At 47.7% G+C, this 143259-nt stretch overlaps 2 protein-coding genes and 1 long non-coding RNA gene across 5 annotated transcripts in view; 2 read left to right on the top strand and 1 right to left on the bottom strand.

Moving 5' to 3' along the window:
• LPP (LIM domain containing preferred translocation partner in lipoma) overlaps positions 1-12886 on the top strand; it is a 318860-nt gene extending 305974 nt beyond the window's left edge. For all 3 annotated transcript variants that reach the window (XM_072996382.2, XM_072996380.2, XM_072996383.2), the window contains 3 exons: positions 5725-5903; positions 6624-6744; positions 10113-12886. In XM_072996382.2, coding sequence (XP_072852483.2) covers positions 5725-5903; positions 6624-6744; positions 10113-10241 — 429 coding nt within the window. In that variant the 3' untranslated portion in view covers positions 10242-12886. The remainder of the gene's footprint in view (positions 1-5724; positions 5904-6623; positions 6745-10112) is intronic.
• A 12048-nt stretch (positions 12887-24934) lies between these two features.
• LOC144588131 (uncharacterized) lies at positions 24935-25965 on the bottom strand. The gene is made up of 2 exons (XR_013543474.1): positions 25877-25965; positions 24935-25771 (listed from the first exon to the last, which is right to left on the bottom strand). It is a non-coding gene; the product is annotated as an uncharacterized LOC144588131 (long non-coding RNA).
• Positions 25966-99621: 73656 nt separating this feature from the next.
• On the top strand, positions 99622-140893 carry TPRG1 (tumor protein p63 regulated 1). The gene is made up of 6 exons (XM_072996368.2): positions 99622-99811; positions 104106-104315; positions 105344-105435; positions 109675-109851; positions 126783-126936; positions 138073-140893. The coding sequence occupies exons 2-6, from the start codon at positions 104115-104117 to the stop codon at positions 138265-138267; spliced, it is 819 nt and encodes a 272-aa protein (XP_072852469.2). The 5' UTR covers positions 99622-99811; positions 104106-104114; the 3' UTR covers positions 138268-140893.
• Positions 140894-143259: the final 2366 nt, after the last annotated feature.

The following is a 143259-nucleotide window of genomic DNA, read 5'->3' as shown; positions in this document are numbered from 1 at the left end:
AGGAACACGGGCAAAAGAGAATCAAGATTGGTTGTTGTGGGTTTTCCGGGCTCTTTGGCCGTGTTCTGAATCAAAGTTATATATAAGGTGGAAGATTCATCAAACAGATCTAGTAATTCCCCAAAGAGCTCAACAAGTATGTTCTCCCTTCTTCTTCTTTGGTATCTCTATTCCTAAAACAGTCCCGTCATATTTTTTTCAATCTAATTCATCTGCGTTACAGCAGAGCCTTTTTTATATGCAAGACTCAATATGGTCCCTTTGGGGAAGATGCGAGGAAGATTGTCAAGACGACCTTACTGCAAGATCCATGGGATTCTTTTCTGCATGTTATCTGTGCTTGCCATTTTTTATGCAACGAGAGAGGGTGTTTTATCAAGCCTTTATTTCATTCGTCGGAAATGCCAGTCTCTGAAGACCTTGTCCCTACACTATTAGAAGATAAAAATCTTTTATTTCTCTGTAGCAGTTGCTAAATGCGTTGTTGCTCTTCAGTACTCCAAGATAAGTCAACCTCATGTTATTTAAATAGTTTGGGTTTTGCTGCTCTAGAGCTATTCATGAGCTTCTCGGGGAAGAAAGGAAGATATTCCCAATTATCATCTCCAGGCAGGAAAACATCCATAAACTGGAAGATGGATCTTTTTCTTCTTCTTCATTTTTCTCCTTAAGAGGCTGCAGTTGACTAATGATGCGCTGAGGTCTATGTCAGAAAGCAAAACCTGGTTAAATGTTTTCTGCTCTGCTAACATCTGTGGGTTTGCTTGCAAGGGTGGTGTAAAAAAGTAGAATGAGAGGAGGCAGGAATAAGCATTGGGCAGCATTTCCAAGAGACACACAGTAATTACTGTATTTTGGAAAAATCCACAGGCCACTGGCGATAATCACATTGGCCCTGTTTACACAGGTTGGCACCTTACAACGTTTGGTCTATTTTAGTTCTTTACACCAGGACACACCGGACAAAATGGATGGTCCTGATCCACAATTGCTTGAAGATTGTAAGATTATTTTTTTAAAGTGGTGTATGGAGTTTGCTTTGCTACGACCAGGATGACATGATGGAGACAAATGATTTCTGCATTAATTCCGCAAAAATGTAAATTAATTCCCCACCGTTGTAGCTTATCAAGCTGGAAGCTGTGATCTGACGTTTTAACAGCTGTAAGCAGGAAACAGAACAAAGTGGCCTTTACTCCACATGGGAGGAAAGATCACTGCCTGCAGCTTAGCGTCCGGATGAAACACCCCAATCGCAAGCCTGCGAAGTTGAGCATCTCAGCTCAGGATGCGAATCTTCCCTTGTCTCCTGGAAATGAGGAATCATACCCCGAGTGTCCTTTTCTGTGAGCACTGCGTAGACTCTTCGGCTCCTCTTGGTTTTCTCCTTGCACTTGAATGGATCGTATTTTTCCTGAACCAAATGTGCCAAGGGGAACCTTGAGGCGCTTTGAAATTTCTCACCGGGTTGACCACAGCCTGAATCTCAAGAAGGAGGAGGGGTTTGGGGGTGCAACCCCCTAATGCCTGTACGGTGGTGGAGTGTGCTTACTTGGAGAAAAGCACTTTGCACGTGCTCCAAAGCACAATCCCCTCTACCTCTAGAGAACAGGCTGCAGGGGCGATCGCTCTTTGATATTGTGCTCCATGGGCCCTCCCTTGTGGATCCCATAAGAAAGCACGGGCAACAGTCGGGTCTCGCTTTTCCGCCAGCCGTACCCAGACACGCGTTCCAGATCTCCGTTCCAAAAGGTTCCTGTTGTTACGGTTTGTTTTGTAAAGAACACCAAGGCCCTGAAGGCAGAAACAGTCTATAAAACTTTGTGTGAGCTAATTACCCAGCTCACATGTAGTAAGAGTTCAGCTCCAGTTACTGGTCACCGCGAGCGAGCCTGCGCCCAAAGCACCCTCGGGCAGAGCAGAGAAAGTTTGGCTATATTTGTGCCTTTTCATGATGGTGGTGGTGGTGGTGGGGGGAAACAGGGCTGCCGAATCAGGTTTTGGTTCCTGAGAGAGGTTGTGTGGGGTTTTTTTGGGTGGGGGGAAGCTGGTCTCGGGAGCGAAGCCATTCCAAAGTGTCAGCCCGTCCACCTCTGTGGCTTGATGGCAATGCCCCGTTTTGATCTTGAGAGGAGAGGCCAGCGGGTTGAGATCAAAGCAACTCTTCGGAAAGGGCACCGCCCATCCCAGGCATCGGGCGGAAAGAATAGGAATGCCCGAAAAAAAGAACAGTGTATTTCTGCAAGAAGCAGACACAGCAACTCTGGAACCAAATGTGACAGTACAGGCCATTGCATTCTCTCTCTCTCTCTCTCTCAATATTTTTACACAGTTTTTCTCCTTCAAAAGGAGCCAAGGTGGCTTATCTCTTTAAAAGACGATATAAATGCTAACAACAAATATACAAATTATTTAAAAGGGTCCAGCAAATAACATACCCCCAAAAAAGAAAACCACACACACATTCATAAGCCACAACAAAGCACATTCAAAGCAGTAAGGTGCAACAACCCAGTTAAACCCCCCGCCTCGGGCAGCCCGTGACGGAGGGGAAGCTTGCCTCAAGAGAAAGGTCTTTGCCTGCTTGCAGAAGGACAATGAAGAAGAGGCCAGCCTGACTTCAAGTAGCAGGGAGTTCCGGAGTCTCGGAGCAGCCACAGAGAAGGCCTGTGTCCCCATTTAGGGTTCAAAGATATATGGCAGCTTATCGCTTGCTATATATCTGGTTTCAGTAGCCATCCAGCTTCACTATGGATCATCCTCTTCTTTGGATTTGTCTCATTCCTCGTTGGGTCCTTTTGAAGGAGAAAGTCAGGGTAAAAACTCTTTTTAATAAAGAAATACACATCTTTTCTCTTTGTGGTCAAAGAGAGACCCAGGTGCACAAGATATAGCCAGAATAGTGAGCTAGCAGCTGACAGAACTTGGAAAAGTTACTTTGATCAAGGACATCTTCCAGGGTCTCCTGACCAGCCACGGCCACTAGCCATGGCCCACAATTTTTTTTTCCTAAGGTGGTTTTGCCTTGTTTTGTGTGCATTCAAGGACAGATGGCAAATCCACAGACTCCTTCCCCATCCTGTGCCAAGTTTGGGAAAGGTTTCAGATCGGTCCAAAGAACTGGATGTTCTTTCCTGGATCGGTTGAGGCGAAACGGGTGCTCTCTTAAACATGTCGCTCGTTTGTTTGACATAAGCGACCTTTTGAGACACGGCGCTTCAGATAGCATCCAAAAGAGGCTAAACCGTTCATGCCGTGGCTTTGTTGCTTTTATCATCTGTGTTCAGGGAGGAGAATGAAAATCGGAAGCTCAGGTCCCCAATCCCCATGCTGCTTGCCGCTGCTAGTTTAGAAGGAACCACTAGTGCACAAGCAGAATCTAAAAGAGGGCCCTCGTAGAAAAATGAACCAGCAGGTGAAGAGGACACGAGGGTCTCAAGGGGGAGGATGGATATTCCTGTTTCCCGTTGGACCACCCTAATCCCCTTGCAGTCTTGATTAGGGTCATCGCGTTTCAGTGGTTGGCTCTTGGCCACAAGCCTTCTCTTCCTTTGCATTGCTTCGATAAGTCCTTGTTGTGATCGCTCGTATGTCACTTCCGATTTACGGTGACCCCCTAACGGTGTTTCTGAGATATGTGAGAGGTTCAAGGAACAGTTTAGGACTGCTACCCTTCAGTACGTTCCCATGGTTGAGCAGACATTTGAACTACACGACACAACACTAATATCATAACCGTGGGCTGTCAAGTCAGTTCTGACTCATGGCAACCCTTTCCGGGGTTTCCTAGCCAAATGCTCAGAAGAGGTTTTCGGTTCTCTTCTTCCAGACGCATTTTGGGATGGTGCAGCTGGCCCAAGGCCACCCAGGCTGGCTCTTCTCCCAGAAGGCCCAGTCAAGAATTGGACTCCCAGCCTCTGACTCCCCAGCCAGAGAGCTAAACCCCTGAGCAACCCAGACAGCTCATAATCTTAGAACGGCAGAGCTGGAAGGGACCCTGTGGGATTATCCAGTCCAGCCCCTCTCAAGGAAGCCCAGTGGTGGACTCGAACAACCAACCTCGAGAATTGAAGCCGTGAGCTATCCAGCCAGTGGTTTAGATGCACTACAATACACAGATAGCAAGTCGTTATCTAAATCATGGGTCCCCAACCTTTTTTCACCCCACGGATCAGCTGGGGAAGGCGGGGCACCCCCCACGCTCATGCACATGCGCAAACAGCAGGGCAGTGCTTGTGCACATGAGCAAACGACGGCACTCGCATGGGCATGCTGGAGAGTGTGCCCATGTGCAAATCAGCTGTGCAGGGGGTGAGTGCGTGCGGGTGCAAGGTCTGTCTCCACGGCCCAGTCCAGCTCAGGCCATGGACCAAAACCAGGCCACGGACCGGGGGTTGGGGACCTCTGATCTAAATGGTTGTTGTAGGTATTTCGGGCTGTCTGGTCGTGTTCTTGAGGATTTTCTTCCTAACGTTTTGCCAGTCTCTGTGTGCACACAAAAGACCAGCTAACGACACCCATCAATCACAGTGACAGATCGTCTCCCCCCCTTATCACAACATTACGCCCACAACAAAAAACACGCTGATCACCATAATCACCCAGTCTCCTGAAAAGGACAAAAAGCTGACCCCTACAGCTATAAATACTCAACTATCCCACAAACTGCAACAGAGCACAGAGAGAGTTCTGACTCCTGTCCTCTGAAGATGCTGGCCACAGAGATTGGCGAAATGTCAGGAAGAACAACCTCCAGAACACGGCCAGACAGCCTGAAAAACCTACTACAACAACCATCGGATCCCGGCCATGAAAGCCTTCGTGAAAACATTGTCTAAAGTTTAATACTGAAAAATTTATTGGTACGGATAACATTGAAAACTTCAACAACCAAACCGAAACTATAGGAGAAAGGGGCTATAGCCTTGATACCTCGCAAAATATATTGTGGGAGGAAGACGGTGGAGACTTTGCCGTGCTTGGTTTTCAATCTGGTTCCCGTATTTCGGGATCGCCCCGCATGGCTCTGTTGACTCATGATTCGCCAGTCCAGAGGGTAGTGGCATCCCAACTGGATACCACAGCTCTTTGGCTCTCTCATCAGGAGTGCAATGTTGGAGGGGAGCCGCGGCGTCCAGACCCGCCCTATTGGGCCACCCCTGTTGACTGGCCACGGGGATCCTGAAGTGAGCGCATCATTATTTTGCTGAAAACAAGTGTTGTGTGTTCCCATTTTTTCAGTCTTGGCACAGGACTCATTGAGACCCCTGACTCCCAATCTTGGGTCCCCCAGATGTTCTTGGACTGCAACTCCCAGAAAACCTGGCCAGCGCACCTAGTGATGAAGGCTTCTGGGAGTTATAGTCCAAGAACATCTGGGGACCCCTGTTTAGGAACCACTGCTTTAGGCCATGAAGTCAAAGGTTGACAAGGCAGAAGTGAAAATCAGCTGTGAAGGATGTGCTTAGCAGAGCTCGGGGTGTTCCTGGTTTTTTCGGGGGGGGCATTTCCCAACATCCCTCATCCAGTCTGTGTAGCAGCCGTGCCAGCTGGAGGATTCTGAGGATCAGTCACAGAAGAGCTCTGGGTATAGAATTTGCAACCCTCCAGGAGAGAGACGGTCCTTGCATTCTCCAGGTTTCCAGCCCAGCCACGAGGCCTGAGATCCTGCGCAGACGGCTCGCGGATGACCCCTTTTTTGCCCTGTGTGTCCTCTCACTGCAGAATACTCTGGAGCAGTGCAGCGTTTGCGCCAAGCCCATCATGGAGCGGATCCTGCGAGCCACCGGCAAGGCCTACCACCCCCACTGCTTCACCTGCGTGATCTGCCAGCGGAGCCTGGATGGCATCCCCTTCACCGTGGACGCCGGCGGCAACATCCACTGCATCGAGGATTTCCACAGGTGGGGCGAGGAGGGGGGTGTCTCTTGACCCTTGAGAGATCTTGGATGGGAGAAATGGGGGGGGGGAGGGAGACGCAAATAGCAAGGCCACCCACATGTGTATATGTTTGTGTGCGTATCAAGGGAAGGGAAGAGTAACCAGCAAATGGAAAGAAGCACAACAGTGCGGTACAGGCATGGATACAGTCATGCTGGAGATGGCATGAACAAGTGTTATAATTTATTTCTGCTGTACATAGATGTGGGGGGCTCTTTCTTCTCTCGCTTTCTCTTCCCTGCAGCCTTCTTGGCCTTTCAAAATGGGTTTAAATATTGGCTGTTTCACGACAACGTTTAAAGAGTGTTTTAAACCTGCTTTTAAAAAAGAAACCAAGATTTTAAATCTATTTTTTTTTCTTGTCCTATCAACCTGTCGGTTGTAAAAAGCCTTTGGGGTCCCAAGGTGGGCAAAAAAGAGACTTGCAGACACTTTCCTCTCCTGGTGCCCCACGGATCCCCCTTCCACTGCCTCCCCACCCCATAAGTGCAGAGGGAGGATCGGAAGGAGGATTACCACTGAGGGGCTTCCAGCATCCATGGGGCAGCAGCAGAGGAAAGTGGATCCCATCACTTGCTTCAGTGGCTCAAGGTGCAGGCGAGACCTACAGAGGCCCCTCTCCGTTTGAGGTCCTGCTCGGCCGATGGGAATTTTTAACCACAAGCCTTCTCTTGGTTTTCTAGGAAATTTGCGCCCCGTTGCTCGGTTTGCAAGGAGCCCATCATGCCTGCCCAGGGCCAGGAGGAGACTGTCCGGATCGTGGCCTTAGACCGTGACTTCCACGTCCAGTGCTACCGGTGTGAGGTCAGTATCTTAGCTTGAACCCATTCTCCAACGGCCAGAGGAACCCTCGGCCACCAGGGCTGTTGTGTCTTCTCGAACCCTCACCAGGGTGGAAGTTGCCCTTTTTTGCTCAGGTGGCTTCCAGATAAGTATAAACAGCCAAAATCAAGGCACTGTGTTTTTTTTTTTCCTCCGTAACATCCGCATCTCGTATTTGTGTATTTTTCTGCCTCTTGCATGCCTTCGGTCAGAAGGTATCAGAGTTAGTTAGACAGTCCCAAAAAAGAACTTAAATCTACCACAGGACCTCAAACCAATGAAATTAATCTTAATTTTAATGGTGAAACTTCCCTGAAGGTTACAAGGCCCTAGAATTATTTATTTCATTTTATTTTATTTATCTTCTGTCCTGCCCATCCGGCTGCCAAGGCCCCTCTGGGCAGTTTACATATTAAACAACAAGAACAATTCAACTCAATAAACGTAATAGTCATAAAATCAAAATTAAACACAACCAACCAACCAACCAATATAAGTAATAATAATTAAAATAATATAAAATACTATAAAAGCAAGACAGCGGGACTGATAATATAAGTCTTAAGACCAATCACTGTGTTAAGGTGTTATAAGTTCCAGGAAGGCCTGTTGAAAAACGATGTTTTTAACAATTGCTTAAAAATCATTGGAAGCTCATGGACTGAGAGGGTGTTCACCGCCAAATGTGGGGGGCACGGGGCTGGGGTCTGCCCATGCTTGGAATAGAATAGGAGAAGGAGTGTTAATTTAATCTCATTTTAGATTCAACATTGTGATTCTTTGTTTCCAACGTTATGTGCCGGTGGCTGCAACCCTGCAGTACATCACAACTAGAGGAAGCCCATTTGTGTCAATGGAATTTACCGAGAAGTTGACTGGCTAAGTTCAGAGTGATTCACGAGGCCTCCTCTGGTTGCATCGTACTGCCAGATTTCAGCCGATGACTAAACTGATTCTCAGAAAAATCCCTCTTCCTTCCGGTTGATGTTACCGAAAGAGGGGATCTGAAAGCAGGGTGGATGCTGTCTAAAGATGGAACTCGTGCTCACGATGCGGTCCAAGAACAGGGAGTGTTAACCGTACCAACACTAATGTGGGTCACATTAACATTATACCTACAGACCCAGTCTAGTGCCAGCATGGGGCAAGTAGACTCCAGATTTCCAAAAACCCAGTCTGTCTGGATACACCGGGCTGCATATCTCCCAGAGGGCTGGTCTGCTTTCTGTAGCAAAACTAGGCCCCTGTTGAGCACTCCAAAAGGGACCTCCCAGGATGTACGCTGTAGCAAACCAGTGCTAAGTGCAGGGCATTAATGAATGTTTGTTTGTATTAATGTCTCTCTTGTACAGCTATGAGCAGGGTGTCCTAAAGGGCAGTGGTTCCCAACCTTGGGTCTCCAGAGGTCCTTGGACTAGAACTTCCAGAAAGCCTGGCCAGCACAGCTTGTGGCAAAGGCTTCTGGGAGTTTTAGTCCAGTGATGTAGGGCACTAGAGGTCATTGGGTCCAATCCACTGGCTCCATGATGCCTGGGAGTCAGGAAGCAGCCGCCACACGCTAGACCGATGGCCACCCGTACTGCTTAAACACCTGCAACAAAGGAGAATCCCTCTTCTCCCCAGGCTGTGTGTCCCAACGGTTGCAAAGCCCTCTCTTGTTAGGAAGCACTTCCTAATATTTAATCAGAATCCACTCCCTTGTCATTTGCACCCATTGGTTTTAAACCTGTTTGCTGGGTCCACCTGGAACGCATCTTCTTCAGGACATGAGAAAAAAATATTTATAGACAGCTCTATCCAAACTGCCCTTAAACATAGCCTATGGGTACAGGGAAAAATGGTCCTAAAAACACCAGCCTTCTGGCCACATGCTTTCCTGCAAATCTCTGGGCCCACAGAACGGCAGGATCAGACCGTCTCCTGCTGGGTTGGTTTAGATTTCGGTCCGCTCTTACATAAACAAAACTTGGTTCTGCTCCCTCGAGGCCCACCAAGGATGTTTTTTACAAGCAAGCTTTAAAGATTTGTGGAGCAAATAAAGTCAGATGTTGGAAATGTTTCTTGACCGCCTCCGCCCCTCCTGCGCCCTTCGACACAGGAGTGGATTAATGGAAGAATCCGGTGAATCATTAACTCGCTAGTCCAACATGGCGCTTGTTGTTGCTGAGGTTCAAGCCTCAGCAACGACACTTGTTCTCGTTCCAATACACGTTCAGGTTCGAATCCTGCTCGCCTACAAGCCTAGCACATTTCACCTTGTTCTCAGGGGGTTGCTTTGGTTATGCAACTTCAACTGAAAGGACAATGAGACCCATAAGAGCAACGTATGTTGTGTCATAGGAAATGGAGGCAGTGTGGAGGCCTGGGACACTGGAGGTGACACTGCAGGGCAGTTTATGCTTCTTTATTTCCCCGTCGTAAGAGAAATCCCTCACCCTCACTTCTCTTCTCTTGGTTTGTTGCCCTTTGTGTTCACGGGTCCCCAGGGACTTTTTGACCTTCTCCAGAGCCATGGTTTATTTTTTGTATGGCTTTGTTCCATGGACCGAGTTTAGCGCTATGTCCCTTCCCGTTTCCCATGAATGTCCACAATGGGAGCTTTTTCATCAGAAGCTTTCAATCCCCGTTTCAGGGAGAAAGCTAACTCTTGCTGTCGGCTGGAAGTAGACCCCAAGTGGAGTTTACTGACCTGCAAGGTTAGCGCTATACGGCCTCCAGCCCAGGAGACATCAGTCCGGACTCCGAACACAATCAATCCTGCATTATTTTGCCGCTGTACGATACCAATGAGTATGAAACAACGTGGCACCAAATGTATCAAATCCTGTATGGGGGGAAATGCATAAAAGAAATGCTTGAAGGTGGGTTAGAGTGAATATCTACTTTTTCCAGGCAAATAAGTTATTTTCAACAATTTCCTGGAATGCTAAACCTGAACGTCCTGGGTGCCAAAGCAGATAGCTCAGCGCCTGTCTGCGCCTTCCTAGCCTATAAGAGCGGAAGAAGTTTGCGGCTGGGTAGGAAACCTCAGGGGGATTTGTTGGTCCCGTAGACCCCAAGTTTCCCCATCGATGATCTGTAGATATTCTTCACATTTCCCTAATGCAATCAGAGTCTTCAAACAAGTAACCCTAACATCATCCCTAGGAGGTCCACCAGTGGTCTTAGCTTCACCTTACACCTAGGAGAGCCCAGGGTGCGAGAGATGCTCACCTGTCACGCTGCAGTCCATCCACACATTTTTCATATCCTGTCACAGGCTGTTGGGTGTGATGTTCACAAGATGCTCAGCCTTTCTCCGGCTCACCAGGCTTAACTCCCGTTCTAATTTTTTTTTTTTTTTTTTGCAGGATTGCGGAGGGCTCCTGTCCGAGGGAGACAACCAGGGCTGCTACCCACTCGACGGCCATATCCTCTGCAAGACGTGCAACTCGGCCAGGATCCAAGCCCTGACGGCAAAAGCTAGCACTGACCTCTGAAGGCGGTCAGGGTTGCTGGAAAGGCCCCGGGCCACGAGGAAGCGCTCCTCGGGGGCTTAAGCCCACATCACTGTGATCTGCAATCTATACTTTTGCTGCCTTAATCTGACCGAACCCCTGTTTCTTTTCCCCAAAGAACTCTTGAGAAGTGTAGTTCTGGGAGCGGTGCCGGCGCACATGTGGAACTACAATTCCCAGGAATTTTTTTTTTCAGCTGTTAAAAAAGGTTATAAAACTGAAGGGTGTTTGTGGCGTAGAGAAAGTTTAAGGGGCCGAAATGGATTGGCCATCTCCTGGCTTTAAAGAGTCCAGAGCCACATTTTCCAGCCTGGTGTTCTCCCAGTGAGATTACAGTTCCCATCATCTTCAGGCACCTGCAGGCTTGGAGAGTGTGAGATCGGTGGCCCTTCTCAGCCAGATTGGAGAAGGCTGCTGAGAGGATTTTCTCTGCCACATCCCTCCCTGGTCCCAAACCCCTTCGAGTTTAAACCGCCTCTCAAACCGACACCTAATATTCTCCAGTACGAATTCTAGCCAGCCACAAGGTCTCCGGGGTTTGTTATTTTTATTTTTCACAAGCCATCAAGTTCTGAGCTTGTTTGCACATTAATATACAGAAATACACTTTATAGCTCTATATCTATACTCACGTATGATAATGTATTGCAATATTTCACTAATGCCTTAAAGACAATCATGCAAAAAGGAAAAAGTAACTGAGGAATGGAAAAACTGATACAGGGCTCTCCAGGTGCTTGCTAGGCCCCTGGCAACAGTCAAACCATCCCAATCCGTGGTGAAAAGAGGGACTCCTCCACGAGCAAAAGTCGTTGGCTCTCGTAACCTAAATACACTCATTAGCCAGAATCCTATTACATATTTATGCCACCCTAGTTCCATTTCGGCTGTGAATTAGCCGAAGTTAAGAAGTGAGCGTAGGCATTTATGATCACACACCAAGTCACACAGAATAGGCAAACAATACTAAAAGCCCACCTGAGCTTCTTCACTGGCAGCAATTCACGGCTGAAATTTACACCCGTGGAGGTAGGCCAGCAGGTGGGTCCGACAGGATTCCGGCCGATGTTTTCAGAGAGAGAGAGAATAATATAGGAGACACCCACAGTGCACTACAAAGCAAACCAAATTTTGCACAAATCCATAATTTGGCCGTTGAGGTCTGCAGTTTTGCAACATTTAAAGTTCTGTTTCAGTATTTAGATTAGGTTCTGAGTGACGGACGGAAGGAAAGAAGAGAAAGAAATAGAAAGAAACACTAGTTATAAGTCTTGTACATCGACTTTTAAGTCATTACCTACCAAACTTACTCTGTGCAGCTGCTAATGCCCCTTTTCACCAAACGATTCTGTTCCTGACTCAATGGAGGTCAAACTGCACTTTATGGCCAGGAGGAAAACAAACTGCAGCCGGACCGAACAGGGAACAGCTCTTCCTGCCTGTCTCGAGAACTTTCGTGGATTCCCGAAGGGTTTCCAGGAAAGAAGACACGGTCACGTCTCTCCTGCCCAGAAAGTTGGGACCAGATCCAGCCGGGAGAGGTTGAGAAGGGGGTGCCTCAACCAGAGGACCAAAATCAGTGGGGAGCCTCCTTTAAGAGAGAGGTCCTGCCCAGCTCTGGATCAACCCCTGCCCTGCCCAGCTGTGCAAGGAAGGGTCTTGAGTGTGCCTAGCCGGGCCAGCTTATACGGGTCTGGCCAGCCCAATTTAGGCACTGAAAAGGAACTCGGGAACATGTTGCCTACGGCTGGCATCCTTTGCAGGAAAGCTGGCACGGGAGATTTTGCAAGACTTTGAAAGCTGCCATCGTGCAGCCCATCACTAGGAGCCATTTAACTCTCCCGTCTGGGGTCCTGAGACTAGTTTGGTCAAGGAAGTAAACTTTTCCATTTTGGGAGCGCTCCGTCTTTTCCCCTGAACTACAGCAGAGAACTCTCAAGTATCTCACCAAATGAGAAAGGCCAGGATGCCTTAAGGCAAAGCCATGGCACTTATTAAACCCATTGAAAGCTGTGGTGTTGGTACAACCTCAAGGCAGCGGGGAGAGTTGAATGCAGCAGGAAAAGAGGAAGATCTCATAAGAGATGGATGGACTCCATCAAGGAAGCCACAGCCTTGAGTTAAGGACAGGATCTTTTCGAAGTCACTAATTCCTAGGGTCACCCTAAGGCAGAAATGGCTTCCTGGCACATATCGCCAGCCCAGGAAAAAAAAAACACAGCTGATTTGTCTTTATTCCTTAATAAGAATTGCCACATCTGAAGTGGAGTGCAATCTGAGGTTACCCTCATAGGGCTTAGTCACGATAGTGGAGTATATTTATTACAAAGCTTTATTTAACCTATTGCAAAGGAAACACCTTTTTTTGCCAAAGAAACGTTGGGTGTGATCCTCTTAGGACTGCATAGGAACGGTTGCACAGTTTAAGGGGTGTGATTTCAGTCGGGCATGCTCCAGAGGTGTTCCCGGTGCGTTACGTCCCGGGTTTTCAAAGAAATATGCATTATTTTTTAATTCTTGAAAAGTTTCTATAAGCAGATTTCCCTATGCATTTATAGGATTTTTAATCTATATAGATATATATGCACATACATGCTTATTATGAAAAATATATCAGGTTGATTAAACTTCTGTGGTTTCTGAGGTTTTTTTTTCCCCTCCCTGTACGCTCAAGACAATGGGAAGAAGCCCCGTGAAAATGGAACGGAAACGCTCTGAGTTATGGGTGGGCTCCTGGACCAGTGGATGCTTTCCGTTTTCTGACAAATACATAGCAGGCCACTGAGCTAGCCCTCTTTCTTCCCTTTTGCAAGTCCTGGGAAAGGCTTGTGAAACGGGCCACTCCGGTGTGATAGGATGCAGGGCATCCATCCTCGGGGTGAACCAGGCAGGAGGGGAGCTGCAGCCCCAAAATTCAGGAGGAAATGTACCGTACCTCTCCACTTTTGGCTGTGTATAAGAAATTAAGGGGACCGGGGGGGGGGGGGAGAGAGAGAGAATCCCTCTTTTGTTGCAGCAAGATTCGCCGGCATGAATCCCTCTCTCTCTTGAGAAATGTTATGGGAGAAGCTACAGGCTTCTTAGAGGTTTCTCTCTCTCTCTCTCTCTCTCTCACACACACACACACACACACACACAGAGAGAGAGAGAGAGAGAGAGAGAGAGAAGGCACAAAATGGCATCTGGAACTGGACTCGGATCATCCACAGGGACCCATCCAGCTCCGCAGTTTATTATTATTATTAAGATTATTAGCCTGCTGGATAGTTGAGTGTTTGAGGTTGGGAGTTTGAATCCCCCCACGGGGCCTCCTTGACAGGGGCTGGACTAGATGATCCTGAGGATCCCTTCCAGCTCGGCCGTTCTAAGATTCCCTGGAAGGGACATTGAGCTGGACAGAGGCAAAGAAAGAAAGAAAACGAGGGAAAATGCAAGCAGGAACCCATTAAATCTTCTCTCTCTCTCTCTCTCTCTCTCTCTCTCTCTCTCTGTGTGTGTGTGTGTGTGTGAGAGAGAGAGAGAGAGAGAGAGAGAGAGAGAATTCTCAGCCTGGTAAGACTGGAAGTTCACCAAGAATGAGCGTCTTGTTCTGAGTCCTCTCCCCGTCCCTGGTGTCGGGTGGCCACGTGAAGACTGGACTCCTCTTCCACCTTCCCTAGCCGTGTGGAAGAGGGCATTTCGACAGGGGTGGCTCACCTCATAAGATCCCTTCACCTGCTGAAATTCCCTCTTCTGCACAATCGGAAAATGTATGGGAACTCGGTCCTCTCCTTCAAGCGGCCACTGCTAGAGAGCTCAAGCGTTTAGGTCTTTGGCTGCAGAGCCAGAGGTTGGGAGTTCGAATCTCCGCTGGACCTCCTTGACCGGGGCTGGACTGGATGACCCCACGAGGTCCCTTCCAGCTCCGCCGTTCTAAGAGGAGGAGGATTCAAAAAACACCCAGCACGATCAATCCAAGTTACAAAAACACTGACTGGTATTATAAAACAGATACCATTTTTAACCACAGAGCCCCTTCTCTAAACAAGGCTCAACGGCCCCTTAGAAGCCCCCCCCCAGCGCCATCATTCGTACAATGCTGCGTCTTCCGAGCTGGAGGAATCAAAGACCCCCACGGGGAAAAAGAAACCCACACTTGTGGCTGGAAGGAAAAAAAGAAAGCATCCGAGACAAGCCGTAAATGAGGAAAGGGAGGCTGGAACGGCTAGGCAAGAAAAGACCCTTTCGCCCGTTGGGAAGGAAATAACATCACAAAACCAGGAAACCCACTAAATGCTCAGTGCTGTCCTTTGAAGGGGGGGGGAGCTGCAAATCAGTTCTCCAAAGGCCTGGCTCGGCTGTCTCAGCTGGGGATAATGGGAGTTTTAGTCCAAGGCAACTGAAGGGAGGCTGCTGCCCTCCGGTGGAAGCGAAGCATTTTGAAAAGAGAGGGTGATGCTGCTGCGTGGGACCCTCGCTGTCCACTCCGGAAAGGGGAGAGCTGGCTCTTTGGCTACCGAGCCCTCTTCCAAAACAGGAGAGGAAATGCACAGTTTTTCACGCATCCTTTCCGCCCGCCCCACTTTGGTGTTTTTTTTTTTTAAATCTCCAGCATCTTCTCATTAAACCCAAGCATGAGAAAAATGCTTTAATGTGGAACATTCTGTGAAGGGAACATCTCATAACTCTTCGGCAAATATTGGCCCAGGTTCGCGGCAGCAGCTGGACACGACCCGGTGTTGTTCCTACGAGGGGGAAAATGACAGAAGAGGAAGTTTTCCTCGGTGGTTGAAAGTAGCAGGGTGGGAATACCTGGTGGACCGCTTGGTCCCCCTCCCGTGCTTACTTCTTGGGAGAACCGCTGGTGTCCGGACATCCCAGGCCGTTTCTCCGGATGTGAAGCCCGGTCGGTTAGCCGGAAAAGAGGGGAGGCCGCCCTTGTTTGCTTTTCTCTTCCAGCTGTTCTGGACCGGCCTTCGTGCAAGGCGTAGGTTGGGTCGGGTTGGGCAGGCCTTCCCCAGGGAAACCCTGCCCCAAATCCTGATGACTGGATAAGGGGGAGCTCTCCACAGAGAGACCACACGGCGGTCTCTTCTACATGGGTAACAAAATCACAACAGTTCGCCCCCCCCCCAAAAAAAAAAAGCTTAGGCTACTTTCAAGATAAAAATATTTATTTCTGTTTGAGATTCTGGGGATGACAGTGCCCTTCCCAAGACACCATTGGTGTTGTGTTGCAGTATTTCAGATTTTGCACTGCTGACTTAAAGGAATCGGATCTATTGATTTATGTTGTCTTTTTAAAATCCTTTCTGCTTAGGCTTTATCAATGGAAGAAACAAAGCAGACAGTAACGTTACATGGTGAGTTGTCCAGTGCATGAGGGAAGAGCCTTTTTAAAAATCCCCAGAATGTGCCCTCCCTCAGATTATAGCTATTAGAGGTGATGACAGAGGGTTCTATCCTCCATTATCCACAACCCATCATTAGGAGTAGAATTTCCATAAGTGCTGATGGTGAGTGTTTGTCACAGGAATGGAAGCTCAGTGGGGCAGACACATGAGCACAGAAATGGGAAAAGTTACGTTCTTGTAACTTTTCCCAGAAAAGATGGGCCTGGGGAACCTCTTGCAGGGGCTTTCCAAAACCTATTCCGGCATGTCGGGGGGGCTTGCCTGAAGGACGAGGAGATGCTCTTCATCCTGGCTTTTGTGAATCGCTTTCAAACATTTCAAGACCGAGTCCGGTCGCTCTTGGCACCGAGGCAAGCTTTCCGGCCCATGGCAAGTGGGAAGAAAGGCTGAGCTCCCTTCTAGATCTGCTTTTCCCCTGGGTCCAAAGTGCAGACCTGGGATTTCTAGGAATAGAAGGAAGGCCACTTTTTCCCTCCCATCCTCCTCTTGCTGGTGAGGGACAGAAATGCCTTCCGCCTGCTCCAAGGATTATTGTCCCCGTTGCGTATTTGCATCCCAGTCCAAAGCAAGCAAAGAGCCAAGATCCTCCCACTCTCTCTCAAGTTCTGCAGTGTCATCTTGAGCATACATAGAAGGTGGCCTTGCATGGAGGGAAGGGCGATCCTTCCTTCACTGCAGACCCAAGATCTCCTGATGTTGTCGTGCTGGACCCCCCCCCCCCGCCCATCCCCTCCTGTTCCAATGGAGTTTCCTGGAGAAATCCGTTCGAAAACCCTTGGCAAGGAAGGAGAGGCAGGCAGGCAGGCCGTTTTGGGAGCGCGCATGCACACCCGCCTCTTGCCGGCATGGCTGAGAGCCTTATATTTAAATGTTGACGAGTTCCTTGCTGCCAATTAGCACCGGGAAAACACAGGCTGTGTGTTCCACGAGGGCTGGAGATGCCAGGGCTGTTGGTTCAACTTTCTGCCTACCCACCTCCTTTTCTCTCTGGCAGCCATCCTGCCGAAGAAGAAGCTGGCGGTGGAGAAGGGAGGGGAGGTTTTCTTCTCGCAAGCTGCTCGCCTTCTTGAATTTCTCTCCCTCTCTCTTTTTCAAATTAACCTTGACTCATTATAGATCAACACCCCTCCTCTCCCCCCTCAACACATTTCCCAGATCAACCTGCACAGTTCTGCACCATAAGACGTTTTGAGCAGCCTGTGATGGGTGTGGAGGCAGATCACCTCTGGAGTCAGAGGCAGCTGCAATGCTACCTACACCTGCCAATTTTACTTCTCAGGCTGTCCTTCTTTGGGCACATCATGTGAATCCAGGATTTTCCAGAAAAAGATAATAATGCTGGGAAAGGTGGAAGGCAGCAGGAAAAGAGGATGACCAAATACAAGATGGGCGGACTCCTTAAAGGAAGCCACAGGCTTGAGTTTTGCAAGAGCTGAGCAGGTATGTTGAGGATATTTTGGAGAATGCTTCTTCGTGGGTTGGAGGCGACTCCACAGCCAATAACAACACCAGCCTGTCTCCACTCTTGCGCCACCCACCATTTTTGGAATCAGGACTCTAACCAAACCAGTCACATCTCTGATCAGAGGAACGGGATTTCACCAACGGGTGAAGGCTCCGGACAGATCCGCACACCAGCAAAATCAGCAACTCCGAGGAGGCAGCCTTGACCAACATGGGGGCTGAATGAGGGAACTCGGCTGCAATGTAAGACAAGGTGGCCCTCTAGTGGCCAGCGCTGTGACTGCCAGTGGCTCCCCTTCAGCCAGAGCTGGCAAGCATGCACCGGGTCAGGAGAGAAAAAGGCAGGAGGAAGCTCCCCCCCCCCCAGGTGTGGCGCCCATTCCCCGTCCTCTCTCCAAACTCACAGAACATTTGCGAGGCATGGTCCTAACTCTCAGCGACAGACTCAACTTTAGATTTTGAGGCTAAATTGTGGCAGCCCCAGGGGGACCGTCCGAGTTGCTTGGCCATGGACATGGCCCTGTTTCAATTTCTCTCCCTGCCCCCCCCTTTGGAGCTGGACTCAATGATCCACGGGGTCCCTTTCAGCCCCGTAATCCAAAAGGGACTTCTTTCTTTTTGAAAAATTTCGTTTATAAACGAGGATTTCTTTGTTCCAGCTGGGAGGCGAGCGGGCTGTGTCATGCGCCATGGGGCTGGGCGCTCCAGGTGCGCACTCCACGTTCGCAGAGGACCTTTGGAAGGGGTCGAGTTTGACCTCTGATATAAAATGGCAGAAGTTGTGCTAACTTTTTTGGGGTGGGTGGGTGTTAATGGGAGTCGTAGCCTAGAAAGGAACCCCCCATCCTCCATCTCTCCAGCAAATTTTTGCTCCCCTGCTTCTTCCCTTGCCTTTCAAGGCAGCCCCCTTCAGACTCCCCAAAGTGGCCCTTTTTGGCCTGGCTGCCAATCCTTCTCTCCTCTCCCACCTTTGAAGGGAAACTTAAAATGATGCCCTGGCGCAGGAGACAGATGTTCGTCCTTCTGCGCTGCATGCGGTGAACACTAGTTTAACCGGCGTTCAGGCATGGCTCCCTGGGGCTCCTTCCCTCCCCGTATCTCTGCTCTCCTTTGCTCCTGGCTTCCCAGTCCTGCCAGCCAGACAGCCAGCTGGGGAAAGCAAACTTTTGCCCCCCCCCCCCAAGTCTTTGCTTCTGGAAGGCCGGAGGGAAATGCATTTCAGGGCAGGCAGCCTGGGAGGATCATGGCCGTCATGGAGAGGAGCCCCTGGCCTCTCCATCTCGGCACATGCCTTCCGAGCTCTTGCCGGCTCCATCATCTCCCCCGCGGTTGCACAGCTGCTCCAGCGGCTGCCATTCCTTCCGGCAGGAAGTCGGTCAGCCCTCCTCGTGGTCGCCGGACCAGGTCCGGAGCTGAGCGGCACCATCACGAGGCCTGGCCTGCCAAGTCCTGGTGGAGGAACCCTTCAATTAGCTCTTGTCTTCTCCAGCAGCATCCGCCCTGGCTTTCTCTCTCTCTCTCTCCTGCTCTGGTGAATAAGCACTCTGGGAGATGCATCTCCAGCTTGGAGGTTTAAATTTAGCTGTGGTGCTTCCCCTCCTGCCCCACCCTCCTTGGAAGCTGGAGGCTCTCTCTTCCCTCTCCCTCTCCCCCCCCCCCATCCTGCCAACCTCTTCTCCCCCCCCCCCCGAAAGTCCCTTCCCAGCTCTCTCTCTCTCTCTCTCTCTCTCTCTCTCTCTCTCTGCTCCTGCCTGCCTTCACCTCTGGGTTAGCTCTCTCTCTCTTTGTCACATCGCACAGTAATCGGAGAGGTCTTGGCTGACCTCCAAAGAACAGAATGTGCTTGGCAGCCGCGCAGCTCTTAATGTCTGCAAAATGTCGGGAAACGCAGCCAAGAACTGCTAACTGGGTCATTAACCTCTCAAAGAAGAGGAAAGGACCCGGGATCCTCCTGGGCTCCGTCTCCCTTCCTCTCGCCCAGAAAACGGAGGGCGGGGGGGACAACAAATGCTTCCGTGCTTCGGTGGAAGGCCTCAGCACACCCCAGGATTCGAACTCCCGCTGGGGGGGGCATGGATCCTGGTGGTGCTTTGGATGGTGGCGGTGGTGCAGAGGTCGGGGGCTGAACCTCCGACTCCGGGCACGGAAGCCGTCCGTGGTAACCGTCCGGTGTTGCGGCCTAGCAGCTACAGCCTGGGAGTGGGGGGCTTCCCTCACTTGGCCCTTGAACAAGAGAGGCGGAAGCAAAAAAAGAAGAAGAAGCAAAAGCGTGATGCTTCTGTAGTGCTTAAAGCACACTCTGGGGGTTATAATTCAATTATGCAAGCCGCACTTCACACAGACAGAGAGAGAGAGAGATCCTTGCAGCAAGCTGGGTACTCAGTATACTGACCTTGGAAGGATGGGAGGCTGAGTCGACCTTGAGCGGGTCACCTGAGCCTGCCAGGATCATACTCAGGCCTTGAGCAGAGTCTTGGCTGCAGGGCTGCAGCTTAACCGCTGTGCCACAAGGGAGAAATAAGCACAGGGTCTGCAGTGGCAGGGGTGTGTGTGTGGGGGGTGTGCTGCTGCTGCGGTCAAGATCACCGTGCCACCTTAAGCACGCTGATTTCACTTGACTTTGGAAACTAAGTCGGGTCAGGGGCCCGGTTAATAATACTCAAAAGGGAGACCCCAAAGGAAGGCAAGGGGTCTCCTCGGAGAGGGGCCGCAGCCCACCTTCCATCCCTGGAAAGAACTCCAGGAAAGGACCAGCCCTGAAACCTTGGAGAGCTACGGTCGCGACCACGCCGTGTCACGAGTCCTGGTTTAGATGGAGCCCGGGTGTGGCTCAGGAAGAGGTGGCGGCCTCCAAGGGCCCTCACGTGGCTCGAGGACGGACGGAAAGGGTGCCCACACCATGTTTTTAGTCCACTGGGCAGCGAGGGGAGAGTTGTCCTCCACACATGTCTCTGCTGCTTATTTGGCTCTTTCTCGGACTTCACCAACACCCCCCGCAGAAGGACAAGGGCCCGTCGGGTGATCTTCTCCCTGGGGCGACGGAGCCCATGGTGTGTCGGGTTTATTCAAAGAAGGGCCCTCTCAGGATTGAAGGCGAACGACCCAGATCAGAGGCAGGCTTTAGAACGGCTCCGTTTGACCCGTTCTTCCGTGGGATCCCCTGGAGTTGTGGTTGTTGGTTTTTTCCCCCTCCTCGGAAGGATTTCCTCCCCACAGTTTGTGGGATTTTGTGCTTCATATTGACAGCCTTGATGGCAAACGGACTTCAGGAACGGCTGGAAAGAAGGAACAAGGCAGGATTTAGGGCTGGAATACGACTAGACTCACTGTGGAGAGGTTTTGCTTATTTGCTGCCTGGCTTTTATTTCGATCTGACGCGGACACCGTGTGGATAGGGGCCTTCACCCGTGCTCTTTCTTTCACGCTGCCCTCACACAGCAGGTGACAACCAGAGTGTAGCAAAGTCACATCGGAGGGGACTATAGTTCCCCCATTAAACACACACACACACACACACACACACACACACACAGAGGCAGCAGTTTCCCATCTCAAAAACAAGGGTGGACGATCCCTTTACAGCACCACTAAAATCTTAAAATCTCAACAGTAGGCCTGAGATTTTAAGTCTGGCAGGATTCGCATTCAAGCCCTGTCCTCAGGCACGGGGATGTGAAAAAGTGCAGAGTCCGGTGGGACTCAAAAATTCACCTCTGCTTGGGTTTCAGAAAAAGCCCCCTCACCTTCGCTTTGGGGCCGTGCGCAGGAACCACACGTGGCTGTTTCCGTTTGTCTCCCTAATCCGTGTTGGAAGAATCATGAAACAATTAAAATCCAATTAAAAACACCATATAATAAAACCCACAGACAAGGTATCCATAAATAATAAAGCCATCAGAAGTGAGAGCCAATCGCTACAGGTAACCCCCTTAGAAATGTCCAGGTGAGCAGATGAGTCTCAAACATGGACCTGAATAGAACCTGCAAGAGAGAAATTGTGCCAAGTGTCCTCCTAAGGGCACCCCAGAGTTATGGGGGTCACCCACGATGTCTCACATCAGGGTCTCACGTCAGAATTTAATGTATTTCTCCAGCTCGCGGGACAATGAGAGAGACAGCTCTCCCGTTTCACTGACTGAAGAACTGCCTTGGATCCAAAATGAATTTGACCAGGAACCATTGCAGATCTACCTGTCCGTGCTTCTGAGAATTAGAGTTTAGCTTGGGTCTCTTATGTGTGCAGGCATTTCAAGAGATTGTGTTGATACGCCACTTTTTGATATAAATATTTCCAGGGCATTTTTTTCCTTCAGAGGAATGCAGGGTTCTGTTCATTCCACCGTAAAAACAACTAAAACATTCCCACATTCTTGCCCTTCTGTCGATCACAAATTGGCACATTTGGTAAAGTTCTCCTTTTAAAACCTGAACTGAACCATGTTCTCTCCATTATCTTTGCCACCCAAAATCGGATGGAAGAGCTCCGAGGTGTTCCTTTGGTTTTTCAACGTTCGCTCCCGGAGCCCCGGAGCCAGCGACGTCCGGTAACACCTGCTCCCAGAACTGACTGAACCTCATTATGTGGAAGACAGGAGGGCCTGGCGCGCTCTGGTCCATGGGGTCACGAAGACTTGGACGCGACTTAACAACTAAACAACAACAAAGTCGGGCTTTCAAAGGAGTGATTTTTACCAGTTCCACACCCTCAGTGTGTTTCCAAGGTCCACTGAGGATTCGAACCCAGGCCTTTTCCATTCTAGCCTGTGGGTCTAACCACTACAGCACACTAGATACAGCTTGTCTGTGAAGATGACCCCAGCAGTTAACTCCTCAAAGCCCCAGGCAAGTCTGGACAGTGTTGTTTCTCCCAACTTCTAGGGTTTTAAATCTCAATTTGTTTTTCATGCTTTCAATGACGGCATTTGCTGGAAAGCTTCTATCTCATAGAAGGAGAAAAACCCTTGGAAGAAAACGACATTCTCACCAACCAAAAATAAACTGAATTTTTTACAAAATGGAAAAGACCTCAAAGGCAACATCAAAAGCGAGCGGCAGCAACAGAATAAAAGAAAAGAACAAGGCCGATGGAAGTTGTGAAACGGCCTGGAAGGATAGGATTCAAAAAGGAAACTAAATGATGTTAAGTCTGTTGCAGTCAAAGAGCAGAGGACCGTTGAGGGACTTTGCAATCACTCGCATGGGCACACCGTATGCTTCTTTACCCGTACTGGATCAGGGAAGCAGAACTCCTCTGATCCTTTTTCGGGCCACCACCGGCATGGCTCTGCCGCTGGTTTGTTGACACCTGCTTTTCCTCCTTCTGCCTAAGGAGGTTTATCCCTTTCAAAAGTGAGTTATGGGGGCAATCCCACGCCAGTCGGGAGCCACACAGCAAAGAGGAGAGCGTTGCATCTCAAATGTGGTGTAGCTTGCTGGTTGCGGCTTCAACGTGGCTGGACAGCTCAGGGGTTGAGGTCTCTGTCTGCAATGCCAGAGAAGCGGAGTTCGATTCCCCCACTGGGCCTCCTTGGCAGGGGCTGGACTAGATGATCCCACAGGGTCCCTTGTAACTCTGCAGTCTATGATGGTGATGGTGATGATATCACTGCCGGCAAATGAAGGCAACTCAACAGCAAGCAAAACATGCAGGTGGATATTCTTCCTGTAAAATGAATTAGGATCAGAGCATCATTATAAAACAGATTGTGTGGATGATCAATGCACGGTGGAAGTGCAATATTGCCTACTGATTGCCAAGCTGGAAATGGCTTTATTTATCCAGTATCCAGCGCAGAGCAGATCCACTGACTCCATGTTTTCCTACCAGAAATAATGAGTGTTGCCATCAATACAAATGCCCATGTTCTCTGTTCATTTGCAGCATTGGTTTGAGCAACAGGAGGAATGAATTGCCTGGAGGGAGAGAGGAATGGAATCGCACAGAAGTCTGTAAAAATGCTGATCAAAGAAAGCAGAAAGAAGGCTTTCTTAAAATATTGGAATTCTGGGGTCCCCGGATGAAACCGACACTCAGCTAATCCAGGATGAAGTAAATTATGCAATACCCACTCGTGCACAAGGTGGCTTATGTAGTTAGCCACCCTGTGCACCAGTGGGTATTGCATAATTTACTTCTTCACACAACCTATGCTCTCCCGTGGAACTCCCAGCCACATGACAGGCCCGGGCTGAGACTGCTTTCAAAGACTGGCAGAGGAGGAAAAGCCAGCCGGGGTTGGCAGCAGTAGCAGCTGAAAGAAAGGGCTCTTGCTCAGAATCATCCTCTGAGGATGGGCCAGAGCTTCCCTTGGCACGATCTTCTCGCCTTCCTCAGGTCAAGCGCCAGGACTGCCTGGGCATGACAAGGTTCCTGGTGGGCTTTTGTGGGCCTGCACCCACGGACCTGGCTTGGAAAGCCTCTTTGTGCAAGAAGGCATGAGACATCAGCCCTAGAGTTCCTGGAGCATTCTCTCAACATCATCCTGCAAGTCCTCTTTGTCTGTTTTTTTTTTACTTTTTAATTATAAACTATTGTTTGTTTGTTTGATTGACTGATTGACTGATCGATCGATCGATCGATTGATTGATTGATTTAACTTATATGCCGCCCACACTACCCAAGGGTCTCTGGGCTGCTTGCAACATTTAAAATACAATAAAAAGGCAAAACAATTAAAACTCAATTAAAATATATACTCTAAAAAATGCCATCAGGACCCACAGCTGATATTATTTCAATTAAAAGCCTTCTGGATCAGGAAGGTTTTGACCTGGCGCCGAAATGTCATCAACGTCGGCGCCAGATGAATTTCAGTCGGGAGGGCATTCCATAGTCTGGGGGCAGCTGCCGAAAAGGCCCTTTGTCTACAAACCGTCCCTCTTACCTCCTTAAGGGACGGCTCTTTCAAAGGGGCCCCCTGGCTAAATCATAACTGCCGGATAGGTTCAACATAACTACAACATAAAATGTTGCCCCCAAACTTTGGAACACCCTCTCTATAGAGATCTGCCTGGTTCCAACACTTTTTTGGCTTTTTGGCGCCAGGCAAAGATTTTTCTGTTTAGCCAGCATTTTAATTAAATTAGCATTCTTTAGCTGGCCATACGAGCAGCAGGATGTATTAATATTAATATTTTAATGATTGATTTAATATAGGATATTATTATTATACTGCCTATTTTTAATGGTTTTAATGTTTTTAAAGTTTTAATGTTGTACGCTGCACAGAAACCACTGTTTAATAAATAAATAAATAAATAAATAAATAAATAAATAAATAAATAAATAAATTACATAAACCAAAATACAGTGGTGCCCCACATGACAACAATAATCCGTTCCAGGAAAATCTCTGTACAGCGGAATCGTCGTCCTATGGGGAAAAAAATCCCCATTGGAATGCATTGAAAACTGGTTAATGCGTTCCAGTGGGGAAATACCTCATCGTCCAGCGAAGATCGCCCATAGAGAACCGCCAATCAGCTGTTTAAAATCCCTGTCTTGCAAAGCTTATGTCCGGAAAACACCCATTTTGCGAAAGGAAGCCATTTTGCAGAGCCGGAAAAATCATCGTTTAGCGAACAGACGGTTCACTAAGCAAGGAACTAATCGACGTCAAGGGAATTTCCCCCATAGGAACCATCATTTTGCAATCGCTATAGTGATTGCAGAAAAAGTTGTCGTAATGCAGTTTCGTCGTACTGCGGGGTCATCCTATTGCGGGGCACCACTGTGCAAAACGACTGTGTTCCCCACCACCCTAATTGGGACCTCTTGCAGTAATCCTCTGCTCTATCTTTATTTTTCTTCTTCCTTCATTCCTTTATTATTATTCTTCCTTCTCCAGAACTGCATGGATTCTTGATTTGGAGCTTTCCCTTTTCCTCTTGTTAGGACATATTAAAGAAATCTGCACCCATATATCATTGAAATTATTCTTTTTCATCTCTCCTTTCTTAACCTTTAAGTTACAAGTTAACTTATCATTTATAACAATATTCCATATTTAATGATACGATTCTTCCATTTGAAATTCAAGTTTTTGATTTCCAGTTCCTGGCTATTATTAATCTGGCTGCTGTTAATAAGTTAGTAATCAATTCTCTAGTTATCTTATCATATTCCACATTCTCAAATATTGATAGCAGAGCTATCTCGGGATTCAATCATCCTGCATACTTATCTGGCAGGGGAGATACTTTGATCATCCTGGAAATCCTTCCAGTCTCCTCGCCAGTCTGCCCTCTGCTGGCTGAAGCAGGAAAATGCAACCTCTCCTTCTCCCAGCATCATGGACCATTTGCGATACCACCCTCCATCATCCATGCCACAGCCTCTCGCAGGACATACGGCACCATTTAGGTTCTTAGACGGCACCTTGAGGGAGTCCGAACTTCACTCAGATGGCTTTCTTAAAAACCTTTTCTTTTCTTTTTTTTGAGGGGGGAGGAGTAGGACAGTACCAGCCAAGAATCCACCAGCCAGCGTGCAGGATGACGGCTTTTGGAAGACGTCATTGCTGGTTGTTTTTTTTTAAAAAGCAACTTTTCACTTAGCTCTGATTGTTTTCTATTTAATTCCTTCCCAGGAATAGAAGTGTGTGGCTCCCAGACTGTGGTATGCATCACCCTCCAAGTTGTGATCTGTTTTCATATCTGATTTTAAAGAGTAAAAAACCATCTATTTTAGAACATATAATTTTATTTTATTCATTTAAAATATTTTTATCCTGCCTTTCCCCTTAAAAATATTGAACCTACCCTTGTTTTCAACTGTACCCTGGCTGATTTGAATGAATATTTGCTAGATTTTAATGGTTTTATGTTGGGGCTTCCTTCCTTCCTTCCTTCCTTCCATTTCCATTCATCATCAGCTCCTTCCTTCCTTCCTTCCTTCCTTCCTTCCTTCCTTCCTTCCTTCCTTCCTTCCTTCCTTCCTTCCTTCCTTCCTTCCTTCCACTCATTATCAGCTCCTTCCTTCCTTTTCTTTTCTTTTTATTTATTTATTGGATAAATGCAGTTTTTAGTAGTTTTTTATTCTTTTTCAAAGTTTGCTAGCTGTCTTGAGTGCTGTCGTATGTTGGAAAGATAGGGGATAAATGTGGTTAAAATAAATAAATGTTAGGTTTCATAGGCTAGGATAGCAGCCGGGAATGACATGGGGTGAAAAAAAAAAGCCACTGAATGATCACGAAGATAATGTCCTACAGGTGAAGTTGTCCCTCCTTGGAAGCCAGCAATGACTGAAGAGGTCAGTTTTGACCGGGCGGTGCACAGAAAGTTCGTGGTCTCCAAGCAGCTGCTGAAAATAAGCTGACTCCAGTGCTGAGGCACCGGTCCTCCTATCCTATTCAGAGAGTAAGAGGAAAGGTCCCTCCCTCGGGCCGAACACATGGTCTGAGGGGCAGCCAAAAGCTTGTCCCGCACAATGGGGCAACCTTTCTAGCATGTGGTTCTGCCCACCTAAGTATTTTGAATTTAGCATGATTTTGTTTTTGTGACTGGGAGGTAAACAGTAGAGATGTGTCATCTGGAAATTTTGGACTACAAATCCCATAATTCTCCATTCTGGGAGTTCCACCTGAGCAACCGACACCTCCAGGCCTCTACCTGTGGCTCACCTGGGAGCAAGGCCTAAACATGGAAGCCCCTTTTGGTCCAGCTAGGCCTAGCTACACCCAAGCTTCCTGTTCAAACAGGAAGTGATGCTGCCCCAGTTCTCACTAGGTGTCTGCCTCTCAGGCTGAGAATGATGGGATTCATAGAATGGAGAATGATGGGACTTATAGTCCAAAAACTCAGAATGGCACGTTCCCTAGTCTGCAGGGCCAGTGTGTGTCCTTCTTTGCAAGTTTAGTTCCCGAGGCTTGAATAAATCATATGGTGGGAATAAAAAATAATTGGGTGAACTGGAAGGAAGGCACTTTTCTCAGAGCACCGAGTTCAAATCTTAGTTCCTACTCTCAGGCCGGGCACATTTGAAGCCACGGAGAGCACAAGCTCCCGAACGTGGGTAGCGTGCCTTTTCTGAGTCTTCGGAGGGCAAAGAAGCAGGAGGACTCTGGTCTCCCACTGATGGGGAAGCCACGCCGCATCTTTCCTCCACATTCTCCAGCGATTCTGTTGCATTTTCTGCATCCGTCTCTTGAGTTTTCTGCAGTGGCCTCAAGGTGGCATGTGTGGCTTGCGCTCTCCACCCTTCAGCCCCAGGTCCACCGTGTGAGAGAGAGCAAGCTTGGGAGGAAGAAGAGAGACAGAAACCAGGCCTAAGGTTCACCCCTTAGGATGCTCTGCTTGCAATAACATCCTGGAAAATCCAGTAGCCTAAACTAGAGTGGAAATTTTGCACCTGTCCTAAACTGGGCGGGATGCTAATAATGCTTAAACCGAGCTGTCAAGGTGACCTCCTTCATTGTCCTCTAAGAGATGTCTCTTCTCTGTCAACATTTCTGCCTTTCTTCAGGCCCTCCTGCCAGCCAGACACCTATTTAAAAAAAGAAAAGAAAAGGCCCATTACTGTCTACCTCTTGATTATCTTGTCAAATGGGTAATTAAATGCCTCAAAAATTCATTATGGACTCGGTGTATTAAGAGGAACGTAATTAAGGCATGTTTGCTTGTGCGAACTCCAGTTTATTACCTGAGCGCTGGTTTAGCTCGGAGGCGATTTATTAAAGGAGTGCGCCGGTCCCTTTCGGATCAATGCAGGGCTGCCAGTCAATAAGCCCCTTATTAGTGCCAAATGAGCCCTTTAATTGGGAGAAAGGAAAGGAACGTGTCTCGGAATGGCTCCGGAAGACGTCTGGAGGGCACGCTCTGCTGTACGCTCCCAAGAAGATTGCAAAGGATAGTGTGGCCAGATGCACTTTTTACCATCGCTGGCATGTGCAGAGTTCACTTCATGACTACTGAATAAGGATCATCACCCTGAAGACTGATATTTGGCAAAAGGAAGGGAGGCAATGATGGTTTGAGAAGGGATAGAGAAGAAGGAAAATGTTAAACTTATTTAGAGAAGCCTCCACAGCTGGCTTCCATGTGGGAAGAAGCTGCTTGCGGCCATCATAGAAGAAATGGCCTCGGAGAGTGAAGGAGGAAGGCAGGGAGCTTCAGAGTAGCAACCTAGGCACAGATCTAGAAAAGTCTAAAGAATGTGTATGCTCAAAGGCTTTCATGGCTGGGATCTGATGCTTGTTGTAGGTTTTTCGGGCTGTTTGGCCGTCTTCTGGAGGTTTTTCTTCCTAATGTTTTACCAGTCTCTGTGGCCGACATCTTCAGAGGGCAGGCATTAGAACTCTGTCTGTGTTCTGCTGCAGTTTGTGGGATAGTTGAGTATTTATAGCTGTGGGATCAGCTTTTTGTCCTTTTCAGGAGATTGGGTGATTACGGTGATCAGGGTGTTTTTTTGTTGCGGATGTATTGTTGTGATAAGGGGGAGAGATGATCTGTCACTGTGATTGGTGGGTGTTGTTAGCTGGTCTGTTGTGTGCAGTGATCACTGGTCTTTGTGGCTGGGTAGAGTGAAATGCACAAACACCAGTGCAGCTTCAACAAAAAAGAAGAAAGTCTAAAACTCTTCTTTACCTCTTCTTTTTCTTTTTTCCCATCTTGGACTTTTGTAGTAAAATTGGGACTCATTTTTTAATGCATTTATGTTTTCTTTAATTATATCTCTATCTTTGTTTTTTGTATTTTGTGTAAACTGCCCAGAGTAGACATGTTATCTATGGGTGGTATATATAGGTCTAATAAAACAATATTTTTTAAAAATCCGACATGTGATTTTATAAGACAGCGGAACCAAAGGTCCCAAGGTTTGTTTTTAGAATGATGAGAACACTCTTCCCCCTTTTTTTTTAACCCACCAGGCAAACCTTCGTAAGAATTAGGCTTGGACCGGCTGAGCAAAATAGAGGGGAGAGGATGAGATCTCATTAAAAGAGGAGTGTGCGTGAAGATGAAAATATCGAGCAATTAATAAAAACGGGTGAAATGCTAACCCTCCCCACCCCTGCATCCAGACCTTGCAGGAGACAATTTCATCTCTGTGAAGCAGGGATGACCTTAAAGTGGTCACTCAGAAAGAAAAAAAACACCTCCTGAAACACATTCTGTCTCTCTCTCCTTCTCTGTCTTTCCTTCCCTTTTTTAAATGTTTCAGCTATTGAGCATTCGCTCCTCCTAAATTTTTAAATAGTTCTGAGAAGAAAACTGGGCACAGCACCTGGGAGTCACAACCCGATATTTTTCTTCTTTCTTGTCTCTCTCTTTTTCTTTTTCTGAGCCAAGAGAGCAAAAACAGTCCCAAAGGGAAGGTCAGGAAAACTGTGTTGGTTGGAAAGGGCTGGCGGGTGAAACCAGTATGGCATGCAGGAGAACTTAGACCTGCCTCCATTCTTCCCCCTCCTCAAGAGAAGGACACCCGAGGTCTTAGAGTCCCACGGGGGAGGCCATGCGCCGTGCCAGATCCAAGGACATTTTCCAAAGTGGTTCCCGGAACGCCAGTTTGCCAATATTGGAGAGAACAGATATTTGTAGGTTAGAGGGCTGGCTGCAAATCCATCATGAAAGTATGCCCCGATATGCAATCGGATGGACCAAAATACTAATCATTTGCAAATTTATGAGTGGGGAAGAGTTTTAAAAGGTGGGTGGGAGGGTCACGAGAAAGGCTTCGGTTTGGCCACCTCAACCTCAGAGGGCTGTTAGAATTTTTATGGGAAATATAAACAGCCCGGAAATCAAAGATATGTTTTCATTGGGGTTTCTCTTTCTTTCTATCCCTCTTTTTTTAAAAAAAAAAAATCCTGTGTTTTTCCAAAACATTTCCCCAAATGTTTGGAGCCGCTGGTCCAGAGAAAGTATTAAAATTCAGCGTCTCTAGCTGTCAGCTCTACTTGGTTTCCCTGTGGCCAGGCACTGTATTATTTCTGTGTTTTTAAATTTATCTAAAATATTTTCACCCGCTTTTTGCCTTAAAAAAGGAACTATGGTGATTTATCTCATTAAAAACACAACATGAAAAGCTAAAAACAGTAAAATATTCAAAGATTAAAGAAGAATTAATAACATGCTATTGAAAACATTAGCTAACAGCATTACTAAAAACAAATTTAGAAGCAACATAATACAAACCATCCCATTATTGTTTCCTAGGTAGGCAGTCGCTCAGGGAAAGCTTGCCTGAAGAGAAAGGTCTTGTGAAAGGATGGCAAAGATGGGGCCAGGCAAGCCTCCAGTGGGAGGGAGTTCCAGAGTCTAAAGGAGCAGCCGCGGAGAAGGCCCTCTCCAGTATCCCCATCAGATGCACCCTTGATTGTGGTGGGACCGAGAGAAAGGCTTCCCTTGACTATCTTAACATCCTGGCAGGCTCGTAAGAGGAGCTACAGTCCTTGACATAGCTTGGGAGATGGGAGAGAGCCTTCTCGGTGGCTGCTCCTAGACTTTGGAACTCCCTCCCACTGGAGGCCAGCCTGGCCCCATCTTTGCTGTCCTTTCACAACAGGGGAAAGACCTTTCTCTCCAGGTAAGTTTTCCCTGAGCGATTGCCTACCTAGGAAACAATAATGGGATGGTTTATATTATGTTGCACATAGAGTGTTATGCATTGGAACCAGGACTATGAATTGGACCTGGAAATGGATCAGAAGCCAGTGGAACTGCTGCCACCGAGGAGTCATGTGATCCCTCTCATCGGCCCCAGTCATCCATCTATCTGGCTGCTCCATTTTGGACCCGCTGAAGTTTCCTGGCACTTTCCATCGGAAGCCCCACATAGATCGCATTACAGTAATCCAGCTGGGATGTCACTAAGGCATGTGTCTCTCTGTGGCCAGATCAGGTCTCTCCAGCGCAGCCGGCACACTAGTTTTAATTGTGCAAAGGTGCTCTTTTTGGCCACGGCCGAAACCTGGGCCTCCAGGCTCAGAGACAAATCCGGGAGTAAGCCCAGGCTGTGCGCCTGAGTTTTCAGAGGGAGCGTCACCCCGTCCAGCAAGACTGCATGGTTTTGTGTGAAGCAGTCCTTCCAATTTCTGGTTTGCTAGGGTGGGCAATGCTCAGCTCGGAGTAGTGGCACCTACTCACAGGAAAGCCCACTAGCAAGGCCTTTCTTGTTTCCAGGGTGGTCGGCTGTAGTCCCTTTTCTTTCTGGGTCCACCCTCAGGCCTAATTGAGGGTCCACGGCCAATGCAAACAACTTTGCAGCTCACAAAGGCCGTCCTGGCCTCCAACGTTATTTGGGACCTGTTCTTCCTGAACAAATGGGGGATCCAGGTTGAGCCACTTCAGGCAGCAAGCGGGGACTCCAGAAATGGAACCGTTCTTCATACAAGGAAGGGAGGGATCGAGGGAGGAGAAGAGAGAGAGAGGAAGGAAGGAAGGAAGGAAGGAAGGAAGGAAGGAAGGAAAGAAAGAAGGAAGGAAGGAAGGAAGGAAGGAAGGAAGGAAGGAAGGAAGGAAGGAAGGAAGGAAGGAAGGAAGGAAGGAAGGAAGGAAGGAAGGAAGGAAGGAAGGAAGGAAGGAAGGAAGGAGCTGATGATGGAGAAGAAAAGAAGGAAGCTGATGAGGAAGGAAGGAAGGAAGGAAGGAAGGAAGGAAGGAAGGAAGGAAGGAAGGAAGGAAGGAAGGAAGGAAGGAAGGAAGGAAGGAAGGAAGGAAGGAAGGAAGGAAGGAAGGAAGGAAGGAAGGAGCTGATGATGGAGAAGAAAAGAAGGAAGCTGATGAGGAAGGAAGGAAGGAAGGAAGGAAGGAAGGAAGGAAGGAAGGAAGGAAGGAAGGAAGGAAGGAAGGAGGTGATGGAGAAAAAGGAAGGAAGGAAGGAAGGAAGGAAGGAAGGAAGGAAGGAAGGAAGGAAGGAAGGAAGGAAGGAAGGAAGGAAGGAAGGAAGGAAGGAAGGAAGGAAGGAAGGAAGGAAGGAAAAGAGAGAGAAAGGAAGGAAAGAGCTGATGATGGAGAAGAAAAGAAGCTGATGAGGAAGGGAGGGAGGGAGGGAGGGAGGGAGGGAGGGAGGAAGGAAGGAAGGAGGTGATGATGGAGAAGAAAAGAAGGAAGGAAGGAAGGAAGGAAGGAAGGAAGGAAGGAAGGAAGGAAGGAAGGAAGGAAGGAAGGAAGGAAGGAAGGAAGGAAGGAAGGAAGGAAGGAAGGAGCTGATGATGGAGAAGAAAAGAAGGAAGCTGATGAGGAAGGAAGGAAGGAAGGAAGGAAGGAAGGAAGGAAGGAAGGAAGGAAGGAAGGAAGGAAGGAAGGAAGGAAGGAAGGAAGGAAGGAAGGAAGGAAGGAAGGAAGGAAGGAAGGAAGGAAGGAAGGAAGGAAGGAAGGAGCTGATGATGGAGAAGAAAAGAAGGAAGCTGATGAGGAAGGAAGGAAGGAAGGAAGGAAGGAAGGAAGGAAGGAAGGAAGGAGCTGATGATGGAGAAGAAAAGAAGGAAGCTGATGAGGAAGGAAGGAAGGAAGGAAGGAAGGAAGGAAGGAAGGAAGGAAGGAAGGAAGGAAGGAAGGAAGGAAGGAAGGAAGGAAGGAAGGAAGGAAGGAAGGAAGGAAGGAAGGAAGGAAGGAAGGAAGGAAGGAAGGACATACAAAAAAATGATCACAGCAAATGCATCTGATATTGCTTTTTTCCCATTCCCCAGAAGCCAAGCTGGATCAAGCCTGTCCAAGCCCATCAAACAGTGGCAGGAATTTCCCGGTAGGGCTAGGAAGGAATCCTGCCTCAAGTCATGGAAAACCGCATCTGCTGGTCAGTGTTGGCAATACGAGGGTAGATGGCCAGTGGTCTGACTTAATGTGTTTCCTTGTCTTATTATGTTCCCCAGACTCTTCCTTTGTGGTGGTGGAAGAAATGTTTATTTCTATTTTAATCTAGTTTTGTTCCTACAGTGGGAAACTCTCTCTCTCTCTCTGTTTCCACAGTCCTCATTTAAGAGATTGTTCTCCCAGGTGAGCAAAGCTCCCTGGAAAGATCTGCTCTACCTGTGCTGTAGTTAAAGTTGTGCATTGGAATTAAATCTGACTGACTGAAATTTCATGGGCCCGGTGGGCTCGCCCTTTAATGCAGTTCCCAGTCATGGCCTGGGCTGTGTACATCTAGAGAGCGCATTCATTACAGAATCTTCCAGACTTCCCTACAAGGCATCATCATCATCATCATTCCCCCCTCCCCGCAGAAGAGTGAACTTCAATGGATTAATTATTGGAGCAATGAATCAAATCAAGCAACCCATTGCAACTAATAAAAAGGGCTTGGAAAAGTTCTTTTCTTCTTTTTTACTACAGCTTCTAGATGAAAAAAGGAGGTGGACCACCACCATGGCCACCACATCGACAACAGTGGCAATGACAAGGGTAACCTCAGAACTCTAGAATCATGGAATAGTGAGGTTGGAAGGGGCCTCTAAGGTCATCAAGTCCAATCAAAGGAGACCTGCCAGGTGGTGGTCTATGTTTCTCTTGAAGGCATCTCGTGCTGGAGCGCTCACCAACTCCCTCTGAGGTCATGGATTCCTCGTACGGCGCTAACAGCTAGGAAGTTTTTTCCCCTGATCTCCAGTTGGGCTTCCTGCAACTTGAGCCCATTGTTGCGCATCTTGCACTCTAAGATGAGTTTTGCTCCCTACACCTGTGCTACCTGGGACAGGAGATATTCTGTGCAGGATTCTTGGTGGGACTTCAGATCGACGTTGACAGAAGACTCTCCCAGATAGACAACGTGTCAATCACTTGCCAATGCTCAGCCATGCAGAAAAGGACGAGGAGGTGCATTCTAGGGACCATATTTCGTTCACATGGGGTGATGGGGAAACCCAAGGTGTACCTGCACAACTCTAAGTACTTGGGGGAGAGAGAGAGAGATCATCGGAGACTGAGGGAACACATGTTTTGTGCACAGATGTTCCTAGATTTAGTCTCTCGGCCCCCTAGATTAAGAAGGATCTCATGTGGGAGGTGATGGGGAGGATCTGCTCTCTATTGAATACCAAGCCCGTTGCAGAAAGCACTCTGCGGCTACCTCCTAGGTGAACCGGATGCTTTCTGCTTGGAGACCTGGCCAAGGACTCCTGGCTTGACGGCATACCTTTATGGACCATGAAACGGTGTATACAGCCTGCTAGCTTTCGGGGATCAATGCCCACTTCTTCAGGGACGCACTGGTGTCTCGTCGTTACTACAGAGAACTTCGTGTCCCAAAAGTTCAGGGAAGATGGATTTGCCAGGCATGTTTCTTAGATGTAAGGAAGGAAGGCTACAGGCTGTGTTGGAGGTGCGGCTTTCATGTTACAGATGAGGAAGGACTGGATCTTACAGACCAAGGAAAGAAGCCTGGGCATTTATGCATGCACCCTCTTGCAAGGCGGTAAATTGGAATCGGTCTGCAGGAACGCTTCTCAAAAATTACTGAGCTTTTCCTTCTGGAATCCCCCAACAAGTTCTGGAGGAAGGCCAAAGTCAAGAATTCTGAGGAATCTCAAAACGACATTTGAAAGAAAAAGGCTGCTTCCCCTTCTTGTTCCTCTCTGGAGAGCGGAGCTTCATCAAGAAGCCTTGTTTTGGGAACCGGGCAGCAACGTCCCTCCCAGGGCAAAGAAGGGGCCCAACTGGATGGTCTTCAGCTCTTATCGCTTGCCTTGGCTTTTCCGTATCGCGTACTGCAACCGTCACATGAGCCCAGGCACATCCAAGTTGCATCGAGTTCATGATTCCCATATGTGGAAATTGTTCAGCTGCACCACGTTGCCCGCCAGGCGATTCAGGCCCATTTATCTTCTCGCCCTAGATTCCAACATGTCCGTTTCCAAGGCCTTGGAATGGGAAAGCGCAGGGTTCTAGATTTTGCAAAACGTCTGCTATCAAAATAATTTTCATTTGACTGTATTCTTTAAAAATCGTCACAAGCTATCCCATATTTTCTCCTCTGGTTTCTGGTCCAGTTTAGACAGGCAGGAACCGCTCAGCCCACTCGGAAACAACTCCCTGACCTCCTTGCCCCGATTCCTCCAGGCACTGCCTCTGAGTGGGACGAACCCAGCACAAACTGGTTCCGAACCACTGGGTTTGTGCCCATCTCCAATCACGATGGACGAAAACAAAAGCACAGGACATGAATCGGAATCTCCAGAAACGGAAAGAAAAAGAAAAGAAAAGAAAAGAAAAGGAGGGTGTCTATTCAGCAAGGCTCAATCTGGAAAATTCTGCAAACGCTGATAAATTCTGTCTAACCCCAAACTGGAGCAAAATGCTCACCCCATCTTGAGGGACCGGGTTAATGGGTCGTTTGGGGTCCTTGCACATTCAAATCTGCAGTAAATTCTTTTTTAAAAAAAAAAGAAATTGAAACAAAAATCTTTCCAGAATTTGGAATATCTCCATTTTAAAATGGAACTTGCTGTGTTCCTTCTTGATGGGGTTGGACTGGATGATCCCACGGGGTCCCCTTCCGGCTCTGCAGTTCTAAGATCATGAGCTGGCTGGATAGCTCAGGGGGTTTCGGTCTCTGGCTGAGGAGCCAGAGGTTGGGAGCAGAGACGAGCACTTAATGCAGCCTGGAGGTTCGGAGGATTGAGTCCACTGGGGTTATGCAGGTGCTCCAGATGCTGTGGCCCACCTCCTCCTCTGGGCACCCACTCAGAAGAGGAGACGGGCCAAGGAAGCCCACAGGGCTGCTTCCAATGGGGCAACCATAGGAAGAGGCAGAACACACGGTCTGGGGTGCCCGCACAACACCGGCAAGGCCCAATCCTCCAAACCACGTGACAGGTTTAAGCTAAACCTTAAGGAATTGTTAAATACAGTTTTGTACATAGCAATAAGTATTTATCAGAATCACTGCTGTAGAAAGAAGCAAGTCAAGAATTTATACAACTGAGTTAATTGTAACAGCTGAGAGAGCAATCCCAGGATTGGCTAACCCTGGGATAAAGCTAGCAGACCTAGCACACACACTCTGTGCATTGATGTCGTTGTGTTGCTGTGCTGGAGTATCCTGGAAGAAGCCGTGTCTTCGTGCTGTATATTGGAAGAAGAACTCTGGCTACTGGACTGAACATATGGCATTTGACTGCTGAACTAATTTATAAGGACTGTGACTCTGATTTGTGCATTGAACTCTGTGGAAACTGCTGTGTATGACTTCGGGACTGGAAACAAGGACTAAGCTGTACGTGTATGTATATATCCTGTAAATAATACAACTATTCTGCTATCAACACTGCTTTATTGCTTGGCGTCTTCATCTCTCAGGGAAGTTCTTTTGATTAGCGCCACCTGGTGCATCCTGGTAATAACGCAACTCTGTCACCACGCCAAACCGTCGAACTGCAGTGGCCATCTCTAGTTTGGAGTTCGAATCCCCCACTGGGCCTCCTTGACAGGGGCCAGATTCCATGATCCAGAGGGTCCCTTCCGACTCTGCCGTTCTAAGATGATGATGATCCAATCATGCAAGTTATTTGAAGCTTGTGCTCTCATTAACAACAGGGCATAAAATACTTTTTGGTTCCATCAAGTATAGCCAGTTGTGACGCTGCACCTTGGAAACAGAAAAGAGAAAACAATCAAACAAAAAGACTTCCTTATCACATAAGACATAATTGGCCTTGAGAACTTCCTTTCAAAATGGCCCTAAGACTTCTTTTTAGAAGTAACATTCGACAGTCACTACTTGTGGCTAATTCCACAGACAGAAGTTAGGAGTTACCCATTACATTTTTAAAAAGCAACTTAGCCCATAACTGGATACATTACTCATTACTCCAAAAGTAACTGGAATTGCAAGTAACTACTTTATTTGTAACTAGTTCCTTCTGAGCAATGGCTTCTGCCCATTCCTTGCTCAGTTGAACAGATTTGCTTGTTCGGGGAATGTGTAAACACGGCAGCCCCACCTTCTTTCTGCTGCCTTCAGCAGAAGGGTTTTAGAATTTATGGGTTTGCCAGGAACTTAAAAACAGAATCTCCGAAGTATTATTTACAGAGAGGTCTTATGTAATCTAGCATACATAGAGCTGCGGGACAGTGGGAATCTGGTTTCTGTTCAATTTTCTGTAAGAACTACGCCAAAACGATAAATTGCATGAATTCGTTGGAAACAATTGTTGATTTCTGGAAGAAGAAGGAGAAGAGGAATTGCTTTTGATTTTTACTCATTTTCCTGTTTTTCCCCTTAAGCCATGCTGTGAAAAAGTCAGAATATATTTTTCCAGATAGTGTATGTGTTTCTGTAGCACAATGTGACTCCGAAGGTTGCCACGCAGGGCCAGAAGGGCGGACCGCAGCTTTTGCACAGCGCTTTTTTCTCTCTGCTTTGGTGAGGAAAGCTGTCGAAAGCACGCATCCAGTGGAACGCTCATTTCCAAAACCCACGTTTCCTGTTGCTTCGGCAGCGCGGGAAGTGGCCCTGCCCGGCCAAGCAGGGAAGGCCTGAACAGCAATGTCCCAGAGTTGACGGTTCAAGCCCCGGGGACGGCCACCCAAAAGCTAATTTCCCCCCAAGGCAATCGTCCTCTCCCTGGGCTTGAAAGCTTACGCTTGCCATTTGGGGAAATCACATCCCTAAACAGTGTGCCATGTCAAAATGGGGTGGGAATGGGGGGGGGGGAGAGGAGAAAATGGAGAAGAACCCATGTCCTCACAAGAATCCACATAGGAGCAGCCCAGAGTGGAAGGGTGACTGTATTTGCCTCTGAACCAAGTCCTCAACCCTCAGCATGTTTCTCCTCCATAGGCCAAAGGGAACACTGGCACACCCATATGGTCCAGCGAATGGCTCCCACCAGTTAGCTTACCTCACAGTGAAGATGAAAGGAAGGGGTGGACAGGACGTGCTGATGAGCTCAGTGAAGGAAGGACGGGACACAGAGGCTATTTTTTACCTGGTGGTTGCAGTCCGCCTCTGCTGATGTTGGTATTTGTTTGCTTGCTTGCATGCATGTTTCCTTCCTTCCTTGCATGTTTGCATGTTTGCATGCATGCATGCATGCATGCTTCCTTCCTTGCATGTTGCTTGCATACATGCATGCTTCCTTGCATGTTTGCTTGCATGCATGCTTCCTTCCCTCCTTGTTTGCATGTTTGCTTGCATGCATGCTTCCTTCCTTGCATGTTTGCTTCCTTCCTTGCCTGTTTGCTTGCTGGCTGGCTTGTATGCTGCCTTTCTTCTCATAGGAGACTCAAGGCAGCTCTCAGCAGATAAAACAACAGATTTAAAAACACAGTATAAATATCACATTTAAAAACTCCACACATAATTAAACACAAATTAAATTTTTTAAAAAAACACATATTTAAAGGCCATTTAAAAACATTTTTTAAAACTTGCAAGTTCAAAACCAGTATTCCTGGGATAACGTAATGCTTAAAGGCTTGCCAGAAGTGGAAGGTCTTTGCCTGACAGTGGAAAGACAAGGGAGAGAAAGCCAACCTGGCTTCAGGGAGGCAGCTCATTCCCAATCCTTGGTGCCACCGCCGAGAAGGCCCTGCCTCGTGTCCTCACCAAGTGAGCTTGGGAAGGTGGTGGAACCATGAGAAGGGCCTCCCCAGAAGATCTTAGAAGCTGAGAAGGCTCAATATGGTGTGATGGGATCCTTCGGATAGCTTGGACCCAAGCATGTAGCGCTTTATAGGTAAGAATAGCATCAGCTCCTGCCCGGATGCAGTCTAGGCGTAGAGAGGATCCTTAATGCAACTTGGTCTGGGAATATTGCTAGCCGGAGAACGAGGCAAGACAGGAAGACACTTTATGATCAGAAGCTCAAAGGGTATCCTTTTTTCCTAGGAAAGGATGGAAAACTCCACACAGCCGTCTTGATGTTGTTGGACTCCAACTCCCATCATCCTTTCTCCATACATACTATGGAGAAAGTAGACAGGGTCCAGGTTTTGGACATTAACCCTAAAACGACTCAGCGTGAGTGATCAACTCAAGATGAACCGTGGGCTTATTCAGGTCAGAGAACGGGAAGGGCCTTTTCACACTAAACAGAGACACGGTCCAACGGCGGAACTCACTGCCACAAGATATAGTGATGGCTGCCCATTCTTGCAGGTTGGGGCAACCAGTGGCTACTGCATCCCCCACCCCCGTAGGTGTCTTTCTGAAGAATACGGCACAAATACAAATATAGCCACAGTCAGGTCCTGCTGGCAAATGATGTGGGCCTGATCTGGCATCAAGCTCTTCATGGCCAAGCCAGTTGAAACTGATGGGAAGTTGTTGTTTAGTCATTAAGTCATGTCCGACTCTTCGTGACCCCATGGACCAGAACACGCCAGGCCCTTGTGTCTTCCACTGCCTCCCGGAGTTGGGTCAAAGTCATATTGGTCGCTTCGATGACCCTGTCCAGCCATCTCATCCTCTGTCGTCCCCTTCTCCTCTTGCCTTCACTCTTTCCCAACATCAGGGTCTTTTCCAGGGAGTCTTCTCTTCTCATGAGATGGCCAAGGTATTGGAGCCTCAGCTTCAGGATCTGTCCTTCCAGGGAGCACTCAGGGTGGATTTCCTTCAGAAAATGGATAGGCTTGTTCTCCTTGTAGTCCAGGGGACCCTCAAGAGTCTCCTCCAGCACCACAATTCAAAGGCATCAATTCTTCGGCGGTCAGCCTTCTTTATGGTCCAGCTCTCACTTCCATTGATGGGGAAAGGGGTGTGTGAGAAGCCCCCAAAGGGAAACAGACCATTCCCCCAGCTGCGCTTGATGAGTTCACCACTGCTCATCCTCTGACGAGAGTTAGGTTTTTCCATGGGGGTCCTGGGTAGCCCTTGGCATTTCGAGGCGGGGAGAGGCTGTAACAACGGCAGGAGGTTTCCGGAGGCGGGGGAACAGGAAGAGCTGGAAACTTGGTCTTGCTGGATCTGACTCTGCTACTTGTGGGAGAACAGGGGAGTGCAAAAACACATGGGGGGGGGGAAAGCTTTCATTTTCAACCTTATTGAAAACATGTGTTGGCAAGTGTGTTGCCCTCTCAACGTTTTGCTCTCATTGGCATCTCGTTTGCCATGCTGCTCCTTATTGATATATAATTTTTTTTTAAGGGAGGGGCGTAATTACAGTGCAATAAAAGAAAGTTGAAACGAACAGGAAGGAGTTGTGTATGTGGCAGAAACAAGGAAGGACTGCCAAGGAGAATCTAATGGAGAAACCAGCAATGTTGTTTCTGAGCTGTTCCAAACTACCTGCGGAAGGAAGGAAGGAAGGAAGGAAGGAAGGAAGGAAGGAAGGAAGGAAGGAAGGAAGGAAGGAAGGAAGGAAGGAAGGAAGGAAGGAAGGAAGGAAGGAAGGAAGGAAGGAAGGAAGGAAGGAAGGAAGGAAGGAAGGAAGGAAACCATCCAGAAATCCTGCTGAATAGCTCAGTGACAGGCATGGGAGTCAATGATCCTTTGGGTCCCTTCCGGCTCTTAAGATAACATAGTTGTTTGCCTGGCAGGGAATGTCCCACGCAAGAGAGGAGAGGGTCCCTGAGTCCAGAGCCAGAAGCTGGGGCTCCAAGGAGAGGCCGCTCCCTGACCCTTTCCCCTGCCTCTTCTTGCTCTCTGTTTCCCACCCAGCCTTCCAGAGAATTTGTCTGGCAGGATGCAGGGAGCGCTTTGATGACACAGCCCTTCTTGAAATCATCTGACTGCAGCCGAGCAGGGCCAAACCCTTCCTCCGATGGGTGTTTGCTCCTGTCGAGTCATCCGGCAGCTGCGAAGGGCCCGGCTTCAGCCAGGGCGGGCAGGGTTCCCTGGCAAGGCCAACGGTGGGCGGGCGGCAGCTGGTCTTGCTGCTGCCGCTGCCGCTGTGGCGTCTCCTCCCACGTGGACTGGTTATTTCGTGGCTCCTCGTTCCAAAGTTGGCTGCATCCCTAGAAGGCTGCTGAACGAAACTGGGAGACCTCCTCCCTTTCCAGCCTCCGGTTCCCTCTATTGCAAAAGAATTGGAACGGAGACATCGCTAGGATTGTCCAGAGGAGAGGGAGAGACAAAAGAGCGAGAGAGATATGTAACTTTGATTAGATCCGTGATGTGGCGGGGCGCCATTTTTGCCCCAAGTGAACATTCAGTTCAGTTCATTTTGTACTCAGAGAACAGAGCCTTCTGCTCAATCAGACCCACTTAGCCTTCTATTGACAGTTTGGACCAGCAGCCAAGCCGACGCTCAGGAGGGCTGGAGGCAGGATTTTTCCCCAAGCCCTCTTCTGGATACTACCCTTGAAGAAGGATGCCAACAAACTGGAGCAAGATCAGAGGAAGGCAACCAGGGCGATGATCAGGGGCCTGGAAACCACATACTAGGAGGCAAGGCTGAAAGAACTCAGCCTTGAGACAAGAAGACGGAGGTCAGATAGGAGAGCACTCTTCAAATAAATGGAAGGGAGTCATCCAGAGGAAGAGAAGGATCTGTTCTTGATCATCTCAGAGTGCAGGACAGGCAACAATGAGCTCAAGCGACAGGAAGCCAGATTTAAGCTGAATCAAGAAAACTTCTTATCTGTTAGAGCAGTACGACGATGGGACCCATGACCTCAAGGAGAGGTGGTGATCGCTCCAACGCTGGAGGCTTTCAAGAGAAAATGGGACCACCCTCCGTCAGATCTGCTTTGATTTGGATCCTGCCTTGAGCAAGGTGGTAGGACTCGATGGCCTTAGAGTTCTCTGGTTCTATGATTCGATGAGATCCCTGGCATTCCCCGGTGGCCTCCCATTAAGGACTAAGCTGGCCAGATCCTTCCACTTTTAAGATAAGCCATGTCTTCAGAGGAGGATGGCAAGTTCCTCCCGGCCTCCTTAGGTGAGGTTTTGTGCCGTTGGCTCCATCTCTCCTGAAGTCCCAAAGTTGAGTTTGGGTCGGAATTCTTAGCGTTGATACAGGAATCTCCATTCGAGCTACACAATCTGCACCCCAGAATATAAGCAGCATGTAGGAAATACTGTTGAAGGCAAGGAAGGGGAAGAGCTTTATCAGTTCATGTTTAATAAGAAAGCAGTGTGCCTCCTTAAAGACTTACAAGTTTTATTGGACATGCAATTTGTGAACTGCAGCCTGTTTCTTCGTGTGGGTAGGGTATATGTGGCTTCAACAGTCAGGCAGTGTTAGCTGTCTTGCGCTCTCTCTCTCTCTCTCTCTCTCTCTCTCTCTCTGTGTGTGTGTGTGTGTGTGTGAGAGAGAGAGAGAGAGAGAGAGAGAGAGAGGTGGGGGTTGGGGGGGAAAGAAACCTAATAGTAATAAAAATGTCCCGATCCAGCATGGTGATGGCTTTGACAGCTGTCATTCAATCATTATTGGGAGGTGGAATGGGTACATTCTTAATTAAGGTCATTCACTGTCCTTCAAAGGCCGTTCTTGGGTGACAAGTAGGTTTAAGTACAGATAAGCAGATTAGCAGGAGCAAGTGGAGCAAACTCTTCGCCTGCCTAAGCTGGTTTTAACAAACTCCATTGTAATGTGTGTGTTTTTTTAAAAAAAGGAAAGCATGCAAGAATATCCCAAAATTCAGAAATGTCTTCATGTTCAAAATGGAAAAGAATCAGGGAGCCAAATATGGAATGTAATGAAAGAGATGTAACCGAAATGAACAATTTGCCCTTCCAGATAGAGAGCTGTGTATGAGCCCGGCTTTGAATTCCTCTGGATGCAGTCACGTGAATCCTGAACTTGGGCCGCCACCTCCTCCTTTATTGCAGGTGCCTCATCTTGAACCCTAAAAACGCACAGATGCCAATGCGGTCCTCTCCTGGCCGGGAATCACTCCACCTCCTAAACTGGATCAGTGGAAATTGGGACCGAATGGCATCTAGCTCCATTCCTTATCAAAGAGCTTATAAAAATCCAGAAGTCGTCTATTTGGAATGGAAAGAATCTTTTTTGGGGGTAGAAATCACATTCCCTGTACTGTATCTTTCCATCGGTAGCTGAAGTCTACTCTCACTGGACATCTGAGCATGAACAACACCTCTGTGCATGTGCAGTAAATTATTTATTTTTACTCCGCTGTTCTCCTTAAAAGGACCCAAGCTTGCACCACCGAAATAGGACAGTATTTATCACTAACAAGAGTGAGTCTACAAATACTAACAAGGATCAAACAAATACCATACAAAAAAAACACAAAAACACCAGGAGTATGCACGTGGGTGTGTACACGCACGCCTACATAGAGCTAAATTGGTCACCCCTGCAGCCTCTTTTGTCTCAGAGACATTGCGCGCGTACCCCTATGTTGTTTCCTTACTAACTAAACCGAAGATTCATGGTATGCCTAGAGATGGCGCCTTGGTATACGCAGTTCAAGAATTTCTAGGTTTCCCTTCGTTCTGCCAAATTTCACGGAGGAACAAAATATAATCCAATTAAAATAGGACAGCCTTCTCGCCGTCCCCCACCTTATAAGAAGAATAGAGAGAACAGCAAAAACTTAAAAGGGACTGAGGCCGTAAAAAACATTAAAAACTGGGCAAACAGAAAACACCTGAGCTGGTGCCAAACAGAAGACAAAGCTGGCACCAGTTGGACTTCCTTGGAGAAAATGTTGCCATGGAGGCACTCCCATAAAAAGGCCGTTTCCTCCTATGACTGAAGCAAACCTTTGCTGCCTGGACTTGGAGACGGGCTCAGCTGCAGAGCATGTGTGTGTGTGTGTGTGTGTGTGTGTGTGTGTGTGTATCACTAGTTATTTATATATACAGTGGTGCCTCACTAGACAGTTACCCCACATGACAGTTTTTTCGCTAGACATTGACTTTTTGTGATCGCTATAGCGATTCGCAAAACAGTGATTCCTATGGGGGAATTTCACTGGAGAATGTTTGGTCCCTGCTTGGCAAACCGATTTTCGCTAGACAACGATTTTGACAGCTCCTTCCACTTCGCAAGACAGCTATTTAAACAGCTGATCGGCGGTTCGCAAAGCAGCTTTCCTATGGCCGATCTTCACTAGACAACGACGATTCTTCCCCATTGGAACACATTAAACAGGTTTCAATGCATTCCAAAGGGGAAATGCTTTTCGCTAGACAATGATTTCGCTAAACAATGATTTCAGTGGATCGGATTATCATCGTCTAGTGAGGCACCACTGTAACAAATTACTTGTGTGTGTGTGTGTGTGTGTGTGTGTGTGTGTGTGTGTGTGTGTGTGTGTGTGTGTGTAAAAAACAACTTGAGCATGCACCAAAAGATAGACGGACGGACGGACGGACGGACGGACGGACGGACGGACGGACGGACGGACGGACAGACAGACAGACAGACAGACAGACAGACAGACAGACAGACAGACAGACAGACAGACAGACAGATAGATAGATAGATAGATAGATAGATAGATAGATAGATAGATAGATAGATAGATGAGTCATCCCTCATGAGTCATCATGACTCAGCATTTCTACACACCTGTTCATTATGGCTGCTCATTAACACACCTTATTCTGCTCAGGCCTGTAAATGTACACACATGTACACATACACACACACACATACGCGCTGAGCATTGAGCCCTCGGGCAGACAAGGAATGGTTAATCTCTTCAAAACTTCCTCAGTCTGAAACTTTCTCATTTCTGCAGCCTGTCTTCCTGTTGGGCGAACCGAAGCAGCGGAGCCATGTCCGATTCCTTGAGACTCCAACTGGGGCCCTGAAGCTTGGCAACCCCTCACGGTGTCTGTCGGCTTGCCCACTGGAACGGACACCATCATAGGCATCCTTCAGTCTCAAGAGACTATGGTAACATGCTCTGAATCGAGGAGTGTCCTCTCCAGAGCATGAAGCCCGGGTAAAGTAATATGGAGGATAGGCTGTTACCCAAGCAGCAGATCCCCCCTCTCCACATTGCTGAAAGGGTCCAATGGAAAGGCAAGAGCCAATACAACTGGTTCCAGCAATGTCGCAGGAGTTGGCAGAACGACACATGCTGCCTTCAGGACTCCAGCTCCGGATTTTGCCTCGAGGTTAACTCCTGAAGCCTTTTCCATGAGTGGCTATAGCCACAAGGCAGTGGAGGTTTGAAATCGGAGTTTTCCTTCTCCTAGATGGGCTGCCTTCCATGGCTGACGAGCCCCACCTACCCGGGCTGAACCATCTGCATTTCCTGAATTTCACTGCCCCAATGCTCGCATTAGGAAGAGACGCACAGGCATTTCAGCATCAAGGGTAAACTGCATGAAAAACACTCTGGCTCATGACTTCTTTTTTTTAATGATGTGAGCTGCCCTGGGTCTTTTTTTTTACCAGAAAGGTGGGGTACAAATATTTTTAATGAATGAATTAAATTCAGTGCCACTCAGCTCCAGTCTAGACAGCAACTGAGTCTGACTCCACCACCGGAAATGGGGTCCTCCTAAGTTTGTAGGGCATACAAAGTTCCAACACCCCAGAAGCCCTTGTTTCCCAACTCCTGGAAAACACCATGATCAAGTGAAGTCCCCAGAAGAGAGGATCTTATGACGTCTTTTGCTGGATCCAGCTGATTATCCTGGGATTCTTCACTATATACAGAGATGGGAAATGAAGACAAAAGAGAAGGTAGATGTTAAGGACTAGTGATGGTCAGTGATGACCAGTCCACCATCCCAGCTGTGTCTTTAAGACTCTGTAAGTGAGAGGTGGGAGAGTCAGTGTGGTATAGTGGACGGAGTGTCGGACTGGGCAAAGAAGACCTGGGTTCAAATTCCTGCTCAGCCATGACACCTTGTTGGGTGTTCAGGTGGCCAACATAAACAACTCTACAAATATCTCATGACCTTGTTAGAGTTGCCGTAAGCTAGATGTGACTTTGTCAGAACCCCTCCCTAAGGGCCCTACAGGACTTTATAGACTTCCAGGGAAAAATCAGAAAACCAAATAAGGGTCAATGCCAATGTGACCCAGGCAAATATTTTGCACCTGGTACAACATTCTCCCTTCTTCTGAATATCTTATGACTTCTTTGCCCCGTGCAAGACAGACAAACTGAATGTCCAAGAAAATCTCTAGTTCTTTTCCTCTTTTTTACTAACTAGGCACACACAAGCAGATATAAATGGGTTATACGGTTGTCTGTTGAATATCCCCCAAAAAAACTTAGCTATAGAAACCTAATATGATGATGTAATAAGCATAGGATGATGAAAACTTAATGAACATAATGAGAAATATAAGTAACTGCTCTAACAAAACTTTAAAAATCCTCTAGCCAAGAATAATTTTCCAGAAGGAAATCGTAACAATCCAATTATTATTGCACATGTCAGAGCTGAAAGAATTTGCAACTTAAACTCTGGCAAATGGCCACAACGTCATTGTTTTGACTAAATATTTTTGCAGGGCTTAGAATAATAAAGTCCTTGTAATGCCAGGATATTGTAATACCAAGATTCTGAAATGCCAAAATATTGGCAGAACCAGAATATGATAATCACCCCGAGATGGAGACCCATAGGACTTGCAAACGCCATCTCCATACGTTTCGACTGTCAGGATTGTTCTGGCAGAGTGACCTTGCTCGGCTGGAAAGCTGGCTAATTATTTTGCAACGACTGTTATAAACTATGGCTGCCTTCCGTTCTTTTTTTGGGTGAAATCCAGGGTAAAAATTTGTTTGTTTGTTTGCTTATTTGTTTGTTTGTTTGTTTACAAGCAAATAAACAGCTTCAACTTCTGCTCGCTAATCCAGTTATGCCTCCCATCTTGGTGTTTCATTTAAAGCTTATAAGCCAGAGTACATAGCCCAGGAAAGAGAGTCCCAGTGAACTCATATACATAATATTTTTCTTCCCATTGCAAGATTCCAAGGTTTCTTTTCTGGTGAAGACAACAGAACAGGCAGCCTCAAGTTACGCTCCCTTGTTCCTGCCAGACTTCTTTCTATCCCTTCCCCTATTCCCCAAGAAAGCCATATCACAAAAGCTTTCGGGTGCAACCGGGCAATAACCCATGTTTAGAAATCTAAAATACGTTCAATGTTTCCGTTCATCAGTTCCAAAGCTGGCCACCTAACTCAGCAGAAGTGAACATTATGTCAAGAGGGCTGCATAGTCCAAAACCCTATGTTTGGACCCACAGATGGAACCAATTATTATTATTATTTCTTTCCTGATCCGTTCCAACGTTTATTGGTTGCTGATGGTTTTCAAGCTCCACTCAGATAGATATTTCGGATGCCTTATAGAGAGAGCCGGCCCTCACATGTTTGCTGAACATTACACAAGAGAGGAACAGGCTGGAGAAAGATTCATGCGAGGTTTGGCTGCTTCCAACCCGAGACAGCAGCCAGAAGAAACAAAGGGACCAGTAAAGACAAGGGGGTACGTTTCAGCCTCCCTTTAATGTAGATGCGTCCTGTGTTGTGAACAAGGGACCAAAAAAGTCGTTCTTCGCATTCCCCAAGATAATGAGGCATTTTGCATTACACGTAACGAGAATATGAGCGAGAATGCTCCACCACCCCAAACATTTAGACAGTTCTGTGCACATAACGCACAAAATGCTGGGGAATTGTGCAAAATCATTAATTGCTGCTGATTTGCTGGATGGACATCCAAAGAGGAGAAGCACGGGATGGGGTGTTTGTGTCTTTGAAAGCAACCTTCCTTAGCTATGTGCTTACTGGGGGTGCAGATACTTGGCTTTTGAAACGGAAAGGTTGCTTGCTCTCATAGAATGATAGAAACATAGAATAACTGTTCACTTGACTGTATCTCTGGGATTCTGCTCCAAGGATGGAGACCTGAGTCATGGGACTCGACTTAAGTCACAGCAGCAGCTCAACTCGTTTGTTTGTTTTCAATGATATGGGCTTGACTCGTGACTTGGAATCCACCCTCTCCTCCCTTTTCCTGGGGGGGGGACTTGTTTTTTAATAGGGACTCAAGAAGACTCCCTGGAAAAGACCCTGATGTTAGGAAAGTGTGAGGGAAAGAGGAGAAGGGGAGGGCAGAGGACGAGATAGATGGACAGGGTCATCGAAGCGACCAACATGAATTTGACCCAACTCCGGGAGGCAGTGGAAGACAGGAGGGCCTAGCGTGCTCTGGTCCATGACTAAACAACTAAACAGCAACCACGAACTTAGTAGCAAAGACTCAGACATGGACTCGGGGCTTGAACCCAAAACTTGTCAATGTGCTTCTTGTAATTTTATCCCAAATCTCTCTCTCTCTCTCTTTCATTCTTTCATTCATTCCTTAATGGAATAGTGGGCCTGACCCCATCCAGGCTGCACAACGCAGTGTCCCATTGTTTCAAATGAAATGCAGCAAATCATGTGGTTGGCTTGACTTGAGGCCAGTGTCAAATGCGTGAGTTTGTTGCCCTGGCCATTGGTGTTACACATGCACATCATGTGCATCTCTGTTGAGACACCATCATACCCAGAAAGATCGCCATCTTCCTTCACAGCTTAAAAGTGCACCTGAACTGGACAAATTTGTGGAGGTGTTCTTCAAACATGACCCAGACTCAGAAACATTAGTTAATTTAGAGTAATGCTCAAAGAATAGTTAATTTAGAGTAATGCCCAAAGAATTGCTCAGCCAGCATGGCTACTGGCATTGATCCAAACCCTCTTTCCTCTCAGGATCTCACCATTTCTTCCCCATAAGCCATTTTCATATCTTTTTTGTTTCCCCACATCTAACCCAGTATGAAATGTGATCAAAGAAAATAATAACATATTTTAAAACCCTTGAAGGAAGAGCCTTATAAATCCCACATCCTGTTTCTCATAGTTATGGAAGCATGGGAGACTCCGTGTCTGGTTCTGTTTTCCAAGTGAAAAATAATGATACATTGATATTACCCCACTTCCACATCAGTATGAAATTTCTGGAAGAAGAAAAAAATCAGACAAACCCTATGTGGATTCTCCTAAAATGCCCGTTGGTATTTACAGCCCCTTCACAGATTGCTGCCTTGTCATGGTGAAGGGGCTTGAGTCATTCAGAGAAGTTATGGGCTATGCCGTGCAGGGCCACCCAAGACGGACAGGTCATAGTGGAGAGTTCCGACTAAATGCGATCCACCTGGAGTAGGAATTGGCAATTCCACTCCAGTATCTTTGCAAAGAACGCCCCATGACCAGAAACAAAAGGCTAAAAGATACGACACTGGAAGATGGGCCCCTCAGGTCGGAAGGCGTCCAACATGCTACTGAGGAAGAGCGGAGGACAAGTACAAGTAGCTCCAGAGCTAATGAAGTGGATGGGCCAAAGCCGAAAGGACGCTCAGCTGTGGACGTGCCTGGAAGTGAAAGGAAAGTCCAATGCTGCAAAGAAAAATACTGCATAGGAACCTGGAATGAAAGATCTGTGAACCTTGGGAAGCTGGATGTGGTCAAACAGGAGATGGCAAGAATAAACCTTGACATCCTGGGCGTCAGTGAATTAAAATGGACGGGAATGGGTGAATTCAACTCAGATGATTATCATATCTACTATTTATTTATTTATTTATTTATCTATCTATCTATCTATCTATCTATCTATCTATCTATCTATCTATCTATCTATCTATCTATCTATCTATCTATCTATCTATCTATCTATCTATCTATCTATCTATCTATCTATCTATCTATCTATCTATCTATCTATCTATCTATCTATCTATCTATCTATCTATCTATCTATCTATCTATCTATTTATTTATTCCCTTTATACCCCGCCTATCTGGTCATTGCGACCACTCTAGGCGGCTTACGACACAAAATATAAATCTATATATATATAACATAGTTTACACAATTAGAAAATTTTTTTCCAAGATGGAAAGAAAGACAAAATAAATCATAACAAAAAGGGGTGGGGAATTAGGAATTAACTGGGAGAGGAAGGCCTGCCTAATTCTTACACTGTCCTCACTTTGTGGTTTTCTACCCTCTCCACCTGGCCTGGCATGCTCTGGTCCATGGGGTCACAAAGAGTCGCAAGAATCCCGTAGAAGGAATGGAGTAGCCCTCATAGTCAACAAAAGAGTGGGAAAAGCCGTAATGGGATATAATCTCAAAAATGATAGAATTATTTCAATAGGAATCCAAGGCAGACCTTTCAACATCACAGTAATCCAAGTTTCTGCACCAACCACCATTGCTGAGGAGACTGAAATTGAACAATTTTATGAAGATTTACAACACCTTCTAGAACTGACATGAAAGAAAGATGTTCTTGTCATTCTAGGGGACTGGAATGCTAAAGTAGGGAGCCAAGAGATAAAAGGAACAACAGGGAAGTTTGGCCTTGGAGTTCAGAACGAAGCAGGGCAAAGGCTAATAGAGTTTTGTCAAGAGAACAAGCTGGTCATCACAAACACTCTTTTCCAACAACACAAGAGACGACTCTACACATGGACATCACCATGACGGGCAATACCGTAATCAGATTGATTATATTCTCTGCAGCCAAAGATGGAGAAGTTCTATACAGTCAGCAAAAACAAGACCTGGAGCTGATTGTGGCTCTGAATATCAGCTTCTCATAGCAAAATTCAAGTTTAGACTGAAGAGAGTAGGAAAAACCACTGGGCCACTCAGGTATAATCTAAACCAAATCCCTTATGAATTCACAGTGGAAGTGATGAACAGATTTAAGGAACTCGATTTGGTGGACAGGGTGCCTGAAGAACTTTGGATGGAGGCTCGTAACATTGTCCAGGAGGAAGCAACAAAAACCATCCCAAAGAAAAGGAAATGCAAGAAAGCAAAGTAGCTGTCCAACAAGGCCTTACAAATAGCAGAGAAGAGAAGGGAAACAAAATGCAAGGGAGATAGGGAAAATTACAGAAAATTGAATGCGGACTTCCAAAGAATAGCAAGGAGAGACAAGATCGCCTTCTTAAATGAACAATGCAAAGAAATAGAGGAAAATAATAGGAAAGGAAAAACCAGAGATCTGTTCAGGAAAATTGGAGATATCAGAGGAACCTTTGGTGCAAGGATGGACATCATAAAGGACAAAAATGGAAGGGACCTCACAGAAGCAGAAGACATCAAGAAGAGGTGGCAAGAATACACAGAGGAATTATATCAGAAAGATTTGGATATCCCGGACAACCCAGACAATGTAGTTGCTGACCTTGAGCCAGACATTCTGGAGAGCGAAGTCAAGTGGGCCTTAGAAAGCATGGCTAAAAACAAGGTCAGTGGAGGTGATGGCATTCCAGTTGAACTATTTAAAATCTTGAAAGATGATGCTGTTAAGGTGCTACATTCAATATGCCAGCAAGTTTGGAAAACCCAACAGTGGCCAGAGGATTGGAAAAGATCAGTCTACATCCCAATCCCAAAGAAAGGCAGTGCCAAAGAATGCTCCAAATACCGTACACTTGCACTCATTTCACACACTAGCAAAGTTATGCTCAAAATCCTCCAAGGTAGGCTTCAGCAGTATGTGGACCGAGAACTCCCAGAAGTACAAGCTGGATTCCGAAGAGGCAGAGGAACTCGAGACCAAATTGCTAACATGTGCTGGATTATGGAGAAAGCCAGAGAGTTCCAGAAAAATATCTACTTCTGCAAAAGCCTTTGACTGTGTGGACCACAGCAAACTATGGCAAGTCTTTAAAGAAATGGGAGTGCCTGACCACCTTATCTGTCTCCTGAGAAATCTACAGTATAAGCGTCGGAGGGAACTATAGTTATAAGAAGCCACGGTGAGCTCTTTGTAAACCACGACCTTCGCCCACAACCTTCCACCAGCCCTCTCGTTGACGGTCACCGTGTTCCTGTGTTCCAGGGAATAAGGATGGAGAGAGCACCCGTCGCGCCTCCCTCTGCGACAATTTCTACTTCCCTCAGACAATCCCAAGTAGGCAACTTGCTGTGTAGGAGGTCCTCCATCATCTGCGGACAGGCACCATCGACGAGGAGCTTTCCTGGCCGTCTCTCTAGCCAGACCTCCCCTCATAAGGACAGTCCAAAGATCCAGGCAGCTGAAGGAGTCCGTGTCAACAAATGAGGAGCGCCCCTTTTGTGATGGCAACGGCTCTTAATGGCCCGCCCAGCACTAAACCATTCTCACATACGTTGCATTACAAAAGGGATTGCTTGTTCCTAGAAAAATCCATTTCTCCCTCCTGCCTCTTCCGCGCCCCCCCCCCAAATACTGTTGTACTGCAGATAAGCTCAGAGGGCACAGGTACCTAAGGTGGTGGGTGGTGTCATAGTTTCTCAGGGTCAGAAAGTCCCAGAGCTTGAACCCTCCAAATTATGGCCCCGGGGCGCCACAGGCCAGACGATCAAGAAGGCTGATTTTGCAAATTTTCCCAACTGCATGGAGAGCGCTCTTTGGAGGAGGGAGGCCGGTTGCTCTTCCCATGAGGATGGCCGCTGCAAAAACTGCAATGGAGTGGCAAATGGTGAGCGTGGAGTGAAAAAGGACCAGCAGGTACTTTATTCAGATTGGCCAGGATGGTGCCAGGCCCATCCCATGGCTGTTACTTGTGCTGGAATCCTGATGGCCAATCACTAAAGAAAGCCAGCTCATTGCCTATCCCGAGGCCTTCTGTGGTATTCAGATGCTTTTACTAGTTAAGAACTTTCTTCTGCTAATGATGGGCTAACTTCTGGCCTCAGGGCTTTCACAGGTTAACATTTTTGAGCTGTAATTTCCAGAACCTCCTGTTCCAATTCCAGAACAGTCCGTTCCATGTCTGGTTTCAGTTTTCCATCTTTTTGTGCGTGCATGGGGGGAATGAATGAGCCCCTGCATTAAGTGGAACGTCTGTTTACTTTAAGAGGAGCCATTTTGCCTTGTGTAAAGCACAGTGCCCTTGCAAATTTTAGCCTTGGATTATTTTTCAGCCACTTCTGCTTAACTTGAGACATGAGAAAGAAAGAGAGGCAGAGGCGAATGCACATCAAAAAAAAAAAACTTTTAAGGTCCAACATGCTGCAGAGCCGAGAGAGAATTTGAAACTGAAGTATGTTCAACCACTGCTAAAAATGTAAAATCTTAATGAGGCACGGAGTTATTTGGCAGAGGAAGGGGTGCAACGGAGCACAGAATCAAAGCCCCAGGAATTTCTGGGTGGCAGGAACCACAAAATTATCCCCGTCTCACCCCACGGCATCCTTGTTCCCTCCAAGCTTTCCTTGGCCATGTTTACAATAGCTGGGAATCAAATGACTTTTTCCAGGGCCAGGATCTTGTTGCAAGCTATTCCTTTCATAATTTCAAAATAATAGAGGGTGGTTGGGTCATCAATCAAGAGCCGTTAGTTTTACAAAAGACCCGTTTTGTGTCGATATGGCCTGATCCGACGGCCCGTGTTTCCAGACTTTTCTTGGCGGGGAGGCGGATGACAGAGGCTCTCGTGAAGAGCACCGTCACTTCCAGATTGACCAGTATGCCACCGGACACAGCTTCTGAACACCCATCTTGGGGTGACCCCCCCCCAAAGCCCTATAGAGACAGGCAGAGCTCTACCAAAAAAAAGAGCAGGGAATGGTCATACCTAAAGCAACCGTTGCCTGGGTTACTGTGTGCTTAGTCACGGAGGAAAGAGCCCCGTGGGTAAAAGCAAAGACAAGCATCCTGAGCTGGAGGCAGGATGATTGGTGGCAGAGATCCCAAGCTGCTTCTGAGGACCGAAGGAGGAGGGGCAGGCTGCTAAATGAAGCTGTTTTCCACAAGGCAACGGAGGAAAATCAACATTGCCGGACACCCTCCTCACCAGCCATTTGGCAAGGGCTGGCAAGCAGGATTATGAATAGCCTCTTCATGACGCTGGTTCGTACCCGAGGGTTCGCTGCTGCCATGGCCGACCGGAGCCGGGATGATGAAGCACCGAACAGGGCATTTGAAGGAGTCTGCGGCTTCTCGTTGGCGAATGGATTAATTACCTTTGCTGCAAATCTTCAAGATACAGCCTGTCGGGAAGTAACCTAGGAGGAAACCCCAATGAACTCCGGGGGACTTACTTCTGAGTAAACGCACAGAGCTGTGCTGTTCTGCTGGCAGGTCAAAAACTCCTGGAGGCCTAAGAAAAAGCACAAGACATGGAACTGTTAGGGGAGGATACCTGGCATCAAAGCTGAAACAGTGGCAGGCGTTTTTTCGGGTTGAAAGCAGAACCTCACAGAGTCTCTTCAACTGCAAGAATGGAGAGATGGACTGGCTGAAGGGCAGGCCTCCTCTTTAAGGGACAGAGGGTGTTTTCCCTTGTCTAGGTCTATGTGTAGATTGTTCCTCTCAGACTCTCTTCCTTCCTGCTCCTTCCTCACTTTGTTGCTACTCCATTTCAGGAGAACAAGGAGAGCTTATTCAAAGAAGCCAGGTCTATATGTACTTTCTATATGTGGAAAGTAACTAGGTTTAGCAACCTTTCCTCCAGCACTATCCCCAATACACGTCCTAAAGACAAAAAGAGTGCATTTAAACATTTGCCTTATTACCAGCCTCCAGACTAGTCATTCTATCCCAGAGCCACATGTGTCCAGCATTCAAGTTCTGTGAATAATAACACCAGCTGGCCCTAACAATGGAAATATGGGACCTGTTTTCAATACCAGCTGTTTCCCCACCTCTGACTTAGAGAAGAAGTAGGCCGAAACATAATCAATTGATCGGCCAACCAAACCCATTTTATAAAAATTAACCACTCTTTCCATTGAAGCACTCAAAGCAATGTACTATATAATAGGACATAATAAACGGATCATCTGTTGTAGCAAAAGTAAGAGTTTTATGGTGCCCCAAGGACTAATAAGGGGTTTTACGACATCTGCAGGTGATCAGATCCCCTGGGGGGGGGGAGAGTAGACCAACCTGGCCTGTTAAGCCAACCAAAGGACAAGGCCGATGTCCCAAAACATGGACAGCCTCCAAGACTCAGTTGGGTTCTTGCCATCAAGACCCTTTTCTTGTTCAAACTCGGGAAAGGATGAGAAAAGCCAGAAGTTACAAATCGAACACCTCGCCGGCCAGTGAAGGTGGCTTGTGAACAGAGCCAGCTGGGGAGGGACGGCTCGTGAAATTTTGGGGTAAGCCAACTCCATCCCATTCTGCAGTCACTCCTGCCGGCCGGGGTGAATAAAACAGCTCAGCACTTCTAATGACAAAACTCTGGTGGAGGGACCTCTCTTTTTAAATAGCCAGGCATATTTATCAATCTCCATCTGGGGGCAATGATGGTGCTGTTTCTTGCTGACACATTTGTTGTTGTTTAGTCGTGTCCGACTCTTCGTGACCCCATGGACCAGAGCACGCCAGGCCCTCCTGTCTTCCACCACCTCCCGGAGTTGAGTCATATTAATAGTTGGTCACTTCGATGACCCTGTCCATCCATCTCGTCCTCTGTCGTCCCCTTCTCCTCCTGCCCTCACACTTTCCCAACATCAGGGTCTTTTCCAAGGAGTCTTCTCTTCTCATGAGATGACCAAAGACTTGGAGCCTCAGCTTCAGGATCTGTCCTTCCAGTGAGCACTCAGGATGGATTTCCTTCAGAATGGATAAGTTAGTTCTCCTTGCAGTCCAGGGGACTCTCAAGAGCCTCCTCCAGCACCACAACTCAAAAGCATCAATTCTTAGGCTTTCAGCCTTCTTTATGGTCCAGCTCTCACTTCCATATATCGCTCCTGGAAAAACCATAGCTTTGACTATACGGACCTTTGCTGGCAAGGCGATGTCTCTGCTTTTGAAAATGCTGTCTAGGTCTGACACATTTACTCCCCTCTCACTTTCGCTGGCTGGGTCGTTTGCATGAATCCTGGTGAGCTACCCTCATGGCTTCCTAGTATAAAACCCAAAGTCATGGTGGTTGCAGGTCACCACATAGCTGTTCAGACCCATCGGCCTAAACCAGCATCCGGCAGTCATCTGGACCGAGGCTCGTGCCTCAGAGGTGCCATCTGCCACAGGCAACGCTTTTAAGGTGGCCGCTGAGATGTTGCGGAAAGGGGAAGCTCGTTTAAATCAAATTCCAGATGCCACTTTACATGCGCCAGGTGCCCAGCCGGAGATGGCTTTTGGAATTTCAACAGAATGGCAAAAGGCAGCGAGAAGATGGCCGGCGGCGTTCTTTCTGTGGCATTTGCTACCCATGTGCCACTCCTTGTGGACGACGGGCAATTTCCAGGTCCCTTTTCTCCCTCTTCCTTCTGGTTCTTATTCTTGCAATGAGATATGGACTGGGCAAAGAGAGAACATCTCAAAAGGAGGGTTGTATTCTGCTGGTTCTTTGAATAGAGGACTGCACGCATGCACACTCCAAAAGAAGGACACGTGGCCCCCCCTAGCCACAATAGACACAGTGGAATGTGGAGCCATAGGGGCGATGATCCTCTCTTTCTTGTGTTTGGATGAGCAAAGAAAGGGGGTTCTTCCAATGTGAGATTCACATAAACACACGGAGAGATTTGCCTCTCTCTCTCTCTCTCTCTCTCTTTCTCTCTCTCTCAAGCCGTAAAATCCCCAATGCCTTTGGGTTTCTTATTTGCTCGGAGGGGGTGGTGGTGGTGCTGGAACACATCTGGCTGCGCGGCCGTGCCGAGATGCCGGAGCGATCGGGTCACATTGCTGAGCTCCTGGTCTTCGCCCAAGTCATTTTGGAGACCACAACATTTGGCACAATTTTTTTAAAAAAACGAAAAGACTGTATTCCTCCCCCCCACCCCCGAGGTGGTCAGGCTGACCCAGACTGGAGGTGAGAGCCCACTGTGTCTTCCTGCCTGATCGAGCTGTGGAAACAAGCGTGTTTCTTTTCCCCAGCGGCCAAACCGCCCCGAAAGAAAGCAAACAAGGCGTCTGCAGAGAGAGAGAGAGAGAGACGTCCAGAAAGCTGCTTTTTTGGACCCAAATGTTTCGCTCTCCTCCTGGAACGCGGGCCGCCACCGCCCCGCCCCGGCGGCCGCTGCCATGGGGAAGTGGATCCTTCAGGCCAGAGGGTGAGCCTGGGCCACCGCTGGGCTTCTCGGCGCAGCAGAAGGCCTCCTTGTTCTCCGGCTGAACTCCCAGGATGCGTCTCATTTCGTCAGCTCGCGCTAATGAGCGTTTAACCTGGAGCCGAAAATCTTTTTTCCCTTGCAGCCGCGCCACCGAGCATTCGCTGAGAAAGTGTGCCCAAGAAGGACTTTTAAAAAAACAAAACCAAAGTTCCTAAAGACCTGCAGCAGCCAAACTTAGGGCTGGGCTTTTTCAGAACAAGGTCCCAGGAGGATCCCCCGTCCACAGACCACGACACGGTGCTCACCCACCCACAGGCACGCACGCCTGGCCTCTCCGGCCGCTTCGCCCCCCACCCTTCTTTCTTTGCCCGTTCCAACGACTTCCTCCCCAAGACAGCGATCGGCCGCTTCCTGGGTTTTGTGTGGGTTTTCCTTCTCTGTTTTGAAAAGCCTGGAACAGTCTCCTTGTCTCCCTCTCCCAATTATTTTGGGATTTTAAACCTATGTACTGTACTTTTGAGCGGTTGCAAGCCAGCTGGAATCTAGCGATGCACCATGGGTTTGTCATCGCTTTTGCGCTTGTTAATGCTTCAGCAAGTATTTGGGCAACTTCCTTTTCGAACAGGAAGCCATGTAGAGGCTAGGCCTAGGCCAGGAAAGGATGCCTTCCTCCTATAAGGCCTTTCTCCAGGGTGAGCCACATCCAGGTCTCTGTAGGGGGTCTGTCATGTGGAGCTCCTGGAATGGAGGATTCTGGGATTTGTAGTCCGCAACCACAACAAAATGGCATTTCCCTACCTGAGTCCCTTCCTGGAGAGAAAGGTGGGATATAAATAAAATAAATAATCATATGGCCAAGCTTCAAATAAATAAATAGGTGTCCAGAGACCAGCTAGGTTTCCCCTAGGTTAGGGTTGCCAGATGCATGGGTACCAATAGGAGGACATAGAAAGACAAAAAAAAGAGGATAGAGTAGGATGTATTGAATGCTTCATTTGAATCGTTCCAGATTAAACCCACAATGAGCAGTTTTATTACAATAGCTGCCAATAAGTGTCTCTTAGTGAACCGACCAAGAAACAGTCATGTTAAAATAAAATAAAATAAAATAAATAATAAAAAATTATAACATGAAATATACAAAAGCTGGACATTTTAAAGGGTTTTATCTTTGCCTGCCAGGAGGAGGACATCAGGCTAAAAGGAGGACATGTCCTCCTTTTTGCCTAATGTCTGGCAACCATACCCTAGGTCCCCCAGCTGGAGAGAGAAACTGAGGGCAGGTGGCATTAAAGGCTGGGCACCAACATCCCCCGAAGATGCACAAGCACGTGGCTGCACAGCGCTGTATTGGTGCCACACCCTCACGGTCCAGCACCTGGAACTCTGCACACACGGGGCAGCACCAGAGGGACATTAGAGGTACCACCATTCCTAGGGGGCCCCAAGGCTCACTGGCTCAGCACGAAGGCATCTCTCTTTCTCTCTCTGTTGTACTTGCACCATCCGGATGCACTCATAAACCAGAAGCAAGGAGACTGGAGTGGGGAGAAGACTGTTTATGCAGAGCCCATCCTGCTATGGGGAGCCGGGCAGAGTGTGGAGAAGAACACCATGACTCCTGAGACTTCTTGTTCTGCAAGGAGTAGCAACATCAAGCTGGGAAGGGCGGGTGGTTTCGAAAGACTCTTTGTGGGTTGGAGATTGATCCCGCCACAAGCCCCCTGTCGCCGGGGAAGGCCGGGTCAAATGTCTCGCACGCGATGCACACTGCACGTCGGGCTAGGCGGATCCAAACATCAGCAGGAAACTCAGCACCCTCAGTGACATCACAAGCCCCTGCCTGGTCCCTCTTTGGTTTCGGTTCTGCCATCTCCCACCCCTGGGACAGGGTCTTTAAGCTGCAGGGGTCTCGAGGACCTGCTCAGACACACAGTGGCAGACAAGCAACGTGGAGAGAAATGTTCAAAAGGAAGCATTTTATTCCGGAACCGGACCCCCCCCCCAAACACAGGTCATTCTCCCCAGTAAACAGGAGCCATGGAGTACATGGCATGCGTGAGATGTCTCTTCGGGTGATTCTGTTGATCTGGCTTTTCTGGATGGAGCCAGGATCCTGGGCTCATTTGGGCTGCCGTTCTGATGCCAGGCAAACAGAATGACTGTTTACTCCCTATGCAAGTGCCTTTCTTTGCTTTTCGAAAAACACCAGGCCTGTTTCTCTCTCTCCCCCCCTCTCTTTTCCTCCCCTCCTTGCCGGGTCTATTTTGGCCGCCCACTGCACCATGCTTACCTCGAGTAACCTCTTGTAAAGAGCCATGAAAAAAAATTTTAAAGGGCCCTATTACATCTTGCCAGGGCTCTTTAAGTTTTCAAATTTTTTTTCCCTTCTAAAAATAAATAAATAAATTCACCCAAAAGCTGCGCCGAGGCTGTGTAGAGGCGACCACTGCAGCATTTGGAGAGAACGAGAGAGAGAGGACGGGAAAGTAGGTCATGGTGTCACGTAAGGCAGCCCCGCACTAATGCCGACCCCACAAGCAGAGTAAAAATGTGCCAGGGTTGAGCTGATAGACGGCCATCTCTGCAGGAGAAAGAGACCATGATGGAAGATACGGGAGGGGACCACGGCCACATCAGTAAGTGAACGCTTGCTTCAGACTGGTAGCCGCATTCCCAGAAAAGTTCTCCCGCTTTTCTATAAAACATTTGTCCTTCAGTTCTGTCCCCTGCCTCCACATAGGCCAGGATCCTGTTGCACAGCTCTGTCTGCATAACAGCGATGCCTTCATCATCAGTGGCAGATCGCCACTAAATCAAGGACTCCCTTGTCCAATTTCTGGGTGCATTTGCCTTTGACTCATTGCATGCTAGTGACACATCTCCGGAAACTGAAAAAAAAATCCTTCTTAATTAGTAGCAATTTGACAAGGACATTGTTCTGGTTCCACAGGCAGAGCTCCGCAGAAGGATACTGGCTAATGAACCCTGTTACCTCCATTAAAAGTGACTGGGGCTTTGATAAGACAAGATATAGGTATGCCTTTTGCAAGGGGGTTTGGTGGAGTCCAAACCTGGGGCTAATTTCACCCAAAGCAAAATTCCAAGCAGGCTTGAGAAGCACTCAGTGTTCCAGAACATCAGAAGAACTTTGACCAAAACCAAACTGTGCTTAACAAAGCCAGGGGGCTTTGATTTCTTTCACAGAAACCACTAACGGAAGAAGCTGAGGAAGGAAGGAAGGAAGGAAGGAAGGAAGGAAGGAAGGAAGGAAGGAAGGAAGGAAGGAAGGAAGGAAGGAAGGAAGGAAGGAAGGAAGGAAGGAAGGAAGGAAGGAAGGAAGGAATAGAAAACAGCAGCACACAAAGCCCACACAAGAGAGTTGGCCATCCATCCCACATTTACACACACACACACACACACCTCCATTCCTAACTGCAATAAAGATCCAGTGTAACTATGTAAAAGATGGAAACGAAGGAAATTCTCAAACACCGTCAGTCTCATAAGCGATGTACTGCTCTCTCTTTGCCACATCTGGAAAGCAAATGGCTGTGGGGTTGATAAATGTGAATATGTGGAATGAGGTCACTCTGAGCGCTCTCCAGAGACTCAGTGACGGGGGAGTTCCCAAGAAAGGTTTTTCCTTTCATTGAAAAGCTTTAGCTGTCAATCTCCTTCTGCTTTGTTGCAGCCTTCTAATGAGGTGTGGGCTGGATAGATCGAGGATCAGGTGGATTCACAGTTGGTTACAGAATCGTGTTCAGAGAGAGTGCTTATCCATGGCTCCTTCTCAAAACGGGAGGAGGTCACAAGGGGGGGGGACCCCAGGGCTAAGTCCTGGGCCTGGTGCTCTCCAACGTTTTTATCAATGACCTGGATGAGAGAGTGCAGGGAATACTTACCAGGTTTGCAGATGATCCAAAACTTGGTGGAAATCGCTAACACTTAAACATAATTCAAGAAGATCTTGATAGGCTTGAGAACTCAGCCACAAAAACCACAGAATGAAATTTCACAGGGATGTGTGCAAAGTTCTATACCTAAGGAGGGGGAAAACAGATGCACATTTACAAGACGGGGGGATCCTTGGCTCAGCAATTCCGGGAGTGAGAAGGAGCTTGGAATTGTTCCAGATCGCAAGCTGAATCTGAGCCAACAGTGCAATGAGGCTGCAAAAAAGGCAAAGGCTATTTTAGGCTGCATTAACAAAAGTATAGTCTCCCAATCCCACAAGGTGCTAGTTCTACTCTATTCAGCACTGGTGAGGCTCATCTTGTTTGTTTGTTTGTTTGTTTGTTTGTTTATATGCCACCCATCTTGCAGCCAAGGCCACTTTGGGCTGTTTACAAGAAATAACACCCCCCAAAAAAAAACCCAGCAGTGTAACAAAATTGTAAATAATGACAATAATACATGGGGTGAAAATCAAAAATCATAAAGTGCAGTGAGGATAAAATTACAATGCAATAAACATTCAACGCGCCCAAAGCCATCTTTCTGTTTCTCTTTCTCTGTGACAATAAGGAAAGGAAGACGAGAGAGCTATACTGGGAGCAGGAATTTTCTTTCCACCTTTCTGCCTGCTGGAATCATAGAGCGGTGTCTCCTGTTAGCTGGAATGCTGGTTCCCCCCCCCCAATCTAAAACCCCAGGAGACCAAACCAGAGTAGGTGAACCATTTTGCTGCCCTCTGCTGGTAGAAGTATGCCAATGCACTTTTAGGGAGGCTCGGAATATTAACAGTTTGTTGCTGCCCCCTGCTGGAAAGCCACGGCAATATCTACGTCTTCCTGAAGGAGAGACACAGGACCCCTGGTGAGGACGCCAACCCAGGGGCTGCAACCTTAAATTGAGCATGAATAAAGCCTCATGTTATTCATGGCATATTTTGACATGGGGAGGCGGTAGGAAGCTTTGTAAGGTAAAGGTAAAGGTTCCCCTTGACATTGAGTCCAGTCGTGTCCGACTTGAGGGCGCAGTGCTCATCCCCATCTCCAAGCCGTAGAGCCAGCATTTTGTCCAAAGACAGTTTCCATGGTCACGTGGCCAGCACGACTAGACACGGAACGCCGTGGCCTTCCCACCGAGGTGGTCCCTATTTATCGACTCGCATTTTTGCATGCTTTTGAACGGCTAGGTTGGTAGGAGCTGGGACAAGCGACGGGAACTCCCTCCGTCACGGGGATTCGATCTTACGACGGCTGGTCTTCTGACCTTGCAGCACAGAGGCTTCTGCAGTTTAACCCACAGCGCCACCACATCCCTTTTAGGAAGCTTTGAACTGTCCCCAAAAGGAATCAGGTTGTTTCCCTTCCTCTGGCCGGTCTCTCATCTCCTCTCTGCTCTCTGAGGGCAAGATCCACCATGCCACGGTCCATGGAATGGGGAGCCTGCATAGGGATGCTTGTTTCATTTCCCTTTGGCTCCACATTTAGGGACCACCTTCTCCAGTGATCAGCTCCTTGTCCACTCCTGATCTGTGGTTTCAAAGCCCCCCACTTCTCCTTTCTGTTTCCTTCGGAGACCCTGCCGTATTTTTTCCCAGCCGTTGCAGAGATGGAGGAAGGAGGAGAGCTAGAATTTGGTGGGAAACGCCGGGCGAGGGACAGGCTGGGCGGCCAAGTGAAAAGGTGCTGGTGGTGGCGGTTCTAGATTTCCTGTCGCAACCTCCAGCCGCTGTGGTCGGCTGCCGTCATGCTGAAGAGCACACGCCGTCCTTCAGCCTCAGCCCTGATTTATTAATGAAAACTCCTGCCAGTACGTGATGCTCAGCTATGAGACCGCCAGCCCTGGATTCTTCCCTCATCCATTAAGCCTGAGCTCTTAAAGCAATTTTTTCAACACACTCATACACAGCATGCCTGGCGCAAGTGGTGTACTTCACTCACGCAACGACGGTGAGCAACACCGGCCGAGAAAGCCACTGCCGTTTTGGTGTCCGGAGAGCAGGGAGGTGGGCTGGGGACTCCGTCCGAGGGAACGAAGCCTTTGGCTAGTTTGGACCTTCCCTAGGAGGTCCCACTTCCTGTGATGCCCGCCTCCCCCCTTGGTGAAGCCCTGGGGGTGTATCACACGGGCCTGTCGCTCACTTGTGGAGTGGTCTGGTGTGAACTCTTTCCCGGCGACCACTCAACGTAGAGGGAAGGGCACTCGGCCTTTGTCTCAAAATCATTCCGTGGCTGCGCCAAGCCAAATCAGGGCAACTCATCTTTGTTTACAGCCTGATTTCTGCTTCTCTTTGGGTTAGGTGATCACATGTAGACTGAGGGTTGTGTTGGTGCCAATGTACACACTGGCCCCTGCATCTGATGTGGTTTGAGGCACGCTATGGCCCCCAGCCCCTCTTCCCTTTGATGCCACCCTCCAGAGAGCCCCCCGTCTCCTTTTATGGTTCATTGTAAAGCCAGCGGGTGGTTTAAGCTGTTTGTCAGCATTAGGGACACTAGTGGTGGCGCTGCGGGTTAGACCGCAGAAGCCTCTGGGCTGCAAGGTCGGTAGACCAGCCGTCGTGAGATCGAATCCACACGATGGAGTGAGCCCCTGTCACTTGTCCCAGCTCCTGCCAACCTAGCCGTTCGAAAGCATGTAAAATGCGAGTCGATAAATAGGGAACACAACGGTGGGAAGGTAACAGCGTTCCGTGTCTAGTCACGCTGGCCACATGACCACGGAAACTGTCTATGGACAAAACGCTGGCTCTACAGCTTGGAAACGGGGATGAGCACCGCACCCTAGAATCGGACATGACGGGACTAAAATGTCAAGGGGAACCTTTACCTTTACAGCTTTAGGAATTGGCATGAACCGCTGAACAAGTAATTCATCCCTGTTCGTTTTTCAGCCGAATTGGTGTTCATTGTGTTTCCCAGCCTTGCCTCCTCTGGCGGGCGCCCACTTAGAGGCAGCACCCAGAGGAAACAGGACAGAGGTGGTGCTGAACTGCCTCTGAGTGGGTGACCGCCCGAGGAGGCAGGGCTGGGAAACGCAGTGAACACCTATTTGGTGAAAAAACGAACTTGCATGAACCACTGAACCAGAATTTTTTGCTCATCTCTACCCAGCGTTAAAGGCAAAGAGACCATTTTTTAAAAACTCTGTTACATTCAAATATATGCACACAGACCACCATGTTGGGACTTGTGCGCTGTGTTTAGTTTGTGGATGCATTTCAACAAGAAACACAAAACACAAAGTAAATATGTTATGGCACTTTATATTTCAACGTAAGCTTTTGTGGAACATTGTCCACTTCTTCAAACATATGAGTTAGAATATAGAGATGACATGGTAGTTGTAATAGGCATCCTTCAGTCTCGAGAAACTATGGGAAAGTGCTCTGAATACAGGTCTTGGAACAGCGTCTAATGTGGCTGAGGAGGCCAATTCGAGAGTGACAACAATCCCTTCCACCCTGAAGACAAATACAATCTGTCCCCTGTCCAGCTCCCTGATTTTGCTGGTTTCGGGACTCCTTCTTGGCCTCGGCCTGCTGGACAAGGGTCTGTTCAAATTGGGAGAGGCCATGATGCACCGCCTGCCTCCAGGCTGAGCGCTCAGATGTCAGGTTTTCCCATCTGTTGAGGTCTATTCCTAAGGCCTTCAGATCTCGCTTGCAGACGTCCTTGTATCGCAGCTGTGGGTCTCCCTCTGGGGCGATTTCCCTGTACTTATTCTCCATACAGGAGATCTTTTGGAATCAGCCATTCTCACGACGTGCCCAAGCCAACGTAGTCGTCGCTGTTTCAGTAATGTATTCATGCTGAAAATTCCAGCTCGTTCTAGGACTACTCTGTTTGGGACTTTGTCATGCCAGGTGATACCAAAAATGCATCAGAGACAACATATATGGAAGGTGTTCAGCTTCCTCTCCTGCCATGCACAAAGGGTCCAGGACTCACTGCAAGACAGGAGTGTACTCAGGACACAGGCTCTATAGGCATGGATCTTGGTATACGTCGTAAGCTTCTTATTAAGCCAGGCTCTCTTTGTGAGTCTAGAGAACATGGTAGCATGCTGATGACATGGTAAAACATTCACTAAGAGACAGAGGTGTTTGGTTGCATTTCACAGCTGGCCATTATTTATGAGCCGTGTTTGGTGTTCACACTTTACCTTTGAACCTTGTTCTAAAAGGATAGATCTGGTAGTTGTGAAGGAAAATAACAGTTGATAATAACATAATTACTGTATTACAATTGGCAGTCAGTTAAGAAATCTTGGCTAATATTTAATCCATTGATATGGGCGTACAGCATGTGTATATATTTTATCTCAGCTGTTCCCCTCTGAATTTTTTCTGTCCTTTTTCTTCTCCAGAATAGCAATGTCCATTTCTTGTGAAGAGTGTCTTAGCAGACTGAACTGATTTGACACATACCACAGAAAGATAGGAGTCTGCTGTAGTTTGTTGTTATTTGTATTTCATATCGATCTCTCTCTCTCTCTCTCTGTTTGTCCACAGAGTTGATCAAGTGCTAAACTAATATATTGGTGCACTGAGAAGGCAATCTAGCGCTAAACTCATCAGTTAGATTTTTTAAAAAATATTTTAGGGTGACTTGGAAGAAAGATAGTGGGGAGGTGAGTCTTCTTACGGTCCAAAACATCATGCCTAGAATGCTATTCGCAGTCACACCTCCCATCTTATGGAGAATGAAACAACCGATCACATGGGGGAAAACATTCTTCAAATTATACCGGCTTGAAAAAAAGCAGAAGTCCCCAGTGGAAGGGAGGGAAACTCCGCTTCGGAATCAAAAAAAGTCCGACTGATTCGTCTTTGTGATGTGTGACCAATTTAAAATACAAAATTTAAAGCATCCATTTTCGTTCCGCAGCAAATCCTGTACTCTTTGCCCCGGTGGTTGCAGCTTACGACAGAAGCTCTCCAACCCTCATTCAAGTGGTGAAGGATCTCGCAGCTGACTCTACTCACGAATGAGCCTCTTGCAGAGATACTTCTTCCCCGGCACACACACCAATCTTAAATTAACAGCTGAGACAAGGCCTGGATTATAACTCATCCCTTTTTCCTCCTTGACTTCTTTCTTCTCTCTCTCTCTGTCTCTTTTCCTTTTTGTGCATGTTGCATTTGGAAAATTTAACATGACATTGAAATAAGGTAATACAATTTTTCTTAAAAAGTGTTCTCTAAAAGTGATCAGCAAGTAAGGATGTGTAAGGAAGCGTCACTGGAGACAAAGGCCAAGCTCATCCACACTCATGCATTCCCAGTCACCACACAGGGGTGTAAAGAAAGCTGACAAGAAAAGAAAATGATTCTCTTGAAATGTGGTGCTGGAGGAGAGTTTTGTAAATACCCTGCCTGGTCAGAAAGACGAATAAGTGGGTCCTGAGTGCTCCCTGGAAGGACAGATCCTGAAGCTGAGGCTCCAATCCTTTGGCCATCTCATGAGAAGAGAAGACTCCCTTGAAAAGCCCCTAATGTTGGGAAAGAGTGAAGGCAAGAGGAGGAGAAGGGGGACGACAGAGGACGGGCTGGCTGGACAGTGTCTGCGAAGCAACCACATGAATTTGACCCAACTCCGGGAGGCAGTGGAAGATAGGAGGGCCTGGCGTGCTCTGGTCCATGGGATCACAAAGAGTCGGACACGACTGAACGACTAAGCAACAGCAACAACAACAACAACAAAAGCAAATCGAGTGTGAACTCTCTCTCTGGAGGCAAAAATGCTGACGCTGAGGCTTCCCTCCTTTGGGCACATCCTGGGAAGGCAGGATTCTCCCAGAATGCTGGCAGAGGTGGAAGGCCGCAGGAAAAGAGGAAAAGCAAGCACGAGACGGACCGACTCCTCAAAGAAAGCCACAGGATTGGGTTTGCAAGAGCTGAGCAGTCCATTGGAGGACAGGATAATTTGGAGATCACTCCTTCCTTGGGTCACCCTAAGTCAGAGGTGGACCTGACGGCATGTCACAACCGCCATAGGGTGGAAATGGCATCATTGGAAACAAGTGGTTTCGGAAGGGAAAGAGGGTCTGGGATGGGAGACGTGGAGGTGGGGGAGAGAAAGGCTTTGCGCATCAGTGGGCATTCTTTGATGCTGCCAAGGTCTTTCCTCTTCCTCCTCCTCTCCCCCCTCCCCAAAATACATCTGCGGCTTTGGAAGAAGGAGCCCAGCTGGTCGGCCTCCTTGGCGGAAACAGGAACGGGATCACATTTTCCATGCGGTTTGTTGCCATTGCTGAACTCTGAATTAAGGGATGGCTCTCGGGTGTGATCACTCAATTAGAAAGCCACGCGAAGAGACTCCTTTATGGCATTCCCTTGAGGCAACGGCCTGGAACACACACACACACAGTCAGAGAGAGAGAGGGAGAGAGAGAGAGAAGCTCTCCAGAGAAATGGCCTGGCGTCCTTCCCTTACTTGCTCTTCCTTCCCGTACGAGGGCTCCTTCTCAAACGGGGAGGAGGTCACACGTGGGGTACCCGAAGGCTCAGTCCTGGGCCCGGGGCTCTTCAACATTTCTATTAATGGCTGGGATGAGGGAGTGCTTGTCAAATTTGTGCATGACATGAAATTGGGTGGAACAGCGAAGACAGAAACACAATTGAAAATGAGCTGGATGGGCTGAAAACAACAGAATGAAATTCAACAGGGATAAAGGCAAAGTCCTGCACCTTAGAAAAAGAAAACCAAATACACAGTTACAAGATGGGGAAATACCTGGCTCAGCAATAGTACAAGAGAGAAGGATCTTGGAGTCATTGTAGATCACAAGTCAAATATGAGCCAACAGTGCATTGAGGCTGCAAAAAAGACCAATGCTATTTTTATTTGGAGTAGAGTCTCCAAATCCCATGAAAGAGTAGTTCCATTTTATTCAGCACTGGTTAGACCTCATTTTCATTATTGTGTCCACTTTTGGCCATCCTGCTCTAATAAGGATGCTAACAAATTGGAAGGAGTTCAGAGGAAGGCAACGAGGATGATGATCAGGGGGCTGGAAACCAAGCCTTAGGAGGAAAGGCTGAAAGAATTGGGCATGTTTAGCCTTGAGAAAAGAAGACGGAGGGGAGAGAGGAGAGCCCTTTTTAAATACCTGAGAGGTAGTCAAACAGAGGAGAGGCAGGATCTCTTCTCAATCGTCCCAGAAGAGAGCAGGACACGTAAAAATGGGCTCAAGTTAAAGGAAGCCAGATTTCAGCTGAATCTCAGGAAAAACCTCCTAACTGTTAGAGCAGTACGACAGTGGAACTTGTGCTTCTATAAAGAAGAGGCAACAGAACTGGGGAGGCTTTCTTGGGCTCCAGGCCCCCCCCCCACTCTTTACTTGCAGAACGTGGAAAGAACAATAAAATTGTCCACATTGCTGTTGTCAGTGCAGTAAAAACACACCTTCACTGCTTTCTTTAGTGAAATATAAAAAAATGTGTTGACTGCCAATGTGGTGTAGTGGATAGAGCAATCGATTAAGGCTTAACAGGACGTGAGTTCAGGTCTGAGGTTGGTCATGGAAATTCACTGTATGTGTGCGCACGCGTGCGTGCAATGATATACTGCACCTTGAGCATGTCACACACCTTGTTAAGGTTGTTAAAAGCTGGAAGAGACTTGAGTGTATCGCCTGCTGTAATGAAGAAGCGATGGCTGGGGGGGATTTTTGCTGGATTCTTTCCTCGCCCAACCAGGGTATTTCCTGGTGGGGTTTAGCAGGGCCATAACTAAGGTGAAGTGGCCAGAGCTTTGTCCCCAGATGCCAACGTGGCGCCAACGCCTTGAATTCTACCCCCAAATCCACACACCGTCTGGCGAGACGCAGCTTCCATGACGCCAGCCTGACAAGAGCCCAGCGGATGCGTGTTCAACCAACTCAAGTTTTCTTTGATTCCCCAATGGGTTCTGCTCTTCCGTGCTCCCAGTGAGCTCATGGGTGGTTTACGTGACCTCCCTTTCCCCCGATGTACCTTTACAAGGTATATCCTGCAAGACAGATCAGGCCAAGGACACCCAGTGGGCTCCATGCCCAAGCAGGGACTAGAACCCAGGTGTCCAGAGCCCTGCCCCAGCCCTCCAATGGCTGAAGCCAACTGGGCCTCAGGCCGTTTCACAGAGATCCTTGGGGACATCCTATGGGCTCCTCGTTGCCTTGATGAAGGTGCTTATGAGCTATCTTTTGACCTTTGGGTTGGTCCTGAGAAAGTCTGGAGTTCCTTTCTTCATCCACGGGGACCATCGAGACAGGCCTGTAGGCAGGGGCCGGTGGCCCTTTCGTCGCACTTGTCTAGATACCAGTGCAAGACCGCTCTCCAATCTGTGTTAAGCATCCACTTTGTTCGGCCTCATCTAGTGCGTTACAAGGTCCTTGATCACATCAAGCCTGAACTCACTCACTCTCTCTCTCTCTCTCTCTGGAAGCAAAATGTTAAAATGGAGACTGTCCTACTTTGGGCAGCTCATGAGAAGGCCGTTTTCTCTGGAAAAAGACAATAAGGTGAGGAAAATAAGATGGGGAAAAGTCGAAGGCAGCGGGAAAAGAGGAAGACCACATACAAGATGGATTGACTCTGTAATGCAACCACAGGCTTGGGTTTACAAGAGTTGAGCAGGGCAGTTGAGGGCAGGAAAGGTTGGAAATCCCTTGTTCATAAGGTCACTAAAAGTCAGAGGTAACTTGATGACACATCACAATAACAAATAAAGTATGAATAACATCAGGCCTGGATTCATCCTTTTTAAATTAACACTGGCCAAGCATCTAAGCTAAAATGGACCATAGATCTAATGAATATGAAAACAGAACCAAAATTAAGTGCTGAACAATGTGAACTTGAGGAGAAGTAACTGTATTATCATTAGACATGGAATGGACACTAGCCAATAGCCCCTGTTGTACCACATGTACTAAAGACCTCATGGGAACAGGCTGGAGGGGCATCAGTGGAAACTGTGCAGTCGAGGGCAGGGAAAGAATTTATTTTCCCAGCTAAAGCATAGAATAAAGAAATTACTGTAGCTGGGGGTCTGAAACTGTTCTGTATCCGAAGGGTTTTGTTTCTTATCTCACCTCTGTGTTCACTCACAGCTCATTAAACCTCACACTTATAACACCAATAAACTAAAAGTAAAATCAAACACATTGAGCTGGTTTTTGATAACTATAGCAAAGACCCACAAGCCAGCAGTGGGACCAAATGTTGTTAAACGCCAGGCCACAAAAGCAACAGCAAGCACGGTTATCTCTGGAGGAGAGCCGCCGAATCCGTTGTGCACGGGAGGACAAACTCGTGGATTGAAGGGTCCTGCCCTAGTGGGGACGAGCCTTTAGACCAGGGATGATGCCATGTCTTTGCGTCCAAGTCCTGAGTTCGAGTCTCAGTTCTGAGCACCAAGTCCCAAGTCTGAGTCCCTGTTAATACAAACCAGCTCTTTTCCCCCTCTTCCCGGTGCGAATTACTATGAGCCTGACTTGACAGCAGGTCCTCCTCCCAGATTTAATCTGAGATATTTTTATCTGATCAAGCTTTCTGAAGGCTGAGGCTTTGGCAGCCCCTCCTGGAGTGCCAGAATTGTCCCCCTCTGTCTTAAGGAACAGAAGCCCCTCATTCCTTTAGTTGCGCATCGCTGCCACCGCTAAGGTTTACCACTTCACCCGTATGGTGGGGAAAGCCGTCCCCATTCATCTTGATAATGTGCCACGTCCGTATGAATCACTCGGCAGTGATCCCTCCGGTGCGCTCTTCCAGGGTCTTGCATCTGTCTTGCGTCCTCTGTATTGATCGCGGCGACTCAGGCCAGCGGTGGGGCCTGATGTGTCTGGGTTGCAGAGGAGACCTGGTGCTTTTGGGAAGACTCCCCTTCTCCCCCCTCGCACCTGGTGGGCCACCTGTGGCCCTCGAAATGCCCTCTGCCAGAGAAGGATGGCCAGCGTTTTGGGGAGAGAGGGAGGGAGAGAGGCAGAAAGAGAAAACGGTTTCCTGGTTTGATTTCTGTACCACCCAACTGACCAGCGGCCACCCTGGGCGGTTCACAGTAAGATGAACAAGAACATGAAAAAGACAGGACCACATCAGCGCGCAGTCCAAATTAAACTATATTTAGTGTAACATTTTAAAAAGCAAAGGCCAAGAGAGGGGCAGAGAGGGACAAAGGAGGGGGGAGAAAGAGAGAGAAAAGAGGTCGCCCCGTTCTGATCCAGATGCTGCCCATTCCTGACTTTAGGCCTCCTTGGTGATGGAATCCGCCCCTTAGCAAATGAGGAGCGGGTCTTTTGCTAAATTAATGGCTCTTAACTCCCTTTTCAAGACCAAACTACCTTCAAACACTTTGCACTGCAGGTTATTGACAAAGGTCATGCTGACTCTCCCCCCCCCCAATGAATAGTGATGTAGACCTTTCAGGGTTGAACTTTGCCAGAATAGGAAATGGGAAAGACAGAACATGACGCCGTCATCTTTGCTACTAGGACATCATCAGCCTCGCTCCAGGCTTACAAGATTGCTGCGAGTTCAGCTGCAACCTTCTCGGCCGCTGGGAATAAAATGGAGTTTCCCAGGAACTGGATAGGGTTGCCAGCTCTTCTTGCTGCAGTGCAAGGAGGTGGTTCGGTCTCAAAAAAGTAGTCAAGAGCCATTCATTTTGCAAAAGACCCGCTCCTCAGTTGTTCATCGGCATCAATCCAGCAGCCAGGGCGTTGGGATTCCCTTTCTGAGGCAGAATGGCTATTGCACGCCCCAAATTTATCAGTACATGAAGAACGGGTGTCTTCTGCCCCTCCAGATGTTGCCAGACAGGACGTCCCATCAGCTCTAGTCAGCATATCTAATGTCAAGGATAGATGGGAATTGCAGCCTACTGAAATGTAGAAGACAATAGGTTGTTCACTCCTGCTTTAGATGCTCCAAGAATGCAGGGGTGAGCAAATGGAGGGCAGATCAGACTGATTTTCCAGGATCCTACAGAGGTTGTGGCCAGCAATTGTGAAGGACCTAGGAAGAGAAGGTGGCTCTTTTCCCCTTGTCCTCACACGAGGTGTGCAGAATGCCTGAACAGGGGATTTGACAAAGGCCAGAAGGAGAAGCAGTGGCAGAGAAGCATGGAAACCAACAGGAGAGAGAAAGAGATAGGTCGGGAAGCTGAAACCCATGTTTGCTTTGGGAAAATTCCAGCCCGTTGCACCGTTTGGGGAGAGGAAAGAAAGAGGCATCTGGGAGCATTTAATAGGCAACTGAGACCGGAGGGCTGTAAGAAGACAGACCGTAGCAGCGAAATAATAAGAAAAGCAGGCATCCGCTGGGGAAAACACAAATACGAATAAAGAAGTCGGAGCAGCGGGGGTGGAACTGAAGAAAATAATAAAAGCCATAAAGATGAAAAGATTCTAGCTTTCCAGAACAGGCCATATCTCTATGCAACTGGCAATTAGAAAACTACAGAGAAGGCATCGAAGTACAGAAAGTGGAAAAACAAATTGTAGGCGCCCGAGGTAAAAGATGAGATACGAATCCGAGTGCAAACCGGGAGGAAAAAAAATTCCCTGAGGGAAAAACAGAAGAGCAAGTTAGAAAATATATACCGTAAAGGGAGTAAAAGGAAACAAAAAAAAGTCTTTAAAAGCACAGGAAGAAAACATCTCATGCCAAAACAATGGGAAGGCATCGGGGTGGGTGGGTTTTGGATCTCCAAAGTTTTGGGGGTTCATAGGCTGAGTTTTAATAATACCCCCCACCTCCCACCCCTGCCCCTCCCCAAAAGTGGCATGGTTATTCTGGAGGGCAGGGGAGAAACATGAAAATAAAAAACTCCACAAACTTTTCTCAAGCAGATGAAAGAGAAGCCCGGAGCTCTGTTTTCAAAAAAGAAATATCAGCCGCACGGCAAAAAGAATACCCAGAATGGAAACAGAAGGAAGGGGCGTATATAAATATGCCACGGAAAAGAGGTGGGGGGGCATTTATGAGCGGTCCAGCCAAAAGCAGAAAGCAGAATCCTTCCCATTGCCAAAACGGGTGGGCGTGGGAAGCACCGACGATAAACGAGAGATAACGCCGATGCCCGGTTAAGAAACAAGACGTTGAAAACTGACTAAAGCAGAACCAGAGGTTGGAAATCTTTCTTTTCCCCCCTCTCCCCTTTACACTATAAGAGGATTCTGGGACTCGGAGTACAAAACCAGCACTTCCAAGCGTTTAGACCCGGGAACTGGACATTCTGCTTCTTCATTCAGTGGAGGCTGTGCATCAGATGTAAAGATACGGCATCCGTGGGAGTCTTTTGCATCAGTTTAACAATCCCACCTGAAAGCAGAAGAGAGAGAGAGAGAAATCACAATGTCAAATGATACGATGAAGAATAGTTTGGGCTAGTCTAATCCATGTTGAGGGTGGGGGATGATGGGTTTGGCAGTAGGACTATATTTAATTCCTCTACTCACACAATGGAAGGACAGTCATCTAGGCCAGTGGTTCTTAACTTTTGTTACTCAGGTGTTTTTGAACTGCAACTCCCAGAAACCCCAGCCAGCAGAGCTGATGGTGAAGGCTTCTGGGAGTTGCAGTCCAAAAATATCTGAGTAACAAAGGTTAAGAACCAGTGCTCTAGGAGTTCATTATTCTTCTGATTTTTCTCCATCCCCACTCCAGGAACCTGCAGAGTTCTCACTAAGGCACCATTTCAAGGTAAAAAGAAAAACAGGACCCCCTTATCTGCAGGATCAGTATCCACTGATTCACTTATCCACAGTCTGGAAATGTTAAAAGAAAAATCCTAGAAATAGATGTACATGAAGGTTCTCCGTCCTCCAGGTGAGGTTCTCCAGAAGGTGAGTCCTGGCCACTGGACTTCTTTCTGATTAGGTTGAAACTGTTTCACTCCTCCTCTGAGTAGCTTCATTGGTCTGAAGAGAGCTGGTAGGAGACCCCAGATAGATCCTCCAGCTAGGTTCCCCCTAGTCTGAATAGGCTCGTTAGGACAAAGGACCCGGGGGTGAGGGATAATCCCACTTCTGCAGTCCTTCTCCACCCCTTGTTGTGGGTCGTGGACGGTCTTTAAGAGGGGTCTTTCTGGTGGGTCGGTGTCCTGATCTTTCTGGGGACGGATGAAAGAGCAGCAGGATAAAATAGGAAACAGATTGTATCTAAAGCCTCCACCCCTTTTGAGTGAGGGGTCTTCTATATGCACATGTACGGCCTCCCTGACCCCTCTCTCTCAAACCATCTCTCTTCTCAGTCCAAAAATAGGTGGCTTCATTTTGTTTTTACTGCAGGTGAAATTTCCCAGATATTGTACTAACGGGAACACAAAGCGTTATTCTTATGCAAGCATCTTCTGCAAAATGGAAAAAAAACCACAAGAGGCAGAAGGAAAAATGAAACACTTGAATATTTTATAACCCTCTTCTTAGCATATTTGTTCATAGAAATCCACGCACCAGGCTTCAAAGTTTCAACCAGCTCCCGCTATAAATTAATCCGTTCACTCAGTCTTGTATATACTAACCCAGACATCTGTTCCATTTTAATTCCTTCCAAAAAGTCCACAAAAAGGTTTAACTTTCAACGTGCCTTTCCGAATGAAATGTGAATGGGAAATTGCAGGGGCCGGAATCCTACTGCTGTTGGTATAAATGTTTGTGCAAATTATCAGAGCTTAATTGCAGTTGATTGGTTAAGCTTCTTGGGCGCATTTTGGTTGTGCAGTCAGGCACATGACCAGCCATGTGACCAAGACACACTCTAGTGTGGCGGTTCCCAAACTTGTGTCCCCAGATGTTCTTGGACTGCAACTCCCAGAATTCCTGGCCAGCACAGCTAGTGGTGAAGGCTTCTGGGAGTTTTAGTGCAGAAAGAGGCAATGGTCAAACCATTTCTGAAGGCTTTATACCTCAAAATCTCTAATGGGGAAAATTCAAAATAAAACAAGAGATAGTGCTGGAAAAAGAGAGTTCCAGGTCAAAAGGCACTCAATCAGCCAACAGGAGAGAACAAAGGATAAGTACAAATAGTTCAGGTAAGTACTAATAAGTTCATCATGCTTGGGGAGAGGGCCAAGAAAAATAATGTGGGGGCAGGAGTACAGTAGGACCACCATATCTGTGGTTTTACTTATCCACGGTCTGAAAATATTTTAAAAATTAAAGGATTAAAAACTAGAACTACATCTATTCATGGTGTATTTACTAGAACTGGCCACTAGAGTGAGCCAGAGACCATGCTATGTATTCTTGTTGTTGAAGAATACACAGCATGGTCTCTCACTCCCTCAAGTGGCCAGTTCTGGTAATACATGGTGAAAATACTTTTTCTGGATTTTTTTCCCCGTTTCTTTTACCATGCTATGTATAACATTCACTATTATCCAAGGTTTTCAGCATCTGTAGTGGGAGACTTGGAACTAATTCCCCACAGATAAGAGCCTCCTACTGTATTTCAGCAGAGAAGGGGTCATGATATTCTTCTCATGTCTTTCTGACAGAAATGAGAAGGCAGGGAGGGAAACTTTGGAGACAGACTCTGAAGAATTGGGAGCAAAGAAAGCCACAGAGGTGCTGTGAGGCCAAAACACTCCTGGAAAGGCTGAATTTGCTGTACAGTGAGTCAAAGTAACCAACCAGCGTGAACTAAGTGGAGCCCGTCCTTTGGCAGTTCTCTTTTTTTATTTTTTGCAAACGTTAAAAATATCTGCTAATGTAACTTTAACAAGCAGGTAGGAAATGCCATCTCCTTGGTGGCCGCCGTGATGTTGATTAAGGCAGACACACTGCATGCAAGTCAAGGCCTGATGTTTTGGTTCACAGAACACTCCTCCTCCCTCAGCCCGTTTGCTCTTGCTTTTTATACATATATAAAAATATCTCTCCAAATCTTCTCCATGTAGCCTCTGCATTTCTAGATTTCACAGGCTTTTTAACATTGTTCTAATCTGCTTTTAAAAAGTCTAAAACCTGGGTATACCTCCCCTTTCCGACTGGCCTTTTGGTGGGGGAAGATATTTTCCTGCTTCTAGGAGACGCTTTCATGCTTCGTTACCTTCGGTAGGATTGTCCTTGAGAGAAGAAAATAAACATGGACGCAATTTGTGGTCCACGTTCACCTGGGGGAAATTTCCACCCTTCCACAATAGCTGTTTCTCAAATCCCTTAGGGGAAGATCTGGCACAGGCCTGCATTTCGGAAGGGACGGTCAAAACGATCTGGTTTATTTCTGGGGATATTTTCCACAGAAAATATTCTTTGACTTTCACTGCAAATACCAACCAGGAGGGAAGTGGCACCAGAAGGGCGAGAGAGAACCGCCTGCTGAGGGAGACCATCGGGGGAATGTCCTAAGCTGGACAAGGCTGGCAGGTACAGTCAGAGAGGAAAGCAATGTGAAGGAGAAGTCAAAATGTTGGTTGTTCTGTTGGGTTGGCCAACATGTGGATGCCAAGAGATTAACCTAGAAGTTTTCATATACACACACAAAACAATGCATGCAAACAACCTCCAACTGCCTTCCTTTCTTGGTTCAAGGATGGGTGAATCCCCCTCTCTCCTTCTTGTCTGCCACTCTGACGTGCACTTATCCCTAATTTTCCACAATTCTATGCAGTTCCATTTCTGCATTTGTAGAATCATAGAATAGGGAAGTTGGAAGGGGCCTGTAAGGCCATCAAGTCCAACCCCCTGCTCGATGCAGGAATACAAGTCAAAGGAGATCTGCCAGGGGGTTGTCCCAATTATTCTTGAAGATCTCCAGCGTTGGAGCATTCACCATTGTCGTACTGCTGTAACAGTTCAGACGTCTTTCCTGATATTCAACCGAAATCTGGTTTCCTGTCACTTGAGCCCATTGTTGTGTGTTCATCTGACCCGTGCTTGAGATGGAACATAGGAACTTGCCTGCTATGGGCAACTCCTGCAGTTCTGTTTGGTCTTCTCACCAGAATATTTCCCACCAAAGCCCAGCTAAAAGTGGGGGATCCTTTCCCGGCCTCCAGTTACATCCCTGATTGACAGTTATTTTTCGATACTACAGAAGACTCTCAGAATGCCCCTGCCAACATGATCCGTGGTGGGTCTTGGGGGTGGTGGTGATTATGGTGATGGGACTGGCTGCTGGACCTTCTAGGACATCTTGGATGTGTCAGCTGGAATAGAAGCCCAAGTGGCTGTAATAGACAGAGTGCTTCCTACCACCGTTGTCTCCTGTCCCAGTTAGGGGGACTGGTTGAAGACAGATAGCTTGGCTGCCATGACCCTCTGATGGCAAGATGTCCTATGCTGGATTCTGGATGCAGAAGCTGCAATGGAAGCAGCTAGGAAGGTGGAGTGAACCTTCCAACTGGCCCAGAGCGCTTTCTATGAACATTTCCAATGCTTTTCATTTCCTCTCCATCATTTGAGATGATTTAAAACCGTGACTCTCGATTCAGTGAGCCAACTTCCCCATACATGACATTGTTTCAAAGGGGCCTACTCTAGATGGAACTTACTCTGCTAAACCACAGGACATCAGCTATAGACTCGCCATAATTAAGCTCTCCTTTCTGTTCAGCTTTTCTTGATTACTCCTGCTGTCGGCAGACATGACTAACCCAGCGGGAGTATGTTTATGATGAATGGTGAGGGTTTTTTTCTCAGGTGTAATCTTTCCACTGTTTTATTTTGTCCACTGCTTGGGCTATCTCCTAATCTGGACGTGCATGGAATTATTATTTTTTCAATAAACAGTTTTTTTTTACTTGCATATTTTTCACTACAGGTAGACTGCTGGTATCATTTTGTTGACCCTTGTATTATCCTGTGCATTGCTTTAGAGATTTGTCAACAGAGACCTGTGCAGAAATGTGTTTAAGTAAGATATCAGCAGCAGCATGCACCCCCTACTGAGACGGGCACCTTTTGGAGAAGGGGATAACAACTTTTCCGGGGGCCTGCGCATCCTGTATCCACCTACATGCTGGCTTGGATATTTTCGGGGGGCTCAGAGAAGCTGTGTCAGCAGCCCCATGGAGTTGATTCTAGCATCCCATTTTCCAGGCTGGTAGCATTGCAGATGATGCCACTCTGATGGCAGAAAGTGAGGAGGAATTAAAGAACCTCTTAATGAGGGTGAAAGAGGAGAGTACAAAAATGGTCTGAAGCTCAACATCAAAAAAACTAAGATCATGGCCACTGGTCCCATCACCTTCTGGCAGATAGAAGGGGAAGATATGGAGGCAGTGACTAATTTTACTTTCCTGGGCTCCATGATCACTGCAGATGGTGACAGCAGCCACGAAATTAAAAGACGGCTGCTTCTTGGGAGGAAAGCGAGGACAAACCTTGCCAACAAAGGTCTGCATAGTCAAAGCTATGGTTTTTCCTGTGGTGATGTATGGAAGTGAGAGCTGGACCATAAGGAAAGCTGACCGCCGAAGAATTGATGCTTTTGAATTGTGGTGCTGGAGGAGGCTCTTGAGAGTCCCCTGGGCTGCAAGGAGAACAAACCTATCCATTCCTTAAAACTACTGAACTTTAGAAAAAGCACCGAAGGAATAAACCTGCAGACAGTGGGGGTGGGGTGGGGTCTGGCCACAGCATCCCCCTGAAACTGGGTTAGCTTGGACTGGAGAGATCACTTTGTTAATGCAGAGGAGAGCACCCTGATCAAGCAGGTTCCCAAAACATAAGCAGCATGGAAGAATTTATTCTCCTTTGGTAGCCTTTCCCAACCCACCCACTCCAAAAGGTTTTGGACTCCAGTTCCCACCAGTCCCCCAACGACACAAGGCTGTGGGCATTGACGATGAAGACAGAGGGAGATCCACTTGGGCTATCTCCTCCTCCTGCAGCCATGAACGATAAAGGCAGGGAGGCCACGTCGGTTTTGGCCCCAGGATCCTGCAGGCGAAAGTGCCCCAGCCAGCCTGCTAAAAGCACCACAGAGGCGGTGAAATGCAATCTAGATCGACTCCAGCTAAGCATCCGCCTTGAGCTAACCCAAAAAACCTTGGCGGGTCCCCTGTCGTTCCTGACAAATGGTGCAAATCCTTGTTTATTGAAGCTGGTCAGAAAGGCTCCCTCCTTGGTGGCAGCGAGGATGCGGATTAAGGCAGACAAATCACAGGTGAATCGGAAAGGGCCTCTCTGGGACGCAGACCGGCTCCCATTGGCTGTCCCTCGACTAGCCACAATCCATCCTGTAACTGCAGCCGATGCTTGTTCTCCTTGGAAGAGGTTTTGAAATTGTTCCTCTTTTTTTCAAAGTAGGAACCAGGAAAAGAAAACCAGGTGTTCCTTTAGAAAAGGGCAAGTCTTATCCATTTGGCAAATTTTTCACCACTGTCTGGAGACACAGAAAATGTCAAAATTCTTGCCCCGTGACTCTTTGATGCTGTTTTTGTTGTTGTTGTTGTTTAAAATACCAAATGCAGGAGATTTATACAGTGGTGCCTTGCTTAGCAAGTGCTCTGTTTAGTGACAAAATTGCTCTGCGACAAACTTTTTGCGATTGCTTTTGGGATCGCTTTACGATGTTCCCTATGGGGTATTTTCACTTTGCAATGACTGATCATCGCAAAGCGACCATTTTCGGACAGCTGATTGGTGGTTTCAAAATGGCCGCTGGGAAAAAAACATGGCTGCCCGCTGTTTTCTGGGACGGATTCCTCACTTAACAGGCAGCGAAAATGGCTGTGCTATGGAGGATCTTCGCTGAACGGTGAGTTTGAAGTCCCTAGGAATGCATTAATTGTGTTTTAATGCGTTTCTATGGGCTTTTTTATTTCTCATTGCGACGTTTTCGTTCAACAGCGATTTCGCTGGAATGAATTAACATCGCAATGCGAGGCACCACTGTATTCCTAGAATTGAATGTTTGTTCCAAGTGTCACACGCTTGCAGACTGACAGCTGTCCCGTTCTTCAAAGGCATCCCCAGGGTTGTAACAAAGGCAGGCATCATCTGTGGCTGTACCAAAACGTAGAGGGTGTGACGATTTGAAGGAGAGTGGGATCTGTAGTCAGAGAAAATGGAGCCGGTCTGGTTCTGTAGGCATCGGGAGGTGTTATTAAGTTGTGGGAGCGTTTTTTCAAGTTTGCCTGGCATGGGAAGAATTCTAATAAAAATACAAGGACGAAGCAGGAAGCCCAGTGTGAAGACTCAACACATACCATCCTAACTGGGAGAAGATAACGCACCTGGTTCTTCATGAGAATTCTGGGTGGAGAGTTGTATTAACGCCTCTTTGAAGTTAATTGGTTTACAGCTATTAAGTGTCAAGAAGAAAGAGGTCTTAGTCATGGAGAAAAGATGGATGGTAGGATGTGTTAGAGAGTTTTTCTTAGCTTTGCAAGCTGGGAGAGTTTCCGAATGGATGGTGCTATGTGAAGGAATGTTTACAGAACAAAGCACGGTAAGAAGAAGAAAGGGGTGGGAATACTGTACAGTGGGGGCTTGACTTGAGAACTTAATCCGTATTGGAAGGCGGTTCTCAAGTCAAAAAGTTCTCAGGTCAAATCTGCATTTCCCATAGGAATGCATTGAAAACCATTTGATCCGTATCTGCTCTTTTCCGTCCATAGAAACTAATGGGAAGCTGCTAATCCGCCTTCGACCACTAGAGGGGGATATTTTGTTTCTTTTTTTTTCTTAGGTCAAGAAAGGTTCAGGGAAGGCAGAGAAAATACAGTCCAGGCAGTCCAGGACCAGGCAGTCCGAAGACTGTCTCCCAATCCACTCTCTAAACGCTGGGAGGAGTGAGGAAGCAGACAGGCACCCTTTTCACTGGCCAACAGTTAACTGAAAGTTCACATTTTGCACTTTCCCTGCCTCCCACATGGGTTTTTTTTCAGTTCGTAACTCAAATCTAAGTACTTAAGTCAAGTCAATATTTTCCTATGAGAGTGGTTCTTAAGTCAAAATGTTCTTAACTCGGGCCGTTCTTAAGTCAAGACCCCACTGTAGCCCACCATAGCTTAGATCTTCAGTATTTCTTATTTTAATAAGAAATAGCAGCTTTATTTAACTGTTGGAAGCTTTGGACATGTTTTTATGCTACTGCTTCTGCAAACAAACTGTTTCTATGAATCTTTATTCTCTTAATAAAAAATAATTATAAAAACTCATTGAGGACTAGTCTCTTGAAACCGCAAGGTTATACTTAAATCCAGAGTGTTGGAAAAGGTCACTCACTGGCTACCATAGAGATGTCCTACCTGACTGAGCGGTTGTGTGATCTCAGGAAACACAAAGCCCATGTTTAAGTACGTTAAAGGTACAGAGTCAAGTAACATGTTCTTTCAGGGTCAGGCTTGTCCATGGCACAGATGCTATGCACTGCCGAGGCTTAAGGACTTACTTTGGTGAAAAGTGGTAGATTTGTGGCCCAAGGGACTCCCTGTCCAGACCCCAGACCCTCTTTGGGGAGGCTTGGGCATTACAGAGGGCACCAAAATTTAGGATGAATCTGCTGGAGAATGTTGGGAAAACAAAGAGCAATGAATTGCAGCTCTTCTTTCTTCTTTTTTTGAAAGCAGAACATTTCTACCTCCTTGCGTGGGCGCCCCATCCCGCTCCATTGTTCTGGGCGGGGTGGGTGGGCTCATGCCCATCTTTCGGGGTCAAACGGATGGGGAGCTGGCACCATCCACCCTGGGTGCCAACCTTTCCCCTCCTGGCTCCGGGGTCCTCCCACAGACCGCAGCGACTGGATGGGGGGCGACACTAGAAAGCGACTTCTCAAAACCCGGCCTTTGTTCCGGGTGGACCAAACAGCGCCCCGGGTACCGTGACCAACAAAGCGGTCGCTCAGAGCCCCCAAATGGCTCGTGGGACTGGGAAGGGGTTGTTCTCCCCTCCCCTGGAAAATAGCTAAATAAATCAAGCTACTTGTTTGCGAGGGAAGCCCCTTGCTTCTTGCACCGCAGTAAGGCAGGCCATAAGGCGACTCCAAGGCGCTCCATCCTAGCCACTCCCCATGGGCCCTGATCAGACGGGAGAAGAGCGGGTCCGGCTTGCATCCTGAACAGCAGATGCTGGCACATAAGCGATCTCAGTTAAACACAAGAAGTTAAGAGCCGCAGGAGATGGTTTTTGTTTTTTTCAGACTCCCGCTGCTTTCTGAAGTGTCCTTTAGCTTTTTTTTTTTTTAGAGAGGGAGGGAGAAGAAGAGGCAGGCCGATTTTCTTCTTATTAGAGAACAGCACTTGACACAAAGCAATCAACTAAAAGGGCCCGGATCCTTGCCAAAATCAAAGGCATGAGCAAACAGGGTTGGCTGCCGTCCAGAGTCCTTCTCGCACATGCTGGGAAGGCCGTGACGGACGGTGCTCTGCCCGCTCGGCGGCTGAACCTACCGGGCTTGCTGATCCTAGCGTGGATGACCAGCGCATGGGATTATCCTCTCCCGTGGATATTTTTTGGCTTCACTTAAGGAACTTGTCCAAACCTGTATGGCTTAGGGACTGTCTCTCCCGTTAGGAGCTCTCTTGGCTAGAGATGGGCACGAACTGGAAAACTGGAGGTTTGTGATGGTTCGTGGTTGGTGCCTACCCACGAACCACGAACCGTCGCAAACTCCCTGAAAAATGATCAGTTTTGTGGTTCATTTTGGGGGGAGGGTTGTGCCAAGAGGACCCCGTTCCTGCCCCCCCTTCCCATTGCCACCCATCATCTCCTTAGCTGGTCCTACCACCATCCTCAGAGATAGGGAGTTGCCTTCCCTTCCAGGAGCCGGAGTGGTTTCCTCTGCCCATGTGCTGACTGCCTAGCTGATAGGCAGGCGCAGGCACAGAGACAGGGGGTCGGCTTCCCTTCCAGCAGTGGAGGAGCTGGCAGGACCAGGTGATGGGGGGGGCTTCTCTACCTGCTCCTGCCGGAAAGGAATGCACAGCCCTCCGTTTTGCCAAAGCCCAACGAAACATTGAGGTGGAAAAACGTTCTGCACTTGCTCTGGCTTCGGCAAAACAAGATACCCAAACTGGGTCATGAACCGAACCACCAAACATCTTGATGCATTGGGTTTTTTTTTCCCCTGGTTCACAGTTCAGTGCATGCCCATCTCTAGTCTTGGCTCTTAAGATCTTCAGGTGAGACCCATCTCCTATTTGGTCTTCTTCCTTTTCCTGCTGCCTTCAACTTTTCCTAGCCTTATTGTCTTTTCCAGAGAATCCTGCCTGCAGAGTGATCCCCAACGTCTTTCTTGCAGAGGAGAGAGGTCCAATATAAAACATTTATCTCAGGTTTGCTGCTGGTCCCACTAGCCATCTGGGGTGGTGTTGACAACTGGTAGCCAAAAAAGTAACAGGTTCCCCGGGTCCCCTTGTTTTCTTCACTGCCTTCCTATAGATGCACGTTTCACCTTATTTCACCTACATTTATCTCTGAAGCCTTTACGCAAACATTGGCTTTCTGCCTTCCTGTCGGGAACAAGGAGTTCTGGTGAATTGAGCGGAATGAGAAAAAGGGTGTGCGGTGAGATCAGCTTACATCTTTCCTCGCTGGATCATAATGAACTTACTAGAACCCCTTTCTCCTTCCAACGGCCTTGGGTTTTGCAGTTTTACTCAGTGGTCAATGCCACTGAGTGAAACGTCATTTCTTCCTAAGTAAATTTGTATTAAGGAAGTGAGATAAATCTCTTTAGCTTGCATGTCAGCTGGGCTGATTTGAATGGGCTTAACTCATATGCAAGGTGGAATGTCCACGGACCTCCTCAATTTGTGGTGTGATTCTGCTTAAAATGCATACAGATGTACAAACGATGCATAAATAATGTTTTATTTTTATTTTTTTAAAGGCATGTATTAGGGACAACACCTTGAAAAACAGGTAGAAGATGTTCTAGATGTGTCTGCTGTCTGGATGAGGATGAATAAATTGAAAGTTTATTTTTATCCTGCTTTGGGTAAAAATATTTGAAAGAAAGAAACTCAATTCAGACCAGACAGAGGTTCTTCCGGTCAGCTGAAAGACAGATCACGGAATTAGGTGTCAACCTGTGTTGGACGGGGTGACACTGCCCTGAAAACTCAGTCACGCAAATTTGGAGTGTCCAACCTAGATTCATCCCTGAGCCTGGATGCCCAGGTTTCCACGGGGCATTTATACAATTAAAACTAGTATGCCAGCTACATCCATTTTTGAAGATGGCTGATCCAGCCACTCCAATACAGCCCCTAGTGACTTCCCATCTGGATTACAGGAACACCCTTGATGGGGGGGGCTGCCTCTGGAGACGGTCAGGAAACTCCAGAAGGTTCAAAGTGCTGCTGCCAGATTGCTCGCTGGAGCTTCAAGGCATGATGATTAAACTACATTACTGCAACCAAAGGAAGTGAGAGCTGGAGCATAAAGAAGGCTGACTGCCGAAGAATTGATGCTTTTGAATTGTGGTGCTGGAGGAGACTCTCGAGAGTCCCCTGGACTGCAAGGAGAAAAAACTGATCCATTTTGAAGGAAATCAACCCCGAGTGCTCCCTGGAAAGACAGATCCTGAAGCTGAAGCTCCAATAGTCTGGCCATCTTATGAGAAGAGAAGACTCCCTGGAAAAGACCCTGATGTTGGGAAAGTGTGAAGACACATCACGCAACCAGGTATTGTGACAAACCCAGACCTACTGGGATCTGCCACACAGTTACACTAAGCTGCCACCAACCATTCCCTTTAATAAGTCACACAGACCAGGGATGGATTTTTAAACAATAAAAAGAATTAGGTTTATTTTAAATACAAACAGGGTAAATAAAACAATCAGGTGAATAAAATAAAGTAACGTGGCTTATTCTCACACACACAAGCATACAGTTTGGTTCACCTAGAACCTTTAACTTAAAGCACAGACCCTGAACCCATCAGTTCTGGCTAACCAACAGACCCCTGAACCTTTCAGGCTGGTACTCTGACACACAGTAGTACCCTGTCAGACACCCAGACTCCCACAACAGCCTCTTCTTCCCCAGCTGCTGCTTCGTCCCAACCCAGTGTCTCACAGTCTGTCTCAGCATCTCCCTTCACCACACAGGCATCACATATTTATACAGTACAGCCCCTCCTCCTGATGTCCCGCCTTCCACTCCCCATAGGATGGAACTTTCCCTCCAAACCCATGACAGACAGGTAACATCAGTGCTGTTATGTAACACCTCCCCTCTTTATAAGTTGTTTTGTAGGGGGAAAGCTAAGGTGCTTTTTCCCAAAAAAACAACCTGTATAAAACACACAACACCAATTATACCTACCATATTATACTTACTTACATTCTAAGTTAAACATTTCAAATAGGCATTTAAACATTTACCATATACATTACATCAATTTACCTTTATTAATACAAACCAATTTAAAACCAGGTACATTTTAACTTTTTGTTTTCATTATATACATATAGTCCATGTTCTTTCGCCGTCTTCAGTCTTCAGGTCTTCTTGATAAGGCGTCAGCAACACAGTTCACTGACCCTCTGACCACCTTCACTTCAAAGTCATAGTCCTGTAAGTTCAAAGCCCACCTCATAAGTTTGCTATTGTGGGTTTTCATTGTCTTTAACCATTGCAATGGTGAATGGTCAGTACACAGAATAAAATGTCTTCCCCAGATGTAAGGCTTGGCCTTCTGGATCGCGTAGACTATGGCCAAACACTCCTTCTCCACGGTTGCCAAATGTCTCTCACCTTTTTGAAGTTTCCTACTCAGGTAGGACACTGGATGCTGGTCACCATTCTCATCCTCTTGGCACAGAACTGCTCCTACCCCGCTGTTAGACGCATCGGTGTAGATGATGAACTCCCGGTCGAAGTCTGGAGCACGCAGGACAGGATAGTTGATTAACGCCTCCTTCAACCTCTGGAACGCCGCCTCACAGTCGCTGGTCCACGGGATGCGGTCATCAGCCGTCTTCCTCGTCAGATCGGTCAGCGGAGCCGCAATCTCGCTAAACCTCGGGATGAACTTTCTGTAGTAGCCCACCAACCCAAGAAATGATTTTACTTTTTTCTTGGTGTTGGGTCTAGGCCAATCACGAACAGCTTCTATTTTGGCCTCCAGGGGTTTTATCATTCCTCCCCCTACCATGTGACCAAAGTATTTTATTTCTGGGCTACCCAGCTGACACTTGCTGGCCTTTACTGTTAGCCCTGCTGCACTTAACCTCTGCAGCACTAACTCCAGGTGTAACAGGTGATCTTCCCAGGTATTACTGAAGATCCCTATGTCGTCAATGTAGGCCACTGTAAAGTCACTGAGCCCTGCCAAGGTCTGGTCCATCAGCCTTTGGAATGTGGCTGGTGCATTTCTGAGACCAAAGCTCAGGACTCGAAACTCATAGAGACCAAAAGGGCTGCAAAAGGCAGTTTTTTCTTGATCCCTGGGATCAATTCTTAATTGCCAATATCCCTTTACCAGGTCCAATGATGAGATGAACCGACAACCCCCTATGGTTTCAATCAGGTTGTCTAGCCTGGGCATTGGGTAGGCATCAGGAGTGGTTACACGGTTTAATTTCCTGTAATCGACACAAAACCTAATGCTCCCATCAGGCTTGTCCACAAGGACTATCGGAGAGGACCAAGGACTAGAAGAGGGGACGATTATGTTCTCCCTCAGCATTTCGTCCAACTCCTTCCGCACCTTGTCCCTATAGGGTCCCGTTACTCGGTATGGGGATACTGCCTGCGGGGGTGCATCCCCTGTGTGGATCCGATGCATCACTCCCTTCACTATCCCCGGCTTGTTGGAAAACACCTGTTGATATTTCCTAAGCAGCATTTTTAGTTCTTGCTGCTGGTCTTGGGTGAGTGCAGGACTGATCTTTACCTCCTCTGGGTTGTATTTTACTTCCCCTCTACCCTCCCAGAAGGGTAATTCCGCTTCCTCACTCTCAGCTGCTTTTATCGCGAATAAAACCCTCTGTTCCCCTCTGTAGTAGGGTTTTAGGGCATTCACATGAACCACCCTCCTTGCCTGGTTCTCCTCCTGCTCTATTAGGTAGTTCAGGTCTGACATCTTGGAAATGACCCTATATGGTCCTGCCCATTTGAGCTGCAGTTTATTCTCTCTGCAGGGCCTAAGCCAAAGCACTTCCTCCCCTGGGTCAAAGTGCCTCTCTCTAGCTTTGTGGTCATACCATGTTTTCTGTCTGACCTTCTGAGCTTGCAGGTTTTCTGCTGCCAGCTCTAGATTTCTCTTTAGGTCATTCATCAAGGTGTCTATGTATGTCACAACGTCTTGTGGGTCATCCTGGGTGATCTGCTCCCAATTTCGTTTGATCAAATCAAGGGGCCCTTTCACCCCTAAGTGTGCAGCAAACATGTCAGAGTGACCCCTTTGTAAGATCATGGGGCGATACTTTTCAGGTACCACCAGCTGACTTCTGATCCCATCTCCCCCTTTTGAGATATTCCTCAGGGTTTCTCTATCTAAAATCCCCTTTTTCTCCAGAAATCTCACTGGGGTTTCAGGTGTTAGCTGGGCGTCAGTCACCTGTTCAAAACACTTTTGGAGAGTGGCGTCTGCCTTTTGCTCCTGTCCAAATCTGCTGTCTGTGGTTAAGGTTTCCACCACAGCTTCTGAACTCCCCTCTGCTTCCGCCTCTGGCTCATCATTACCCCCCTGAACTGTCCCCGTGGTGGCTTGTGAGCGTGTAATCACTAGCACCCTTTTCACATGTTCAGCCAGGTCATTTCCCACGAGCACGGCTGCTGGCAGAGTCGATGAAATCGCTATCCGCCAATCTCCCCTCCAGCCTTGAAAGTTGACAGGTACCTCTGCTACTGGCAGAGAGATTATCTGCCCCTCAATCCCTGCCACCTTCATGCTCTCATTTGGGATTATAAACTCCCTAGGAATAATATCTGGATGGCACAGGGTTATCTGGGAACAAGTGTCCCGCAGCCCCCTATACTGACGGTCAAGTACTCCTACGTCCACCCCTGCTGTCTCAAACAACTGAGAATCTGTTTTTATCAGCAAGCAGCGCTTTACCTCCACAAGAGGACCATTTTCCTCAGCCTGATCAGCATAGGTAGCTGTTCCAGACTGAGTAGCCATGGCAACAGGCTCCCTCTGTGACACTGAGCCTTGCTCTTTCTGGACACAGAACACAGCTTTTGGCTTGGTCCCACTAGAATTCTGAGGCACCATCCCTTTTAGCTGCTTCAATTTCTCACACTCTGAGATCAGATGACCCTTTCCCTGACAGAAATAGCATTTTCTAGTGTATTTGGATTCTCTCTCCTCTTGTTTCGGTTTTCCCTCCAAATTCTGAGGGCTTGGTTTCATGCCTGAGGGCTTCCCTTCACCATGGGCCCCTCCCCCTTGCTGGCTTTTCCCTGGTCCCTGAGAGTACTTGCTGTAGGTTTCTTTGGGTTTACCTACAGATTTCCCCTCACCCAAGGGCTTTCTTATTTGGGAGATAAAATCCGCGATTTCTGCGGCTGCTGCCACAGATTTCGGTTTCCTTTCCCTCACCTGGAATTTCAATTCCCCATGCAGAACTGAATAGAACTGTTCCAGGGCTATCAAGTCTTTAAGCTGTTCATAGGTCTCTGTCCCCTCCTGCGATAGCCATTTCTCAAGCAGCCTCACCAATTGGGCCCCCACTTGGGTAAAAGTCTGTTCTGGCTTCTTGGTAAGGGACCTGAATCTTTGTCTCAGCTGCTCTGCATTTATCCCATGTCTTGCAAACACCAGTTTTTTGAACTCTGCAAAATCTTTCATTAGTTCCTCAGGCATCTCGGCATAAACCTCAGCCAGGCTACCACTGATTAAAGATCGCATGATGGTCATCTTCTCAGTTTCCCTCACTGAGAAGTCCACAAACGCTCTTTCCACTAAGGAAAAGAACACCTCAGGACAATCTCCCTTGTGGTACACAGGGAATTTCTTCAGGTCAGCCTTAGACAGTTGGCCTCCCTCAGAATCCCTATTGTTATTATTGTTCTGGTTCATCAGTTCCAGTTTTCTTAATTCAAACGCCATCTTCTCTCTCTCCATTCTTTCTTCTCTCTCCATTCTCTCTCTCTCTCGCTCTAATTCAAATGCCATTTTCTCTCTCTCTAATCTTTCCTCCATTTCCCTCACCCTCAGTTCATGCTGTTGGGCTAGGAGTATTTTCCTGAGTTCTGGGTCCTGCTCTCCTGTGCTGTCACCCTGCACTGAGCCAAATTCATCCTCAGAACCTTGGTCAATCTGGGGGTCTTTCACTTCACTCATGTCTGCTACTTGGCTTCGAGTCAAGGGCATAACCCCCCCCTCAGAACAGGCTGCTTTAAAAAGTCAAGCCTCAAAATAAAACGACCACTTTTTTTCCTTTTTGCCTCAGAACCAGCTCTCCCTAGAGATTGCTGCTGTTCTTCAGCACTAAATTTGCAACAGTATCGAGTCAGAGCCTACCCCCCTCTGCTGGGCCTCTCAGCTGGCAAGCTAGCTCGCTGTTGCTACGCAGTTTTTCCTCAGCTTTTTCCCGCCAAAACTAGGCTGCCTCAGAGCACCTTAATCTAAGTCTCCCCAGTTGGCACGTTCTTCTACTAGCGCACCTCCCCGTGAGGTACACCTAGAAGATTACCTACGCGCCTCAGACTGTCCCTGACTAGACCCCCCTTGCTCTGGGCACACCTGCCAAGGCTTTGCTGGACCGCTGGACAACTGGACCAGTCGTATCCCACACGCTGGACACCAATCAATGTGACAAACCCAGACCTACTGGGATCTGCCACACAGTTACACTAAGCTGCCACCAACCATTCCCTTTAATAAGTCACACAGACCAGGGATGGATTTTTAAACAATAAAAAGAATTAGGTTTATTTTAAATACAAACAGGGTAAATAAAACAATCAGGTGAATAAAATAAAGTAACGTGGCTTATTCTCACACACACAAGCATACAGTTTGGTTCACCTAGAACCTTTAACTTAAAGCACAGACCCTGAACCCATCAGTTCTGGCTAACCAACAGACCCCTGAACCTTTCAGGCTGGTACTCTGACACACAGTAGTACCCTGTCAGACACCCAGACTCCCACAACAGCCTCTTCTTCCCCAGCTGCTGCTTCGTCCCAACCCAGTGTCTCACAGTCTGTCTCAGCATCTCCCTTCACCACACAGGCATCACATATTTATACAGTACAGCCCCTCCTCCTGATGTCCCGCCTTCCACTCCCCATAGGATGGAACTTTCCCTCCAAACCCATGACAGACAGGTAACATCAGTGCTGTTATGTAACAGGTATCACTATTCAGGCTCCCCGTTGTTCTTGTTTGGAAGAGTTTTGAGCAGCCCTGTTGATGACCACGAGAACGTCATAGAAGGAGAAGGTGGGCTGAAGACATGCGTGCTCTCCATCCCTTTTGTTGTTTAGTCGTTTAGTCGTGTCCGACTCTTCGTGACCCCATGGACCAGAGCATGCCAGGCCCTCCTGTCTTCTACTGCCTCCCAGAGTTGGGTCAAATTCATGTTGGAAGCTTCACAGACACTGTCCAGCCATCTCACCCTCGGTCGTCCCCTTCTCCTCTTGCCATCACACTTTCCCAACATCAGGGTCTTTTCCAGGGAGTCTTCTCTTCTCATGAGATGGCCAAAGGATTGGAGCCTCAGCTTCAGGATCTGTCCTTCCAGTGAGCACTCTGGTTTGATTTCCTTCAGAATGGAGAGGTTTGTTCTCCTTGCAGCCCAGGGGACTCTCAAGAGCCTCCTCCAGCACCACAATTCAGAAGCATTCATTTTTCGGCGGTCAGCCTTCTTTATGGTCCAGCTCTCACTTCCATACATCACGACTGGAAAAACCATAGCTTTGACTATTCGGACTTTTGTTGGCAAGGTGATGTCTCATCCCTCCAGAGCTCTATTTCATGGAAAGATCACTAGGCCTTAGAGACCTGGGTTCAAATTCCACTGGGACACCTAGAGGGACGGAAACCCTTTTAGCAGCCTAACCTACCTGAGGAGGCCATTGCAAGGACCAAAGGAGGAGGAGGAGGGAGGGAAAACAGCACTGCCCAGCAAGAGGGCAGGAGGCACATATACACCTCCCTACCAGACCAATGAAGAGGGGGGGAGAACCATCTCTCCTATAATGCAGGGCGAGGGAGTGTCCAAGGGTGGTTTTTAAAAGAGCTGCTCCTTCCAAATGGCCTAAAGGGAGGCCAAAGGCCAAGCCAGTCCCACCCATCCCCCGCCTGCTTGCGAAGCAGAGCCCTGGTGGATAGCATGCAAGCGTCCGGGGTGGGGGGGCTGGCCATCCTCCAGCTCTGAGGCCCTCAAAAGCAGCCCTTCATCACCGCTGCTGTCTATTGAGTTCCCCCCCCCAACAACCTGGAGGCCTGAGGCACAGAGCCTCTCAGGGACCCTTTCTCAACCTCCATAAAGGAGAGGGGGGGCAGAAAAGAGAACTTAGCAACCGAGAGAGAGAGAGAGAGAGAGAAAGTGTGCCCCCACTTGGGGGATTGCTTGTGAACCTGCACCCCAATGCCCAAGCGTGGCGGTGTGTGTGTCCCTTAGAGGAGGGTCCAGGAGGACCCCTTATGAGGGCAGCCTGCCTGCAGGAAGAAGGCTGGGAATGGCTAGAGGGTGAAAAGATGGGAGGGGTTCCTCCTCCCTTGACTCCCTGGAAAAGCCCCTGATGTTGGGAAAGGGTGAAACAGCTGTCACCAGATGTGGCCAGATCTGAGACACACACCCCAACAAGGCCAGCTGGCAGTCCCATTCATGCCACCAAATCCTGGACATTCAGGCTCCTAGTGGATGAACCCAGGAAGAAACCCCTTCAAGATGAACAGCTGAGTTTTCAGAGAGATTGGGGGGGTTAAAGGGATGGGGGGCTTCAAAGGGCTCTTGTTTCCAACCACCAATCTTAGCACTCTCTATCCAGCTTGACCCATGCACCTCAGTGTTAGGTTTCTGTGCCCTCCAGTGCCTATGGGCCAAAGAGGATCTCCATGCTCAGCCAGGCCCATACAGACAACTGCCATCATCACTTCTGCATCCCATGCCCCAGGAGCAAAGACAAGGAAACATCTTTATACAGATATTAATGGAGTGGCTCCATCACATACAGAAGGCCCTCCTTTTAGAACAGGACACCTATGCTCCTATGATAAAGATGGGCATCCACCTGATGCAGGCAGGGAGGGTGCTCCTCCCCATGTGAGTCCCCCTGGCCAAGCCGGGATTTGAACCCAGGGCTTTCCCTGAGCCTCCACCCTCCCTTGGTCTGGCAGAGCTTCCAAGCAATAGGAAAGAGGGAAAGGGCACCAGCGGTGGCACACAAACAACCAAAAACAGAGAGAGAAACCACACACAGACATAGTGTTTTGGGGGGTTTTTATTTTTTTAATTGTTAAAGAAACAGTTTCTTCCCCCTCTCCCACCCTGCCGTCCTCCACCTTCCAATGTAAGGCTGCTGGTGGGGAATGGCAAGAGCCACCAGGTAGTTGGACCTTCTGTCTCCACCAGATGTTTCTCCATGTGCCAAGGCCCCAGAAAACATAAAATAAGGAAATTTGGGTCCCCCTTGTTAGAGCCTCAGCTACTTGCTCCAGCTCTTCTGGTATCAAAGCGCCCTTCTCTTAAGCAGCCAAGGGGGTGAAGTCCATCCATTACATACAGAAGCCTCTCCTTTCAAGACAGGACACATGCACTTGTGCCAGGAGGGCATCCACCTGGCGCAGGGACGGTGCTTGTTCAGTTATAGTGAGTATTTTCAGAGCCACTAAGGATGCAAGTCAGGACGTCTCCTCTCTTGGTTTTTTTTCCACTTTTGTTGTTGTTTTCAAGAATCATTAAGTCAAAAACGGACAAAATTCATGAGTGTGGCAGTTTCCCATGTTCCTCAGGGTCATATTCATCAGCCGATTTGCATGAACCTATGAGAGGGCTGGAGGGGCGGAGTCAGCAGCTGCCTGAGGCTTGGCAGGAGGAGGGGGAGGAGGACTGAGAGAGAGGGGGGAGGGGCCTGCATCACGTGACCATCCCTCCTCCCCCCCCACCCTTGAGGGCGTTAAAAAAGGAGGGAAATCCCCCCCCTTGAGAAACTTGACTGTGGGCTGAGGTTTGGGGCGGCAGAGTGGGGAGATGATGGCGGTCCTGAGGGGAAAGAAGAAGGGCAACCGTCGTGTCTGCATGGCCGCCTCCTCATCCTCCTCTTGGGGGGAGGGGGAGAAGGTGCCTCAGTCCCAGGGCGCCCCCCCCGCCCATCCCCCCCAGGTGTGTTTTAATTGTAATTGGCTTCTAGGATTTTTATTTTTAAAGAAAAAACCCTTAGCCTCCTGATTGGATTTATTATTTATTTACTTATTTATTTGAATTTATTGGACACACACACACACACACTATTTCTAATACACACACACGAGGTGGATGACAACGCTTAAGAGAGCCTATTTTAAAAAAAACACACAACAGGGAGCCTACAAAAGTTTCAAAAAAGGAATTCAACGCGTCTTGTATAACGAAACGGTGAATAAAAATCGATCCTGAAAAGACACGCAAAACAACAACCAGCCGTCCCCAGGATTCCCTTTGGAAATCCCCTTGCTTATCTGTTTATAGTCACAGAGTCCCTTTTGAAAACGATGGGATCACTTATACGGTGCTTAGATTTTCCTTGTTTTGTTGGTGTTTTAAACCTTTATTTTTACTGAAGGATCATCAACTTGGATCTCTGGTTTGGGGCTGCGTATAAATAAATAAAGGCATACCTGTTTGTCAGGTGTATCAGATTTTCATTGTACCAACCCTGTCCTGCCTGCCTGTCATCCAAATGGAGTGAATGAGGGTGTGTGGAAGGATGTGCTTTGTGGCTTTATTGGCCATTGTGCAGCTCTGCCTTTGGAGCTTCCCCAAAGGTTCTGCTGACATCTCCTTTGGATCCACTTGAAGCTTTGTTCTTGTGGGCTCGGGTTGGAGGCCTTCGTTAAATCAGTTGGGCATCTATAGAGAGGCCGCCTCCATCAGGACTCATTCCCCCCCCACACACACACACACGTACCTTTGTAAGTGGCGAGGAAGCCTTGCAACTCCCCCGGGTGCAGTGGGGTGTTTTTGTACGAAATGGCACAGAGGGTGAGTGAGCCGCTGAAACTCCTGCCAGTTTGAGGGCTCCCGGCTTCATCATTCGACCCTGGTGTGTGTGTGTGTGTTTCTTGCTGAATTATAAGACTGGGAGTCCTTGATTTCCAAAAACCCTTGTCTCTACTAGACAGCGTGCTTCTCTTGATGTGGCTGAGCATGCATCACCTCTGATGAACAAGACTGTGTTGCACAAAAGTATGACCAAGGTATTGTGGTATGGTTTTTAAGGAAAAAAACGTGCACAACTTTAACTGGCATGGTGAGTGTTAGAAGGCACCACTAAAAGAAGCCCTTTCTTGCATTCCTTTTAGGGTTCCTCAACGACCATAAAAATGTCCGTGGGAATGCCCCACTTCCCCCACTGGCTCCAACACCGAGGTGGAGAAATTCCAGACCTGCTTTCAGCAGCCGAGGTGGATTCTCTACGAGGTGTCCTCAGCAGATGCAGAGGGATTTTCCACCTCACCCTAATAAAGCAAACAGTCTTCTAGCTGCAACTAGCAAGAGATACTCCAACTTTGTTTTGCAAGGCAAGAGGAGAAGGGGACGTCAGAGGACGAGATGGTTGGACAGGGTCATCAAAGTGACCAACATGACTTTGACCCAACTCTGGGAGGCAATGGAAGACAGGAGGGCCTGGCGTGTGCTCTGGTCCATGGGGTCACAGAGAGTCGGACACAACTAAACAAACAAAACATTCCCTCCTCCCTCCCAAGAAGGCTGACCGCCGAAGAATTGATGCTTTTGAACTGTGGTGCTGGAGGAGGCTCTTGAGAGTCCCCTGGACTGCAAGGAGAACAAACCTATCCATTCTGAAGGAAATCAACCCTGGGTGCTCCCTGGAAGGACAGATCCTGAAGCTGAGGCTCCAGTACTTTGGCTATCTCATGAGAAGAGAAGACTCCTTGGAAAAGACCCTGATGTTGGGAATATGTGAAGGCAAGAGGAGAAGGGGACGAAAGAGGATGAGATGGATGGATAGTGCCATGGAAGCCACCAACATGAATTTGACCCAACTCCGGGAGGCCGTGGAAGGCAGGAGGGCCTGGCGTGCTCTGGACCATGGGGTCATGAAGAGTCATACGTGACTTAAAAACTAAACAACAACAGCAGCATTGGAGCCAGGGCTGTGCTTAAGACCACAAGTTCAATCCCAATGGATTCAGGGAGCCAACTTAAGGTTGACACCGTCTTTCATCTTTCCCAGGCTGGTAAAGAAGCCTGCTTTTTTTGGGGGGTGGGGGGTGGGATATGTCGCCTGCCTAATTATGTTGTAAACTGCCGAAAGAGTGCTCAAAGCCTTATAAGCAGCACACTTTAAACTGAGGATGGTTACAGGGATCACATAACGGTTACAGCATTTCCATTTCTGGGCCCAATTCAAAGTGCTGGTTTTAACCTATAAAGCCCTAAACGACTTGGGTCCAAGCTATCTCAAGGAACCGAGACTCCCATGATAAACTGCCCCGGATGTTAAGATCATCAGGGGAGGCCTTTCTCTCAGTCCCATCATCCTCACAGGTGCATTTGGTGAGGACGCAAGAGGGGGCCTTCTTGGGGGCTGCTCCTTTAGACTCTGGAACTCCCTCCCACTGGAGGCCAGCCTAGCCCCATCTTTACTGATGTTGTCTAAAGAAGACCTCTCTCTTCAGAGGCTTTCCCTTAATTACTGTCTAAGAGGACATTGTTGTGTTTCTATTATTTTTAATGTCTTTTTAATCATACCTCTACCTATGAATTTTAATGATATTTGTTAAATATGTTTTTTAACACTAATCATTTCTGGTGTTTAGTTTTTATATTGGTCTTTTTTTAATACTGTAAGCAGCCTTGCATCCTTGTTAGGAGAAAGGTGGGATCATTTTTTAAAAAATAAATCCATAAAATAAATAGCTATGTAACTCTTGATGTGGAGAAATGAAGGAGGGCTTGTTCTGCCATAACAGATGACCCTCCCTTTGGAGGCTTGAAGGGTGCCGATCTTACAGGAATAATTTCGGCCACACATCAAGACGTACTTGTTCATTAGACCCTTTGGGAGCTGAGGATCGTGGCCTGCGCAGGCTTTAGTTCAATGCTTTTAAGGCTTTACTTTTGTATTTTAAACTGTCTAATTTTAAATATCTTCAGTTTCAAAATTATGTTATACAGTTTTGCAACCTATCCTGAAGTCCTCTGACACCAGGAGGGTTATCAATATCTTATATAACTAAATAAAACAAATCATGGTTGAGTTTACAAGTTTACCAACTACATCTATAGATTTATTATTATCTTTCATGGTGGTATTTGATCCTTTTAGAGTGTTTGCATACTGGCTGGTTTTTAGCTGCAGATGTGGTCTTTCCATGACGTGAGCCACCTTCGAAAGCAGCAAAATCAGGGAGCTAGACGGGGTACAGATTGTATTTGTCCTAAGTGTGGAAGGGATGGTCACGCTCAAATTGGCCTTCTCAGCCACAGTAGACGCTGTTCCAAGTCCTCCATGCAGAGCACGATATCATAGTCTCTCGAGACTGAAGGATGCCTATGAAGATGAAGAAGGAGGAAGGCAGGGTAAAAATATTTTTAAATCCATTAAACAAATAAATGCATTTATTTAGGATTTAAAGTGGAAGTTCATGTATTCGACCTGATGCCAGCCCACCCCGGCAGAAGGTTTTGGAGAGGAAATGAAGTTTCCTGACCCTTTCCAAAGGGCAGACTGATGGCTGAAGCTCTCAGGATCATATCAAGTGACCTGTTGCTATTCCTTTCAACTTCAAGGGATCCTATTTAGACCAGACCCCAAGGGCCAGTGTGGTTGCACCCTCGGTTAGCCCATCTTGCCAGGGACCCAAACCAGGGTGGATCAATAGCCATCAGGTTTCTTCCTGAGTCCCTTTTCTGTTTTCCGGCTCCCGGTTGGGAAGAAAGAAACCGATCGTTCAGGACAGGGCCAGAAGGAGCCAGAAAGAGGGGAAGCAAATAAAAGCAAGAGCCACCGAGGTGACGCAGCAATGCCGTGTTTCTCTGGGCTCAAGTGTAAAAAAGGGTTTAAGGAATGAATGATTTATATTAGATTCTCCCTTCAATTTTTAAGAACAGTAAGGCCAGGGCTTAAGGTCCCATGGGGGGGGGGGTTTCTCTTTCACATAATAAGGAGTCTCCTGCTGCCATCTGCTGGATAAAGGGCGCTATTGTGGCTTCCGAAGGGAAAGGGAAACACAGAAGACGGTGGATGGGGATGAAAACCTTTATGCGACTCTAGGCCGGCCCCTTCACTTTTTTGCATTGCATCGGCATATGCTTCTGGTGGCAGAAAGTTGTTCTTGTTGTGTGTCGTTGAGTCGCCTCCAACTTAGGGTGACCCCATGTATGAGCCATCTCCAGAATCTCCTGTCCTCAACAGTCCTGCTCAATTCTTGTAAATTCAAACCTGTGGCTTCTTTTAGGGAGTCTGTCTATCTCGTATTGGGCCTTCCTCTTCTCCTGCTGCCTCCCGCCTTTCCCAAACACGATTGGTTTTTTTTCCAGAGAATTCTGCCATCTCATGAGGTGCCCAAAATAGGACAGCTTCAGATTTAACATTTTTGCCTCCTGAATTATTCTTTAGGACTCAGGAGACCTGGGTCCCAAAGATTCAGCCCCTGCCTCCAGCAGCCTGCCTGTCGCCACCATCATCCTCAAAGGCAGCAGGCCCGGCTTCTCTTCCCAGAGACAACCCAACTTGGACCAATGGGTCTGAGTCATGAGTTGAATCACAACTCCTTGCCTTCCAAAATTCCTGAGTCAAGTCACTGGTGTGACCTAAGTCGAACTGGATAGAGACCCGTGAGTCCCGAGTTCCCATCTCTGGACATTAACCATTTATGATCACAATCTGCTCCTGGTCTTGTTTTGGCAGTAACAACAGAGCTTCTCCATTTCCTGCCTCGAATGACACAGTCCATTTGATTTCTATATTGACCATCTGGTGATGTCCATGTGTACAGCTATCCGTTCAGCTGTTTGAAGCACATATTTTCAATAAATAGACTGTTGGCTTCTTAGAACTCTGAGTCATTCTGCTTCATTTCCATCCTTTCGGCCAAATTTTCCAACAACATTTGGTTCTGCTTTGTTTCCTACCTTTGGGTTCCAGTCGCCTATGATTATAAATACCAGTATGTTTTGTTTTGGGTGTGTGGTCGATTTCCTCTTGGATACATGCATAAAAACATTCAGTTTCATCTTCTTGACTTGAGTGATGATTATGTTCATAGGTTTTCCATGGTGTCTGAGTGATACTGTTGGGTCAGACCTTACATTACAGCCCCTACTTGCATGTGCTACATCTCGTCTCAGCATTAGAGTAACTCTATTTCCTTTGACTTTGCCATTTCCAGAGCAGACCATTTTATAGCTGTCTGTCTGAAAATGTCCAATTCTAGTCCGCTTTAGTTTCCTGACACCAAATACTGCAATGTTTATAAGTCCTATTTCTTGCTTTACGGTTCCCAGTTCTGCCTCGATTCATCCTTGTCACATTCCATGTTCCAGCTGTATATATTGTACAGATTCAGAATTTACGTTGCTTTTCCCTAGCAGCTGGTTGAATACATTCCAACCTGGGAGTCTTGTCCTCCAGCACTATCTCTCATTTCATTTTGGACTGTCTCATCGTACGGTTTTCATATTAAAGATGGTTCAGCATGGGTTTATCACTGCCCCCTATTCCTGCTGCCCAATAGACTTTCAAGTATGCTTGGGGGGCTATTTTACAGTCTTGCTTCACAACAGGGGCAATATCCACCACAGTCATTGAGGCTCTGTGTCACAGCCAGTTAAAAGGGGACGATGAGAGTTTCCCCACCACAGTTTGGAAAAGGCGGTTCTAGAAAGCCTGATGAAGGAGAATCCTGCTAATTCACACTAATACCTTCCATTGAACCATCAGCCCTCCCGTCCTGAAGACAAAAACAGAGGTGGGAGTGAGGTGACGAGAAAAGGGTGATTGTGGTTCTCGCTACACAGTTTGCAAAATTCTGGGGTGGCCAAATGACAGAACGCCTGCACTGCACAAAAGAATTATTCATATCTCAGTTGTATTTAATCTATTTAAATTGATTTTTTTTAAAAAAAAAATCTTCACTTGGCCTTTCTCCTTAAAAAAGGACCCGAAGCAGCTTTCATCATTACAAGGCAATATTAAAGCTAACAACAGAGAGTCTACAATTGCTAAAAGGGGCCAAGCAAATACCGTACAAAACACAGAGGCAAAACACATTCGAAGCAATAAAAGGCACAGCAACCCATTAAAAAAACCCCACACACAGGCAGCCAATCAGTCAGGGTAAGCTTGCCTGAAGTAAAAGGGTTTTTCCTGCATGCAGAAGGACAAGTAAAGAGGCCGGGCCTCCAGTGGGAGGGAGTTCCAGAGTCTGGGAGCAGCCATAGAGAAGGACTTCTCCTGCCTCCAGACTGGACACACCTGTGAAGGTGCAGGAAAAGGTCTCAAGAAATCTTCTATTTTGGAAAACAGAAATGTTGGAATGGGGAGTGGGGGGGAGAGAGGTTGTGTGTTGAACTCTGAAAAAAAGGCACAAAGGCATCGTCCTCTCTCCGTGCGGGACAACACCCTGCAAAGCTAACAGGTGGCAAGCAGTTGCTCTGGGCGTCACCACCTGTTCCAGTGACAACCCCGGTGTGCAGACACCACGCCTCTCCTGGCCCGCACCTGGCTGGGAGGGAAGCGCCACCCCCATCCTCTCCCGGCTAGCCCTTCGCACTTCCTCATCAGCCCTCCCTGGCCAGACAGGTTGGTTTGGACAGGTAACCTGAGCTGTTGCCGCCGGGAGGAGTGAGGGGGTCAGGGCTGTGCGAAGAGCTTGGGGAGAACCTGCAGCAGCACACCTGGCACAGGTAAGGTCGGCATGGAACACTCCTCCTTGGGATGGTCTTGCATGGATTCCTCTGCGGAAGAGAAATGCACAACGTGGCAACGGGGTGCGGGGTGTGTGCGCGCGAGAGGAAGCAAACAGTCGCTGGAGAGAGCACGGTGGTCTTTATTCCCATTCTGGAACCGCTGTTTGCACAGGGATTTAGAGCCTGTGTTTTTCTTCCCTTCATAATGGCTGGATAGCTGGGTGGTTTTGGTCTCTGGCCCAAAGCAGGGGAGTTCACGTCCCCATTGCACCACCTGCAAGCAGAGCTGGCCTCGGGCCAGGCTGCACGTGGGTCCCAGGGCACCCCCCAGAAAGGGGAAACTGCTTCTGTACCTGGAGAACTCTGGAAAAGGGTTGCCCTAAGTCGGAATTGACTTGAGAGCCCACCCTCGCCCTAACCCTTTTGCAGCAATCCAGGGACGTAGATCAAGATGAGAGGTTCCTTCCGCAGGTTTGGTCCTTGCGATCTCCAGAGAAGGAAAACAGAGAGACAGCAACATGTTCTGTACTATGAAGTTAACACAAAACAGAAGCCACCCAAGGCCAGGCCCTCCCTGAAGCAAGAGCAAGAGAGTATTCGTTCCCCAGAGGTCTTCTTCAAACTTTATATGGAGTGAAACAGAAAAGGAAACTGGGCAGGGCAGGACAAGGGTTTTAAAAGGTATATGCAGAGATTATCGGCTTGGAACCAGCAGGACAGGTGGCCGGTTCCGGCAGGTTTAATTCGGTTGAGCTGTCTTGGAGGTAACCCAGGTTTTGTGTTGCTCTAGCCCGGTGAGGCTACGGCTGAGCCGGCCTGAAGGTGGGTCCTTTCTGCTCCACCGTTTCATCTTAAAACACAGCCCCCGGGTCTCATCCCTGTGCAAGGGTTTTAACCCCAAACAGGGATGTTTGGAATAAGGTCTTTAAAAACGGCTCCGTCCTAGAGGCTGAAATGGTTCCGGCAATGGGACTTGCTTTCATTCTGCACTCTGTTTCCAGATCATCTGCAGAGGATTCTACTTTTGGGGGGGGAATAAAACGCTACCTGGGTAGAGACTATTACCAGTTTTCCAATTCTTTCCAGAGAAAATTGTAGCTAGGGTGTTGGTTTTTATTTTTTTAAAAAGTCATCCAACACTTGCATGCCAATTGTGATCCACTCTGGGCTGTATCCTGAAGTGGTGTCATATTTGCTGCCAAAACTTTAAGAAAATTATGACCTGGGAAACCAAAGTGTGGACAAATGACCGCAAACAGACTCCTCTCGTTTGAGATCCTCCGGAAATACTTTCTCTCCCCCCACCTGCTGACAGAACAGTTTTGATTGCCTTTCTTACTGTCATGACAAGGTGGCCTCATCCAGGCTGGCGTCTTATGGCGCATGTTGCTTTCTTCACTACACACATACTAGCAACCAAAGAAACAGATCAACAGCAATAAACAACCAGCCATCAACAAACAAAAATAGACAGCGACATATTCTGAACTCACTCAGAGGAGAGGCTGGGCTCCCTTTGTACTTCAAAAGCTGTACGGCATGATTGGTTAGTGCTGTATAATCACTCCATCCCACAAAAGTTCCTCCCAGTCACTCAAACTACAGAACGCATGCAAGGTTATAGATGAAACTCTAACATCCCATCCCCTGCCACTTCCTCCCAAATCCTGGTTCCTAAGGGCCAGATCTTTCATCAACAATGACAAAATGGGCTGTGGGTGACAGGCAGAAAATGGGGAGGCTTTTATGGCCAACGTCTGGGTTCCAGTAGCAGCAGCAGCACCAGCACCAGCAGCTCTGGAGTCTTTAAGTTATGGAAACAGACAAGGGTGCCTCTGAGCATATCTAGACCGTATCTTCTGAAGGCACAAGAAAGACCCCAAAATTTGGCAGCTGCCAGACTGGTAGGAGAGCCGTTGGGTCCAAAGCCCAAAACCTGAAGCACAGACTACAAAAGTGAGACTCAGGGGGGCCAGGCCTGAGACCTGGCAACCCTACAGGGTGTTGTTGTTCTTTAGTTGTTCAGTTGTGTCCGACTCTTCGTGACCCCAGAGACTATAGCGCGCCAGGCCCTCCCATGTTCCACTGCCTCCCAGAGTTGGGTCAAATTCATGTTGGTAGGGTAGCATCAATGACACTGTCCATCCATCTTGTCCTCTGTCGTCCCCTTCTCCTCCTATTCTCCTAAAACAATATATTTTTCATACGTTTTTCATACTCCGCCTTGAGACTCCTTACATATATTAGTGCACCCAAGACTGGCCTCATCTAAGTAGTCATTTCCTACTAACACCTTCATGTTGAATTAATGAGCTTTCATGCCTAGAGTTGATGGCCTTGAGATATGTCTTATATCCAGGAGATGCAGAGAAGCAGGGCCGTACCTTACTTCTTGAGCTGGTGCCCTAACCACTTGACAGACCTACAATGCTGGGTGGAGATGAGATTTTTAAAAAGAGAAGAAACTTATACACCCAACTGGCAGTAGAGCATACATGTACTGAAATTAGAATCTGGAGCCATGGCTTCCGGGAAAAAAAAAAAAACAAGCCCCAGAACAGGGGATTCTCGGATCTGCAATAGCATCTAGCTTTGGGTAAACGATTACCAGATTCGATGTGAACGTCCTACAGTAGAGAGCATGCCAGCAAAAGCAGCCATCCTGAGACACCAGCCTGGGAAATTACAACTCCCAGATTCCTTCTGCATCAACCCAGTTCACCTGGGCTGGAAAGGTGAGGGCTGCCGGATTCAGCCTTCTTATACCTCTCCTTTGGCCCACCCCCTTCCTCCTCCTCCAATCAGGACTCCAAAGGGGTGGGGCTGTGACTCAGGCTCAACCCTGATCCCCCGTGGCCACCCCCACCTATCTGCAGGACGCATGATGGAGGGGTGAAGAATAAACTCCAGAAAATCTAGGTCCTTGTCCTATAAAAGGAATAAAAGGCCAGGTGGTCCAAGGTCAACATTTCAGGTTCAGGGCATCTTGTCCTTCTCGATTCGAATCCACCTCCCCTTCTTTTTCCCCCCAAAGGAGGCCAGCTGCCTCCTTAAGAAGCCTGTCCTGCCAAATTCTAGCAATATCTCGTACATTGGGCATTAGCTAATGGGAGCAAGAAGCTGCTTCTCCTTCCGCCGTAGGCAATATTGGAAATTGTTTCGCTTGCAGGGTCCCGGCGGGTGCCAGGAGAACCCACGAGCGGAGGTCAGGGTGACATTGCAGCAGCCGTCCTGCGGAGCCCTGCCAGGAGGCGATGCACATTTCTCCCAGAAGTGTATGATCCTTATTTGCTGAAATTGAACTGCATAAGAATGCAGGCAACGGGTGGGTGGGTGAGAACTGTGTGGTTTTGTGAAGCCCGCAACACACTGAGGACTGGCAAACAACCTAGAGCGAGATCCGAATTCAAGGCACCCAGTCGGCTAGGCTGCACTGTTCCCATTACGGAGCTGCATTTTTAAGAGGCCTTCAGGAACGTGTGTTTGGGGAGCATTGGGTGGGCATCTTTTTTCAATTCACAAAGTAATTCAAAAGCAGCGTTTCGAGGAGACAGGAGGTTTGCTTTTCCCCCCACCATCAGTTTCCGCTCCAAGGCTCCATTACAGGGAATGGGGAAGATTTTGGGGTGCTCCTGAGCAGGGACACTGGTCCTTGCATCCGTGAGGAGAGAGGATGATGGGCCCTTCCTGTCGAAAAGGTGCAGCTTCAGCAGGCAAGCGCTGGTGCGGAAGCTCAAAGGTGGAACTGACAGCACAACTCAAGAGAAGCCCTGAGAAGAATAAATGAAACGATAATGATAATGAAATGAAATCAAAGCAGAAGCATCCCTTTTTGCAGGAGGGGGAGCTACAACTCCCAGAATTCCCAGTCAGGTTGGCTGATTGTAGGGTTGTGAGTGATGGCTTACAAGCTTTATTTTTTTTAAGATGAAAACCACAGTTAGCTAAAAAGAACAATGTGATGCATATACCTGGCCCACTGCAGAACCATTACAATTAAGCAAAAGGCATTGGAAACAATTGAAATCAACAAAGGACGTCATTGAAACAACCCCACAGGGAAGGCTAAATTGAAAGCGTGGACATGCGTGCAAGGATGGGCCAGGCGAGGGTTCGAAGAGATGCCAGAAAAAAGCAACAGAGAGGGAGGGAGGTGAGGCACAGAGGAGAAGGGAACCAAAACGGGTTATGTGGGGCAGCCCCCAAATGAGGATGTGATGGGAGGCCAAGAGGCAAGACGGCACAACTGGCCTGTGCCAACATATCCAGCCAGTTCCTCTTTCTCTTCAAGGCTTCCAGAATGTCTGGTAGTGGAAATGACCAGGATTTTCGGACGGTTGAAACAGAAAAGGAGATGTACAAGAAGGACAGAGGGAAACTGGACTCGGAAGGCGCTGCAGAGCCCGAGCCTGTGGCCCTTCCACCCTCTGCCTCAAAGCGCATTCTCTACCCGCAGCCTCACGTGGACCCTTATGATTCAAGGAGATATTTTGTCACAAGGGTGAGTGGCATTCCCTGCCGTGGCTGCCCAGGGTGGGTTCATGGGGTGCAGAAGTAGAGAAGGGCACAGAGAGAAGGGCCCCCCCTCTCGTGTCTGGGGTGGATTTGCTGAGTCTGCCCTTTGGAGAGACTTGTCCCTTTGATCGCTTGGGACTACTGGAAGCCATCAGGTGGGAAAGAGTTAGAGGAGCGAGCCTCACTGGAGTTCACTGGGGGCATCCCCTTCTCCCCTCCCTGGTTATTGGAAGAGTACGTGGCACCTCTGAAAATAAGTCATGTCCAAACTTTTACCCTAAGAAATCAGAAAGGTGGCATTTTTAGAGGAACGCATGGGGAAAGTTATAAGTGACATCCTAGGTCTAGCCAAGGTGGAGATGCACAGGGCCATGGCCCGTGGCCTCTGCTCTGGAGATTAGTATGGGAAGAAGCATCTGCTCTTCTTCAGAGTTAACCAACTTCAGCTGAAGAAAGAGCATCAGGTAAAGCGTTAATTAGGAAGTCCAAGGAGTCCACTCTGTCCCTCGAGATGTTCTTCTCCATGTAAAGACATACATTTTAGGATCCAAGTTATTTGAATACTGTTTTTGTCTTTATATTTTGTAAGCCGCCCAGAGGGGATTCCCGAATCTAGATGGGTGGGGTAAAAATGGAACAAATAAATAAATAAATAAATCTTCATTGCAAGCTGAGAAAAGCTTTTTGCCTGTATATACCCTGTTTCCCTGAAAATAAGACCTAACCTGAAAATAAGCCCTAGTAGGATTCTTCAGGATGCTCGTAATATATGAGCCCTACCCCAAAAATAATCCCCAGTTCAATGAAACCCCATCCTCCACCCTTGTGCAGCAACCAGAAGATGAGGACAGGACTGTCTTTGAATCAACATAGATGGCTGTACATGAAAAAAAAATCAAACATCCCCTGAAAATAAGCCTTAATGCATTTTTGGAGCAAAAATTAATATAAGAACCGGTCTTATTTTGAGGGAAGCACAGTATTCCTCTTACTTGTTTATTTTGTTTATTTAAGGCTGGAGCATTCGATCAAGCCATGGATGACCTGAAGGCCCATGTGGTTGTGAGCATGGGAGAAACAGCCCACAGCTTCTGGCTGATGACAGAGTGAGTATTTGCCGTGGGTGATGTCGTTTCTGGATATTTACCCTCACCGGGCCCTGCTGTTGACACCTGGCTCATTTTCCTCTCCTGACCCCAACGGTGCCAGCTAAGCAGGCTTTCCCCACTTTGACCAGGACCAGCCATCTGTCAACCCCATGGCCTTCATCTCTGCCACGTTGTCACATTCCCGGGGGATTCAGCAGGCAAAAATCCAATAAGCCAGTCCAAGGTCAGAAGTCCTGGAGATACAAAACAGATGCCAAATTGTCAAAGCCAAAACACAAACCGTAGTCCGAAATCTAAAAGCCAAGGGTCAAGAGAGCAAGTTTCAAGACAAAGCAGGAGCATGGGCGCGAGCCAGGGAATTGACTTGTTGCTTCCACAAGCTTCCAAGCCTCTGGGCACAAATTATATAGCAGCAACAATCATCTAATTCCTAGAAACATTCCATCCTGTTAAAACTCTGGGCTGGTCGACCTGATGTTCCTGTGAGAAGCATTCATGCAAGCCTCAGACCTTCATGTTGTGAGTCTCTGCCGAAGCTTATCTCTCACTCTGGCTAGTGAGGGAGGAGAATCTGGCGGTGATTCAGCTGTCTGTGATTCTACTTGCCCAACATTTTCCTCAGCTGTAATTAACCCCTCAGATTCCAGGCCTTCTTCAGCAGAACTCGTGATACATGTCTTTGACCAACTGCATCCTGGCTCATGCTGCGAGTAGGGTGGAGTGGGGAATCATTTCTGGACCGCTATGTCCAGCCCTGCACCTCGCCCCGCCAAGCCACTGAGCAAAGCAGCCATGCAGAATGGAGGACTTTGGGAAGTGTGGTCCAAAAATGCAACTTGGCTGCTGCTGTAAAATGGATGAATTGGTGTTTTTTTGAAAGTAACTGATCACATGCCTGCCATTATGAAACATTGCACTTTCTATTTTTTGTTTGATTGGTTTGTTGGTTGTCTTGTGATGGTTCGAAACTTGTGTTTACTTATTCTTTGCTTTTGGTTTGTTAACTGCCCAGAAGAGTGTATTGCTCTAATGGGCTGATAAGTAAGTAAGTAATGCAAAGCCCAGTCTGAATCATTCTGGCTCGTTTTGGCCCCCAATGCAGATGTTGTTGATTTCCCCCCTCAGCCACTTTCAGGCTGTAACAATTCAAATGATGTTTCCCCCTTTTGATCTGTTGTTTCTTTCTCTCAAAAGAACGGTGGGGTGGTGGGAATGTGACTGAAAGATGGGCATTATTCTGGTAACATACTAAACTGGTTGTGATGTTTTGAAATGCAGAAAAACACGCCCACCCACTACCTTTCTCATCAGTCATCCTGACACATTTATTTATTGTTTTAAACAAACCCCTGAGTTTAATGCTTTTGTTGTTTAGTCATTAAGTCGTGTCCGACTCTTCATGACCCCATGGACCAGAGCACGCCAGGCCCTCTTGTCTTCCACTGCCTCCCGGACTTGTGTGAAATTCATGTTGGTTGCTTCGCAGACACTGTCCAGCCATCTCACCCTCGGTCGTCCCCTTCTCCTCTTGCCATCACACTTTCCCAACATCAGGGTCTTTTCCAGGGAGTCTTTTCTTCTCGTGAGATGGCCAAAGTACTGGAGCCTCAGCTTCAGGATCTGTCCTTCCAGTGAGCACTCAGGGTTGATTTCCTTTAGAATTGATAGGTTTGTTCTCCTTGCAGTCCAGGGGACTCTCAAGAGCCTCCTCCAGCACCACAATTCAAAAGCATCAATTCTTTGGTGGTCAGCCTTCTTTAGGGTTCAGCTCTCACTTCCATACATGGCTACTAGAAAAACCATAGCTTTGACTATGCGGACTTTTTTTGGCAAGGTGATGTCTCGGTTTTTAAGATAATGTCAAGGTTTGTCATCACTTTCCTCCCAAGAAGCAGACGTCTTTTAATTTCGTGGCGGCTGTCACCCTCTGCAGGGATCATGGAGCCCAAGAAAGTAAACTCTGTCACTGCCTCCAGATCTTCCCCTTCTATTTGCCAGGAGGTGATTGGACCAGTGGCCATGATCTGAATTTTTTACAATGTTTTTTACAATGAACGGTAAAAAGGGATCAGCAGAGGGTGGGATCAAAGCAAAGGGGGGCTGTGGTTTGCAGTGCAGATCAAACCATCTCTGATTGAAGGGCCAAGTGCGGACACTGTACCAGAACAATCCATAGTATGTATGTGGTCACCTAATCTAAACAGAAGCATAAAACCTGCAGCAAAGCCAAACGACTCCGATATGGCTTGCCAGTGTATCCTGGCAGTCCCCTCCTGGCCAACACTGGGTGTGCCAATCGAAATGCCTATGGCTGAGTGTGTTGTGTGAGCCCTGGGGAGGGCTCTGAACAGTTTCACTGGGGGAAAAAAACAGGGTGCCTTTCACCGGCCGCCATCACAGCCCACGGCCATGCTTCTTCAGGTGTAAATGACATCATCCTTTTTGCAAAAGCTTATGCCAGATAAAACTTGTTAGCCTCTAAGGAGGCAGAAGATGCTTTGCTGTTTTTCCTCTAAGACGAATATGGCCACACACAGAGGAAATCTCTCATTTATTTATTTATTTTGCTACCACTCCCAGAATCACAGGCATGCTGGTTGAGGGTATGTCGGTCTTATTTTAATTAATTAATTAATTAATTAATTAATTAAATTTATACCCATGTCTACTCTGAGTGGCTCACCATAAAAATAGAATCTGTGTGGTCTGTGTGCACAAGCCAAAAATGGCTCATTTTGAAAACTCTGCTGTTGGGTCCCTGCATTTGCATTCTTCATATTTTTGTTGGGTGTTATTTATTTATTTATTTATTTATTTATTTATTTATTTATTTATTTATTTATTTATTTATTTCCTCCCTCTTTTCTTCCACAACAAGGCAGGCCCAACGGGATCTCTCGTTTAGGAGGTGTGCTTCTGAAAACGTGGGCTATAAGCCATGGAAGCTGATGCCAAATAAAATTTGCTAGTCTTCCAGGTACTACAAGACATTTGCTTGGTTTTGCTGAAAATATGAACACTTGTTTCAAAAAATGAATAAATAAAAGCTTCCAAAATCCAAGCACGATCTGCACGGATCCAGGAATAACTTTTTCATGCTCAAGTTCCATTGCATTCACCTCTTTCTTGAAGGTTTCCCAGATACTGCACACTTTTAGTTCTGTTCTGACTAATTCTTGTTAGGTTCCTATATGTTCATGTCGGATGGGCATCAAGGTCTTTGACACATGCCACATCAGTCTTTTTCTTCTTGTTTTTAAATAAAATGCATAAAACAGGGTAGAAGTTGGTGGAAATGTTGAGAGCATCAAGCGCTGAGTACATGCAATTGAGGACTGTTTTCCATGATGTCTTCAAGGCTATGAAGGGATCAAGGTGACCTACACAGGCCTGTAAACACAGGTCCACCTACTCAATATTCTATGGAGCTTGCAAAAGTTGTGGTTTTGGTGATGATGATGATCACCGAATTACAAAGTTCGAAGGGGCCTCTAAGGCCATCCGGTCTAATTGCCTGCTCAAGGCAGGAACCCAAATCAAAGCAGGTCTGACAGAGGGTGGTCCAGTTTTTCTAGAACACCTCAAGCGTTGAAATGCTCATCACCTCCTGAAGTCATGGATTCCACTCTCGTACTGCTCTAACAGTTAAGAAGTTTTTCCTGACCTTCAACCTAAATCTGGCTTCCTGTAGCTGGAGCCATGGTTGTGTGTCCTGCACTCAGGGATGATCGAGAACAGATCCTGCCCTTTCTCTGTAGGGCAGCCTTTCAAGTCTTTGAAAAATGCTATCTTATCTCCCCTCTGGCTTCATTTCTCAAGGCTAAACATGCCCAGTTCTTTCTGTCTTTCCTCTTCTAAAATAAAGACCCTGAATGCGAAAAACCTATCTGTAAAACTTTGCATTTATCCCTGTTAAATCCCCTGAGGAGTATGTGCTGGCTAGAGGTTCTGGGGGTTGCAATCTGGTCTCTCCCCTTCCTCCTCCTTTGATTTAGTAGCAGATCTCCAAGTCCTGGAATGGAGAGCCATATTTTCCCTCCCCGCTGTCCAAGATCCTTTAAGCTCAGTGGTTCTTCTGCCACCTCTGGCCCTCCAGATCTTTTGAGCTCCGGCTCCCTTTGGGCTGTGCTGTCGGATGGAGCTTCTGGAAGCGGAGGTGGGAAGCCTCTGTTTGAGCCACAAGACAAACGCATCCTAAACTTTTGGTTTGACAGCCCTCTTCTTACCTCTTTCCAGGATTGATCACTGGAACAATGAGAAGGAACGTGTTTTGGTGATCACAGACTCGGCCCTCCTGATCTGCAAATATGACTTTATCATGCTGAAGTGCCTGCAACTCCAGAAGGTCCCCCTGAATTACATCGACCGCATCGTCCGGGGCTCCTTCACCTTTCCTGAGAGGTCGTTAGACAGGTAAAGGACTCTTGCTTACAGTGGCCTGTTTCTTGTCATGGATTGTAATGGTTGGTTACAAAAAAAATGGAACCTCCCTATCTCAGGGCAGTGTACCCTCGCATGGTATGTGTTTGGCTGCCAGCCACAGCGTCTAAGAGGCTTCCAGACACCCAAGGCTGGAAAGAAACTGAATTCTGCATTAGACAGCGATGGATCTGAGCTAGTGGTGCCTCCCATCTGAGGGCTAGAGATGAGGAACCTTTTACAATAGACCGTGAGAGCAAGAAAGGACGATCCCCTCCCCTGGATTAAGCGAATGGCCCTCCGTAGCTGTGGAGGATACAGGCGGCCTTCGGAGTTCCAGCAAACTGAGAAGGGTGGGTGGGTGGGGGCAGCTGGTCCATGAAAAAAACACTCCTGTATGTAGGGACTGAAGCTCACGAGAGAAGCCTGGCCTACCTCTTAGGGCTGATGTTGGCATCAAACGGGGTAAAAAATATCTGAGAAATCCCACAAGATATCCTGTGGCCTTTCTTGGGTGAAGAAGACCCCACAGAAAGAAATCTGGTGAGGAGAAAAAGAGGGATTCTCTTCCCCTCTCTTGGTTTCTAGCCCTGAGTGAGGGGCTGTGAGGTGCACATGACTGGCGCACCAGGTCTCCGCATGGCTGTTTTTACTGGGGCTTCCTTAGACCCACTCATCTCTGTCTGCCGGAGAGAAATGGTGCAAAGGGGATAATGGCTGATAGATGCATTTGATGGATTGATTTTTCCCTACTGCCTCTGTAGAGACAATCAGTAGTTGGAAAAGTTACTCTTTTTTTGAACAACCGCTCCACCCAGTTAGCATGCAAGATGAGAGAGTTTGAGAGTGGTATTCCAAAAAAAAAAAAAAGAAAAAGGATTTTCCGAGTTCTGGTTACATCTGCCACTTCCTAGGGTTGGTTTTTGAGACACCGACTTAACTAAGGAAGGCAGGCGAATGTCCCACTGTAGCACAGGTGTCGGCAACTGGCGGCCCACGAGCCAAGTCCCCAGGTTTTGAAACCTTTGTCAAGCGGTCCCAGAGGGAAAAAAGGGTTGCAGGTACTGGCTGTGAGAACGGGGTTGGGACCTTTGGGGGGGGGGGCTTACCTAGGATGATAGCCTTCATCCTACGCCCTTTTTTGAGCAGCCCGTCCCCCCCCCGGCAAGGCCCGGCGGCATGGGCGGCTTTTTTGGTACAGTTTTATAAACAGGGAACCACTCCTCCAAGAGTCGCTCCCAAAGTTTTCTGGCTTCACAGTTACATCTTTGGCAGTAATTATATCCTGTTCGAGGAATCGCAAAGCTTGTTTTTAAAAAATATATATCTGAAAAGACTGTCATCGTCAGAAGACAAGCTCCTTAAGAAAATAATGGCTCTTATGAATGGCGGCTTGTGACTTTGGCGCCTGCACGTCTGAACGCCTCTTGCATTCCAGACCCTGGCGAGCTTTCCATAGGTTGGTTGCCAACACCCAAGACCTTGTGCTTTTACCCTCCTCTCCCCCCCGCTTGACACTGCATTTTGTTTTATGCCTTCGGCTGCCAACGTTTCCACAGGCACATGTCCCCTTTCCAGGAAGGGTTCTCCAGACATTTACGCAATGTCCCCCATGAGGGATATGGTGCCCTTTGAAGGAGGCCGGTCCTTGGTCCACTGGGCCCAACATTGCCAGCTCTGACAGGCAGCAACCGTGTTTCAGAGATTTAAAGGTTCCCCTTGACATTGAGTCCAGTCGTGTCAGACTCTAGGGCATGGTGCTCATCCCCGTCTCCAAACCCTAGAGCCGGCGTTTGTCCGAAGACCGTTTCCGTGGTCACGTGGCCAGCGAGACTAGACACGAAACACCGTGACCTTCCCACCAAGGTGGTACCTATTCATCTATTCACATTTTTACATGCTTTTGAACCGCTAGGTTGGCGGGAGCTGGGACAAGCGACGGGAGCTCCCTCTGTCGTGTGGATTCGATCTTATGATTGCTGGACTTCTGACCCTGCAGCACAGAGGCTTCTGCGGTTTAACCTGCAGCGCCACCACGTCCCTCCAGAGTTTTAGACCATCTTAATTCCTGGCCTTGTCCAGAGAGCCTTGCCATTATTTTACTTGGTGGTCTCCCACCCTAGTTGCTTTCTCATGTTCCATCAAGTTACCTCCGACTTACCATGACCCTAAGAATTAATTAACATCTGTGCTCAGTTCTTACAAAATCAAGCAAGTGGCTTCATTTATAGAGTCAATCTATCGCACATTTGGCCTCCCTCTTTTCCTGCTGCCTTCAGCTTTTCCTAGCGTTTTTGGCTTGTCTCATGAGTTTCTGTTCTCATGATATGCCCAAAGGACAAGAATCTCCTCCATCCAAATGCTTGGAAATAGTGTGTTAATTTGAATTCACTAAAATCGAATTCACTGTAAAATTCTCTCTCTCTCTCTTTCTCCCCCTCTCTCTTTCTGGCTTAATGAAGATAGTAAATGGCAGCACTTTAGTTTTGACTGAATGTAATGCTTTTGGTGTACCCTGGTAACCCATTTAAAGTGTGGGGGAATCTCAGATTATGGAAGGCAGCTTAGAAGCCAAATATGAGCTGACAGTGTGATGTGGCTGCAAAAAAGGCCAATGTTATTTTAGGTTGCATTAACAGAAGTACTGTATAGTTTCCAAATCCCGCGAGGTGCTAGTCCCCCTCTATTCAGCCCTGGTTAGGCCTCATCTAAGAGTCCTGTGTCCACTTCTGGACACCAGATTTCAAGAAGGATGCCGACAAACTGGAATAAGTGCAGAGGAGGGCAAGAAGGATGATCAGGGGGCTAGAAACCAAAAACTGAAAGAACTTGGCATATTTAGCTTAGAGAAAAGAAGACAGAGGGGAGATAGGAGAGCACTTTTCAAATCCTTGAATGGCTGTCCTACAGATGAGGGGCAGGATCTGTTCTTGATCATTCCAGAGTGCAGGGCATGCAACAATGGACTCAAGTAACAGGAACCCAAATTTCCCTTAAATATCAGGAAAAACTTCCTAACTGTTAGAGCAGTATGACAATAGGACCTATGACTTGGACAGATGGTGAGTGCTTCAACATTCAAGAGAGAATTAAGACAACCCTCTGTCAGACCTGCTTTGATCTGGATTCCTGCCTTGAGCAAGAGGTTGGACTGGATGGCCTTAAAGGCCCCCTTCGACACCACCGTGCCACGATTCTATGATTCTAACCATTGAAGGGGGACTTTCGCTTGACCGCGGTGGAAGACAGCGGAGAGCCAGAGGTGGCAAATGTGGATTCTAGCCCTGCGCATCTCCCGCCAGATCAGGCTGGCATGTTGACTCTCCTCAGTTCATGACCAGGCTTGATTCTCAAGAACTGAGGCCAAGACGAGGGGTTATTGTGGTTCTGTTGTGTGAGGGAAAGAAAAGCATCCTGTCCACGCAGAGAAAGGAACCTTTTCATCTGGCACGCATGCCAAGAACTGAATGCCATGGAGATTAGTTTTTTTCAAACACGTTCTTTCATCAGGAAGAGGACCTCAAACTGACCCCATTCTACCTGGCAATGGGTTTCGAAATAGGTGTGTGCCATCAAGCCAATTCTGACTCACAGTGACCCTTACCAGGACTTTCCAGGTAGAGAATCCTAAGAAGTGGTTTATTCACCCCTTCTGCTGGGCCACGTCCTGGGACTCCTGTGCAGCTGGCCCAAGGCTACCCAGGCTGGCTCTTTCTCCCTGGAGGTCCATTGGGGGGAATCGAACTCCCAACTTTTGGCTCCACAGCCAGAAAGCTAAAGGACTGAGCTATCCAGCCAGCTTAAATTCAATTTAATCATGTACGGTCAGGTCAATTCTGATTTACGGTGGCCCTTTTCAGGGTCTTCCAGGTACAGAGTGCTTAGAGGTTCTGCTAGGACTGTGCAGTTTGCCCAAGGCCTCCCAGGCTGGCTCTTTCTCCCAGGAGACATGGCGGGGAATCGAATTCTCAACCTCTGGCTCTGCAGCCAGAAACCTAAACCCTAAATCTTCAAAACAAGGTTCAAAATAGAAGCTTTTAAAACCTTTTTTCAGTGGATACCTGACAACGTAGGACTTTCAGGGACAGCTTTTAGCTACAAAAGACAAGTCTTGAGGTCCCTTCCTAGTTGATCCTTCTAGGCTGTTCAGCTCCTACTTTAGTCAAGAGTTGAACTAAGTGGTCCTCATTGTCTCTTTGGGCCCCTGGGACTCTTAGATCTGGCTTTCGGCATGAGCCGAAGGACCAACCGCAGGTGGGGTTGGGATCCATCTACCCATGGATTCCAAATTGGGAACATCTATCTGTTAGAGCAGCGGCCCCCAACGTTGACTCCCCAAAGGCCCTTGGACAACAACTCCCAGAATCGCTTGCCAGCACAGCTCATGGTGAAGGCTTCTGGGAGTTTTAGTCCAAGAACATCTGGGGACCCGAGGTTGGGAACCGCTGTTTTGGAACATTCATCGAGCATCATGGCTACCTTTTTGTCTCCTAACTCATTCAGTAGAGATGGTGGATCTACTGAATTGATGCTTTTGAACTGTGGTGCTGGAGGAGGCTCTTGAGAGTCCCCTGGACTGCAAGGAGAACAAACCCGTCCATTCTGAAGGAAATCAACCCTGAGTGCTCACCAGAAGGACAGATCCTGAAGCTGAGGCTCCAAGACTTTGTCCATCTCATGAGGAGAGAAGACTCCCTGGAATAGACCCTGATGTTGGGAAAGTGTGAGGGCAGGAGGAGAAGGGGACGACGGAGGATGAGATGGCTGGACAGGGTCACCGAAGCGACCAACATGAATTTGACCCAACTGGGAGGCAGTGGAAGACAGGAGGGCCTGGTGTGCTCTGGTCCATGGGGTCACGAAGAGTCAGACATGACTAAACAACTAAACAGAGATGGTGGATGAGTTGTTTCAGGGGGATTTTGGAAGATATAATCCCAGATATAACATTTTTATTCATTGGTTGACCACCCTTCTAGTACATTGTGTGGTGTACAACAATTTAAGTATACATTATACAATGATACAGACAACAGTCTAGCCCAGCCATAAATCATAAGCTCTCCAAGTACCTGCAGTTTCTGTTTACTCTTGTTTACTGGAACAAGCTCGATAGCACATCCATGCGCACACACTACTCTTTCTCCATCTCCTTCCATGGCATGGGAATTGGGACTCAGACCCAAAGATGTGCCTGTATCCCTGGTCTAGGGATGATTACCCCCCCCTGCAAAAGAGGTGGAAATGCTCCAGCACGTGCACGGGTCATCTGCGTCCTGTGCCGCGGGGGAGGGGTGTAGGTGTGCCCTCTTGGCAAAGGACCACCTTAGCTGCCAGGAGTGCATCCGTAGGTTTGCGGCAGAAGGAGTTCCATGTTAAAAAGGAAATCTGGAGAGACTTATTTATTTATTTATTTATTTATTTATTTATTTATTTATTTATTTATTTATTTATTTATTTATTTATTTATTTATTTAATTTATATGCCGCCCACTCTACCCAAAGGTCTCTGGGCGGCTTACAACAATTATTGTTGAAAGCTTACAAGTGGGGAGGGGGGGAAGCTGAGCACCACCACCTGTGATTTCACAGATGAAGCAAAGGGTGTTCTCCAGAAGGGGGATCATGGCCTCGGCCATCAGCTCACCATGTTTAGATCTCGGCTGATGCAAGACAGCTTTCCCGACGACTCCCCAGCTGCATTTCTCCCTGTCGGGCAGCAGGTGGCGTCCTCCCTCTGCCGACGGTTTGGATGGATGTCCGGAGAGGGAACTCACAGGAGGGCAGTTGTTCTCCTGGGTTGATGAGGTACCTGCTGGGCAGCCGATGCCACCCACCTCCCCTTGGTTTGTCCTTGAGGATTGCATGACTCCGAATATTTTGCCCAGAGAGACAGACAGAGAGAGACAGAGAGAGACCTACACATTTGAAACCCGGGTGGCATGTGCTGGCGGAGAGCCTTCTGCATCTTGGAAGCAAAGGAGGATTCTTCACCCAGTCGCCACCGGAGGCATCTCGTCCGGGCAGTCCGAGCATCCACCTGCTGGCTCCATTTTCACCCCCTGGAAGATGAGAGTTCTGAGGGAAAGGGAGGGGTCTTACAGGGCCCATGGCTTCTTGGAAAGGGCTAATAATCTGGGAAGCCACCCTAAAGAACCAGGAACGGGGTGCAGCTGAGTGACTAAGGGCATGCTTTAGGGGCCCAGTTTCCTGCACTGGATTTCCTGTTAAAAGAAACCCAGGGAACACTCTCGGCTGCAAGATCTTAGGCGTTTGTTGCCCAGTGTTAGACCTGAGTTGGGGCAAGCAAATTTTATTTTCCAAATGTAGCTCTCAGAATCCTGCGGCCACAACGCTGCTGACCGTGCTGTCTGGGGGATTATGGGTGTTGCTGTTCAAAATAATAAAAATTTCTAATCCTTGAGACAGACAGGTCAACGATCCTGCTAGCATCCCCAACCGGACAATCTTACACTGATGAGCAACTGGGTATTTAGATTCATTGGCGGGAGGTGTGCAACCTCTAGGATCCTAATGACCATCCTCTGTGTATGTGTGTGTGGCGATCCGGGCAGACCTTTGTGTCTGAGCAATCGGACTTGCGGAAGCCGGCGTTTACTTCCCGAAGACCAATCTCAAGACAGAGCAACCTCATCTGCAAACAGTTGGGAGAGAAGCTAAGGTGTATCTAAACGACTTTTTGAATTTCTTTCACCTGTACTTGTGGGATAAGAAGTGGGGAATTCCCCAGGGGAAAGGACAATTCTCCCACATTTACTCTGAGGTAGGACTCGCCCACAGTTGTGGTGATAACTCAGATTTGTTCTTTCCCCCCCGATAAGAATATTCAACGTCTCTCGTAACAATTTCTCTTGACTTTTTCCTTCAGGGGCTGGAATTTTCATGGGAGGAAATTTGTGAACAGTAGGAAACAGGATTTTTAAAAAATTGTTTGGATGACACATCTTAAATTTTTCCATGTCTTCTGTCTGACAGACCTTCTAGAGACCAAAATGTGGCTCGCCTGGGAGAAGGTTGGCCTAGCTCCACCCAAGCTTCCAGTTCAGAAAGAAAGCTCCCAGCTAGCACTGGGGCAGGAACAGGAAGCTTGGGTGAAACTAGGCCTAGCTAGGTCTCAGAGCGTTTGAAAGTAGACCTTCTTCCCAGGCAAGCCACACTTAGGTGTCCGTACGGTGCCAGGTAGAACTCCCAGAAAGGAGAATTATGGGATTTGTAGTCCAAAACGTCTGAAACTTCCATGCCTAATGAAATGGTCTCACTCTCTTGACAATCATGCAGCTTTCAGCGTTTTAAGTTACTCCTTCCTCTGATCACTCCCTGTCTGTAATGTGCAACTGGATCGAAACACACACACGTGCACTGGAACATTTCTCCATCGCTTGTCTCCAACATGCTTCTGCTGCCTCTCTTAACTTTCTGTTAACCCTGACAGCCTGTGAAGTTTGCCAGGGACATTTTAGGAGCGTGCAAAGGTTGATGTCCGGAAGTGCCTTTGTGGATGGGAAGTGAGAGATTGACCTTGATGGCTTCTGGCTCCTCTCCAGCATTTTATGATGATTCAAGGATCTGTTCGTCTTCCATTAGGAGGCAAACTGGGACGTTTTGGGGGCCAACCGTCTCATTGAAAGCATGTTCGGTCTTGACGGGTCCATTTGATTGCCATGCGTAAGCCAAGGAACACCGGGGCCGCTGCTCTGACACTGGAAGAGAAAATATGTCTGGAAGCCAAGTGCATGGCTTGGTGTGGGTCTCTCCCCCCCCACACACACCCCGACTGAAAATTAACAAACAACGTGCAAACCGAGATTTGAAAGGATGATATCGTTCAATCCCCCACCCAGCCCCATTGCCTGTTCCAGAGAGAGCCTGAGTCATGCCGATTACTTAGGGTGTGCTTTCTGTTCCCTCCGGCCATCAGGTGGTTCCTTCCCACCAGCCCAGCCCAGGCAGAGGGAGAGAAGGCGGGCGGGATGGGGGGGGGGGGAGAAACGGAGAAGTCTGTCCGACAGATTCTCTCTCTCAATTTCTCTGTTTGTTTTGTTTTGTTTTGTTTTGTTATACTGTCTGTCTGGCCAACTCTGGGGGGGGGGAGTTTACAACAAAACACGGGACAACAAAAAACAAAACAAAACAAGAAATAATAAATTACCAAAACAGCACCATCTATTAAAATGCATTTATTTATTTATTTATTTTATTTTATTTATATCCCGCCTATCTAGTCTAGATGCAAAAACATTCCATGCACATTGTGGGCAACACAGGCTCACATATACACCAACCAGCAGGAGAAGGCATTGCTTTTACCAGCTGGGCTGGTGGAGAAAATGCTGCTACTTTTTAATATCTATCTATCTATCGATCGATCGATCGATCGATCGATCGATCGATCGATCGATCGATCGATCGATCCATCCATCCATCCATCCATCCATCCATCCATCCATCCATCCATCCATCTGCCTGCCTGCCTATTTATTTATTTATCTGTTTGTTTGTTTGTTTATTAAATCAGTTAAGGATCTGGCATCTTTTTTTCCAACCATACAGGGCTTACAAAAGACACCCGCATTAAGTGTGGCAGAGTTGCCTCTTTTAAGGACGCTTCCTGTGTGTCCCTGTTGCACCTCTGAGCCCAGGCAGGCTGTCGATCTCTCTCTCACACACACACAAGCACTCCCCAGCTCCAAGGGGTCTCCTCTGATCAGGAGCTGTGGGGTCTTTCTTAGTCCCAGGAGAGGACATGTTCTTTACACTCAGATAATGAACTATTTGGCCGGGGGGGGGGGGGCTTTTCCAAGCAATGCAAAAGGTTCTCTACCTCTAAGGCCTTCTCTTACAGGCCTGTATGTTCCTTTTGCTTTATTGTGAAATATAGAAAACTCATGTCTGGAAACGCAAGTCCCTTTATGTAGTTCAGACTTCCCCTTCCTCTTGGTGCAGTGGTTAAACTGCAGTTCTGCAGTCAAGACTCTGCTCACAAACAAGTTCAGGTAGCTGGCTCCAGGTTGACTCAGACTTTCATCCTTCAGAGGTCCGTAAAATGAGTGCCCAGCTTGTGGGGGTGGGTGGGGTGGGCAACGTGTAGCCTGCATAATTAAATTGTAAATCCCCCACAGAGAATGCTTTAAGTGCTATGGGGTGGTATATAAGCACGCTTCACTTTGCCTTTCCTCTAGATGGGGGGGGGGGGGTTACCACCCCGTCATCCATGGCCAGCATGACCACTGTGCCATACTGCCTTGGACTGCAGGAATGTTCATGCGACACATCAAGAGGACAGCAGGGAACTGGCATGGTTACGAAACAACAGATGTTGCCTTGGCAAATCTCAGTATAATTCTCCTTCCCTGTAATGGGCAAGATAAGTGAACTTCTCTGTCATCGCTCTCCCCAGCAATTTCCCTAATTATTGAATGGAAAGGGTGGCACCCCTCCAGGTCGTCTGTTGCCGTAGCAAAGGTTTGCAAACAGATGTCAAGAAACACCTCGGATGGAGGACCTGGGGGACCAGAGAGCTTAGGAGGTAGCTCCCAGCGCCGTCTGTGGGTTCAGACGCCAGCGTGTCTTTTCAGACCCAAGATGTTCTTCGTAGAACCAGCTGTCGGAACAGACCCGGACCAATCGCCCGGCTCAGGGAAAGGCAGCTCGTTTTGCTAACGGATGCTGATACTGCATCAGATGGGTCTCCTTTAACCCTCATCCTTCAGGACTTTTGGGGTTTTAAAACTTCTGGAATAATTAATCCATTGGGTCCCTTCCAGCTCTGCAGTCCTGGCATTCTTTGATGTGCCCGGAGTGTGGTAACAAAGTCCAAAGGGGTATTTTACTCTCTCTTGAAATGGCTTTTAATTTCTGTTAATATTTGCTGGGTGCGTGTTTTGTATCACAGGCTAACATTTTGCAGCATCCCCACCCCACCCCACCCCCAGGGTGCAACCAGTTTCGTTAAACCGACTTCAAAAAAAAAACCTCTGATGCATGTACTGATTCATTTTCATAGCGCAACCCTGCCTTCAGACTAGATGGACCCTCCTCTGAGGGGAGATGCCTTACATGGAGGACTGTATTCCCTAAAAGGGGATGCCCTGGGTTACTGGGGTGCATATAGTCTCATTGCTCCTTTTTCACCAAGAGTAGACAGGTATGAGAAAGCAGGCTGGAGAATACAGTATAGCCTGTGATTGCAGATGAGTTCTCAGGAAATAGGCTTTGCCAGTGTGAAGCCGAGGAGGAGGAGGAGAGGAGGATTATGGAGGGGAAATTAGATCCACCCGGGATATTTTGGACTTGTCAGTCCCCAAGGCTTCATTAAATTTGGGTTTGTCTCTTCAAATGTGTGAATAACATCTTACTAAGTTGCTAATAAAGCTTTCCCTTAATTTCGCTCTTTGATTCTGCGATAGTGCTTACGCAGCCTTGTAAACTGGTCCCCCAAAGCACTGTAATTTATGATTCTTTTCTGGCTGCCTCACTTGGCCGGCGTCACCTCTGCTACATCTCACAAAGCCATAACGTTGCAGGAAGACAGAACCCACGAAGAAGCCAAAAAAGGGGAGGGCAGGCAAAGGAAGGAAGAGGGCAGGTATAACGAATCTTCTTTTTAACCCCAGGAAACAGGAAACACAACCAAGAGATGCCCAGCCTGCAGTCATGAGCGTGTTTTGCTGCTTCATATGCCCAGTTCTGAAGACAAGCCATTAATTAATGATTTCTGGGTTAGGATTACATTTCAGATATAATGGCCAGAATCCTGTTGGGGGTTTATGCTGTAAACGTAAACCACCCCTAGTTGAGTTTCTGTTTGCATCCCTAGCCATGTGCCAAGCAGTGCCATAGATTCATGACCAGGAATGCAAATAGAAAGTCACTAATTAGCAGCAATTTACAGTTTACAGCATTATATTTACACAGGCGTAAGTCCTCAACAGGATTCTGGCCAATATGGCAGAGGATGCATCCATTTACCAGCAGCATCTCTCTGCCCCCTTTCTCTATGTACACCATCTCTTTGAGAATCCTGATTCCAGAATGATGGAACATCTTCACCAGATATTGAATATGTAACTCCAAACTTCACTTTGATGCATCACCCCTATGCAGACATGGGTTACCAGTTCTCAAGGCCAGGAATCTGGAGAGTGGGTTTTTCTTTCAGCATTTGATGTATTCCATGTAGGAATGATTTCACATCTTGCTTATTTGTTTGTGTTATTTCTGCCTTTCCTCTTGCTTCTAATGAGAAGCGACCTGGAAGATGGTGCCGTCGAAGCTTCTGTTGTTACTCTTTGCTTTAGGATTCAGTTACAATCCTGTTGCACTTTACCGCTCGCAGAAGGGAAGTTGCATAAACCAGTTTTCACCATTTCCTGGCTGCCTTTCACACATCTGGGCTGCAGCTGAGGATGCAGCCAGAATCACAGCTCACAACACTTGCATGATGGCCATCCTACAGTCATGTGAATGTAACAGGATTGTGACCTTTGAGGTTCCTTGTTAATTTTAATATTTTCTTTGTCGCCTATCTGTTTTGTGTTTTATCTTGAGGACTCTTCTGGGAGAGAAAGGGGTTGTGACGCCTTATTAATCAACAATGGCATTCGCCAATTACCAGAGGACAGGTCCTGGGGCTGTCAGGTTGGCTGGAGGGAGATCTCCAGTGCGCAAATTTTGCAGAGAGAATTGGGTGCGAAAGTGGCATTCCACATGTCTTTTTCGGTGGGGACGAAGAGATTAGAAACGAATGGCATAGGTTCCCGTGTTCAGGCCGACAACTGTGTCCCTTGCCTCACTGTCAAAGGTGTGGAGCTGGTTGTGTTGGCCTCTGGTGTGCCTTTTGGACCTGCGGTTCGAGGACTTTGTCTGTTGCGGGTTGGTTGGTTTCCAGATCAAGATCAGGAATGAACCTGGCTGAGCTTTTCGGGAAAGCTTTGGGCAAGGGCCAGGTGAGGCGGTGGAGCCCACGAAGGCAGCACCTGCCTTTTTGGGGGGCGGCGGGTTTGGAACCACTTGAGGCCAGAGAGAGAGAGAGAGAGAGAGAGAGAGAGAGAGAGAGAGAGAGAGAGAGAGAGAGAGAGAGAGAGAGAGAGAGAGGTACAGTCAACATGTTCAGAAAAGCAAACAAATCTCTTTCTGTCTGACTCAGTGCCAGCATCTCTGTGGCCTGACCTATCATTATGGAAGAGAAACGTTTTGCCCGGTGTCACGTCTCTGCTCCTGCTCCCTGTCCTCGGAGGTGCCAATTTCCCCATTTCTTTGTCTCTCCGGAGGGAAAACAAGGCCAGGGGACAGGACGGCTTGTGTTTGCTTCATGGAGAGGAGAGAGCCCCAGCTCACCCTCTCCACCGCCATTGTCTCTCCTGTTTGCTCTCCCTTTCTCTCCGGTGCGCTGCCACACCCGGCCTCCGGAGCAAGAATGAGTGTCTAGCTTTTCCTTGTGAATGTCGGCGTGCCGCCTCCGGCTACAGTTTTAATTCTCCTTCTGAGGTTTGAGAGGAGGAGGAGGAGGGATGAAAGGAGACAAAGAGAAGAGAAGCCACAAATGCCCTTCCCTGATTCAGAAAACAGCTCCTTGGTGGGAGTGCAGAATACCCGCATGAAGTGCTGAATTGAAGGATGAATGTGTTACTTGGAGAAGGAAGGGTCCCTGCGGAGAGAAAAAGCAGAAAATAAGAAATGTGGCCTTGGTGACCTTATTAATCTGCACTTTCATTAGAGGCAGATTAATCTCTCAGTTCCGTGTTTCCCTATATTCCATTTTTTTAAAGACAGAAAAGCCAACCAGCAAACCAACCAACCCAAACCAGGGCTCTTTTTGTGGCCTTTGGAGCAAATTTGTAACTTCCAAAAGGTTTTCGGGAATGAGATTTGCACCGACAAAATTCACCAAGAGGGTTATGCCCAGGTTGTCCCTATCCGCCAGACGGGTGTTAAAGATGACTTCAAGTTCTTCCCCCTGCCTGATGTGATTTACAAATTTTGGGGTGGAAAAGCAACCCATCAATATTCTTACTCAGGATTAGTAGTAGTATTTTGAGACTGCAGAACTGAAAGGGACCCTAGGGGTGATTTGAGTCCAGCCCTTCACAAGGAGGCCCCACTGGGGAATCGAACCCCCAACCTCTGGCAGACCTCAACCTCTGAGCTCTCCTGCCAGCTAATAACAGTCTTAGAACGGCAGAGCTGGAAAGGAAACCTGTCGAGCCCACCCCCTGTCAAGGAGGCCCCAGTAGGGGATCGAACCCCCAATTTCTGGCTCTACAGCTAACTAGCAGTTTATGGAGCAAAGTTTTTTTGAACTGCAAGCTAGAGAGCTATTACTCAACCCAGTCTCAAAAACGGTTTCCAGATTCTGGTCTCGGAGAAACAACCGCTGAATCCATGTTGGAGAGTGAGGCCAAATTAGCTCTGCCTCTTCCATCTCCAAGTTCTCTTTTCCTCTCATCCATACAACATTTCTTTTACCCCAGATAAACCTTACAGGGAGCTGGCTGGATAGCTCAGTGGTTTAGGTATCTGGCTGTGGAGCCAGAGGTTGGGAGTTCGATTCCCCCAATGGGCCTCCTAGGAGTAGAGCCAGCCTGGGTGGCCTTGGGCCAGCTGCACAGGAGTCCCAGGGATCCCTCCCAGAAGAAGGGAAGGAGAAACCACTTCTGAGTATCCTCTACCTGGAAAATCTTGGAAAGGGTCACCATCAATCAGAATTGGCTTGAAGGCATATGATGATGATTCCCCAGGAAGCATGACGTGGGGTCAGTTTAGAATCTGTTTGATTCCAGATCAATGCACATCTTTCTACCAAGGCAGTTAAATCTGTACAATCCCCCGATTTGCGGCAAATCCCAGAATCCCACAACGAACATTATGATCCTATCGCTTGTGGGAATTTGAGTTCGGCACATGGAAGTTATCTTGCCTCTTTCTCCTGCTCTTTGTAATGTTTACAGGCCATCGGCTTGGCCGCCTTAGACTTTTCATGTACAGTGGACCCTCTACTTACAGAATTAATCCGTATTGGACCGGTGGCTGCAGGTCAAAAAGTCTGTAGGTCGAGTCTCCATTGACCTACAATGCATTGAAAACCGATTAATCCTGTAACTGGCAGTTTTTGTTCCATTTTTGTTCCATTTTGGCTTTTTTCTGGTCTGTAGGTCGATTCTCAGGCTGCAAGTCGAACCTAAATTTTGCGGCCAGAGAAGTCTGTAACTCAAAAAGTCTGTAAGTCAAGCCGTCTGTAAGTCGAGGGTCCGCTGTACTGCTTTGTGTTGTGGTGCTAATCACTTTGCTATCTGTTTCCTGACCGTCACGCTGACCCAGAATCAACATTGATGCCGGAATCAAAAACTCCTAAATAAAAACCACCCCAAACCAAACCAACCCCAAACAGTGTTGTTTTTCAATGAGGAGATTAAAGTTCCTCCAACGGATGAAATTTAGAGACAGAGCAAACTCAAACTCAGTGAATCGATGGCCAGGCCAGTTGGGGGAAACTGGGAGTTGTAGTCTGCAAGAATAATTTTTCCAGGCTGTTGCATGGGGACACCTTTGCCGTGGTCTTTGATGCCTTTCTACCTCAGAAGGAAAATGGCCCCCGAGTCCCCTGCCCATTGGCACTCTCTCCTGTTTTGAAATGCAAAATCTTAGGAGGCCTCATAAAGAGTGGCTGGAGGAGGACGATGAGGGGCTGGGTGGGGATTCTGGGAGACGGAGTTCCCGAAGGAGAGAGGTTTCTGAGAAATAGTGGGGCAAGATCTTTCTCCTTGTTTTGGTTTGGTTTCCAGCTTCTCTCCTGAGCCAGGTGCTTTCTTGAACTATTGCGTTTTCCTGGCCATGCCTTTGTCTTTAATTCTTTTCCCGTCCCAAGAGCCGGGAACCGGTGAGGGAACTGTGTGTTTATGGGAATCATCGCTGGGAGGGAGAGGGAGAGGAAGGAAAAAAAAAGGAGGGGGAAAATAATTTCATTTTTTTGCAGACAAGGCAAAGCCACGCCAGAATTTTGGCACCCATCGCCGCTCTGTTGAGGAGGCTTTCGGTAATTATATTTGGAATGGGAAACTTGATCATATATAGTTTTTTCCTTTATTTTTTTTTTAAGTTTAATCTGTCTCGGTTTAAAGATTAGAGAGTTCTAAAGAAAAATTTAAATCCAGCAGCAATTGTTCACCTAATGATTTTGGGGGGGGGGGAGGGAGGGAGACCTGGCAAACTTCCCTTCTTCTCCCCATCCCTTTTAAGCAACATGCAAGTCTAATTCCTTTAAGCCGGTGTCTTCTTTCCCATAAAGTTTTCCCAAATGCCAGCAATCCACGTCTTCAGGGTGCCCCAATCACTGACATTAGCTCCCCAGCCGCTTCCTCTCTCTCTTCCTCTCTCTCTTTCTCTCTCTCTCTCTCTCTCTCTCACACACACACACACACACACACACACACACACACACACACACACACACACACACACACACACACACACACACAGAGAGAGAGAGAGAGAGAGAGAGAGAGAGAGAGAGATTGAGAGAGAGAGAGAGAGATCCTTCAAATCTTTTCGCCAAGAGCAATGCAACTCCTTATGACATCCTAGTCTGTCCTGGGGGTCCCTTCCTCCTGCAGACACTGCAGAGACAGGTGAGTTCTCACCTGCGGTCCATCCAAGATGTCTGAGCATCGATGGTGGGGGCATTCCCACCTGGCTCAGTGGCCTTGGTCTGGCAACGTAAGTGTCAGAAAGGGTTCTCATCGCTCCTGACATGGATGGGGACCAGCAAGTGGGACATTTTGCAAAGGAACAAAGTCACCCATTGTTTTGCTTGCAGCTTTTTTCCCCCTGGGGCTGGCACTGTGGGAGAGAGAGGCAGTGGACGAGAGTCTCCCTGTCCCTTACTCCTGGAAGAAAAAGACTTAAAAGTGAGGGCACTCGTCTCCTTTGAATTGCGCAGGTTTGAGCAGTTCTGCTTGGGTCCTGTATGGCTGTGTATAACCTGACATGGCAGCTCCATGTGTCGGAGGGCATTGGGGCATGCCAGGAGGCTGACCTGGGTTGGGGGAGTTCAGGGGTGGTAGGCTGCTCCATGGAGGGGAGGGGAGAACATGCCTCTGTTTCGAAGGAGCGTTGTGTGGCAGTTGTGAAACAGCTCTACTGCAGCCAAAACTCTGCTCACAACCCGGGGTTCAATCCCAGGAAGCCAGCTCAAGGTTCGCTCAGCCTGCCATCCTTCCGAGGTCAGGAAACTGAAGTCCTAGCTCGCTGGGGGTGGGACAATTTGAAGCTGTATAACTAAATTGTAAACCTCCCAGAGAGGGCCTTAAGTGCTATGGAAGCAGCACACTTTGCTTTACGTTCCCCCTCGGATAGAGTTTTTCTGTCCTTTAGCTGCATTTATGTATGTGTTTGTTTACGACTTGTAGCTATGTTCTTAGGGCATAAGAGTTATACATGGATTTTGAACTGTGCGGGGGTCTGGCACCCCTAACCCCTGCACAGTTGAAGGGAGATGTCCACTCTTAGAATGACAAGCAGCAGATATTACCACCTAGGCTTAAAACCATCCCTTCTTCCACTGTACAAGATGGCTCATCTTGTTCTTCTCTCTCCTGTCCCGCTCGGCGTTCCGGCCCTGGGTTCCTCAAGCTAGACGATTCAATTAACGTACCATTAGTAGTGGAGCTTCCTTAAGAGGTTAAAAAAAAAGTGCCATGTTTATCCAAGCAGGAGGTGACAGCCCTCCATAAGTTGCAGATGAGGTGGCTTTTGTGCTGGTGATGAGGTCAATGGGAAGGTTTTATTGGCTAGCTCAGGCATGGAGCTTTGAAAGAAAGGTGTGCCTGGAGGGGAAACGTGCTCTCTGCTTCCACTCAGCCTTGCTTTCCAACACAAAACACCGTCTGCTGAAATGTTTCCTTCTCCAGGAGGGAAGGCGAAGGCCTGAGAATCTTCTGGGACAAAGTGCGAGAACCGACGTTCCTGTCTCGCTGGAACCCCTGGTCCACGGACATTCCCTATGCGACGTTCACGGAGCATCCGGTGAAGAACAGCAGTGAGAAATTTAGTGTCATCTGCCAGGTGAGCTGCTGAGCAGGGGAGGGGCAGATCAAATAGGCTGGGGGGGGGCACAGCCTTCCCTGGCCATCTGGCCACAGGGAAAGAGGCCATGGGCTCCAACATCATCCAGTTCCTGGCCAAGGTGCAGAGGGGAACTTTTCCACCAGATGTTTCTGTTGTTTTCTCCTCCTTCTTTTGCATTACCTAGCGCAGATCTAAGTTACATCACTATTGTAATATAACTTGGGATTCCTTCTTTTGCAGTGTCATTGTGAGCCATTTTAACCATTTATAAAATTATACGCAGCCCCTGCCTTCACTACTTACGAGCTTCCTCTATTACATTCCAGTGGCTTGTACCATTTTGATGTTTTAAGAAAAACGACTAAAGGGAAACAAAAATGTATTAGTGACTTTTGAATCCTGAGAAAACAAAGAGTTTCTTTTATTTTTAAAAGGCACCTATTAAAAAGCACATGAACTCCCCAGCGATGGATTTTAAAGCCACACATGTTCAGGTTGTAAACAATCTCCTGGTCCTGCGGCCTTGTTTCGGCAGCCATCTTGGGTGTACCGGCGGCCATTTTGAGTGTACCGGTGGCCGTTTTGCATGTACCGGCACCCATTTTTTGTGTTTCAGCGGCCATCTTGCGTGTACCGGCGGCCATTTTTTGTGTTCTGGAGGCCATCTTGGTTGTACCGGTGGCCATTTTGAGAGTCCCAGCGGCCATCTTGGGTGTACCGGCACACATTTTTTGTGTTCCGGCGGCCATTTTGGAACCGCTGAACAGCTGTTCCCCCATCGTAATGTGAGCATGCCCTCGCATTAGCGATGGTGAAATCCGCATCGCAATGCGGATTCATCGTTCAACGGTGCACTCATTATACGAGGCACCACTGTACTGAAATACTGGACAACACCAGCAATCATTACGTTAGACTGCACAGGGAAGCCATTGAAATCCACAGACACCAGCAGAGCTTCAACAAAAAAGAAGGTTTAAAACTCAACAAAGCCTGGCTCCCAGCACTGAAAAATACAGCCTGCAAAAGGTCAACAAACTCTACCCAGCCACAGGGACCAGTGATCACTGCTCACAAAAGACCAGCTAACGACACCCAACACTCACAGTGCAGATAATCTCTCCTCCTTATCACAACAATACACCCTCAACAAAAACACACTGATCACCACAATCACCCATTTCCTGATTAGGACAAAAGCTGATCCCACAGCCATAAATAGTTCCCAAACAAACTGCACCAGAGCACAGAGTGCTGTCCTCTGAAGATGCCGGCCACAGAGACTGGCAAAACATTAGGAAGAACAACCTTCAGAAAACAGCCAAAGAGCCCGAAAAACCCACAACAACCATTGTTCCAATTTGTTAGCATCCTTCTGGAAGTCTGGTGTCCAGAACTGGACACAGTATTCAAGGTGAGGCCTAACCAGTGCTGAGTAGAGGGGGACTAGCACCTTGTGGGATCTGGAAACTATAGTTCTGTTAATGCAGCCTAAAATAGCATGTGCCTCTTTTTTTAAACCACATCACACTATCGGCTCACATTCGGCTTGTGATCTATGACGATTCCAAGATCCTTCTTGCTTGTAGTTTTGCTGAGCCAGGTATCCCTCATCTTTTAACTGTGCAACTGGTTTCTTTTTCCTTGGTGCAGTGCTTTGCACCTATCCCTGTTAAATTTCATTCTGTTGCTTTCCGCCCAGTGCTCCATCCTATCAAGGTCATTTTGAATTTTGTTTTTGTCTTCTTGGATATTAGCTATTCTGCCCAATTTTGTGCCATTTAGAATTTGACAGGCATTCCCTGCATTCCCTCATCCAAATCATTAATAAAAATACTGAAGAGCACCAGCCCCAGGACTGAGCCTTGGGATACCCCACTAGTTACCTCCTCCCAGTTAGAGAAGGACTCATTAATTATCATCCTCTGAGTACAATTCTGTAGCCAATTGTGTATCTACCTGACACTTGATCTATCCAGCCCACACCTAGTTAGCTTGCTAATCAGATCATGGGGCACTTGGTCAAAAGCTTTGCTGAATTCAAGATATACTACATCTACAGTAGTCTATCAGAGAAGTGACCTGATCCAAAAATGAGATCACATTAGTTTGGCAGGATTCATTCTTGACAAATCCGTGTTGGCTTCTAGTTATTACTGCCTTATTTTCTAGGTGCTTGCTCAATGACCACTTTACAATCTGTTCCAGAATTTTGCCTGGGATGGAGGTCAGGCTGACTGGCCTGTAGTTCCCAGGTTCCTCTTTTTTGCCCTCTACCTTTTCTTCATCCTCTGTTATCATTTTTCCCTCTCCATTGCAGAGCTGTGCCACTCTGTCTTTGGTTTGTCTTTTGCGACTCACATACCTGAAGAATGCTTTTTTAATTGCTTTTAGTGTCTCTAGCTAACCTCAGCTCATTCTCAGCTTTTGCCCTCCTCATTCTGTTCCCTGTATTTCCTTGCTATTTGTCTGTACTCTTCCTTGGTGGCCTGGCCTTCTTTCCACTTCCTGTACATGTCTCTCTTTTTGGTTTTTAGGTCCTCCCTGGGCTTTTCGTGAAGCCTTTTCTTTTGCCGCCTCTCCCCTTTTTTCTTGTTGGTCTTGTTTGTAGTTGTGCCTTTAGAATTTCTTCTTTTAGAAGCTCCCACCCTTCCTGGAGTCCTTTTCTTGTTAGGATCTCCTGCCCTGGGACCTTCCTTATCCTTGTTCTGAGGTTATTAAAATTAGCTTTTAAAAAATCCAGCAGATGTGTGTGTGGCTAATGCAAATGTGCTGGGTGGGGGGCGGGTGGAACCTATCTATCCTTTCCATCCCCTCTAACTTCCAATAAACCTGAAAAGTGGGGGGAGATTTGTGATGGTGGCAGGAGCAGGGCAGGGGGTTGTCAGAGAGAGATCATGATGTCCAAGTGAGGAGATCCTTCCATAACGGATCCCTCTCGTCCCCCAGTGTAAACAGGAAGCAAGCGCTGAAGGTCCCTCTCTCTTGGCTGAGTGAAACATGAACTCCCCAGCCATGGATTTTAAAGCCACACATGTTCAGGTCGTAAACAATCTCCTGGTCCTGCTGCCGGGCTCCCGTCCCCATCTGCACTCTTACTTGTCAGAATATTAGTAACCGAATCCCTTTGTGAAAAATACGACGAGGAGAGCAAGGACTGAGTTGTTTGTCTCGCTTTCAAACCCTTTAATCCCTCTCTGGGGAACATTTGAGAGTCGCCCCAATGGCCTACCCTTCCCTCCCTCCCTCCCAGCATCCTCTCATGTTCTTCCTGGCGATGAGAGGTGTGGCGGGAGGATGAGACGGTGCTTCAGCTTTCATGGACCGGCGTGGCTTTGGGGCACCAAACTGCTAACATGCGCTGGATTATGGAGAAAGCCAGAGAGTTCCAGAAAAACATCTACTTCTTTTTCATTGATTATGCAAAAGCCTTTGATTGTGTGGACCACAGCAAACTATGGCAAGTCCTAAAAGAAATGGGCGTGCCTGACCACCTTATCCATCTCCTGAGAAACCTATATGTGGGACAGGAAGCAACAGTTAGAACTGGATATGGAACAACTGATTGGTTGAAAATTGGGAAAGGAGTATGACAAGGCTGTATATTATCCCCCGGCTTATTTAATTTATATGCAGAATACAACATGCAGAAGGCTGGACTGGAGGAATCCCAAGCTGGAATTAAGATTGCCGGAAGAAATATCAACAACCTCCGATATGCAGATGATACCACTCTGATGGCAGAAAGTGAGGAGGAACTAAAGAACCTTGTAATGAGGGTGAAAGAGGAGAATGCAAAAAACGGTCTGAAACTCAACATAAAAAAAACTAAGATCATGGCCACTGGTCCCATCACCTCCTGGGAAATAGAAGGGGAAGATATGGAGGCAGTGACAGATTTTACTTTCTTGGGCTCCATGATCACTGCAGATGGAGACAGAAGCCACGAAATTAAAGGACGCCTGCTTCTGGGGAGGAAAGTGATGACAAACCTAGACAGCATCTTAAAAAGCAGAGATATCACTTTGCCAACAAAAGTCCGAATAGTCAAAGCTATGGTTTTTCCTGTAGTGATGTATGGAAGTGAGAGCTGGACCATAAAGAAAGCTGACCGCCGAAGAATTGATGCCTTTGAATTGTGGTGCTGGAGGAGGCTCTTGGGAGTCCCCTGGACTGCAAAGAGAACAAACCTATCCATTCTAAAGGAAATCAACCCTGAGTGCTCACTGGAAGGACAGATCCTGAAGCTGAGGCTCCAATACTTTGGCCATCTCATGAGAAGAGAGGACTCCCTGGAAAAGACCTTAATGTCGGGAAAGAGTGAAGGCAAGAGGAGAAGGTGACGACAGAGGACGAGACGGTTGGACAGTGTCACCGAAGCAACCAACATGAATCTGACCCAACTCCGGGAGGCAGTGGAAGATAGGACAGCCTGGCGTGCTCTGGTCCATGGGGTCACGAAGAGCCGGACACGACTAAACGACTAAACGAACGAACAGCAGGAAAGTTCCCATCCAAACAATCACGATCTGTATGGTTAGCAATCTCCTTTGCCTTGCTATCCAGCGTCTGATATATTTAGAATGATTTTTATTTATTTTTTTTGCTGGCTCCTATTTTTGGCTTCTTTTCCTCGGGTGTTGTAGTCAAATAGACACCGTTTCCTGCTTATTCCTTGAACAGGTCATGACCGTTTTGGTCTAGCCAGGACCTCAGGGTTTCTTCTGAGCCCTCCCAAACCAAATCCCCATCAAGCCGTCCTCTCGTTCAGGGTTGCTGGTGAACTGAGCCCTTCCGATCAACAGTGAGTTGGGAAGATAATGTCTTTCTTCCATCCGCGGATCGGAGATAAGAGCAAGTGGGTGGGCTAAATGGCAACACACACACACACACACGGCCACCTGGTTTCAAGGCTGTTGTACATGGGGCAATGTTGTGAATAGGCTGTGAGTAGGAAGTGGTTTGGAACAGTAGGGTGTGGAGCAGTGATGCAACCTGCGATTCAACCCTCTCTTCCTTTGTGAGACTCTGTCTGCTTCATATCCTGCCAGCTGACGCTGCTGAGGAAAACCCCTTTCTCGGTAGCCCCCGGACACGCCTGTCTCCCAAAGATTTGCATGTGCAGGTGGCAAGCCCATGACCCCTCGTCTACGATGACAGCATACATTAAAAGGCGAAGCTCCTTTTGCATTCAAGATCTCTTGGCCAACCGGATCACCCCTTTGCACCAGACGTTCTTGTTTTGCATTCCTTTGGTGGACATCTGGGTCTTCCAGGCAACATCTGTCACCAGCGCGGCACTCTCGTTAGATTGCACCGAGGGCAGGGAGGCCTCTGACTAAGAAGGCTTACCCAGAAGATACGGAACGTTCGTGATATTCCAACCGCTCTGGGAACAAAGGTGTCGCAAGAGTTCATCTTCAAGGAGAGGAGCGAGGGGCTGAGGCACAGGGCCCAAGGGGAGCAATAATCAGTCGGAGCGACCCTGGGAATATAAGGAATATATAGAATAGTGAGGGAGTGGGCTATCATCTCCTGCCCCGGGCACCCCGAGCAGGGTCCTTAGACTCAGCTAGTGCTAGATGCAAGGCACACATGGGGCAGAAAACCACCCTCCCAGGAGACAAAGGGGGTGCCCTCAGATGAGAAATACCTGGGGAAGGACAAATGGGAGGGAGCTACCTTCCAGCTAGGGGCCATAAAAGAAGCTTTGGAGGACACCAGAGTAGGTTGAGGAGAAGATAAGGGTGAGGCTTCATGGGAAAGGCCCCTGATCCAGAGGAGGAAGGAACTTGGAGAGATGCTCAGGAGGAGTTTAGAGGAGGCACTCAGTGCCAAAAAGGTTTGGAGAGCTGAGGAGGGCTGGGGGCCCCTCTGTGGCAGGGACCCCCTCGAAGGGGTCCTTCTCCAGCTCCAGATCCCTTGAGGACCAGGCAGCCGGCCAGAATAGACCAGCTCAGCCCTCGGCTTGCTGCGGTGACTGCTGGAGCTAGCTTGTGCTGGACAGCCACACTTGCATCCAGAGGTGACACTGGAGGTGGAAAAGGCAAAAGGAGTGGGAGCAGAACCTCCCGGGTGGGTAGAGTTGCTCTCTTTAGGTTGGGTTCTAGCATGGGCAGTCATTGGGATCAAACCAAATCAGGTAGCTTGCTGTCTATTTCCCAATATTGTTAAGTGGCTGAAGCAGACGTTTGAAGCCATTTGGCAATATTGGGAAACTGAAAACTTCCTCTGCTCCTCTGTGGAGGGGAAGAGAGAGGAAGCAAAGGTTTTTTGTTCGTTGTGGGGTTTGTTTTGTTTTTAAGCCTAGTTAGGGTAGCACTGTGCCTGAGAAATTTATATGTGGGACAGGAAGCAACAGTTAGAACTGGATATGGAACAACGGATTGGTTCAAAATTGGGAAAGGAGTATGGCAAGGCTGTATATTGTCCCCCGGCTTATTTATATGCAGAATACATCATGCGAAAGGCCAGACTGGAGGAATCCCAAACTGGAATTAAGATTGCCAGAAGAAATATCTACAATCTCTGATATGCAGATGATACCACTCTGATGGCAGAAAGTGAGGAGGAATTAAAGAACCTTGTAATGAGGGTGAAAGAGGAGAGTGCAAAAAAAACGGTCTGAAACTCAACATCAAAAAAACTAAGATCATGGCCACTGATCCCATCACCTCCTGGCAAATAGAAGGGAAAGAGATGGAGGCAGTGACAGATTTGACTTTCTTGGGCTCCTTGATCACTGCAGATGGGGACAGCAGCCACGAAATTAAAAGACGCCTGCTTCTTGGGAGGAAAGCGATGACAAACCTAGACAGCATCTTCAAAAGCAGAGACATCACCTTGCCAACAAAGGTCCAAATAGTCAAAGATATGGTTTCTCCTGTAGTGATGTATGGAAGTGAGAGCTGGACCATAAAGAAGGCTGACCGCTGAAGAACTGATGCTTTTGAATTGTGGTGCTGGTAGAGACTCTTGAGAGTCCCCTGGACTGCAAGGAGAACAAACCTATCAATTCTAAAGGAAATCAACCCTGAGTGCTCCCTGGAAGGACAGATCCTGAAGCTGAGGCTCCAATCCTTTGACCATCTCATGAGAAGAGGAGACTCCCTGGAAAAGACCTTGATGTTGGGAAAGTGTGAAGGCAAGAGGAGAAGGGGACGACAGAGGATGAGATGGTTGGACAGGGTCATCGAAGCGACCAACATGAATTTGGACCAACTCCGCTTCCATCAAATGACACCCAACCTCTTCCTCCCAATGTGTGTGCATCTCTGTCTCTCTGTCTCTGTCTCTCTCTCTGTTGATCCTCGAGATCTGGGCAGCTTTCCAGGAGCCCCGTCTGTCCGCCTGGCATGTAACTCAACCCCCTTTGTGTTCCCGGCGTTCTGAGGATGCCTCGGCATGTTAGAAGTCACTCCCGGGATGGGTTCTTTTAAATCCCCCCCTCTCCGAAAGGGTACAAAACAGGCCGGCATCTTTCAGATACACAAGAAAGAGACCTTGGGAGTTTGGCAACTCCTGGGTAAAAGGATGCTTCCTTGGCCCCGGCTCCCGGTGAAGGTGGAATGTTATGGGAGGACGAGGGAGAGCCAAAGGATGGGGAAACGATATTCGTCCCTAGCCGGGGCAGAGAGTAAGATGACGAGGATTCAGTTACCGCGTTTGCTCTGCCCGGCCAAGCACCTGCCATCTCTTCTGGGCAGGCTGTTGTTTTCCTTCCCTCCATCTTCTTGCGGAAGGAGTGTGAATGTTCCCAACGCCTGGCTTGTTTTCGTTCTCCCTGCCAGCCTATTTTTCATCATGGGAGGCCGACCTTTTTTAGGCACCGAGAGGAGATGAGGAGAAACAGGCTCTCCCTTCCATCAATCTTCATTTCCCAGAACGGCTCCCCAAGGTCTCCTTGAGGAGAAGACGTGAGCAAGAGTTTGCACCGCTGTTGCAAATCTACAGGCATCACCTTCAGTTGGACCGCTCTTGTGTTCCTCCAGAGTCGTCGTTCCCAACCTGGGGTGCCCGGATGTGCTGACCAGGATTTCTGGGAGTTGTTGTCCTAGAACATCTAGATGGCAACCCAAGGCTGAGGAATCATTTCTCTAGATTGGTGGTCCTCAACCTTGGATCACCCGTGTTCTTGGACTGCAATTCCCAGAAGCCTTCACTACCAGCTGTGCTGGCCAGGGGTTTCTGGGAATTGCAGTCCAAGAACACCTGGTTGACCCAAACTGGGAACCATGGCTCTAGAAGTTTTAAACTCCAGGTCTCGTAATTCTTGACCATTGGTCATAGAACCAGAATAAACGATTGGAATAAATGATGACTCTAAGTGTAGCGTTCTTCTCTTCAACACTGAGCTTGGCAAATTATTTCCTGGCTCTTTGAGTAGCGTTTACGTCGACAAGAACCTTTTATACAAAAGGCCACTATATATATTTTTGCACTAGATCACCTGTCTTTTGCACAATTTACACAATTTGTTCAGTTGCACAAATTTTCCCAAACTGACTTGACTGCTGCTTTATTTAGGACGGTGAATCACTTTTTGGTTTGTTTGACGCTGGCACATTTCTGTTGGCATCTGCTTCCGTGGGCTGCAGTGAAGTTGCACTCCACAAAAGCTGGTCCTAGGTAAAACCTGTGAGTCTGGAAGATGGCATACGAGTTTGCTTTCCAGTGATGGGTGGAACCAAACACCAACCTATCTTATTGCCAGTGACTAATACATAGGAAAGGCTGGCATTTCCACCTTCCCATGAGAATATATTGAATGTATTAAAATTTTGGCAATTAGTTTTTCAAGGAGAGGAATGAAATAACTGCATGAATTTAGATGTATATCTTAAAATAGTGTTCTTAGCAATATCTGGTAGAGAGCAATGTGACTGGACAACTAAAGAATTAATTTCCACTGAACAGCAACAAGATGAATTGTAGCTAGAAACTGAAAAATAAAGTATGATCCCCAATTAATGGTATAGAGGGGTTTGGGATATGGCTATTAATGCTAAGTCAACATGTAATATTTTTAAAGAAGGAGTTGATAAGTAAGAATATTTCTATAAATACTCGGTGAGAATTTATTGATTTTGTACTTGTCATTAGATGTTTTAGATTTTTGTGATTTTGTGTTAGGTTTTTAGAAGATAAATTGAAAAAAAAAGGAATGGGTGACATTTTAACCCTTATAAGATGGGAGAAAATCTAGAGGAAAATGGAGTCAGGGGAAGGGGCAAGGAACATGGTAATCTGAGGAAGGCCTTGGTGGGAGTGGCAATTTAGCAGAAGATGCTACAAATGAAATTTAAGGGATGACCCTTGTCTGCATGCAAAACGGGGGCCCCCTCAGTGTGCCAGAATGACAACATGGCATACAGAATCAGACTTAACATGCAGATTTTGGAAATGTTTCATTTTTTTTACTATAGATCAAAAATCCCTTCCATAGTCAGCATGAAATCTGTACTGCAAAGAATGTAATGTTTGTATTCTCGAAGGCTTTCACGGCCAGGATCCAATGGTTATTGCAGGTTTTTCGGGCTGTTTGGCCGTGTTCTGGAGGTTTGTCCACATGACAACAACAACAACAACAACAACAACAACAACAACAACAACAACAACAACAACAACAACAACAACAACAACAACAACAACAACAACAACAACAACAGAACATGCATCACACACTACTAGTGATGTGGACAGATTATATTTGCCATGAAAAACAGGAGGCCATGGATTACTGCAAATACAGCAGGTAGTAGAAGAGGAAAAAAGAAGTCTAAATGATATCAGTACAAGCAGAGAAAAATTACTGAAGGCGGTGAAAATGGAGAATATTTTGGAAACAATAGAAACAAAGGCTCAATATAAGCAACAATAATTTGAAAATAAATTAAGCAGCTGGAAAAATAAATCACTACCTGGCCAAAACCTGAGAAATATTGATGGAAAGCATGATAATAATTCAACATGGCCATGGCTAAAACCAGGGATCATTAAGAAAGAAACCAAAGGCTTGATTTTTGCTGCACAAAAATAAGCACTACATACCAATGTGATTAAAGCTAAGATCTAAGGAATTAGTGCTAACAGCAAATGTTGACTCTGCCAAGAAAACGATGAAATTGTGTCACAGCTCATCTGCGAATGTCCAAAGGTTGCACAAACGGATTACTGTACAAAGTTACAAACTTGCCAGCCTCCAAAAACCCATGGGAACATCAGGTAGAGATGGTGTGAGAAAATGATTAAGTGAATGTCCAAAGATTGCACAAACAAATTACGGTACAAAGTTAGAAATGGTAGAGTGGCAAAGTTAGTGCATTGGTCATTATGCAAAACATATAATTTGCCGGCCTCCAAAAACCCATGGGAACATAAGGTAGAGAAGGTGTCAGAAAACGAGGTAGTCAAGTTCTTCTGGGATTTCCAGATTCAAACGGGCAGACACCTTGAACATAACACACCAGACATAGTAGTAATAGAATGAAGAAAGGTTTGGAACCTGGATCATTGACATTGCAATTCCAGGGGATGCCAGAGTTGAAAATAAAGAATTGGAAAAACTAACAAAAGTACAGAGACCTGGCCATCGAAACATCTCGCCTCTGGAAGAAACACACTTCAGTGGTCCCCGTAGTCATTGGGGCTTTGGGAACGATATCAAGAAATTTCACACAGTGCTATAAGCAGTTGCAGGTCACAGAAATCACACCATCAGAGCTACAAAAAACGGCAATATTAGGAACATCATACATACTGTGCTGATATTTAACAGATAATTAGGTTTTTAGTTAAAACTTGTATCTGTTTTATAAAACCAGTCAATGTCTTTATAATTTGGACTGTGCCTGGAGCTTTTTAATGATGATGATGATGATGATGATGATGATGATGATATGCCATCAAGTAGTATTCGACTTGCCCAAAACTACAGAAGCTGGCTCTACTCGCAGGAAACACAGTGTGGGGAATCCCACCCACTGGCTCTGCAGCCAGATGCCTAAACCACCGAGCTATCCAGCCAACGGCTAAAACAACCCTTTTTAATGTTTTAACTGCTTTTGGGGGCATTGGTGGGGGGGCAGATCATGGTGGAAAGGTGGCTGAGCACCCTCTTTGTTTCTCCTTCAGCTGTCCACCTTCACGGACCAGCTAGTGCTGGCGGTTCAGAAGGCCCAGAGGAAGGATCCGGTGCCCGGCAGAACGGCCGGTGTCGTGATGGTGAACGAACCCATCCCTATACAGACCTTCACGGGGCTGATGGCTTTCCTCGGGAACCGGAACAAGCTGGGTTATTCACTCGCGCGGGGATTTGTTGGCTTTTAAGGTGTGCCAAATGGAAGTTTTCTTTAAGTTGTGTGTGTGTGTGTGTGTGTGTGTGTGTGTGTGTGTGTGTGTGTGTGTGTGTGTGTGTGTGTGTATTTGTGTGATCCCCCCCTCACATATTGAAAGGTTGCTAGCTGGTGGAGGGAGGGCAGCTCTGACTGACCAATGGCCAAGAGGTCCCTTCTCCGGGGCCTGAAATGCCAAGCCCTTCTCCTGCAGGGGTTCAGGCCAGAGTCGGGAACTTGTGGTCCTTGGGATATATCAGGACCGGCTCTCTCGTGAGGCACAGGGCGGCAGCTGCCCCAGGTGGCCAGTGCTGGGTGTCATGATGAAAAGGCACCAGATGGTGAGCCATTTAACTTTGCATTCCTTGTATTTTCACTTTCAAGAAGGGCGGAAAGGGCACTTAAAAGGAATTTCAGCCTCAGCCCGTGTGGCAGGCAGTCCGGCATCATCCACCGGGTGGATGATGCAGATTCCTTGCCCAGGTGATAATCAACACGTTCAGGAAAGTTCTCCTGCCGGAAAGAGCAGGCGGCACTTGTGCAAAAGCAGAAGAGTTTGCTCCTTTTGACGACGGATGTTGCAGGATCACTTCCTGGCAGATGATGCTGGAGATCAGAAATTGTCTATTTCTTTTCCCCCACATCCCTGTGAATTTCCTCTCTGCTGATTGCCACACACGCCTCAACTCTGCAGACCGAAAGAGAAAGCCCAGTTTTATCTTTTGAGCTGAATAAAGGGATAAAACCTTTCTTGAACGGTGACACTTCAGACAGGGATTCACCTTTGACTCTGTCCCTGCATGCTGGATGAAAACCTGTTGTTTCATGTATTAAATCCAACTTGAGTAGGCCCATTGGAATCAGTGGAGCTGATGGAGGAGTTGTCCCACCTTGCTGATTTTACTTTTTTGGACCTCAACACTCTGAATCTTACCAACAACAGTCATACTGGCTGGGAGATTCTGGAAATTTTAAGAAAGCATGTTTTGCAAGCTGCCCCTGAGATTCGTTTTGTGTCCCATATACAGATCTTCCTCTGTGCAAGAAGGGTGTCCTCTGTGTGTGTGTGTGTGTGTGTGTGTGTGTGTGTGTGTGTGTGTGTGTTGCTCTTTGTCACTCTAAGGAAGCTGAATGAGGGAAGCCTTGGAAAAGCCTGTTCTCTCAGCTTTCAGAATCAAAAATAGGACAAGTATTTCAGAAGACATGGAACAACAGATATTAACCTGGATTCGCCATGCATTGCTTTTGTAAATGACCATTCTGTCTTGTTGCAAAAGAATGAATGAAAATTATGACTTTCCACTGCAGCTCTGTCTCGGTTCATTTCCTTTTCGATCCAGAATGTTTATTAGGTTGTGCCCCTTTAACTTGGGGAATATGATTCTTTAATACCATCGTTGGCTCAGATGTACCATATTTTTCCATGTATGAGACTATACTTTTGTCTAAAATCTTTAGACTAAAAATTGAGGGTCATCTTATACATGGAAGTAAGCTGAGGAGAGAACAAAAACAAGCGGAAGGAAAAGCAGGGATCAAAGCTATCCTGCAGTGTTTTGATCCCGTTCCCCCCACCCTTGCTAAGCCCCAGTTAGATTTCTTAGTTTTGGATTAGAAAAGTGGAGGCGTCTTATACACAGAAAATATGGTACATTTGACTGGACAAACTTTTACATATTTATTTTATTTATTAATTAATTTTATTTATATCCTGCCTATCTGGTCGGGTGAGGACCACATATCTATGTTTGACTTGTGCTTCTTCGTGCCATGGTCAAAACAGCCTGTCGAAAGAGTCTGAAAATTCTTCCTGTTAGCAGCCGGGGTGAAAATGCTCCCAGCGCTCCTGTTTCGAAAGAATCTCCCTTAAACAGCTTTGGGAGCCTGAAAATGGCCTGTCTTTTTGAGGGAGTGTCAGTTCTCAGCGAGGACACACCTTGTTTCCAAAAAATCCCCTTCCTAGCACCGGGCTTCCAGGGAGTGATGTGGGCAGATCCAAATCAAGATAAGGGTCAGAACAGGACCCGGGGCTTCCTGGAACACCCACCCCCCCGGGACAGTCAGCGCATCACTGGGCAAATTCATGATGCTTGACTGAAAGATGTGCTCAGAGGATTCCTCGCCTCTTCCAAACCTTTCTTGCCACAAGTCTATAAACGTTGAAGAGATGTACCGTGTAGGCTATGACCTCCAGCCTACCTAGTACCCTGCCAAATGCAAAGAGACCACGGGGTCACGAACAGGTTTGGGGTCTGTTCGGAGTTTTACCACCATAACTGTCACATTGGTCAGGTTTGAGATCTGAAATCAGGGCCAGGTAACACCTTGACTGGATCTCCTCAAATGTTGCATACAGAGCATGTTTTCAGGTTCCCCCTGGACTCTTCCCCAGCCTGAGCACTGCAGTGCTTAGGGGTAACATGAAGGAATAGAAACATGGAAAAATCATCCTGATTTCTTTCCCCTCCCAGGTCCTGCAATGTCCAAACTTGTAGGACTGAAGTTCTCCTTCCTTCCTTCCTTCCTTCCTTCCTTCCTTCCTTCCTTCCTTCCTTCCTTCCTTCCTTCCTTCCTTCCTTCCTTCCTTCCTTCCTTCCTTCCTTCCTTCCTTCCTTACTCACTCACTTACTTACTTACTTACTTAACTATTTCGGCCTCTAACTCTTGCTGTTTGAAAGAACTCACGAAGAACTTGGCTTAGGGAAAGAAAGAGCATTATAGATAACCTGTGATTTGAGTGGAAAGCATGTTGAGCTGAAGTTAAGCCCCAAAGACCAAAGAAGAAGCTAATCCACTCCCTCTAGGAGGTCTGAGAAGCTTCTTCTGCAACACTCACCACCAATCCACGCCTAAGAATTTTCATCTTTTAATGGTAGCCTATCTGGTAAACTCTGTTTCTTTATGGATATCTCAGTGGCTTAGGTCTCTGGCTGGGAAGCCAGAGGTTGGGCGTTCGATTCCCCCAGTGGGCCTCCTTGACAGGGGCTGGACTGGATGATCCACAGATGATCTTTCCAGTTCTGCAGTTCAAAGATGATGATGATGATTGCTGTTAATGCACTTTCCTCGACTCGTATTCATAACTCCTTAACAGCAAACGGCCCGACAATATAGGAATCGTGATAATGCAGTATTGCTGTCAAGGTGAACACAAGACATTATGATTTGCTTTGAGCTGACTTACCCCTCAAGGTTGTTGCAAAGATTTTGAGCACTCCGTTTACTAAACACACCGGGCTGCTCAAGAGGGCAGGTTCAGACAGAGGATCTGTTGAGAGGTTTGCACCCAGGTGACACCGAAGCAACCTTCAAAGCGTTGCCGGGCTGTGCTGCTGGCTTTTTGGAGGACTGCCACCGTTCCAAGCCTTGCACAACTATGTCTCTGGCTGCCCAATGGCTCAGCCTGTGCATTATTTGCACACTCACCGTTGAGAGTGCAGTTGCGTCACGGGCCTAGCACCAGGAAGTTGGAAGAGTCGCTGGTGTAAAGGGAGGCGGAATCAGTATGCAGGTTGGCAATGGTGGCGTCATGCTGATGCAATCTCTCTCTCTCTCTCTCTTGGCCCATCCCTTCGCTCAGCACCTGCTTCCCTGCCTCCATCGCCAAGACGGTCAGGCCTTCCCTTGAGGAGAAAAGTTGGGGCCGCTCCCTTGCCGCCTTAATTTACAGGAATAATCTCAGCCTGAGTCACTCCTGGCTGGAGGTGGGCCCTGGCACCACGGAAAGGGGACGCAGGCGGTGGCGACAGCAGCTGTACAGCTCAGCCTCTCTCTGGCAACGTGTGGGAGGCGGGCTGGGCACGGCCCCCACTTCCTCGATGGATTTCTTAGGAAAGGGTGTGCGTGGGGATCAGCACCACGCCCAGCACCACTTCTGCCACCCTATCCCGGTTGCTTCCTTTCGGTGGTTGTGAGTGGGTGGCTGCGTCCAGCTTTGCAACCCTGCTATGACTTCCAGCCTCAGACTCTGGAGGTTGTACCATTCTCCATTTTGTGTATCAGCGGCTGACACTTGGAAAGTAGTGGTAGCCGGGCTGCGCCCAAGACGAACGCCGGCCTCCATTGTGCAATGATTCTGGTCTACGAGGCCAAACCAAAAAAGTCTGTCTTTCTTTCTTTTTTCCTTTCTCAACAGGGCATTGCACTGTTTAAAATTTGGGATGTTTAAGAAATGCAGGGGAAAATAAGAAACCAATAGAAAGGTTGGAGATGATTGTCATTGGTGGTCCAAAAAGGACCACAGGGTCCTTTTGCTTATTTGCAGGTTTCCAGTGCAATGCTTTTGGAAGTGAGAGAAGAAAAGCAAAATGGACACGGGGAGGTCATTTAGGGTGGGCAGCCGATCCAGTTCCCCACGCCAAGGATAAATGGCCCCTTGTACTCAGCAGGATCGAGTGGCTGAATGGGTCTCTCTTAAGGCCAAACTTTGTCCCTATTGCAACCTCAAAAAGTCAAATCCTGGGCTGTGCTCTTGGGAGAGAAGGCAGTACTGACAAGTGAAAGGACCCCGGCTTCTTTTTCCCTCTCCGCCTCTCACCTTGATTCAGATTTCCTCTCTCGACTCTTCTTCCAACGTTCTCCACCCATTTTTGGCCGAGGGACAAAAAAACTTCCCCAGTTCACGAGCTGCTCCCAACTGTCCCGAAGCATCCGAACAATGAGCGCTTTCTAAAATAGGGCTTGTGAGGAGCGAGAGCCTGCCTCCGAGGGCCTGAGTGCCTGAGCGTTGCCAGCCCTGAAATCCTGGGAATGTGGGGGGGGGGGGTCGGATGGCCAGTCCTTCACACCTCTCGTTCATTAAACCCCTGGGTCTATACTTAGCCGTTTGCAGGCCCAGAGCCCGGACAGACGGGGCTGCGAGGACGACGAGAGAAGCCTTCACCCAACGCCTCTCTGGCGGACGCACACCATTCAGTTGTTTCTTTCCGGGGCTGAGTGGTGGGTGTCCTCGTGCCCGAGAGGGGCTTTGTCCAGCTGAAGCTGGCTT

The sequence above is a fragment of the Pogona vitticeps genome, chromosome 3 (genome assembly GCF_051106095.1).
Source record: "Pogona vitticeps strain Pit_001003342236 chromosome 3, PviZW2.1, whole genome shotgun sequence".
Taxonomy (NCBI): Eukaryota; Metazoa; Chordata; class Lepidosauria; order Squamata; family Agamidae; genus Pogona; species Pogona vitticeps.
Note: the sequence above shows the minus strand (reverse complement) of the source record. Positions and strands in the feature narration are given on the sequence as shown.

Coding starts and splice junctions, on each gene's coding strand:
- TPRG1 (XM_072996368.2), top strand. CDS start 104,115: ATGTCTGGTAGTGGAAATGACCAGGATTTTCGGACGGTTGAAACAGAA. Junction 104,316..105,343: donor GGAGATATTTTGTCACAAGG/GTGAGTGGCATT, acceptor TGTTTATTTAAG/GCTGGAGCATTCGATCAAGC. Junction 126,937..138,072: donor AATTTAGTGTCATCTGCCAG/GTGAGCTGCTGA, acceptor TTTCTCCTTCAG/CTGTCCACCTTCACGGACCA.